Genomic DNA, 144,179 nt, shown 5'->3' on the forward strand with positions numbered 1-144,179 from the left:
GGAAAATTTGTACCTCTTAATTTCCTTTATCTGCCTTGTCCATCCTCTTACCCACTAAGACTTATAACTCTTGAGCAATTAGGGCTAAGAGAACACCTTCTGTTTCAGGATGCTTTAGTTTGGATTTCCCCAGAAGCTGGCCCTAAGACAAGAATTCAAGTGATGATCTCAGGAAACACCCACAGGGGACTGGGGAAGAAAGAGGGAAAGATGGTCAACCAAGGATGTGCTATTTAGCCAGTGATGTTGTAGGCATCTGGAGCTCCATCCTTCCTGGTAAGTCTGGGAGGTGGTATAGAACACACAGGGTTGGGGCATGGAGGCTGAGGTCTTTATGCTCTAGGTCCCTGTCGCTAGGTGGCTGAGGGCTGCCTCGGGAACATTGTTCCTCCAGAACTTCTGCTTGCCCTGCATGTTTCAGTGTCAGAATCCCTGATGGTGTTTGTGAGAAGTAGCTTCAGCATGTGAAGCAGTGCTGAGAGGCATGGACAGAGCTCTCACAGTGACAGATAAGGCCAGGTTCACTTCATGCATCATTTAAATTCTGCCTGATGGCTCCCTGACACTGACACACACTTTGTGTCCTTCCTTCATCTGCATTGTTACTCACTAGAATCTTACCCTATTGCTCTTTCCAGAAGATTTCTAGGATCTGCCTACTTAATTCCTTCTTGACCTTCAGTTCTCACCTAAGCATGCTTTTCTCAGAGAGGCCTGCCCTGATATCTTGCTGGGCTCAGGTCCCTCATTATAACTGAGATGGCCATATCAGCATGGCTAGTGAGCATCTCCACAGATAACTACATATCCCAGACTCCCTTGGGGTTGAGTTCTGGATCTCATTTGGATGCACCTGTGCATTGTGGAAAGCAAGAGGTGCAGCGGAGCCATGCTAGTGGTTTTTCCACTTTGTGTTTTCTGGAAAGCAAACTGAAGAGTTGGGTTGTTCTGTGGCACACTTCCAATGTTCAGGCTCTAGTTTTCTAGTGTCAAGAGGTTGAGTGAAGGGCATTTGTCGTTTTACCTATGTGTATCTATCTGGTGCAGTATGGTTTGGACCAATAGTTGAGGTGGATCACAGTAAAGGTGATGTGTTTCTAGAGCCAATAAGTCCCATATCAGCCTTCTGAGTCCCACTCATCCTGATTGTCCCATGACTGGTGGCTGTCCTGGTGGAACAGATCCACAGTGTTGCTCTGAAAGCCACTTCTGGAGGCCTAGTCTGGTCTGGATTCTGCTCCTCCAGCCCTTCCAAAGATTGTGTAAGCACTTGATTCCATTGACTTAATGCATGTCTGTTTAAGATACTTGTGATGGTTTGTGTTTCTACAATTAAACTTCAACTGATAGATGATATCTCATAGTACCACACTTCTCCTTAGTAGGAGTTTCTTATTTATTTGTGGGATCAATAGAATATGGGTCTTCTATTCAGATGGTTCCATGAAGATGGGCTTATAATAACTTAGGTGGTGGGTCTCAGTCAGGGCCAGTTTCCCCCCAGGAGACATTTGTGAATGTCTGGAGACATTTTTGGTTATCACAACTGGTAAGGGTATATCAGCATTTAGTGCATAGAGGACAGGGAGGCTGATAAACATCTTACAGTACACTAAACATCTGCTTGCAGCAAGGAATTCTTCAGGATGAAATTCCAATAGTGCTGAAGGTGGGAAACTCTGACTGATAGATTTGTTAGGTTACATTGGGTAGTGTACATAATCTCCGAAAGAGCAAAGAGCTTTGCTGATCTATCACACAGCCAGGTGTGGTGCCCAAATACCATCCAGAATGTTCTAGGAAATGCCCTGCTGTTGCCTTCCCATGGCTTGAAGAGTTGGGTGCCAGAAACTTTCATGGGCAAGTGGTGTGGTTGTTGAACCCACTGTGTGGACACAAGCATGAGCCAAGGGTAGTATATGATGGAAACTCAGACCGGTATTTGCCCTCGCTTCCATGTGCCACTTACCCTTCCCTTTGTAGGACCCACCTTAGAAAAAAGATGGCTAGTAAGTTAGGTGAATGACTTGTAAGTTCTGGCAAGGGATAGAATGGCATTTATCTCTCTTATCCAAATTGGTAATATCTTGAAAGATTTTTCTGACTGTAAGGAATTTTGTTCAGACATATAAATACTTCTGTTTGTGAGCATATGCACATGCGTATGTTCATGCACACACATGTGCTAGCTATTTGTTTATCTAGTTCCCAGGTAATTCAATATTATATTGTTGTTGAAGAAATCAGACAATAAAGAAGATGTAGAGATAAAAGCAACCCCCCCCCCACTTTGAAAACTCCACCCTAATCCCAAACCCACTGCCCTCCCCAGAGGTTTGGCATATTTATTTTATTAATGTTTATTTATTTTTGAGAGAGAGAGAGAGAGAGAGAGAGAGAGAGAGAGAGAGACAGAACATGAGTGGGAGAGGGGCAGAGAGGGACGGAGAAAGAATCTGAAGCGGCTTCAGGCTCTGTGCTGTCAGCAGAGCTGACCCACAGACTGTGAGATCATGACCCTTCTGAGCCCAAAGAGTCAGACCCTTAACCTAACTGAGCCCCTTAATCCAGACACCCCTGGCATATATTTTAGATATTTGGTGTACATATGTTTTCTATGCATTTGTACACACACATAAGCATGTAGAAAGCATATAATTTTGGTTTTAAGACTTATTTAATTTTTGTGTTTGATCATACGTATAATTCTGCAATTTCCTTTCCCTCCCCTACTTTTTTCTTTTAACTTGGCATGTCTTGAAGAGCTTTACCCATGGGGATGTAAGCTTCCCCTCTTCCTGTTGGCTGCTGCATAGTGCAGCATGGTACAGATGTGTCACGTTTAGGCAACTGTAAGAGTGGCAACCATAAAGCCTCCACCTACAGACAGCCTGCTTGGGTTTAAATTGTGGCTTCATCACTTACCACGTATATGATGTTGGGCACATTGGTTAGTTTCCTGATGCCCCAGTTTTCTCTGGTTCCCAGTGCCCTGGCTCTTTCATCTGTAAAAAGTATGAACTTTTTGAAGCCATTTGCTTACAGTAAATCAACAAGATGTGTTTAGTTTATATTGTACCTGCTGTCATGTTGTGTTCCCCAGTGCTTGATGTGTGAAGGGACACAGTTTGAGTTCCACAGAATCCTCGCTTCTTATTTTCTAAAATTTTTCTTCTCACCAAGGAAAGAATCCTAAATAGATGCAGTTGAAACCTAGGCTTTTAAAATTCATAGGCTTAAGAAATTATATTTTATATAGTTTCCTAGAAATGTCCTCTTCACGACCTATGAGGCTATAGGCAGGATATCAGTTGATTCCAATGATTCTTTATTTCACCTTGGCATGTCTTTTATCAGAAATCGTATGGAAACTTTTTAATTTATGGGCTTTTATTGCAATCCTCAATTCACCCTGAGTAGTCTATTATTAAGTGTTCTAGAGGTTCTTATTGTCCCTTATCAGAGAATTGTATCTCAGCGCAATTCATCCGTAGTCATTCTTCACAGAGAGAATCTTTCATATTACCTTTCTTTCATCTTACAATGACGACTCTTGAATACATCATTATTCCACAATGAGCTTATAAATTATTATCATTAGGCAATTTTTTATATAATCTGATTTTATAAACTGTTTCTTTTTATTATCGTTGGAAGGGAAAACCAGTAAATGCATCTGTCTGTTTGGATCCACCATGATAACAGTAATAGAAAAACTAAGTCAGGACATCTTACTGAGCCACAGACATACTGGCTTTGTAATGAGTTCAGAATAGGACCTGCATGTGCACATGACCAAGCACCCCAGCTCTCTCTGGATCACATGTGCCACCCTTAATGGCATCTTAATTATAATGCTGGGTTATCAAAATGTCTTACGCTGGATTTTTTCCTTCCTAGAAATGAGTTTTAAAAATATTTTTATTTTTAAATTAAAAAAAATTTAATGTTTATTTTTGACGGAGAGAGCGAGAGTGAGAGAGAGAGCAAATGAGCAGGAGTGGTGGAGGGGCAGAGAGAGAGGGATACAGAGAATCCAAAGCAGGCTCTGTGCTGTCAGTGCAAAACCCAATGTGGGGCTTGAACCCATGCCTTGAACCATGAGCTCATGACCTGAGCTGAAGTTGGATGCTCAACCAACTGAGCCACCCAGGTGCCCCTTATTTTTACATTTTTTGTTGAAGTGTAATTGACATGCAATGTTACATTAGTTTCAGGTATACAACATATTGGTTCAACAATTCTACACATTAATTAGTGCTCACTACAATAAGTGTAATCACTACCTGTCACCATATAATGTTATTATAGTATTATTGACTATATTTCCTATACTGTACTTTTTATCTCCATGACTTATTTATTTTATAACTAGAAGTTTATACCTCTTAAACCCCTTTATCAATTTTACCCATCTCCCCCCTGCCCACTTGACAACACCAGTTTGTTCTCTGTCTTAAGAGTCTTTATTTCTTTGTTCATTTGGGTATTTTTAAAATTCCACATATAAGTGAAAGCGTACAGTATTTGTCTTTCTTTGTCTGACTTATTTCACTTAGCATAGTACTCTCTAGATCCATCCATGTTGTTGCAAAGGGTGAGATCTCATTCTTTTTTATGGCTGAGTAATAGTCCATTGTACGTACATACCACTTCTTTATTCATTCAGCTATCAGTGGACACTTAGGTTGCTTCCATGTCTTGGCTATTGTAAATAATGCTGCAATAAGCATAGGGCTATGTATATCTTTTCAAATTAGTGTTTTGGTTTTCTTTGGATAAAAAGCTAAAGATAGAAATACCATCTGAACCAGTAATAAAATATTTTTTCAATGAAGAAAACTACTTAGGAGTTTGTGATTTGCTACGTGAAATGGTAACTCAACAAAGATTCCTTTGCCACCCGGCATTTTCTAGATCACCACCCCCATTGCCCTGCTTATCTGTGCTTAGAGAATACAGATATTTGTCTCTGTTCATATATGAGAAGGTAAAATTTTTCCTCATCAGTGCTGTCCAATAGAACTTACCCTGATGATGGAAATTTATTCTGTGTAAAAACAGAGAAGGAGGCAAACCATAAAAGACTCTTATTTAAATACAGAAGGTTGCTAAATATAGCAATTTAAATACAGATTTAAATACAGAAGCAACTGAGGGTTGCTGGAGGGAAAGTGGGAGGTGGTTAGGATAAATGGGTGATGGGCTTTCAGGAGGGCACTTTGTTGGGATGAGCACTGGGTGTTATATGTCAGTGATGAATCACTAAATTCTACTCCTGAAACCAATACTACACTACATGTTAACTAACTTTAATTTAATTAAAAAAATAAAAACAAAGAAATATTTTCTATCGTAGCTACTAGCTACATGAATGGCATTGACCATGAAATGTGGCTGGTACAACTGAGGAACTGAATTTTAAATTTTATTTAATTCTAATCAATGAACATTTAAACAGCCTCATGTTGCCAGTGGCTACCATATTGGACAGGGCAGTTTAAAATTTTTTTAAATATTTATTCATTTTTTTGAGAGGGAGAGAGACAGAGCATGAGTGGAGTTGCAGTAGAAAGAGAGAGAGACAGAATCCTAAGCAGGCTCCAGGCTCTGAACTGTCAGCAAAGAGACCGATGCAGGGCTTGAACCCACAAACTATGAGATCATGACCTGACCCAAAGTCAGACACTTAACCGACTGAACCACCCAGGAGCCCCTTGGACGGGGCAGTTTTAGATTGTCCATAGTTTGTGGTATTTATATAGTGCATTACTGCTTGTTTCCATCAGAGTGGATAATTGAGAACTGACTAACTTTTTACCCATCTGGGTAATTCTTTTACCTACATTTAACATCTCTTAAGAAGAGAATAATATTAATAACATCCAGCAACTGCAGAGTCCTGGCTGTGTACTAGGCTGTGTTCTCATACTTCACCTGGAGTAGCCCATCTAGTCCTCCCACCAGTTATGAAAGAGGCACTGCTTTTATTCACATTTTGCAGCTGAGAGAATGGAAGAAGCCCAGAGAGGTGAAATGACTTGCCCAAGGATACACAGCTAATGGCTTCCTGGCTCCAGAATCCCTTCTCTGCCAGGATACTGAACAGACACAGTCCTGTGTCTGACTCTCATTTCATTGGCTATGGTACATGTGATGTCAAGGTCACTGGAATAGGTTTAAGGTGGGATGTATTAGGGGGATCCTTAGAGAGATACTGAGGACAGATTAGACCAGATATATTCTGATGCCCATCCTATTTCTACATTTCTATGATTCTGAGGATTAAGGTAGGTAGCTGAATGGCATTTTAGATTTCTTCCATGTGAGACCCACTTTTTAAAGGAACACAATTCAGCTTTCCATCTCATGCTCATGATCAGAATATACGGGTTGTTTTCTTATTTTCTTGATTGGTATGTATCACAGTGTATCATATTTCACTTGTTGGTGGGCACACATATGACAGAGAGGGAAAGGGACTTTCAGAAGGGTTGTTATTTTTTTTTTCACTTGCTACCAAAGGAAGGACACCCAGGATGTCACAGCCCAGGGATTTACATGCACCATATCCTAAAACCTGCCCCCAGTTACCAAAAATTCTGTCTTTTCCTTCCACCACAGTATTTGCTGGATTTTGTTATAAGCTGTATCAAATGACCCAAGGGCAATTACAACTTACAAATTAATTGAAGACAAGTTGTAAAGGCTTGAGAAATAGAACACTATCGGATAATACACAATAGATATGAACACGGGACATCTATAAGTTTCATGGCAGGTGGTAGTTTTTGTAGGGTCTTTTTCTGCAAAGCTGCAGTTAGGCCTTTAGGGGGCATCTAAAGGTCTGCAGTTTTATGTTAGAATGGAATGAATGCTAAACTATCCAAGAAAATGCTTATATGCATTAATTAGGAAGTACCTAAACCTTAATTAGGTAGTATCATTTCAGAGTTCCTCTGATTTAACCTCTTCCTTTCCTTTTAAAATCTATTCTTAAGTGTATGAGTGGGTTTTTTTTGAAATGTTTATTTATTTATTTTGAGGGAGGAGGGGCAGAGAGAGAGAGAGAGAGAGGGAGAGGGAGAATCCCAAACAGGCTCCACACTCAGCATAGGGCCTGCTGTGGGGCTCCGTCTCATTACCCTGAGATGGTGACTTGAGTTGAAAACAAGAGTTGGATGCTTAACCAACTGAGCCACCCAGTCATCCCTTGAGTGTTCTTTATATATTCTGAATAGTTGTGTGTGCAGCATTTTCTCCACAGATGATGTTTGTCTTTTATATTTGCTCATGTTATCTTTTGTCACACATCCATTTAGAAAATTTGAATTGATAAAATTATGGCTTTTTTTTTTTACATTTTCTGTTTTTAAATGACTTTCCCCTCAACTATTGAGGTATAAAGTCACATGTACTTAAAGTGTATTTAAATTTGATTATATATATATATATATACATATGTACATATACATATGTATATGTACACATTGTGAAATATTTACACATAATCAAGTTAGTTAATATATTCATTATTTTACAGTTACCTTTTTTAAAAAATAACTTTTTAGGAAGTTAATTTCTAGAACTACCAGACAAACCAGCAATTCCACTTCTGAGTACTTATCTTAAGAAAATTAAAACACCAATCTGAAGAGATACATGCACCTTGATGTTTATTGCAGCATTATTTACAATGGCTAAGATATGGAAACAACCTAAGTGTCCATTGGTAGATGAGTGGATAAAGAAGATGTGACGTGTGTGTATGTGTGTGTGTGTGTGTGTGTGTGTGTGTGTGTGTGTGTAATATGTGTATGCACAACAGAATATTACTCAGCTGTAAAAAAGAATGAGATCTTGCCTTTTGTGACAACATGAATGGATCTAGAGGGTATAATGTTAAGTGGAATAAGTCAGATAGAGAAAGACAAATACCATGTGATTTCAGTTATATGTGGAATCTAAACAACAAAAGAAATGAGCAAAACAAAACAGAAGCAGGTTCATAGATAACAGAGAACAAACTGGTGGTTACCGGGGGAAAGGTACTGGGAGGGGGCAGGTGAAGTAGGTGAAGGGGATTAGGAGGTACAAACTTCCAGTTATAAGATGAATAAGTCACAGGGATGTAATGTACAGCATAAGGAATATATTCAATAATGTTGTAATAACTTTGTATGGTGACAGATGGTAACCAGACTTATTATGGGGATCATTTTGTAATGTATAAAAATATCAAATCACTATGATGTACACTTGAAACTAATGGGATATTGTATGTCAATTATTCTTCAATAAAAAAATAAAACAAAATTCTTTCCTTTCCAAAATTATGATCTCTCACAGTGGGCTTAATGTTTTCAAGGGCCTTGTACCCACCCAAAATTTATTTTTGTGCACGATGTGAATAAGAAATCTTTTGTTTTTGTTTTCCCCAACATCATTTATTGTGGACTGCATCTTTTCCACCCCATGGAATTGTAATACCCTCTCTGTCATATTCCATCTATGTGTGAATTTGACGTCTTTATTCTTCTGCATTTGTAAATGTGTCTATCCCCATTTCTATATGATTTTAATCACTAAAACTTTATATTATGTGTTGATTTCTGATAAGACAACCCTCCCTACATATTTTTCTTTTTAAACTTAGTCTTATATATTCCAAAAATCTTTCCTCTTTTATATCAGGGTTTCTCAGCTTTGGCACTGTTGATGTTTGGGGCCAGATTACTCTTTGTGGTAGGAGGCGTTGTGTGCATGTGCACTGTAGGATGATTAGCAGAAGCTCTGGTCTCTCCCCACTGGATCGTCAGACAATGCCAAATGTCCACTTGGGGGAAAAATCACCGCTGCTTATAAACTATGGTTCTATAGAAATTGATTTTATAGGAATCAGTGTATTGCATTCCAAAAAAGTTTGGTTTGGGTGTAGATTGAAATTATGTTAAACTTAGATGATTTTTCAGAAGCATCACTATTATTACAATATAGATCTGTCTTTTCAAACATGAACACATTTCATCTCTTCATTTTCTCATTTTCATTTCATGTCTTTCAGTAATGTTTTATAATTTCCCTCATGAAGGTTGTGTACATATTTTGTTATATTGATTCTTAGGCCCTGTGTAGTAATTTTGCTATTATAAAAAAAGGTATTTCCTTTTGTAATTCCAATCTCTCTAACTGGTCATTGTTGATGTAAAGGAACATAACTAATTTTTTGTGTGTTTACCATGCATCTGAAAATCTTGTTGAACTTAAAAAAAATCTAATAGTCTGCCTATCTTCTAAAATTTTCTATGTAGATAATCATATTGTCTGCACATAAACCACAGTGTTGACCCATCACTTAGCATGCTTACACCCTTAACTTCTTTTTCTAATCTTATTGTATTGGCTAGGATCTCTAGAGGGATGCTGAGTAGTAGCATGAAATAGGGACACTTTTATTTCACAAGCAAAGAAACAGGCTTTGGGCTTGTCCAAGTTCGTTCAATGAATTAGAGCAGAGATAAGGCTGGATTCTCAGGTTTACAAACTTCTCTTTCCTTTATGATTCTTTCTTCTTCTTTTTTGTTTGTTTTGGTTATTTTAATTAACAAAAACAATTTGTTTTCAGGACTTTCTTTCTTTCTTTCTTTCTTTCTTTCTTTCTTTCTTTCTTTTTGAGAGACAGAGACAGTGCGCGCATGAGGGCAGGGGAGGGGCACAGAGAGAGGGAGAAAGCGAATACCAAGCAGCTCCTAGCTGGCAGCACAGAGCCTGATGCAGGGCTCAAACTCACAAACCATGAGATCATGACCTGAGTCAAAATCAAGAGTTGGACGCCCAACCAGTTGAGCCACCCAGGCACCCCAGGACTCTTTTGATTTTAAACCTATTAAAACATTAGAAGAAAATTACATACAGTCCTTTGTAAGTGGAACATAATGCATCAGCGTCTTGGTACTGACATGAAATCTGTTGTTCTTTGATTATGAAGGCATAGATAACATATAGAGAAGTTAAATCACTATGTTGTATACCTGAAATTAATGTAGCATTGTGTGCCAAGTATACTAAAAAAAATTTTTTTAAAAGCATGTCAGCTACTAGAAACCAGTATCTACTAGTCTGAGAGTATGTTCCCATCTGGGAAATACATGCAGTAGAGTCTTCTTGTTGGAGAGAGATGTTTTTTTTACTTTTTATTTTTTTTTGAGAGAGAAAGAGACAGAGTGTGAGTAGAAGAGGGGCAGAGAAAGAGGGAGACACAGGATCTGAGGCAGGTTCCAGGCTCTGAACACCAAGCCTGATGTGGGGATTGAACTAAAAAACCACAAGATCATAACTGGAGCTGAAGTCAGACACTTAAGTAACTGAACCACCCAGTTGGAGAGAGATTTTAAGAGGATGGGTTTATGGATCACTTAAAAAATGAAGCCTGACCTGTGCTGGGTACTTTTCAAGTATGTTCTCTTTACATCTTTACAACAATGTCTGAGGTGTATGTATGTTATTATGCCCATTTTAGAGATGAAGAAACTGAACCTCAAGTCACTTGCCCAAGGCCTCTTGCTTCGAAGTTTATGGAGCTTGGACTCAAATCTAGATTGGACACCAAAGTGTATGATGTACTTGCTATATACTTTGATTACCATCAGGTATACACATGTGAAATTAATATTGGATGAATTCAAATTCAGTTTGGAGGGTTTAGGAATGAACTCTTCATTGCTTTCACTAAAATTAATAGAATTCATGAAAAATAAGGCAAAAGCAGTTGTGTCTTAGTATCTCTTCCTTATAAATACATACAAAGCAACAACAGACTCCAGTTAGCAAATGCCTCTAATATGCTGGGCACACTATGCATATTACATCTTATCTGCCTAACAAATTTGGGAGGAAAGTCTTGTTAGTACCATTTTAGGGAATAGGAAACTGGGGTTCCTAGAAATTTAGTAATAGCTCATAAGAAGCAGAGCCAGGTCATGCGCCCTTACTTTGCACCGCATTAGGCTGACCAAGCTGGCTTGTTAGCCCAAAGCTGTGCTGCGGTCACACTAGATTCCCAGTGGAAAAAATGTGCTCCCACAGCTGCATTTTCAAGAATCGTTTCTATCATTATGCAGTATGTAGAACCCAAGAGGGGCTTCTATAAACATGAGTACATGTTCCCAGACAAAGGAGATAATATCTATGACAAACAGCCATTATCTAGAACATCTGTTAGGCTGTTTCTCCTGGTTTTAAATAATGCATGGCGTGCTCTAATTCAGGTGTACTCCTGGAAACCCAGCAGCTTCTGGCGTGATTTCTGTGATCTCTGGGTATGATGAATGAGAATATCTGTTGATCATGGAGTATACCACTTAATGAAGCACTTTGGCTTTGCATCAAATTTTCTATATTTTTAACTATAATTATAGCTATAACCAACACTACTTATCTTGCCTTGTAATTTACATAGTGATTCCACATTCAGTGTCTCATAAGCATTTAATCCTTAAAACAGTCCTGCTCAGCAGTCATTAATATTGTTCACATAATAATGTTTTTGAGATTGTTCACATAGATTGACAGAGAGACATCCAAGAGATACTATTCTTGGAGAAGAGTGAGCTTTCACAATACAGTCTAATGTGGTGCTGTTTGGTTTAATTGTGCTCACAAAAGAGGATGAAGAAACATATATCAAACAGTTACACAGTGGCTATCTCTGGTAGTAAGAGTTTCAGATAAACTTTCTCAATTATTTTACATATGTTTGTCTTCCTTTTTTTAAAGTTTATTTATTTATTTTGAGAGGGAGGGAGGGAGGGAGAGAGAGAGAGAGAGAGAGAGAGAGAGATTGAACCAGTGGGGGAGGGGCAGAGGGAGAGGGAGACAGAAGATTTGAAGCAGGCTCCGTGTTGACAGCAGACAGCCCGATGTGGGGCTCGAACTCACGAACCGGGAGATCATGACCTGAACCAAAGTCTGACGCTTAACCAATTGAGCTACCCAGGTGCTCCTGTTTTCCTTTTTTAAATTTAATTTTTATTTTACACTGTTTCTTTAAATACACATTTTTCACAAGTACAAAGTTACATAGATATATTGTTTTAAAAAATCATACAGTCTCATAAGGCTGGTAATAGGACAGCAGTAACTTAACCCTCACCTCCTTCACCCCCACTATCATGAGGAGGCAATGAAATTGAACACTTTAGCTATTTGGATTTATTACTACATTTCAAACTAAATGTTTTTACTGCTACTTCTTACTGTTCAGTTTGAGATATTATACACTGGCATCCTGCTATAAGAGATGGGAATTTGGAACACTTCTATGCATACCTTCCATTCCCAACCATGCCACTGTGGTTGTAGCATAAGTAAATGTCACTTGCAACTGGGCCAGACTGTATGCTACAGTTACTTTTCTTTTCTTTTGTGTACAACTTTTCCTGGCACAGTTGGTAATAGTCTTTTTTTTTTTTTTTTGTATTTTTATTTTTTTATTTATGTTTTTAAATTTTATTTTATTTATTTATTTTTTTCAATATATGAAGTTTATTGTCAAATTGGTTTCCATACAACACCCAGTGCTCATCCCAAAAGGTGCCCTCCTCAGTAGCCATCACCCACCCTCCCCTCCCTCCCACCCCCCATCAACCCTCAGTTTGTTCTCAGTTTTTAACAGTCTCTTATGCTTTGGCTCTCTCCCACTCTAACCTCTTTTTTTTTTGAAAAAAAAAAAAAAACATTTGCTTGTTATTTAGAAAATACTATGTATCACTAATTCATCTTCCAGCTTTCTTCCAGAAGTTTCTTTTCAAGATTAAATGTTTGATTAAACATTTCAGGAATCAATCTGTTTATCATCTCGATGGCATCCCTCCTGGACTTGTTCATCCTGGGACATCCTTTAACCACCATTGGATTCTCTCTTCTTTTGGGATGGATCTCATGTTTTCTGGATCCTATGTCTTAAGTTTTCTTGATTTACCTCTCCTCCTCCCTCTCAAGTTGCTTCCTGAAAAAAAGGAGGCTTAAAAGATACATTTTTGGAAGGCTTGAATATGAATATATATATATATATTTTTTTTTTTTTCTTTATTTTCCCTTTACACTTGTTTTAGTTTGGCTGAGTATAGAATTCCAGGTTGGAAACTTTTTTTTTCCTAGCTTTGGTGTTGCTATTGAGACATCCAAAGACATTTTGATTCCTAATCCTTTGTATATAAAATTGTATTTTTCTCTTTGGAAATTCTTAGGGTCTTCTCTTTGTCAGCAGGATTCTGAAATTGCCAAATCATAAGCCTTGGTGTAGATATATTCCCACCTATTTTGACAGGCATCTGATGGGTGAGTTCAATCTGGAGACTCATGTATTTTAGCTCTGGTAAGGTTTAGTGAGGCATTTCTTTATTTTTAAATAATATCTTCCTCTCTTTTGTTGTTTTTGTTTTTGTTTTTGTTTTTGTTGTTGTTCTTGAACTCATTATTGGCTATTGGGATTACTGGACTGATATTAATTTCAAAGATGTTTTAAGGATTAAAATCCATCTCTGTTATTTTTTTAAGAGTTTTCACCAAGTATAATTTCTAACCTTTGAAGACACAGGCATTTACTTCACATTTACTTCTGATTATTTTTAGCAGCAGAATGGCTATGGAAAACCAAGAGGTCTCCAGAAGATGCCATACAAGATGCACCTTGTTTCATTTTATACAGGGAACTTCGCAGCTGAAATATCTGGTTACTCTGAGAAGATTCTCATTCATTCATTCAGCAAATGTTTATTAAGTGCCTATTCTGAGCTAGATGTAGAGATTTCAGCATCAGAAGTGTTCACAAGTGGTTGCAGACTCAACTCAGAAACAGGAAGTTTGCCTGGACCACTTCCCATGCTATCTTCCTCCCCATTTCCTTAGCAGTTTAGCTGTTCCTTAAATAGACAGTCAGTTCCCTTGTTTCCAACATTCTTCATTAGACCTCACTCTTCCCTCTGGTGCCTTAGCCTCTACTGGGTTCTTTACTGGGTGAATCAGCTTGTCTCCTGGTTTCTCCTCAAACACCTGGTTTCATCTTCCTCTGCTCCAACACTAAATACATCATAGAATACATTGTGGTATATGCCTGTTATGAAATATGTCTCCTTTTCTGATTTTTAATAGGTATACATAGCAGATGTTACTGTTGACTTACCCATACCCCATTGCTCTTATTAGTTGGGTCACAGTGGCCAAACTTTCAACCACCAACCTGTCATTATCCAAGACTGCTCTCCCACCATGCATCAGTCACCCACAATGACCACAGGTGAGGTAATGTGCCCTTGCCTTCATTGTCTCACCTCCTTACTTTTCTACCAGAGTTTTCTTTATCTTCCAAATAAATTACTTGTGGCTGAATCCTTAAATTAGGGTTTGCTGCTGGGGCAACCCAAACTAAGATTTAGTTGAAGAAGAATGGGGAGTTTTAAGCAAAATGTATGGATTTCCATGTCTAGTCATCAAATCTAGACTCTATATCCTGATTCTTCATGCTCTAAGGTGAAATATTATTTCCCCTCCCCTTTCCTCCACCTTTTCTCTACATTTCCATATTTTTTTCAGCTCTATCTTGACTTTTACATTGTTTAGATTGCTAACATTTATAGTCTGTTACCATATTGAAATATTCTTAGATTTTTTCCCTATAGGTTGATTCTAAAAGTTGAAAACCAACAAACTAAATGTACATTATTATGCTTTGATAACTCTCTTTAATTGCAGAGCCAATTAGAGAGAGTGGTCTTTCTTTCTTCATGGGTTCAATGCCAACAATCTTATGTCACTCAAAGGAGAACATTTCTAGCACTCTAGAGCAAAGGGAATCCCCTTGTTACACTCCATTCCTTTCTCAAAATCAGGCCACATTTTAGTAATTTTCATACCAAGACTTTGATTCTCTTGAATGTTTTTCCTGTATTCTAGAGTTTCTAATGTTTTTTTTTTTGTAGAGATGTTACCATGTGTTACCATGTCATAAATATTTTCTGACTTCTTACTGATTCCACCAGTTAATTCTATTTCAGATTTTAAAAAAAAAACAGTTTTTTAAATGTTTTCTTTATTTTTTGAGAGAGATACAGAGTGAATGGGGGAGAGGCAGAGACAGAGGGGAACAGAGGATCCTAAGCAGGCTCCATGTTGACAGGCTGACAGCAGCAAGTCCGATGTGGGGCTCAAACTCATGAACCGTGAGATCATAACCTGAGCCAAAGCTGGACGCTCAACTGACTGACTCACCCAGGCACCCCTATCCAGTTTTCCTTAAAGATACTCTTCATGGACCTTACTCACTTTCTCTTCTAATTTGGACTAATTACATTCTAGGCTGATTCTTTAACCATAATCCTTAGATTTCTTTTTATTGTACTTGTACTATTTGTTTTTATGCTAACTTTTCACTTATATTAGTTTTCATTCGTTTGTTATTGTGGCACCTCATTAATTTCCATAGAAAGGATGTGTAAAAAGATTACTCTCTGAGTTCTTGCATGATCAAAAATGTGCTTATTTTATCTCAGATTTATTAATATTTCGGTTAATATTGTATACATTAGTTTGGGTATAACATTATTAGGTAAATTAATTTTCTGATAGAACCTTTTTTTTATTTTTTTATTTTTATTTTTTTAAAATTTTTTATGTTTATTTATTTTTGAGACAGAGACAGAGCATGAATGGGGGAGGGGCAGAAAGAGAGGGAGACACAGAACCCAAAGCAGGCTCCAGGCTCCGAGCTGTCAGCACAGAGCCCGACGTGGGGCTCGAACCCATGGACCGCGAGATCACACCCTGAGCTGAGAAGTCGGTCATTCAACCAACTGAGCCACCCAGGCGCCCCTAGAACCTTTTTTTAAAATGTTTATTTTTATTTTTGATAGAGACAGAGAACAAGGGAAGAGCAGAGAGAAAGGGAGACAGGAGATCCGAAACAGGCTTCGTGCTGTCAGTGGGGCTTGAACTCACCAACCGTGAGATCATGACCTGAGCCAAAGTCAGACGCTTAACCAACTGAGTTACTCAGGCACCACTCTAATAGAACCTTGAATGCCTTTCTGCATTGTCTAATAACACCCAATATTGTTAACATTACTGTGAGTCTTCGTTCTTTGTATATGACCTATTTTTTCTATCTGCAAATGTTTTGTATGTTCTTTGTATCTTTGGTGTTTTGACATTTAACAAGTATCTATATAGTTCTGAATTATTTTTCATTACTGTTGCTGGTATTCAATGGGCCATTATAATGTGAAGACTCAGATTGAATCCTCTGATAACTTTGCTTCTCTTATTGCATGGTTTTGATAATTTCTAGGTAGCCATTGTACATTTTTGTGGCTATGAACTGTGTAGATTGGATGGGGAGTCTTCAAGAGGAACAGGGCTGATTGACTCGCAGACTTCACTTTCGAATGAAGCAGAGAAGAAGCCTTTATGCCGGGGACCCCTCAAATACCATCACACGGAGGTCTTGGCTCTGAGTGCTGGGACTGACTCTATGAGTCCCGGTTCTTAATGCCTAGTGGCTTGTTCAATGTGGAGATAAAAGCATTGCTGTTGCCATTGTCATCTTTCTCTTTCCCAGAAGCCAGAGGTACATGCTGCATGGCCTGTTTTCTTTGTGCTCAGAGTTGGAGGAAGGCAGAGAGGAAAGAGGTGTGCAGAGTGAATAGTTCAGTGGTTGGGGAATTGATCTTTAATTTCTTCCCTACTGCGTCCCTCTTTTCTCACTTGCCCATCCCTGAGTCTGCTGACACTGAGCCTGTAGCCTCTTGGGAGTCTTCTGGTAGGCTGGCCCCTTTCACTGTGGTCCCATCTTGTGCATTTTTTCCCCTTAAATTTGAAGTGTCTTTTTGTTTTTTAGTGTAGTTAACACACAATGTTACATTAGTTTCAGGTGTTCAATGTAGTGATTCAACAAGTTTATACATTATGCTATATTTACCACAAGTGTCCCAATACATCCTTCTTACAATATGATCAACTATATTCCTTAGGCTGTGACCTATTCATCCCATAACTAGAAGCCTGTCTCTCCCACTTTCATTAACCCAAATCCAAACCCCTTTCCCCTCCCTTCTGACAACCATCAGTTTGTTTTCTCTATTTATAGGTCTGATTCTGCTTTTTGTTTATTTATTCATTTGTTGTTTTGTTTTTTGTTTTTAAGATTCCACTTATGAGTGAAATCAAATGGTATTTGTCTTTCTTAGTCTGACTCATTTCACTTAGCATATAATACCCCCTGGGGCTTTACCTGAAGAAAACAAAAACACTAATTCAAAAGGATACATGCACCCCTATGTTATTGCAGCATTATGTACCATCCTGTGCATTTTGAGCCACAGTTTTCTCTACGCATTCTTATTCTTTAACATGTTTCTACTTTGTATTAATTTCCCTAGAAAATAACTTGGTGCTTCTTTAAGGTGATGTTCTTTAAACATTTGTTCATTAGGGAAGAGGCGTGGGGGAGTGTGGTGTAAGGCACCTGCTGACGGCAGTCTTGGCTCTTCTGTCGTTGGAGGTTATTTTGCTCTGGCCCCTAACCCACATATCCCAACATACAAGACACAAATCTTCTGTTAACCAGCAATCTCCGCTCCAGATGGAAGTTCATTGCCTGTGGTTACTTAAGCCCGACCCTTGGGAGGTCTTACTCCCCCACCCCAAGTAGCTTATTCAAAAGAATTCCTTTTGGTCACACTTGATGAGACAAGCTCTGGTGAATGTCATTTCCTTCATGTGACTCCACTTCCAGTGACATTCTTGCCGCCCCACGCAAAGTGTCCAGCTGGCACGTCTGCTATTCCAGCTCTCACACGAGCGGGCACCTCTGTCCAGGTGTCCTCTTCCATGAAGAGTCCCGCTGGGAGCACAGTTTGGGAAGGTTTTGGAGCCTTACTTCTTTGCCCAGAGGAGTAGCTCTAAAATCCACTGGTGCCTGGGACTGAAAGCCCTTCTTGGCTGCCTTTCCATGCCATTCAGCCTCCCATTGTTTTCCACACCAACACTCAAGTCTCTTGATCTGTGCCCACTTCCAGCAACTCTGAGTGGGGTCACCAATTAAAGCAAGAGACAAAACGTTTCCTGAGCCAATGTGGTCTCCAGCTCTCTCTGCTTCCTGCTGCTGTTTGTGTGCGTGTGCTTTCCGCTTCTGATGGCTCCCTCCCCCATTCTCCGTGTGTGTCCTTTTCGACATCTTCATTATTCCTCATTAGCTTTGGTTTCCTCTCTCCTCTTTCCCCCTTTTACACGTCCGTTATTTCCAGCCCTTTAGCCACACAAAATGAAGGGTGTCCCCTTTCCTGTCCCCTCGGGAGCTGCTCCTCCCTCAGCATCTCAGAGCAGACCCGTCACCTGCGGAGTCTCGGGCGATGGCACACAGCCACTTGTCGCCCACAATGGGAGCTCTCAGAGCTGGGCAGCGAGGCCTGGGCGAGACGCCAACATGCCACAGAGAGGCAGCTCGGCCTCACAGGGGGGTGTGAGCCTGGCAATCAGACCCTCACAGAGCTGCCCCGACTTGCTGTGGGATCTGGAGCAAGTCACTTGACCTCTGCTCAGCTCCTCGTCCCAGAGAGGAAGTAAGGATGGCCTCCTGGAGGATGCTGGAAGAATCACCAATGAGAATAGGACGCCCCACGGCCCAGGCTTGCAGACCTATGGCTGACTTTGGATGGCGGCTGTGTGCACACTCACTCACATATATACACACAGCACACACATATTCACACACCCATATACACATTCGCAGACACAAATATGCATGCACAGATATAGAGGCATACACTCACACACATGTTACACAAACTCACAGACACAAACACGTACATACTCGGACACATAAACACCCACACGCTCACACAAACGCACTGAAACAGACATATGCACCTTTATACATACATACACATTCACACATATGGATAAACACACAGAAACACTCACACAAATGCTTGTTCACCACACAGTTAAGACACACATAAATGTATGTATATGAGTGGAATTCCCTGTGAAATGGAAACAAAACAGAATTTCAACTTTTTTCCATGAAAAGAATATAAATGGCATTGTGGCTGCATCCTTGGGATTTTGCCCACTCTCTTCTCTCATTTGCAATCAACAATCAATAGCCTGCGTGTGCTTGTCACTGGGCCAGCACAGCCAGGGATGAAGCAAAGCAGCAAATGTGGCCCCAGAGTTTGAGAAACTTTCAGTTTATTCGCAGAACACAACAAGCCAATGGCAAAGAAAGATAACGACTTGGCATGCTCTGGCTGAGAGCTTAGCGGGCGGTTCAGTCATGGTCCCAAAGATGGGATGGTGCATCCCGCTAGGAAAGGAGGATCAAGGAAGGCTACATGGTGGAGGGGGCTCTTGGTCTGGTTGGGTAGAGCAGGGTACTGGTCATTAGATGGATTTGGCTTCAGAGCCACAGACAACAGCTTTGACTGGAATACTTAGCAAAGAGTGAAATACCCCACCAATCATTTCTTCTCTGAAGATATGGCCCTGACAGCCTACTGTGGCCACACTGGGCCAGGGGGCTCTCAGCTAAGTCAGAGCCACAGCACAACACCAAAGTGGTGGCCACTGCTCCGGGCACCTTTACAGTTAGACTTGCTTGACACCCTCAGTTAACTCCTTGCATGTTTGCCTCTTACAGTTATGTGTCTGTGGTCATAGACTCTATCTTCCCAAAATGGTTGCAATGATATTTCTGACCCCCAGTGTCTTCCAGAACCTTCTCACACCCCATAAAGAAGTGGAGTCTCTCTCCCTTCCCTTGAACCTGGGTGAGCCTTGGTGACTGCCTCAATGAATGCAGAAGTCACAGTGAGTGACCCTGGGGCTAAGTCATAGAAGGTGACATGGCTTCCGCATGCCTCTTTCTTTGAAACAAGTGCCTTGTGAGTCTTGCACTCACTTGTAAGGAGTCCAGCTATTCTGAAGCTGCTGTTCTGAAGAGACCACACTGGGGTATGAAGGGTGGGGGTGGGGGGTTCCAGATGCTCCAGTCCCACCTGTTTGCATCTCCCAGCCCAGGTGCCAGCTGTGAGGAGCCTCTGATGACTCCAGCACAGCCTTTGGGCTGGTCAGCTGACACTGAGTGGTGTAGAGGTGTCTTTTCCCCCTGAGCTCCACCCAGAGTGCTTATTCATGAGTGAAACAAGAGGTGCTGTTGGCTTAAATAGCTTTTTCCCCCTAAACTAGCATCAATATATTTGTATTAAGATTTTATTTTTCTACAAAAGTTTTAGGCTCACAGCAAAATTGAGCAGAAGGTGCAGAGATTTCTCACACATCCCCAAGCATGTATGATTGTTGGATCATATGGTAAGACGATGTTTAGTTTTGTAAGAGGCCACCAAACCGTCTTCCAACATGGCTATACTGTTTGCATTCCCACCAACAATGCATGAAAGCTCCTGTAGCTTTACATTCTTGCCAGAATTTGGTGTTGTCAGTGTTCTGGATGTTGGCCATTCTAATAGGTGTGCAATGGTATCGTATGGTTGTTTTAACTTTCATTTCCCTGATGACATATGATGTTGGACATCTTTTCATATACTTATTTGCCAGCTGTGTATCTTCTTTGGTAATGTGTCTGTTAAGGAACCACTAGGTTTGGGGACGGTTAATTATTTAGCAATAGATAACAGGAGTGTCAGTTGGCAAAATTCAGTCATGTTTACCCTTAAGCACCAAGAAGAACCATGAAAAACTTTTGCTGCTCTTGGAGGTCCTAAACAGGCAGAAGTCTTCATATGTGGACTGTCCCAAAGTTGCACTCCTACTAAAAACACTAAAGCGGAAAACTCAAGGGGTTACTGGTGGCTCTGTTGGTTAAGCTTCTGACTTTGGCTCAGGTCATGATCTCACAGTTCCTGAGTTTGAGCAGACAGCTGCCTGCTGTCAGTCTGGAGCCCACCTTGGATCCTCTGTACCCACCCCCCCCCCCCGCCCCGTCCCTTCCCCACTTGTGCTCTCTCTCTCAAAAATAAACAAACATTAGGGGCACCTGGGTGGCTCAGTCGGTTGAGTGTCCGACTTCAGCTCAGGTCATGATCGCACAGCTCGTGAGTTTGAGCCCTGCATCAGGTGCTGTGCAGACAGCTTGGAGCCTGGAGCCTACTTTGGATTCTGTGTCTCCCTCTCTTTGCTCCTCCTCTGCTCACACTCTGTCTCTCTCTTTTTCTCAAAAATAAATAAACATTAAAAGAAATTTAAAAATAAACAAACATTAAAAAAAGAGGACATAAAAAAAGTCAGAAGCTCAACCGACTGAGCCACCCAGGCACCCAGTTCACTTGTTTTTTAGTCCCAGGTAGATCTGAGGATCAGAGAAAAGTCTCCATTTGAGAGAGGGTGGACACAGCAGGAGGGTTTATAGCAGAGAAGGAAGGTATCCTGGCAGAGGCTGGTCTTGGGGTTCCACTCACTAAAAGTAAATCCTCTTTCTCATTTTTCATAGACTCAAAGTAAGCTCCAAGGGGCCTGGGATGCCCCCAGATATGTGGCCAATGGTATATTCCTCCCCCCACCTCATGGTGCTCTTTTTTGGGAATCAGAGACCTCATATCTGAACCTTGGCATTGCAGGAGTGTGTGGAAGCTTCAGTATGTATGTGTGTATATTTGTGTGTGCATGAGTGTCAGTGAGTGAGTGAGTGTGTGTGTGGCATGCACCAGTTCAGTCTCTACGTCAACTTCCATCAGGATGCACCGCCACTTACAGTGTGGCCAGCAGACCTATCCCTTCATCCTTGGGTACATTTCTGTTTCAACACATGTTGTTCAGGGTTCCTTGGAATGTCCATGTGGAGAAGTGGTGCTGTGCCTCTTGGAGTTGCTGGCGGGCAGAAGAGCTCCTGGTTGAGAGCATGGGCTGTGCAGGCGAATGGAAATGCATACAAACCACAAAAGACCTCAGACACGTTTGCAAATAAGTTAATTTTTTTTTCAATTATAGTACCTTGAAGGGTTTTCATTATTACCATCATTTTTAGCCATGTTGCATTCTAGTACATTTTCTTGACGGAAGCAAAAAGTGTGAACTTACCATTCATATGTATTACCGACTCTCATTCTTACCATTACTGCATTTCACTGCCTGCAACTCTTACTGGTATTCTGTTAGCTGTTTATAGTAATTTGGGGGCATTATAGAGTTTTAAATTCCTAAACATTTTTGGAAAACATCATAAAAATCTTAAGTGATATTTGTGTCTGTTTAATAAAATATGTACACACCAAGCAATTTCACTTTTATTATTTACACCAAAGGAATATTTGTACATATGCACAAGGGAGCATGTGAAATTACACTGTGGCAATGTCTGGAATAATACAAATTTAGAAGTAACCTAGCTATCCATTGAAAGGGGAATAGACAGATAGACAACGATTTGTTCACACATGAGATACTCTAAAAAGAATGTGCAGGTCTGTGGGTAGGAACACGGAAGGGCCTCTCAGATGCACTGGTGAGTAAGGAAAGGAATTCCCAGATAATATACACTGCATAATACCGTTTCTGAAGGGAGCAGAAGCTCCCTTAAAGTACGAAGCACTACTACATTCTAAGTATTCTAAGTGTATATGCAACACAGAAAATATTTTGTAAGACTATACCCAAAACTGATAGCAGCTGTTACTTTAGGGAGGAAAGGAAACAAGAATGGTGATTGTCAAAAGGGAGTTTTTAAGCCTTATTTGTAAAGTTGTCTTTTTTATTTTTTTTAAATAAAGAAACATTACTTACTCATGAGTTATTTATGTAGTTATAAAATAATGTCAGAAATCTACACATGCTGATGAGCACAGATATCATCCATGACCATGCCTGTCAGAATAAAGATGGGGTGGTGGTGGGGCGCCTGGGTGGCTCAGTTGGTTAAGCGTCTAGCTACTGATTTCAGCTCAGGTCATGATCCCATGTTTTGTGAGTTTGAGTCCCATGTGGAGCTCTGTGCTGACAACTGGGAGCCTGCTTGGGATTCTCTCTCTCCCTGTCTGCCCCTCCCCTGCTCTCTCTCTTAAAATAAATAAATAAGTAAACTTGAAAAAAAAAAAAAGATGGTGTCAGGGGATGGGAGGGAGACAAGACCACCTACAGGGTGTGCCCAAGGTTAGAGCCATGACTCACCCAACAGACAGGACGTCTGGCACATAGTCCTGCCCTATGACCAGCCCAAGATGAGACAGACTTCAGAGGTTACCTAGAATTGCCACCAGCCAGGCAGCAGGGATTTAAGAGAATAAACTATAAAGCTGAGCCCCCTGGCTTCAAATCTTTTAGTCACTGCCTATGTGAGGCTGAGGAAATTATTTAACCTCTCTGTATAAAGTATACAAGGAGCATAACATGGGAGTGGTGTCAGGATTAAATTAATTAATATGACAAACCTCTAGAAGGAAACCTGGTGCAATAAAATCTCTATGTATTATCTATTGCTATTAGTAGTCTAAAATCGTTTTCTCTAGAAGATTCTCCAGGGGCTGAATTGCTTAGTCTGCATAAAGATCAAGCCAGCATCTGTGGTCTCTGATGACTGGGAGTTCTCAGTGCCCCAAAGCCCCTTCCTTTGTTTCAGAACCTTGGTAAGTAGAATTATGGGAAGGTCCTAAGGAGCAACGGGTGGGACATCTCAGTCTACAAATGGGGAAACTGAGGCAAATCCCGGGGCTGGCCTCACCAGGCAGTTAGCAGGGCCGGCTCCACATCTCCCACTTCCTGAAACCTCAGGCCACTGCTCTCTCCTTGCTTGACACCACACCACCCTCACAGAAGGAGGAGAAGGTGGCATTGTCTTATGGAACAATAGAATTAGAATTCTTATCAAAAGACTGAATGAAGTTTTCCACTTTGGAAATGGGCAAAACAGCCCATGGCTCTGACACCCTTTCTGTTTCTTGGAGTCCTCAGGGTAACGGCACAGACAGGCTGGCCCTTGCTGGGGCCAACTTTGGAGCAGCCTCTGTGGGAAGCCTTTTGAGCCAAAATAGATTTCCCTCGATTAGCAACATGCCCCCATAACAGAGAGGAGGCGACCGGCCAGCCTCCGGAGCAGAGCAGGAGGCCCCTGGATTGAGGTATGCTCCTCACCGGCAGGCAGCTGCCCTCCCCTCAGATGGAAAACACCTCCTTCCCTTCTTCAATATTGATCTGTAGGGGAAAAAATTCCATCTTAATACTTTCTCAGTGGATAATGAAGCAGTTCATTTTATATTATTTGGATAACAAGCCTTCACATGAACAGGATTCGAATGTCAGTTGTCTTAGAGGAAAAAAAGATTTATTGGTTGGTAAATATTGAGAAAGAAAAGCTGATAAAGACCAGTTTCAGCTGCAGCTTCTGCCGGGAGCAGGAGAACAGGCCAGTGTTGTATTTTGGGGCCCTGGGAAGGCAAAAAATTGTGAATGTCTTTCTTTGTTGGTGGGTGTAAAAGTGGAGACCGCTACAAATAATTTCTTATTTCTGTTCGCATAGATTTTAAATTATGTAGCTTCCCTACCTTGTTAAGTATTAAAGCGTTCTTGTTTAAGGAAAAGACACTTAAATAATGAAGCTTATGTATCTTGTTTTCAGACATCAATATCTGGCTTTTAGTGGCACAAAGGGATAAAGGAATGTGGATTCAGAGCGGGCTGGGATGCTTGGCAATTCTAATTCGATTCCAGACTGCAAATCGACACAAAGCTGTTGCAACTTTTGTTGAAGAGAAGGCTGAGTGAGCACGTGGTGTTGGGAAATTGTGTTTTCTTCTTCGAGTTCTTCTGTTTCCGAATATCTAATCCTACTGTCCTCTTCTTTGGTGAAGGTGTCTTTAGTATAAAGAGTCTCTTTCCTGAAATTGCTTGGGGCAGCACAGAAGCTGGATTCAGAAAACACACAAGTCGGGGATGCAGGCTTCCGCCAAGCCTGATGCAGGGAAAGACTGCCATCTTGTGGTCATCTTGGAACACAGCACCTCGGTTCCGGGCGAAGCTGCCGAGAGCCAGGACTTGAGAAATGAGCCTCGGAGCTGCATTTCTGCAGGACAGTGAGGATGCCTTTTAAAAACACCCAGGAAATAGTTGAGTGCCCTCCAAGATAGGTTTCAGTGAATCTTCATGTATGCTGTCATTCCCTGAGCCAGACACTGCAGGCCCACAACACCTGCTGCGTGAATATGGGGTAGAAATGTGGAGAAAACATAATCCCCCAGTGAAAATAAAGAAACAAACACATATTTACCCAATGCCTGCTGTGTGCCTGGCAGAGCTGCTGCGGAACACCCAGGCGGAGCAAACAGTGAATTGTGTCAAAGGTCATCGAATGTCAGTATTGGGGCAGGGGTGGTGCGAGAAGTGTCGGGGCATTCCTCATCTAGCAGGACATCTGGCCGGATGCTCAGATAAAGCCACGCCTGAGCAGAGAGACCCACGGATCTGTGATTTGTTTATCTTCTCCAAATAAAAACCTGATTGTAAACACATTTATACATGTGTTGCAAAAAAATAAAATCAAACCACATAGAAATGAACAAAGAGGAAAGTAAAAGGCTGGAAAGTAAGGCTGGAACCCCTCCCCGCCCCTTACTTACCCACTGTTAACACTTAGGTAGGTGGCCGTCCTAGTGAGCATCTTGCTACGAAGGTAACCAAGTGGAAATGCAAAACATACATTTACAAAAGTGGTATTCGAATTTGCATTCTATTCGGTAATCTGCTCTTTGATTCAACACCATGTCACAGGCTTCTTTCCAGGTCAGTAAAGGTGGATGTGCATCATCTTTTTATCAATTGCGTAATAGCTAACAATATGTAATATTGATTGGATACCTGCTATGTGCCAGGCACTGTACTAAATACTTTAAGTAAGTGATTTTATGTAATCTCATAACTAGTTTACAAGGCAGGATTTTTTTTTTTATTATGCTTATTTCACAGAGGGGGAAGCTGAGGCACAAGGAAATGAATCAGGCATCTGACTTCAGAGCCCATACTCTAGACCACAACACTAGAAATACTCCATAATTTATTTACCCATTTTTTTTCTGGCATAAAACCTTAAGGTTCTAATAAACTGATACATGTATACCTTGTCTCCAGACAGGATGTACCCAATCATGCTTGTTCCAGATGTATGTGAGCATTTTTAACACTACATATTCTTGCCAATATGAGGACTTCCCAAATCATTTAAAAATATTTTCTTTTCCCTGTTTTTTTAAATTTTGAAATATAGTCTCTGAAAAAATTGCAAAGGTAAGTACAATGAACCCTTGTAAATGTTATTATAGATCCGCCAACTGTTAACATTTTGACACATTTGCTTTCTTTCTCTGATGCATTTTTATCAAGCTCTTAGAGTTAGTTGTAGACATCATGGCATTTGACCCCCACACACTTGAGCATGTATCTCTTAACAATAAAGACATGGTCTTACATAAACATTCTAGAATCATCACACGGGAAATTTTTGCTGTGATAAGGTGCAGTTTCCTAATGTAAAATTCATATCAAATTATCAAATATTTAAGAGCTTTTTGTTTTGAACCGGAATAGAATCAAGGATCACATATTGAGTTTTGTGGCCATGTCTCTTTTATCTCCTTTAACCCAGAACAGTTTTCTCCTCTTTTTGTGGTCTTTCATGGCATTCACATTTTGAAGAGTTTTGTAGAATGCCTCAATTGGATTTATCTGATTGCTTCCTTCGGGTTAGATTTATAGGACTCTCATTGACGGCATATCACGTGGTTGATATTGCTTCCTTCTCAGTGCATTGTACCAGGAGGACCATGATGCCAAATAGTCTTGTTATTGGTGTCGTTCACTTTTTCATCACTTGGTTAAGGAAGTGTCTGCCATATGTCTCCCCTGGAAAAGTACCTTGATCTTCTGTGATGAGTAACTGACAGACTGAGTGATATTGAAGAATGAATATTTTGCTTCTCAACATTCATGCTGTCACCTGGTGATTTTAGAATCTATTGATGGTCCTTGTCCAAAAAAATTATTGCTTTACTGGCTTTAAAGTGATGAGTTTCATTTTCTATTATTTATTTTACTTTTTTGTTTGTTTGTTTCAGGTGTGCAATACAGTGACTCAACAGTTCTGTAAATTTCTCAGTGCTCATCAAGGTAACTGTACTATTAATCTTTTTCTCCTATGTCACCCACCCCACCCCCCCATTTCCCCTCTGGTAACCATCAGTTTGTTCTCTCTAGTTAAGAGTATGGTTTTTTTCTTAAATTCTACATATGAATGAAATCATATGGTATTTGTGTTTCTCTGACTTATTTCACTTGGCACAATACACTCTAGGTACATCCATGTTGTCTCAAATGGAATGATCTCATACTTTTTATGGCTGAGTAATATTCCATTATATATCTTCTTTATCCATTCATCTGTGGATGGACACAATTTGCTCTCATATCTTGGCTATTGTAAATAATCCTGAAGTAAGCATAAGGGTGCATGTATCTTTTTGAACTAGTGTTTTCATTTTCTTTTTATTTAATGTTTATTGATTAAAAAAATTTTTTTTAATCTTTAGTTATTTTTGAGAGAGAGACAGAGTGTGAGCAGGGGAAGGGCAGAGAGAGAGGGAGACACAGAATCTGAAGCAGGCTCCAGGCCCTGAGCTGTCAGCACAGAGCCCGATGTGGGGCTCAAACCCACGAACCGTGAGATCATGACCTGAGCCGAAGTTGGACGCTCAACCGACTGAGCCACCCAGGTGCCCCATAATGTTTATTTATTTTTGAGAGAGAGAGAGAGAATTGAGAGTGAGTGGGAGAGGTGCAGAGAAAGAGGTGGACAGAGGATCCAAAGCAGGCTCTGCACTGACAGCAGAAAGCCCAGTGCAGGGCTCACACACACAAACCGTGAGATCATGACCTGAGTCAAAGTCAGATGCTCAACCTACTGAGCCACCCAGGCAGCCCTTTGTGTTTTCATTTTCTTTGGGTAAACACCCCGTAGTAGAATTACTGAACCATATGTATTTCTATCTTTAATTTTTTGAGGAACCTCTTTTCACGTTTTATTTATTTTTGAGACAGAGAGAGACAGAGCATGAACAGGGGAGGGGCAGAGAGAGAGGGAGACACAGAATCGGAAGCAGGCTCCAGGCTCTGAGCCATCAGCCCAGAGCCCGACGCGGGGCTCGAACTCACGGACCGCGAGATTGTGACCTGAGCTGAAGTCGGACGCTTAACCGACTGAGCCACCCAGGTGCCCTGAGGAACCTCTTTTCAAATTGTCACTCTTTTTTTTTTTTTTTTTTTTTAATTATCACCACTCTGTAAAGGAAAACTTTTCTTTCTATCCCTCCTCTTCTTCAGTATCCATATGGATTCATCAATTCTTTTTATATTCAGTGTGTTTCTTCAATAATTCATTTTGGTAGCAGGAGAATCCTAGATTTGGTGAGTGGCACCTCTTTCGGCTGCACCTGTGCCCTCTGAGCATGTCCCAGTTTGTAGCACACGATGCTCCAGGCTCATGTTATACTTTCCTTGCCTCAGGCCTGGACTTGGCCATTTATCCAGAACCCTCTCATCATGGCTTATTTATTGAATCTCTCTTACTACTATTATTTTTTAAATTCATGTATGCTACCACTGCTTTTTTTTTGGTGTAAGTTCTAGGGCTTCTAGCAAGGTATAGATCTTGAAACCAACACTTCAGTCAAGATACAGAACAATTCCATCAGACCAGAAAGTCCTTGGGCTGCCTCTTTGTAATCAAACACACCCCGTGATCTCTGGCAACCACTCATCTTTTCCCCACCTTCGATTTACCTTTTTTAGACTGTTACACAAATGGAATCATACGTATGCAGCCTTTTGAGTCTTGCCTCTTTCCCTCATTCATTTGCCGTCCGCCATCTCATTGTGTGCTAATTCCTCGTTAGTGTGGACTGATGAATATTCCATTGGGTGGATGTACCATGGTTTGTTTATCTGTCCACCAGCTGAAGCACATTTGGGTTGCTTCCGGTTCAGGAGATTATGAATAGAGCTGACATAAACATTCTCATTAGGTTTTTGTGCATGTGCACCTCTGTGTGAGCATAAGTTTTCTTTTGAAAAAAAATTTTTTATGTTTTTATTTTATTTTTGAGAGAGAGACACACACAGTGAGAGTAGGGGAGGGTCAGAGAGAGATAGAGACAGAATCTGAAGCAGGCTCCAGGCTCTGAGCTGTCAGAGCAGAGCCTGACATGGGGCTTGAACTCACAGACTGCAAGATCATGACCTGAGTCGAAGTCAAATGCCTAACTGACTGAGCCACCCAGGCGCCCCGAGCATAACTTTTCATTTCTGTTGGGTAGACACCTGTGAGTGGGATTGTAAGTTTATACAGTAAGTTTATGTTTCACTTTATTTTTTTAAGTTTATTTGTTTATTTTGAGAGAAAGAGAGACAGCAGGAGAGGAGCAGAAAAAGAGCCCCATGCGGGGCTTGATCCCAGGAACTGTGGGATCATGACCTGAGCCAAAATCAAAAGTCAGATGCTTAACCGATTGAGCCACCCAGATGCCTCCATGTTTCACTTAAAAAAAAAAAAAAAAAAAAAAAAAAAAAAAGGCCTTGCCAAACCTTTTCCGGAGCAACTGTGTCACTTTGAGTTTCCACCAGCAAAGCATGGTAATTCCAACTCTTCTACATCTTTGCCAGCACTTGGTATGGACAGTTTTCTTTTTAGTCATTCTAATACATGTATAGTGCTGCCCATCTTTTTCCATCTTTGCCGGTGTTATAAGTGAATTAATAAAAACTCGATCTCCATATATGTTGGCTGTTAACACTAATGTTACTATTAATAATACTAAAAATTACAACCAATCTCATAGATACAAAAAAGCTACTTTGTGCTATTTATATTTTGCTTTTTTGATTACAAAGGAAGTTAAAACAGCTCAATTTTTAAGCTAAAAAGAGGATTGGCAAGTGTGTTCTTGCCTGAAGGTGTCTCACTTTGTGGCTGCCTTATCCTGGGTCTGGGATTACTGGGGACACTTGTGGCCCCTCCCTCAGCTCTGGGCATTTTCGTGGAGGCCATGGGTGGGTTGAAATAGCCAGCCCATTCTCTCTCCCTCTTCTGATTAAAGGAAGGGGAAACAGAGATGAACAAAAGGGCCAAACCACTATCGGCTCTAGGTCAGAGTGTGGGGTCGTGTTTCTACAGAGTCCTCAAAGCTCCCACTAGGAACTATAACACTCAATTTTCAATTTGTTTCAGCTCAACAAGAACACCAATAACATCAGCAGGGGTCAGGTACCATGCTGCTCACCAGAGACAGTGATAGAAATAAGACGCAATCCCAGTTCTCAAAGAGGCTCGAAGTCTAGCCGCGAAGGGTGGGGAGGAGGTGCAGATGAGATATGCCACGGGGTGAAAGAGACCATGTATCTTAGCCAGATGACCCATGGGTCTGACCGGGAAGGAAAGGAGACAGCTTTTGGAGACTCAGCTGAGCTCTGGGGGACTGTGGATGCCTGGACCTGTCCCTTTCTGTCCAGCACCAGCTTTCCCATCCAGAAAAAAACTGTCTCAGTCTCACACAGGGGTCTGGAGAACAATTAAAGAAGGTGTTTCACAGCTGCCCAGGGAACTCTGCCAAGATCTGAAATGTCCTGGTGAAGCTCTTTCGCAAGCAGGATTCATTCCTCCAGGCATGGTATCTGTTTCTGCACTGGACAGGTTACTTTGTGAAAGCGCTCAGCAGAGATCTGTGTGCTGAGCAAATCTGCCATCCTGGCTGACCTGGAGGACATGGACAGTTCCATTGTCCAAGTCTCCTGCTGTCCCCTGGCATGTCAAAGGCACAGCCACGGGAGACTTGATATCTGAAGTCATTTCCTTGGAGTTGAGGGATAGCACCCCATGGGAACCACAAACCACACTGTTCCAAATGTTTGTCCAATTCAGCATAGAGACAAAGCCTAATTCATCTTGGGGAGCCATCTCCTCATTCTTTGGAAATATGTCAGAATTTGGGGAGGCGGGGGGGCCCTCTTTCTTTCCGGCTTAGCACCTAACACAGGGCTTTCGTGCTAGTTCCTAGTGAGCACTTGAACCAGCCAGGAGACATAGCCACACGTTTATTTGAACAGAGAGAATCTTAAATAAAGAATTGTTAATGGGGTAACTGAAAGGCAAGAAAATAACTCTAAAGTATCATGGTGGTGGTAGTTGAAGGAAATAGCTTCTTCCCTTAGGGATGAGGGAACAAAAGGAAGAGTTGGAAATTTCTAAAAATGAGAAGCTCACAGAAGGGGCCCCATGGAGCTGAAACCCAAACATCTGAGCAGGGGGCACAGTGAAACTCGTTCTGCTAGTACTGGAAAAACTGTAACCTGGGTTCCGTTGCTGCTGTGGGAAGGAATTGCCACTACCTGGCTGAAGAGCATTGCTGAAGGGAAGTGATACAGATAGCAGTAGGAAGTGCCAGGGCCAGGAGGGAAGAGGGTCCTCTCCCTTCTGCAGCCTCACAGTCTCCCTGCATGACCCACACTTGGCAGGTGCCAGGGGGAGCTGCTGGCCAAACAGAAATATGGATGCAGAGTCCCAGCCCCAGTGTCGCAAGGCCAAGTGTAGAAGTGGGTTTGGAGCTCAGAGATAATAGCTTAATAAACCAGCACAATTGTTTAATGGGTAGTTTTCAGTGACTGGATAATTGTGCATGCAATAAAAGTCGAAGCTTTACTTTCATTCAGAATTTTATTAGTAACCTTTATGATTGCTCTCTCACTGGGAAATTCTCCTGTATTCCCAGTTATTTATTTATTTAGGCTTCATGGTTCATTTCTAACTAATAAAAAAATAGGCTTCCATGAATCTCCTGGGACAGTTTCATATCAATAAACTGCAACACTGCCTCAGTCTCTATTTCTTCTTGTCCTTCCTTCCCCATGTCTATCCTGGCAGATTTTAAGTTCCTGGGACAGTGACGGAATGTGCCCCCAGTCCCAGAACCAGAGACTCTGTATCCTTGGGCAAAGCAATGACCTCTCTGAGGTTTAGTTTTCATAAAATGGGCGTGAGAATATTGTCTTCACCTATCTTACATTAATGCTATCCAAATTAAAATGAGACTTAAGCCAGATGAGTGACATACAACATTTTGGGTGCTTCTAGGTGAAGTTCACTGGTTGAACATACGTGTCTGCTTTTGACTCCTTCTGAAGCTGACCCCCACGCCCAGCCCCTGCTGAAAAACAAGGAATAGTTGTTTTGAAAAATGCAAAACCTATTTCCTTGGGAAGAACGGGGGAAGGAATGAGAATTTTTAAAAAGTTTGGAAGCCTGGGGTGGGGGTGGGGACGATGAATGGGAGGTAACTGGTAAACAAACAAACAAAAAACAAAAACAAGAAGAACAGTTGGCTGTAAGGGGAGACATCACAAAATAGCAAATTTATACCACAAATTCCCCACCACTAAGGAATTGAATTGAATTGTATTTCTAGAAGTGAGAGGAAAGCAGAAAGCCTCAAAGAACAATAGATTGAGAGTCTGTTTAAGAAGAGGTCAGATCTCCGGACCCCCACCCTGCTGGTGGTGGCCAGGCACCATCCAGCCCCTGGGGCAAAGGCAGCTTGCAGAGGATGGCCCAGGTGGTCTCTGGTCCTGGGACTGAAACGGGATAAGGGGCACTCTGTGCAGAGATGCCTGGCTCCTTATTTTTTACTTGGCTCCCCGGATGTTACAGCCAGTCTTCACCTTCCAGTTAGCAGACCGGGGGTGCATTTTCCAGGAAATCTGTCTAAACCAAGAAGAAGGAATGAAAGACACTGATACTGGAGGCTCTCCAGCAAAATGGCACACTCAGAAACTCTTATGGTGGAGCCAGTGGTTGACAAGTGCTGGTGGTGCACTTGAGACTTCCTACCCTCATGTAGCTCCTCACTCTGCAGTACAAGCAAGAGTTACCCAAAGTAAGAGTTCCCTATGCCCAGCGTCACAAATTACCACAAACTTGGGGGCTTGAAACAGCAACCATGTAGTCTCTTGCAGTTCTGGAATCCAGAAGTCTGACAATTCTACTGGGCCAACTCCAGGGTGTGAGCTGTGCTGGCTCTTTGTGGAGACTCCAAGGGAGACTCATTTCCTTACCTTTCCAGCTTCCAGAGGCATCTACGTTCCTTGGCTTGTGGCCCCCTCCTCCTGCTACAAAGCTCATCACTCCTGTTTATGCTTCTTTTGGCATAGGAATTCTCTCTTTTTTGACTTTCTTGCCTCCTCTTATAATATTTTTTTTTATATTTTATAAAAAATGATGACACTTAACTCTCATTCAAAGATGAGGATCTTTACATCTCAGACCCTGAACGTAATCTGAAAAGTTCTTTTTGCCATATATCACTCACAGGTGATCACTAGGGAAGGCTGTCTTAAAAACCAGCTAAATTTGGGCATCACACAGCCAAGAAGGTCTGTTGTTGTAAACAAAACCCCTCCACCCTTTTATCTGCTGAGGTGGACTTTCTCTACCAATAAGAGACAAATGTCACTTCAGGACCTCCCCATGAAAGACTGTCATTCATCTGTTTCTGAGAATGAATAAGTAAACAAATAAATGAAGTGAATGAAATGTTAATAAAAAAGCAAAGAAACATTTTTTTGCAAAGCAAGTATTTGTAAAATAATTCTACGTAATAATTGATACTTATAAAAGGCAATGTGTAATATATTTTATTTGTAATTTATGAAACATGTTATTAAAATGACTAATGAACCTACATCCATCTTGACAACCTGTAGCTACCAAAATCACTGACACTTAAAAAAAAAGTGTTTATTTATTTATTTTGGGGGAAAGAGAGAGAGAGTGCAAGTAGGGTAGGGACAGGGAGAGAGGGAGAGAGAATCCCAAGCAGGTTCCGGTGCAGCAGAGCCGGATGTGGGGCTCAAACTCATGAACTGTGAGATCGTGACCAGAGCTGAAATTAAGAGTCAGCCACGTAACTGACTGAGCCACCCATGTGCTCCCAAACCGCTGACACTTGATGTGTCTTCCTGATCCCATTCGCTTACTCCCCTGAGCAGGTAACCACTATTTTAACATTTTTTGAAAGTCACAAATTTCTTTTTCTTCCCCTTCAAAGGCTTTTCCTCTTTATTTTTCAGCAAGAACCCTCCTAAGTCTACCTTATTTTCATTTGGAAAAAAATTTATCAAAAAGTTGTAAAAGTATTATGGTAAATATCCTTTTACCTTTCATCTCAAGTCACCAATTATTAACATTTTACCTCGTTTGTGCTATCTATCAATCATTTATCTACCTATCTATTTATCATCTATCTATCATCTTTCTATTATCTATTGTTATAGAAAAAAGTTCAATGACACTTTTTAAAGTGGTAAGACAGACTTTACTCAGGACCATTGTGATAAGTGTAAGTACTACTGTGATGGGATTTTACAATGGGGGAGAGAAAAGGGGTTGAACTCTGAATACAGCACAGGCAAGTGGGAATATATAGTCAGAGAGCAGGGTAGGAGGAGTCAGTGGATGGAAAATTACCAGGAGGAAACATCAGGAGCAATGAGGGTTCTGGCTAAGCTGACCTAATGAGATCCTTGCTGAAGACAAGCCAGGCTGATCAGGCATCACCAGAGGGATGGTAGAGAATGAGGAAGCCAAATAGACATGGAGGTGATCAGGTATCAAGTGTGGGGGGTTCTGGTTAAACTCACTTAGCAGGGTTCTTGCTAGAGCAGGATTTTATTTATTTATTTCTTAAGCTTATTGATTTTGAGAGAAAGAGAGAACATGAGCAGGAGAGGTTAGAGAGAGAGGGAGAGAGAGAATCCCAAGCAGGCTTCATGGTCAGTGCAGAGCCTAAAGTGGGACTCAATCTCACGATGTTGAGATCATGACCTGAGCTGAAATCAAGATTCTGACACTTAACCTACTGAGCCACCCAGGTGTCCCTAGAATAAGATTTTATAAGGTAGTGCACAGAGAGACCTCGAGAAAGTTCAGGAACCTGATTAAAGTTTGGTGAAACAAAGAATCCTTGTTACTATCTGTCTAAGTGTATTCTCTAAACCCATTTGGGAAGGGTCACAGATATATGACCCTTCATGTCTAAAAACTGTGTACATCTCTCCTGAGGCCAAAAACCTCTGCTCCTATAACCATTGTGTAGTTATGGCAATCAGAGAATGTAGCATTGGTACATTCTATTATCTAATATACAGTCTATATGTCATTTTTCTCCAATTGTCTCAACAATGTCCTTTGTGACCGTTTCCTTGTTTGTTTGCTCCAGGACCCAGCCCAGGGTCTGCATTCAGCTGTCTTATCTTGTTAGTTTCCTCAACTCTAGAACAATTCCTCAGACTCTGCCCCCATGACATTGACAATTTTGAAAAGTCCAAGCTAGTTGTTTTCAGAGTGTCCCTCAATTTGGGTTTGTCTGATTGTTTCCTCATGAATGAGTTCAGATTAATTTTAAAAAACTAGCTTTTAAGGCCCCCTTTAAGGCCTCAAACTGAATGAAATCTGCTTTCAATTTGCTTTTCCATCAGGGACTTTATTGCACAGGGGAATTGACCCTGTATGGCAAATCCACCCCCTGGAAGAGATTTTAGCTGAACTGGGTAAGGCTGGTAGCTAGCTTGTCTGCTTAACACTTCACTTGGGTCGTCACGGGCTCCAGGTATTTCTGTGCCAGCCTTAGTTAAATCTCTATTTCTGGTTCATCTCTGCAGTGTCTTCCCAGCCCAGAGCTCTGCTCTGCTCCATGCTGAGGGTATTGTGTGTGAGGAATCACCAAGGTGGGGCCCAGGTGCCAGGGAGCAAGCCCTGCCCCTGGCAGATGCTCATCGCATAGGCTGCTGGGCCAGAAGCCAGCAAAATGGAAAGGCATGTGGAGCCCCAGTAGGCAAAAAGCAATTTCCTGAGTTGGGGCTTAGCCAGGCGGCTGTAGTTTTACACCTCCCTGAGTTCAAAGGAGAGGGGGAGGCTGAAGGCAAGACCTGAGCCTGACACTTCATTTCTAGAGGCCCAACCTCCCAGTGCCTTCATGCCCCGCCCAAGCAAGAGGCAATACTTCCACCTCCTACTGAGCCCCCCACCCAAGAGTGCTCCTTGGATGCTGCCAACCCCACCCCCACAAGATAAACCAGGCCCCAACTGGCTGACTCCCAGGGACCTGCGATTCCCACTCTAGGTGGCCTAATTTCATGGCAGGTCTTGCTGGGAGGAATTGCCCTCACATTTTTCCCTCCTGTAAAAGGCTTGCATATATCCGTGTTTTTCTCCATCTCTGAGAATCCTCTGGGGAGAGGGAGGAGAGCTGCAGGATTTACTCGTGTCCTTGGTGTTGGGGGCACGTGCTCTCCACCTATTTCCTCTCTTCCTAGAGACAAGACATGGAAGTTGGCTTCCCCATGCTGAGGCTGCTCAGATGGAAGGAGACCTTCCTTTAACAGTGTGTGAAGGGAACTGGCCTGGCTCACTGTTGTGTCATCCCACAGCTTTACCTTTCCCAGTCTTGGCCTTCTTAGCTGAGTGACAGAGACAATAATGCTTAGAGGCCTGCCAAGAGAATGGCTTTAGACAACCATTAATGGATGTTATTAACAAACTCTCTAGAACAGCCCAGTGTCCACTGGAAGTCCACAAGGGTTCTGAGGGTAGAATTCAGGGATTCTGTAAACTTGAATAAGAAATAGGCTTGCACCGGTGTGCCTGGGTGGCTCAGTCAGTTGAGCGTCCGACTTCGGCTCAGGTCATGATCTCACGGTCTGTGGGTTCGAGCTCCGCATCAGGCTCTGTGCTGACAGCTCAGAGCCTGGAGCCTGCTTCGGATTCTGTGTTTTCCTCTCTCTCTGCCCTTCCCCCACTCACTCTCTCTCTCAAAAAATAAACATTAAAAAATTTAAAAGAAAAGAAATAGACTTGCACCTGTATTTTTGTGGAAAGCTACATACAAATTAGAATTTCCTTCAGTTATGTAGGCAACAACTCACAGTGGCACCTGAAGGGCCTGTGATTTTTTTCATCAGTGGAAACCAGACATCTTCATATTACATTATTGTTTTTACAGTTATCTCAAAATATAGTTTATATTCATCATGACGTCAAAATCAGGTTAATTACTAGATATGCAGCTAGGTCATGCTACTTAATGACCAGTTAATAATCGCAGCATTAATACATCATAAATTTGTTTTAAAATATTTTGATAACTGTAGTTCAACATAATTGGCTTCCTTTGTACACCTGTGTGTTTTACTTAATGTAATTAAAGCATTCTGAGAAGGGATGCAATGGATTTCCCAAAGGTGGTTTTTTTTTTCTTTTGCACAAAAAATGTTTCCAAAATGCTGCTCTAAGCACTTGGGCTTTGAGCAGCAACTTTCCCTTCTTTTTAAAAAATTTTTAAAATGTTTATTTAAGAGAGACAGAGTGTGAGCAGGGGATGGGCAGAGAGAGGGAGACACAGAATCTGAAGCAGGCTCCAGGCTCAGTGCTGTCAACACAGAGATGCAGAGCTTGAACTCACAAACCGTGAGATCATAACCTGAGCCAAGGTCAGGTGCTTAACCAACTGAGCCACCCAGGCACCCTGGTAACTTTACCTTCTGAATTGGCTTTGAAGATGATCATGACTGAAAATGCAAGTTGGGTTTTTGTGCTCATGGTTTCTTCCTGCCCTGACGTTCTCCTGAAAATGGAGACTGGTCTATGAGAAGGCAAAAGCATCAAGGGGAACTGAACTCTTCCATTGTCTTCAGATTGATGGATGACAGATTGACATACCAGGGACATTCGTGCTTGGAATAGAACAGACGTGTTTGTGATATGAATCATCACTTGAAATTATATTAGAAAAGTGAAATACATTAACAAAACAAAAAAAAATAGTGTACTCAATGGGAGGAGATCTTGGCAAATGATATATCCTATAAGGAGTTAATATCCAAAACATATGAAGAACTCATGCAATTCACCACCAAAAAACAAATAATCCAATTAAAAAATGGTCAGAGGACCTTTTTCCAAAGAAGACATACAGATAGCCAACTGACACTTAAAAAGATGCTCAACCTCATCATCAGGAAAATGCAAATCAAACCTACAATGAGATATCACCTCATACCAGCCAGAATGGCTAGTATCAAAAAGACAAGCAATAGCAAGTGTTGGCAAGAGTGTGGAGTAAAAGAAACCTTCATGCACTGTTGGTGGGAATGTAAATTGGTACACTATGGAGAACAGTATGGAAGTTCCTCAAAAAAATAAAAACAGAAATACCATACAAACCAGTGATTTTACTTCTGGGTATTTATCCAAAGAAAAAAACATTAATTTGAGAAGATACCTGCACCCTTATGTTTATTGCAGCATTATTTATAATAGCCAAGATATGGGAGCAACTTATATGTCCATTGATAGATGAATGAATAAGGTGTATATAACTCAGCCATAAAAAAGAATGAAATCTTGTCATTTGTGATAACAAGGACACATTTAGAGGGATAATGCTAAGTGAAATTAGTCAGAGAAAGATAAATACCATATGTTTTCACTTATATGTGGAATCTAAAAAACAAAACAAATGGACAAACAAAACAAAAACAGACTCATAAATACAGAGAATAAACTGGCAGTTGCCAGAAGGGAAGGGGGTGAGGGTGGGCAAAATAAGCAAAGGAGATTAAGAGGTATAAACTTTCAGTTATAAAATAAGTAAGTCAAAACTAAAATGAAATTTAAAAAGTTGTGGGGATAAAATGTACAGCATAGAGAATATAGTAGAAAATGTAATAATGTATGGTGACAGGTGGTGAGCACTGAGTAATGTATAGAATTGTCAAATCACTATGTTGTGCACATGAAACTAATACATCATTGTATGTCAACTGTACTTCAATTAAAAAAAATAGTGAAGCACAAACTTTGAGTTGAACGTAATGTTGAGAGAGCCTCATTTCCAGGTGAGGGTGGAGCATCCATCCTTTCTAGAATTTACTTCCTTGTTTCATCTCTAATGTTTTCCCTTCTTATGCTTGTTGAGAATAAAATACAATAACATGCCTATTTTATGTGTCTTCAGAATTCTTCACTATAAAATGAAATCCATGGGGTTGGGGCTAAATTCTACCACTTGTTGGGAACAGTAGAATGATCATCATCACAGAGATTTGGGAATGTGGGCAGAGCTGGTACCTTGACCAGGACATGAGTGTCCATTGGGTAGATGCTAGGCAAACTGGTCCTTTCTCTTTTGCAATGGGGTTGAGAAGTCTCCATAACCATGACCTAGGGGCCATGTGGGAGGCCTCAAGGGTCATGGATGCTGATACAGGGAGAGACAGGAATCTGCTTCTTGAATTCTGGGAGATGGGATGTGGGGCTGGAGACTAGTAAATAGATGCCAGTTTTGACCAATAGATGGAGAAGCTTATGATCACCAAGCTATAGGCCTTCACCTTCCTGACCTTTGGTTTTTATATCTATAAAATGGAGCCATCCTATCTACCTCTGAGGATTTAATGACAGCATATGAATAGAGACTGGCAGACTGCTGGACCATGATAGATGGTCAGTAATATTAATTCTTGAGGCGTATAACTCTTGTTCTTTGCCCAACCAACCTTCATTCTCCCTGTGTACTAGTAATGTCTGGACTTTCCTTTAATTAATTACCTTCTTCCATGTGTTTTGGGTGGGATTAACCTTTCCTCTAAATCCTGCATGGATATGTGAGTCAGAGTGCAATGGCCATGATTAGATCTAGGATTGGCTCATTACCAGGCCAAGTTAAGAGCCTGTCTGGACTTTTGCTGGAAATATCAAGGAAGAACTGTCTCTCCACTGGGGTTACTTAATCCTGGAAGATGAGTATCAATTCTGACCCTGCAAGAATGCTCCAAGAATAGAGCCCACAGAAAGAGTACTAGGGGAGAAATGGGGTAACATAATTTAAGCTCCTGGATCTCACTGTGCCTGAAGCTAGACACATAGCTGGAATTTCCAGTTATGTAAACTAATAACTCCCCAATTTGAGTTTGTTTTCTGTCCCTTACAACTACTAGGGCATTGAGTAATTCAATTCCTTTTTGTCTCCCTTTCCATAGAAACAGAGGGTAGGAAGGATTAAAACTGAAAGTTAGGTGGGCAAATAGTGAAGGTGGAGACAAGCTGCAGGATTCTTCCTGCACCCTCTAGAGATAAGGAGGCAAGTTCAGGAATAATCTGGAGACCTTGAGCCCTCGACTCCCTACTGGAGACAGAATCTTGCCTCACATATGTATTTATCATGTGAGCATCCATGTACCAAACAGCCACCCAGAACCCTGAATTCTGTAAAGCTGGTGCTTTTGCACAGTTCTCTACAGCCTCTCTGTTGTTTCCTATATTCCTGTTCTCAATACAAAGCCCAGACCCTGGAAGCCTGAGACTTCTGAACTGACAGAATTATGCACCTCTAGAAATAAGTACTGGGGGGTGCCTGGGTGGCCCAGTCAGATGAGTGTCTAACTCTTGATTTTGGCTCAGATCATGAACCCAGAGTCATGGGATCAAGCTCCATGTTGGTCTCCGTGCTGAGTGTGGAACCTGCTTGAGATTCTCTCTCTCTCTCTTTCTGTCTCTCTCTCGCACTTGCACTTTCACTCTCTCTAAAATAAAAAATAAACAGAAACAAAAGAAATAAGTATTGGAGTTTAAAAATATCACATAAGAAAAGTTAACTGAACTGAGCAAACCCCAAACCAGAGCAGACTTGATGATAGGGCCAGAGATAAACCTGAAGGAGAAAAAGAGAATGCTAGGTTTGGGAATCCATTAAAAAAATAATAGAAACATCTTACACAAGGTTTGAGTTGTCAAGGTTGGAAGGGAAAGAAGAATTCAAGGCAGGAGGGATGAGTCTGATGAAAACAGGCAGATTTCAAGAAAAGAGGAAGGAATCATATGTGATACAGACACATCCTCCTCCAGCCCCCAATTCCATCCTCAGAGCCCATCCTGGATGAGATGGAGAAATAGGTGAAGGTTCTTGCCCAGAAGCCTTTCTTATCCCTGTCAGTTTCTCCTCTGGTGTTCCATTCTGGCAGTATCCTGCTTGCTGAGGTGACACTGTGTAAGAAACCAGGGATTCAAATCTCACACCATATCTTCTGTAGAACCACTGCAACAAATCAAATGGGAGAAAGGGAAGATTATTGTAGGAGGGGCCTGTAAACTCAGAGCCTAGCTTGTGGGGCCTCATACCTGCCCTTTCCTTCATGTCTTCATCTTCATTGGAAATAGGAAATTAGTCTCCACTGAATCTTTTTTTTCAAGGAAAAAAAATTGCAGCATTTTAGATGGGTCAGGGAAGAAAATGAAGGCAAGAAAAGGTAACCAAGACATCTGTGTTTGCAGCAAACCCACAGTAGGGTGAGCTTTGGAGCCAGTCTTGAACATTGCAGCTTCTAAAATAGCACCACCTCTTTGATTGGGTTCTCACGGGCACTTTGTGGGTTCCAGGATTTTATGGGAATTGGCTACCTTTCCTGAGCCACAAACATGTGCCATATGCAAGGCACTAACTGTAGTGATCTTAACCTTTTTGTTTGTTTGTTTTTATATTTTTATTTAGGTGTAATTAAAATAAAAATGCACAGATATTAAGGTTTTAATTTAATACATTTTGACAGTTGTATACACACCTACATAACCATCACCCCAAATCGGCCCTATTTCCACAATCCTCAGAATGTTCCTTGTGCCCTTTTGAACTCAGTCCCAACTCCCCACCCCACTTGTACAGATTGGTTTCACCTGTTTTTGGATGTTATATAAATGGAATCATTCATTATGTACTTTTATGTGACTACTTTTGCTTAATATGATGATCTTGGGATTTATCTAAATTATTGTGTGTCTTAAAGTTTTTTTTGGTTTTTTTTTTGGTGCTTTTTAAAAGTTTGTTATTTTTAATTGCTGGATGTTAGTCAATTGAATGAATATGCTGTAATGTGTTTATCCATTCTCTTAGGTGGACAGTTAGGTTGTGTCTGGTTTGGAGCTATTAAAAAATATTTCTGTGAATAATCTTGTACAAGTCTTTTGTAGACACATGTTTTCATTTCTCTTGAGTAAATACCTAGGAATGAATCTTATTTAATCTTAATGACCCTCCAAGTAGTGATTATTTTTTTTTAAGTTTATTTATTTATCTTGAGAGAGAGAGAGAGAGCAGGGGAGGGGCAGAAAGAGAAGGGGGAGAGAGAGACAGGCTCTGAGCTCTGAACTGTGAAATCATGACCTGAGCCAAAACCAAGAGTTGGAGCCTTAATGGACTGAGCCACCCAGGCACCCCAGTGATTCTTTCTTTTAAATTTATTTATTTAACTTCAAGTTAATTAACATACGGTGTAGTATTGGTTTCAGGAATAGAACCCAGTGGTCCATCACTTACATACAACATCCAGTGCTCATCCCAACAAGTGCCCTCCTTAATGCCCATCACCCATTTAGCCCACCCCCACCCACCTCCCCTCCAGCAACCCTCAATTTGTTCTCTGTATTTAAGAGTCTGAGTAGTGATTCCTGACTCAGTTCTACAGATGAGGACAGGCAGCTCAGTGAGGTTATAACTTGCTCCATATCCTCAGCACAGAAGGCAGAAGAATGAGGCCTATCTGGTTCTCTTTTCTTGGTTATGGTCTGTGTTACAGGTTGCCTTTAAAGATGGCACCAATAGTTGTCTCCTCTCCTGTAGGAGATAATTTCTCCTTCCACTGATAGCCAGAGTCCAGTTTCCTTCCCCCTGAATCTGGGCTGGCCTTACTCTGACTAGCAGAATGGAACAGACATTGCACTGTGTCAATTCCAGGCCTGACTGTTAAGAGAAGTGGGAGTTTCTGCTTTGGCCTCCTTGGAACTATGCTGCCATGCTATAAGGAAATCCAGGATATCGTGGTAGAGTGAGAAGTCATGCAAAGAGGTTCTGGAGGCTGACGCCACATGAAGCACCTGTGAGAGGGGCTGCCTTGGGTTTTCTAGGCCCTCCCAGCTGAAGACATGTAGCTGACATGAGATAGAGCAGCAGGATTCCCCAGCCAATCCTCACAATGACGAGAAGTCATACCGTGTTACTTAATAATTTGCTTTAATTTTATAAGAAGTTGTTTGAAGTCACTATATTGTGAAGTGGTTTATTACACAGCAATAGGCAACCAAAAAGAGTTTGTCTTTTATTCATTGAAAATTACCTTCTTGGGGCACCTGGGTGGCTTGGTCGGTTAAGCGTCCGACTTCGGCTCAGGTCATGATCTCACCGTCCGTGAGTTCAAGCCCCGCGTCGGGCTCTGTGGTGACAGCTCAGAGCCTGGAGCCTGCTTCCGATTCTGTGTCTCCCTCTCTCTCTGCCCCTCTTCTGTTCATGCTCTGTCTCTCTCTGTCTCAAAAATAAATAAACATTAAAAAAAAATTTAAGAAAGAAAATTACTTTCTTGTGGTAAATGGTCAATGCTGAATTTTCTCAAAATTGGGAAGAGCTGGGCTGTTTCCAGGAGCAGTGACAGACATCGGAATTGGAAACAGGAAAGGCCCAATTTTAGACATCTGCCCTCTGAGAAAGCCATCATGTGTTCAACTCCCTGAAGCTCCTTCTAGCCAGATTTTGTTGGGGTTAGAGATGGCAGCCTAGGTTCACGGCCAGAATTTTCTATGCAAAGTCTTCCACCTTTGATGGGTTGGGACACAGCCTACATTCGACTTTGGGAAATACCTGTGTTTTCTGAGAGTAGCTTGGTTTATCATGTGAGATTCTGCTTCGGTGGCTGTCCGTAGGCTGATGCAACATGCAGAGAAAGGATTGGCTGGAGACCTCACAGAAAAATCTGGATGCAGTTTTTGCTTTGCTAAGGGGTTGTATTTTAGGCCTTGGCAAAGGCAGTTAATCTAATAGATACATTACAGATAAAAAATTCTGCTGAAGCAAGGTGCTTGGCAACATGGGCCTGGAACACTGGTTTTCTCAAAATGTGGATAGCTCACCTCTCTATACTCATGTTCTTTTTGGGGACTTACCTCTGTCTTTATGTTTTCTGCACAAATGCAGAGTTCCCTAAGCTACCAATGTTTAAGAGGGGCAGGAGGACAGAACCAGGAGCAAAAGCATTTCTCAGACATCACATTCCCTCCATGTTGGCTTCTTGTGATCATTGCTGCTGGAAGCCTCTTGGAAACTTGGATGGAAGCACATACTCTCAGGCATACTGCTCCTTTTCATTTCCTCTAGGAACCAATAGGTGGTGGTAACAGGCAGGCAGAGAAACATGTGTTGAGGCAGGTGGTTCAATCCATGAAATAGAAGCAGCTGCAAGATATAAGTCAAAGACTGCATTTAGAGAAGCACTTTAAGTCAGCATGCATGAGATGCAGATGCTAGTTTCCTAAAACAACCTTCTCAACACAGATTCCATTTTCCAAGGATGTTTCATTCCCCTTGTCTAGAAAGTCTATCAACTAGATGGGCCACACATTCGCAGCATCTGAGTGCTCTGTGTGGTGTGGCTCTGGGAGTTGGTGGTCCTTGCCCTGGTGGGGGCTGGCTCTCCCGTGAGCTACTAGTCTAAGCTCAGGGGCTGGGGGCTGGAGGAGGCACAGATATGCACAGAACCAAAGGGTGCAGACACAAACACGAGCAATCCCATAAGCAGCGACAAGGATATTTGAGGGAAGTTGGAAGAGGCAGGGATTGGTGTGAGACTGGGCTGCTCAGGCAAGATTTGGAGTCTGGTGAGAACTTGGAAGAAGGAACCTGATTTGGTGGAGGAGGTACTGTGATGTGAGGAAGATGGGCTTTGATTCAATCTAGCAGAAGATGAGAGATTTCAGGCCAAAGGGGCAGGTTGATGGGGATGGTGACAGGAAGTTGAAGGCGAGAAATACCTGCTGTGTGTCTTTACTGTGGGTAACAGCTTATCAAGAGGGGCGGCTGTTTTGGTGTTGATACTCTAACTGTCATCAGTAAACCAGATCCAGAGGCACTAACGGGGCTTGACTTGCCGGATGTGTTCCATCCCACATTCCTGCTCTTTAATAAATACTTCTCGATCCTCCAGAACTTTCTAGACTAAGGCCTTTGTCAATGATGGTGGGATCATAAAAACTGTATCATACTCTGGAGGGCTTCACTAACTTGCTCCCATCACTGTAGGTGTTCTGTGTTTTATTTGGTGTGATTTACATAGGACCTCACCCAGGCTGAGAGGACCAGAGATGTCCCAATTTAGGGGAAATATATTTTTTAAGAATGATGTCTTCCAGATATTTTTTTATCACACTTCAAAAAGAAATACATTTTGGGTTGCCTGGCTGGTTCAGTCAGTAGAAATGACTCTTGGTCTGGAAGTTGTAAGTCTGAGCCCCACATTGGGTGTAGAGATTACTTTAAAAAAATCTTTAAAAATACATTTTAAAATGTGACCCAGTATACACATTATATTTATAATTTTAAAAGAAGTTTATTTATTTTGAGAGAGGAGAGAGAGAGAGAGAGAGAGAGAGAGTGAGGTAGAGGCAGAGAGATGGGGGAGAGGGACAATCCCAAGCAGATTCCACATGTCAGTGCAGAGCCAGACATGAGGCTTGCTCTTACAAACTGTGAGATCAAGACTTGAGCCAAAGTCAAGAGTCAGATGCTTAACCAACTGAGCCACCCAGGAGCCCCTATATTTATAATTTTTAACTGAAATAAAAGATTCATAAAATAATTTTCATTGTATTATATCTCATTTTATTAAAAAAATACTGGCAGTGGTACACTAAATTGATCTGATGAACCCTGCAATTTGACAAACACTGACAGGGCTGGAGCTGACTCATGCATCCTTCTCTCCAGCCAACATAACTTCAGGGTGCCTTTCAAAACCAGAAACTCTCACTGCTTCACAGATCCAGGACTGGGCAAAAGATGATCTTTGCAACCTCTATAAGAAAGAAAAGTGCTAAATCCATGTCAATATATCACCAGAATTTTTTTTAGAACTAGAACAAACAATCCTAAAATTTTTATGGAACCACAAAAGACCCTGAATAGCCAAGCAATCTTGAAAAAGAAAAACAAAACTGGAGGCATCACGATTCTGGATTTCAAGCTACATTACAAAGCTGTAGTCATCAAGACAGTATGGTACTGGCACAAAAACAGACACATAGATCAATGGAGCAGAGTAGAAAACCCAGATATGGACCCACAGCTATGTGGTCAACTAATCTTTGACAAAGCAGGAAAGAATATACGATGTAAAAAGACAGTCTCTTTAGCTAATGGTATTGGGAAACTGGACAGCGACATGCAGAAGAATGAAATTGGACTACTTTCTTTTTTCTTTTCTTTTTTTATTTTAAAGTTTTTTTAAAATGTTTACTTATTTTTAAGAGAGAGACAAAGTGTAAGCAGGGGAAGGGCAAAGAGAGAGGGAGACACAGAATCCGAAGTAGGCTCCAGGCTCTGAGCTGTCAGCACAGAGCCCAACACGGGGCTCAAACCCACAGACTGTGAGATAATGATCTGAGCCAAAGTTGTACACTTAGCCAACTGAGCCACCCAGGTGCTCCAGAACTGGACCACTTTCTTACACCATACACAAAAATAAATCCAAAATGGATGAAAGACCTAAATGTGGGACAGGAAACCATCAAAATCCTAGAGGAGAACATAAGCAGAAACCTCTTTGACTTTGGCCAGAGCAACTTCTTACTAGACACGTTGCCAAAAGGAAGGGAAACAAAAGCAAACATGAGCTATTGGGACCTCATTAAGATAAAATCTTCTGGGGCGCCTGGGTGGCTCGGTCGGTTAAGTGTCCGATTTCGGCTCAGGTCATGATCTCACGGTCCGAGGGTTCGAGCCCCGCATCAGGCTCTGTGCTGACAGCTCAGAGCCTGGAGCCTGTTTCAGATTCTGTGTCTCCCTCTGTCTGTGACCCTCCCCCGTTCATGCTCTGTCTCTGTCTCAAAAATAAATAAACGTTAAAAAAATTTTAAAAAAAAAGATAAAATCTTCTGCACAGCAAAGCAAATAATCAACAAAACTAAACGCAGCCTATGGAATGGGAGAAGATACCTGCAAACAACATATCTGATAAAGGCTTAGTATTCAAAATCTATAAAGAACTTACCAAACTCAACACAAAAAATAATCCAGTTTAAAAATGGGTAGAAGACACTAATAGACACTTTTCCAAGGAAGACTTCCAGATGGCTAACAGACACGTGAAAAAATACTCAACATCACTCATCAACAGGGAAATACAAATCAAAACCACAATGAGATACCACCTCACACCTGTCAGAATGGCTAAAATTAACAACACAAAAACAACAGATGTTGGCAAGGATACAGAGAAAGGGAACCCTCTTGCACTGTTGCTGGGAATGGAAACTGGTGCAACCACTCTGGAGAACAGTAGGGAGATTCCTCAAGAAACGTAAGATAAAACTACTTTATGATCCAGCAATTGCACTGTTCGGTATTTACCCCAAAGATAAAAAGGTACAGGTTTGAAGGGGTACATGGACCCCTATATTTATAGCAGCATTATCAACAATAGTCAAAGTGGAAGGAGACCAAATGTCCATCGACTGATGAATGGACAAATAAGATGTGGTATGTATATATCACATATATGGATATTATATGAATAAAGAAGATGTGATACACCCCCCACACACACACACTGGAATATTACTCAGCCATCAAAAAGAATGAAATCTTACCATTTGCAATGACATGGATCGAGCTAGAATGTATTATGCTAAGTGAAATAAGTCAATCAGAGAAAGACAAATACCATATGATTTCACTCATATGAGGAATTTAAGAAACAAAACAGATGAACATATGGGAAGGGTGGGGTGAAGAAGAGAGGGAAACAAACCACAAAACACTCTTAAGTATAAAGAACAAACTGAGGGTTGATTGAGGGAGGTGGGTGGGAGATGGGCTAGATGGATGATGGGCATTAAGGAGGGCACTTGTGATGAGTGCTGGATGTTCTATAGAAGTGATGAATCACTGAATTCTACTCCTGAAACCCATATTGCATTGTATGTTAACTAAAATTTAAATTAAAAAAAAAGAGAAAACAATGTTAAGCAGACTGAAAGAAAAAATGGTAGAGTTTAAGAGAAAGACCTTAGGAGCATTGATTCAATTTATTCATGTATAGTTGATGTTCATTGCTTTTCTTGGTTCCTTTGGGCAGGTCTTGCCCTCTCTCCACAACTGCATTTTAGAAGTCTAAGGTCAAGGGATAAGGGGTATGGGGTCAATTAGGCTTGTGGAACAGATGCCAGATGCCATGAATGCAGACGTGCAGTCCACAGGTCTTGCCATCCCTCCAGATATTGTCCAGTGAAATGTTTCAAAAGCCAGAACTCTTTTCAACTTTGAGGTTGGATCTCAGCTCTCCACTTGTTAGCTGTGTGACCTTGTATAAATTAAATTCTCGTTGCCTCAGTGTCCTCACCTATGTATGGATATACTAACAGTACCTATACCCCACAGGGTCACTTAGAATATTGGGTGAGATAATGTAACACTTTGGCACAGTGCCAGGACCAGGTAAGTGTCACCTGTTGGCACCTGTCAGGGCTCCCTGCTTGAACACACCTTTTTATCAGCCTACCTTCTGTGGAAGTTCTACTAAAACACATTTATTAAAAAAATTTTTAAAAATGTTTATTTAATTTTGAAGGAGAGAGAGACAGAGCATGACTGGGGGAGGTGCAGAGAGAGAAGGAGAGACAGAATCCAAAGCAGTATCCAGGCTCTGAGATGTCAGCACAGAGCCCGATGCAGGGATTGACCTCACAAACGTGAGATCATGACCTGAGCCGAAGTCGGACACTAACCACCTGACCCACCCAGTAGCCACCACATTTCTTTTTTTAAAAGAAACCTATAAATCTAAAACTTTTATTAATTCTGACAGGTTTATCCACCACCAGACTGGTGGTTTGGATCTTTTAACATATGCTCTTAAAAAAAAATTTGTACTCGTAAATAACTCAACTTGTGCAAAGCCAATCAAAAGTCACTTAAATAGATACAGTGCACTAATGCAGGTTGACAAGTTTGAGTTTATATGTCACAATGGAATCTTCAAGAAAATATATTGATCAGGTGTCAGTAAGATTCCAAATTACTGTGTAACAGTCCTTATTTTCTGGAACCACATTGGAATGGATAAGAAAAAAATAGCGTATAAAAAATCACTGTAATTTTCACTCAGATGACATCACATGGACAAAGTCACTCTGACATGTTTACATCAAGCAACACCACCAAACATACAGACACATTTTATTTCTCTATGTTTGGCCTTCTCTCTCCTAAATAGTGCTCTTTTGAGACCATGTGAATGCCAGACATATAAAAATACCCATATACTGCCCTTGCCTCTAAAATTGTAACATCAATTTTTTTTCTCCTCATCCTCTCCAGGGCAGCCTTATTTTAACCTCAAAACTGTTCACATTCAACCTTTCATATGGTGGTGTCGCATTTTATTCCGTCAGCATTTGTGTGTGTGTGTGTGTGTGTGTGTGTGTGTGTTAGCCAAAGCAAACAGCCCCTAGTCTCCTCTGATCGTGCGAGGACAGGCCTTCTGGAGGAGCTTGGGCAAGCGCTGTGCAGACTTAAATTTCGGCTTCGTATACATGACTGTTGAAGGCTCCCTGTCAGCTGGCCCAGGAAGAAGGAGGGGGGAAAGAAACAGCTCTCATCTCCTGAACACACAATGAGAGGTTCGGTGGAGAGGGAGGCTGTGATAAGGAAAGCTGTAAAGGAGATTTTTTTTTGCTGCAGGGATGCAGTGTTGCCTTCCAAGACCCCTGGGATTAGGGCAGATATGGTACCTGCATACCCCACAGGCCCCTGGTATAGGGCCTCCACTTGGGTCAGTGGGAGAACAGAGGTAATTTGCTTCTTGTAGGATGTTCTGCTTACTCCCACTGGGATTTTTTAGAAGTTTATTTATTTATTTATTTATTTATTTATTTATTTTGAGAGAGAGAGAGTGAGAGAGAGCGAGCAAGCTGGGGAGTGGCAGAGAGAGACAGAGAATCCCAAGCAAGCTCTGCACTACCAGTGCAGAGCCCAGTGTGGGGCTCGAACTCATGAAGTGTGAGATCATGACCTGAGCCAAAATCAAGAGTCGAACATTCAACTGACTGAGTCAATCAGGTTCCCCTGGGATTGTTTTTCTGGGGTTCATCATGGTAATACCTAGATTTCTAGGGTGGTTGGAGCTGGGCCAGTGTACTTCAAGGTGTCATTATTTCCTCTCTCTCTTACACCTGCTACTGGTGATCAGTCGCTTCCTAAATATCTCGAACACCTGTCCCTCTGCCCCCTTCTCACATTGAGTCCAGGCCCACACTGTTCCTTGCCTGGCTTTATGCCAGTGGTCTGGTCTCTGATGCCTCTATGTCACCTCTCCAACCTGTTCTCCCTCCTAGAATAATAATTCTTTCTAAAAGGAAACTGAATACATCACTGTTTTAAACTCATCATTCCTCAGTGGGCATCCATTGCCTTCCCGATAACATGCTAACTCCTTAGCATGGTGTGAGAAGCCTCTGCTGCCTGATCAACCCAGCCCCCTCATCCCAGCCACACTTCCTTTGCCACAACACGCACTCACTCTTCATGAGTTCATGCTTCAGTTCTTTTGCGTATGTTGCTTCCCCTCCTGAGAATGTACCCTGCAACCAGTCCTACACCCTGTTCCATGCTGTCCCATGCAAACTCCTATTTATACCTAGCACAAGCATCACCTAGGTCAATACTTCCCTGATTCCTGTGCCCTCCAAGCTGAACATACACATGATAAATTTAGGGCCTCTGTATCTCTCATATAGGCACTTATGTATCACAGTTGTATTGTTGCTTTGTATGTTTGACCTCCTAATTGAACTCCTCGAGGGCTGACCTTGACATGTTTTTGTTATCTGGTGCTCAGATGGGGTCTAGCATGTAAGAAGTCCTCCACAAATGTTTCATTACAGAATAGCATCTTTTGTTCATTATTGTATCCCCAAATTACCTGGTGCAGAATAAGCACTCCATAAATATTTACTGAGCAAATGAATGAGTGAATGAAAGAATGAGTGAACTAGCTGAATTACCTTTTTAGAGTTATGCCTTTGGGAAATGAGTCTTCAGAGCTCACTTGTCTTCCCTAGACTCATTGTCTCCCAAGGTGATGGAAATTAACCAAACATTGATAAAAGATATTAATTAAAGAAGACCTAAATAAGTAGAAAGATATCTTCCATTCATGGATTGGATGATTAATATTGTTTAGATACCAATACCATCTAAAGTGATCTGCAGATTTAATGGAATTCCAATCAAAGTCCCAATGACATTTTTCAAAAGTGGAAAAACTCATTCTAAAAGTTATATAGTATTTCAAAGGATTCAGAATAGCCAAAACAGTTTTGAGCAAGAAGAACAAAATTGGAGGAATCACACGTCCTGATTTCAAACATTACAAAGCTACAGGAATTGAAGCAGTGTGATACTGACATAAAGACAGACATATAGACCAATGGAACAGAGAGCCCAGAGATAAATCTTCATGTTGACAAGGAGGCCAAGACCATTCAATGGGAAAAGGATGGTCTTTTCAACAAATAATACAGGGGAAACTAGATAGCCACATGCAAAAGAATGAAGTTGGACCCTTAATAACATCATATAAAAAATTAACTCAAAATTAATCAAATACCTGTATGTAAGAGCCAAAACTATAAGATTCTTAGAAGAAAACATAGGGGAAAAAGTATATGGCTTGGATTTAGGGTTTCTCAAAAACGACATCAAAAGCACAGACAATACATGAGTTGGAGGGAAGATGGCGGCGTAGGAGGATGCTGGGCTCACCGTGCGTCCTGCTGATCACTTAGATTCCACCTACACCTGCCTAAAGAACCCAGAAAACCACCAGAGGATTTGCAGAACGGAGTCTCCAGAGCCAAGCGCAGACGAGAGGCCCACGGAAGAGGGTAGGAAGGGCGGCGAGGTGGTGTGCGCTCCACGGACTGGCGGGAGGGAGCCGGGGCGGAGGGGCGGCTCACTGGCCAAGCAGAGCCCCCGAGTCTGGCTGGCAAAAGCGGAGGGGCCAGACGGACTGTGTTCCAACAGCAAGCGCGACTTAGCGTCTGGGAGGTCATAAGTTAACAGCTCTGCTCAGAAAGCGGGAAGGCTGGAGGACAAAGGGAGAGAGAGCTGCTGAGCCCCCTGACGGCAGAGCTCAGCTTGGCGGGGAACAAAGGCGCTCGCCAGCGCCATCTCCCTCGCCCATCCCCCAGCCAAAATCCCAAAGAGAACCAGTTCCTGCCAGGGAACTTGCTCACTCCGCGCAAACACCCAACTCTGTGCTTCTGCGGAGCCAAACCTCCGGCAGCGGATCTGACTCCCTCCCGCTGCCACAGGGCCCTCCTGAAGTGGATCACCTAAGGAGAAGCGAGCTAAGCCTGCCCCTCCTGCCCCCGTGCACCTTGCCTACCCACCCCAGCTAATACGCCAGATCCCCAGCACCACAAGCCTGGCAGTGTGCAAGTAGCCCAGATGGGCCACGCCACCCCATAGTGAATCCCACCCCTAGGAGAGGGGAAGAGAAGGCACACACCAGTCTGACTGTGGCCCCAGCGGTGGGCTGGGGGCAGACATCAGGTCGGACTGCGGCCCCGCCCACCAACTCCAGTTATACACCACAGCACAGGGGAAGTGCCCTGCAGGTCCTCACCACTCCAGGGACTATCCAAAATGACCAAACGGAAGAATTCCCCTCAGAAGAATCTCCAGGAAATAACAACAGCTAATGAACTGATCAAAAAGGATTTAAATAATATAACAGAAAGTGAATTTAGAATAATAGTCATAAAATTAATCGTTGGGCTTGAAAACAGTATACAGGACAGCAGAGAATCTCTTGCCACAGAGATCAAGGGACTAAGGAACAGTCACGAGGAGCTGAAAAGCGCTTTAAACGAAATGCAAAACAAAATGGAAACGACGACAGCTCGGATTGAAGAGGCAGAGGAGAGAATAGGTGAACTAGAAGATAAAGTTATGGAAAAAAGGAAGCTGAGAGAAAGAGAGTTAAAAAAATCCAGGAGTATGAGGGAAAAATTAGAGAACTAAGTGATACACTAAAAAGAAATAATATACGCATATTTGGTATCCCAGAGGAGGAAGAGAGAGGGAAAGGTGCTGAAGGGGTACTTGAAGAAATTATAGCTGAGAACTTCCCTGAACTGGGGAAGGAAAAAGGCATTGAAATCCAAGAGGCACAGAGAACTCCCTTCAGACGTAACTTGAATCGATCTTCTGCACGACATATCATACTGAAACTGGCAAAATACAAGGATAAAGAGAGAATTCTGAAAGCAGCAAGGGATAAACGTGCCCTCACATATAAAGGGAGACCTATAAGACTCGTGACTGATCTCTCCTTTGAAACTTGGCAGGCCAGAAAGGCTTGGCACGATATCTTCAGTGTGCTAAACAGAAAAAATATGCAGCCGAGAATCCTTTATCCAGCAAGTCTGTCATTTAGAATAGAAGGAGAGATAAAGGTCTTCCCAAACAAACAAAAACTGAAGGAATTTGTCACCACTAAACCAGCCCTACAAGAGATCCTAAGGGGGATTCTGTGAGACAAAGTACCAGAGACATCACTACAAGCATAAAACATACAGACATCACAATGACTCTAAACCCGTATCTTTCTATAATAACACTGAATGTAAATGGATTAAATGCGCCAACCAAAAGACATAGGGTATCAGAATGGATAAAAAAACAAGACCCATCTATTTGCTGTCTACAAGAGACTCATTTTAGATCTGAGGACACCTTTAGATTGAGAGTGAGGGGATGGAGAACTATTTATCATGCTACTGGAAGCCAAAAGAAAGCTGGAGTAGCCATACTTATATCAGACAAACTAGACTTTAAATTAAAGGCTGTAACAAGAGATGAAGAAGGGCATTATATAATAATTACAGGGTCTATAAAAGAGCTAACAATTATAAATGTCTATGCGCCGAATACCGGAGCCCCCAGATATATAAAACAATTACTCATAAACATAAGCAACCTTATTGATAAGAATGTAGTCATTGCAGGGGACTTTAACACCCCACTTACAGAAATGGATAGATCATCTAGACACACAGTCAATAAAGAAACAAGGGCCCTGAATGATACATTGGATCAGATGGACTTGACAGATATATTTAGAACTCTGCATCCCAAAGCAACAGAATATACTTTCTTCTTGAGTGCACATGGAACATTCTCCAAGATAGATCATATACTGGGTCACAAAACAGCCCTTCATAAGTTTACAAGAATTGAAATTATACCATGCATACTTTTAGACCACAATGCTATGAAGCTTGAAATCAACCACAGGAAAAAGTCTGGAAAACCTCCAAAAGCATGGAGGTTAAAGAACACCCTACTAACGAATGAGTGGGTCAACCAGGCAATTAGAGAAGAAATTAAAAAATATATGGAAACTAATGAAAATGAAAATACAACAATCCAAACGCTTTGGGACGCAGCGAAGGCAGTCCTGAGGGGAAAATACATTGCAATCCAGGCCTATCTCAAGAAACAAGAAAAATCCCAAATATAAAATCTAACAGCACACCTAAAGGAAATAGAAGCAGAACAGCAAAGGCAGCCTAAACCCAGCAGAAGAAGAGAAATAATAAAGATCAGAGCAGAAATAATATAGAATCTAAAAAAACTGTAGAGCAGATCAACGAAACCAAGAGTTGGTTGTTTGAAAAAATAAACAAAATTGACAAACCTCTAGCCAGGCTTCTCAAAAAGAAAAGGGAGATGACCCAAATAGATAAAATCATGAATGAGAATGGAATTATTACAACCAATCCCTCAGAGATACAAACAATTATCAGGGAATACTATGAAAAATTATATGCCAACAAATTGGACAACCTGGAAGAAATGGACAAATTCCTAAACACCCACACTCTTCTAAAACTCAATCAGGAGGAAATAGAAAGCTTGAACAGACCCATAACCAGCAAAGAAATAGAATCGGTTATCAAAAATCTCCCAACAAATAAGAGTCCAGGACCAGATGGCTTCCCAGGGGAGTTCTACCAGGCGTTTAAAGCAGAGATAATACGTATCCTTCTCAAGCTATTCCAAGAAATAGAAAGGGAAGGAAAACTTCCAGACTCATTCTATGAAGCCAGTATTACTTTGATTCCTAAACCAGACAGAGACCCAGTAAAAAAAGAGAACTACAGGCCAATATCCCTGATGAATATGGATGCAAAAATTCTCAATAAGATACTAGCAAATCGAATTCAACGGCATATAAAAAGAATTATTCACCATGATCAAGTGGGATTCATTCCTGGGCTGCAGGGCTGGTTCAACATTCGCAAATCAATCAACGTGATACATCACATTAACAAAAAAAAAGAGAAGAACCATATGATCCTGTCAATCGATGTAGAAAAGGCCTTTGACAAAATCCAGCACCATTTCTTAATAAAAACCCTTGAGAAAGTCGGGATAGAAGGAACATACTTAAAGATCATAAAAGCCATTTATGAAAAGCCCACAGCTAACATCATCCTCAACGGGGAAAACCTGAGAGCTTTTTCCCTGAGATGAGGAACACGACAGGGATGCCCACTCTCACCGCTGTTGTTTAACATAGTGCTGGAAGTTCTAGCATCAGCAATCAGACAACAAAAGGAAATCAAAGGCATCAAAATTGGCAAAGATGAAGTCAAGCTTTCGCTTTTTGCAGATGACATGATATTATACATGGAAAATCTGATAGACTCCACCAAAAGTCTGCTAGAACTGATACATGAATTTAGCAAAGTCGCAGAATACAAAATCAATGTACAGAAATCAGGTGCATTCTTATACACTAACAATGAAGCAACAGAAAGACAAATAAAGAAACTGATCCCATTCACAATTGCACCAAGAAGCATAAAATACCTAGGAATAAATCTAACCAAAGATGTAAAAGATCTGTATGCTGAAGAAAACTATAGAAAGCTTATGCAGGTAATTGAAGAAGATATAAAGAAATGGAAAGACATTCCCTGCTCATGGATTGGAAGAATAAATATTGTCAAAATGTCAATACTACCCAAAGCTATCTACACATTCAATGCAATCCCAATGAAAATTGCACCAGCATTCTTCTCGAAACTAGAACAAGCAATCCTAAAATTCATATGGAACCACAAAAGGCCCCGAATAGCCAAAGTAATTTTGAAGAAGAAGACCAAAGCAGGAGGCATCACAATCCCAGACTTTAGCCTCTACTACAAAGCTGTCATCATCAAGACAGCATGGTATTGGCATAAAAACAGACACATAGACCAATGGAATAGAATAGAAACCCCAGAACTAGACCCACAAAAGTATGGCCAACTAATCTTTGACAAAGCAGGAAAGAACATCCAATGGAAAAAAGACAGTCTCTTTAACAAATGGTGCTGGGAGAACTGGACAGCAACATGCAAAAGGTTGAAACTAGACCACTTTCTCACACCATTCACAAAAATAAACTCAAAATGGATAAAGGACCTGAATGTGAGACAGGAAACCATCAAAACCTTAGAGGAGAAAGAAGGAAAAGACCTCTCTGACCTCAGCCGTAGCAATCTCTTACTCGGCATATCCCCAAAGGCAAGGGAATTAAAAGCAAAAGTGAATTACTGGGACCTTATGAAGATAAAAAGCTTCTGCACAGCAAAGGAAACAACCAACAAAACTAAAAGGCAACCAACGGAATGGGAAAAGATATTTGCAAATGACACATCGGACAAAGGGCTAGTATCCAAAATCTATAAAGAGCTCATCAAACTCCACACCCGAAAAACAAATAACCCAGTGAAGAAATGGGCAGAAAACATGAATAGACACTTCTCTAAAGAAGACATCCGGATGGCCAACAGGCACATGAAAAGATGTTCAACGTCGCTCCTTATCAGGGAAATACAAATCAAAACCACACTCAGATATCACCTCACGCCAGTCAGAGTGGCCAAAATGAAGAAATCAGGAGACTATAGATGCTGGAGAGGATGTGGAGAAACAGGAACCCTCTTGCACTGTTAGTGGGAATGCAAATTGGTGCAGCCGCTCTGGAAAGCAGTGTGGAGGTTCCTCAGAAAATTAAAAATAGACCTACCCTATGACCCAGCAATAGCACTGCTAGGAATTTATCCAAGGGATACAGGAGTACTGATGCATAGGGGCACTTGTACCCCAATGTTTATAGCAGCACTCTCAACAATAGCCAAAGTATGGAAAGAGCTTAAATGTCCATCAACTGGTGAATGGATAAAGAAATTGTGGTTTATATACACAATTGAATACTACGTGGCAATGAGAAAAAATGAAATATGGCCTTTGGTAGCAACGTGGATGGAACTGGAGAGTGTGATGCTAAGTGAAATAAGCCATACAGAGAAAGACAGATACCCCATGGTTTCACTCTTATGTGGATCCTGAGAAACGTAACAGAAACCCATGGGGGAGGGGAAGAAAAAAAAAAAGAGGTTAGAGTGGGAGAGAGCCAAAGCATAAGAGACTTTTAAAAACTGAGAACAAACTGAGGGTTGATGGGGGGTGGGGGGGAGGGTAGGGTGGGTGATGGGTATTGAGGAGGGCACCTTTTGGGAAGAGCACTGGGTGTTGTATGGAAACCAATTTGACAGTAAATTTCATATATTAAAAAATAAAAAATAAAAAAAAAGCACAGACAATAAAAGAAAAATACAGAAAAATTGGACTCTATCAAAATGAAAAACTTTATGGATCAACAGACATTATTGAGTGACATCAGAGAGGATAGCAGAGTGGGAAGCACAAGGAATCTCTCTGTCCATCTAGACAACAATTGCTTTGGCAGAAGCTGTCAGAACCATTTTGGAATTCTGGAATGTATTTGAAAGTTTGCAGCTTCCAGGGGAGAAGGCATGGATGGTAAATCTTGCTTAATTTCAGTTAACTTCAACTCTTAGCTGGTGGCTACTCATCTCATCCCATGGTAGGAAGCTGTGCACTTATTCCTGGAACAACTTGCTTGTAGATTGTGGGAGCCAGGGAGGACTTTGTCTTTCAAATATCAAGGATCTGTGTTCTCATCACTGTTCGCTCCTTCTGATTGTAGAGGTGCAAACTCAGAAGCAGGCTGTCATTGTTACATCCGTCACCTCCACTGTTGCAATCTCCTTTAGCTAAAGTGGCTTCCAGGGTATTGGAAGGGACAGTGCCCATGTTTTCTTTTTTTACCTCCCTTTATTTTTCCCTTTTGGCAGTCAGACACTTAAGGATTTGGACAATCAAAAGTAAGCACATATATGGGGGAATTTAGAAAGTTGCTGTGCCTGTGCAGGGAAAGGCACAGGCTTAGAAAGGACCCAAGACCTTCAGTTTACATATCAGGCTGATTCTTGGCACACAGCCAACTCACAACAATCAAAGAAACAAAATACATCCAAACCAAAAAAAAAAAAAAAAAAAAACCCAGAAATTTAGAAAAAACAGCAAATTCTGGGAAAGAGGGAGAATTTGACTTCCATAGTTATCCCATTATAAGATTCAAATTTCCATTTTTATACAAAAAAATCACAAAGCATACAAAGATTTAGAAAATGTCCCAGAGAAAGGCCAGATAGTGGACTTGCTAGACAAAGTCTTTAAAACAGCTGTTGATAAGTAGATAGTTAGACATGAGCTGGAGGCAAGGACAGTGATAAATAAATTATGTATTAGAAGCCCAGGGGCACAACATCCTGATTTCATGGCTTTCAACATTCTGGCCTTGTGGCTTCTAAGACCCCAGGACAGACAGGGGAAGAGCCACATATGCAGAACATGTGCTCTCCTCTTCCACCTCTGTCCTAGGCTAACCCCTAGACTCAATATAATACATTTGCATTGTAGTTTGGGCCCCCTTCCACCATGGGGGAAGGCTGCCATGATTATTCCGGTACAAACCTTGCAGGGTCAAAACCCTCCTCCTCAACAGTGGGAGGAACCATCCAAATGATTGGAAGAAGCCCCATAAGATACCACCTATCCATGACCCAAGACCCTGCTTACATAAAAAGAAAAGACCCTTGTAGCCTCAGTGCAGTTGCCACTTCTGGGCTTGCCCACTCTCTCATTGTGAGGATGCACTGTTCTTCATGAACTGCTTTGTGTTTGCTACTTTCCTTCTGCCTGTCTTCATTTGAGTGAGGATCCTCAGGTAAATCTTTTGTGGGAAATCCAAGAACCAAGACTCCCATTCATACAATGCAGACTCTTGAGCCAGAGGAAGTCACAGACAAAGTCGAGAAGATGATATATGCACGAAGTAGATATATCAATGAAGAGATAGAAAACATAAAAAGGAATTCTTGAGATTAAAAACTATAATAATGGAAACAAAAAAAATTACTAGAGGGATTTAGTAGTGGATTTGAGCAAGCAGGAGAAAGAATCAGTGAACTTGAAAATAGGTAAACTGAAGGTTTTGAGTTTGAGGAACAGAAAGAAAAAAAAAACTAAAGAAAAGGGAACAGAGCCTAAGGGACCCATGGGACACCATCAAGAGAGATTATACAAACACAAAATGGCAGGAAACTTCCCCCTTTTGATGAAAGATAGAAATATAAACATCCAAAAAGTGTGATAAACTCCAAGTATCATACTCCAAGTATGATAAACTTGAGACCCAAGTTTATCACACCAAGACATAATCAAACTGTCAAAAGCCAAAGTCAAAGAAAAAATCTTGAAAGGAGCAAGAGAGGTGACTCATCATATACAAAGGACCCTCAATAATATCAGCAGATATCTCATCAGAAACCTTGGAAGCCAGAAGGCAGCGGGTTGATATATTCAAAGTGCTGAAAGATGGGGCGCCTGGGTGGCTCAGTCGGTTGAGCGGCCGACTTCGGCTCAGGTCATGATCTCGTGGTCCGTGAGTTCGAGCCCCGCGTCGGGCTCTGTGCTGACAGCTCGGAGCCTGGAGCCTGTTTCAGATTCTGTGTCTCCCTCTCTCTGACCCTCCCCCATTCATGCTCTGTCTCTCTCTGTCTCAAAAATAAATAAACGTTAAAAAAAATTAAAAAAAAAAACACCAAAGTGCTGAAAAAAAAAAAAAGGTGAAACAGTACTATATCCACCAAAACTGTCCTTGAAAAAGGAAGAAGAAACTTGAGATATTCTCAGATACACCAAATCTGGGGGAGTTCATTTACCACTAGACACACTCTGGAAGAAATGCTAAAAGGCATCCTTCAGGTTGAAATGAAAGGCTATGAGATTAGTATCTCAAAGCTGTATAAAGAAATAAACATATCCACATATTGTAAATATGTGGGCAATTACAAAAGTTAGGATTATTGTACCTTTGGTTTGTAACTTTGCTTTTTTTTTTCTACATGATTTTGGAGACTAATGAATAAAAAGCCAATTTTTAATCTATGTTTTGGGACACACAATGTGTAAAGATATAAGTTTGTGACATCAATAGCAGAAAGTAAGTGGTGACAAAGCCATATAGGGCAGAATTTTTGTATACTATTAAAAACAGCTGCTATAAATTTAAATTAGAGCGTTAGAACTTTAAGATGTTAGATGCACTCTCCATGTAACCACACACACACACAAATATAGCTATAGGATATAGACAAAAGGAAATGAGAGGGGAACTAAAATGCTTCCCTAATAAAAATTAACTAAACCAAGAAGAATACACCAATGCAGAAAGTGAAGGAAAAAAATTTAAGATACAGCGAAAAACCAGCATAATGGCAGAAGTAAGTCTCTCCTTATCAGTAATTACTTTAAATGGATTAAACTCCCCAATTAAAAGACATATGTTTAGCTTAATGGGAGAAAAAAAAAAAAAAACAACACCAAGATCCAACTATGTTGTCTATAAGAGACTCACTTTAAATTTGAAGACACAAATAGGTTGAAAATAAAAGGATGAAAAAAGACATTTTATGCAAATAGTGACCAAAAAAGAGAGTGAGTGGCTGTACCAATATAAGACACAATAGTCATTAAATCAAAAAAGTTTACAAGAGATGGAGAAGGACGTTATATATTTAAAAAGTTTTAATACAGAAATAAGATATAACAACTATAAATTTTATGCATCTAATAACAGACCTTCACAATATATGAAGGAAAATTGACAGAATTGAAGGAAGAAACAGTCAAAAACTTCAACACTCCACTTTTAATAATTGATTAAAAATAACAGACAAAAGATAAGCAAGACAATAGAGGATCAACCAACACAGAAAAGGAACTAGATTTAACAGACATATACAGAACACTCCACCTCAAAACAATAGCATATACATTCCTCTCATGTGCATGTCTCCATGCACAGGACATTCTCCAGGACAGGCCATATGTCTGTCCACAAATCAAGTCTCAATAGATTTTAAGAAATAGATATACAGCATACCTTCTCTGATCACAATGGGGTGAAGTTAAAAATCAACAGAATGAAAGCTGGAAAATTCACAAATTTGTGGAAATCAAATAACATACAACCAATAGGTCAAACAAGATCACAAGGAAAATTAAAAAATACTTAGAGATAAGTGAGAAAGAAAACATAACATACCAAAGCATGTGAAATGCAGAAAGCTATGCTAAGAAGGAATTTTATAGTTGTAAACATTTACACTAAAAAATAACAGATAAAGAGTTAATATCCAAAATATACAAAGAACTTTACAGCTCAACACCAAAAACAAACAAACAATCTGATTAAAAAGTACACAGAAGACCTGAATAGACATTTTTCCAAAGAAGGCCACAGATGGCCAACAAACACATGAACAGGTGCTCAACATCACTCATCATCAAGGAAATGCAAGTTTTGACACTTGACATTAGACAATAAGATATTACCTTCCATGGGTCAGAATGGCTAAAATCAAAATGACAAGAAATAACAAGTGTTGGCAAGAATGTAGAGAAAAACAAACCCTCTTGCACTGTTGCTGGGGATATAAATTATTGCAGGCACTATGGAAAACAATATGGAGGTTCTTCAAAAAATTAAAAATAGAAATACCATATGATCTAATAATTCCATTATTGGGTATTCTCCACCCCCCCAAAAAAACACAAATTCAAAAAGATATATGCCTCCCTATGTTTATTGCAGCATTATTTACAATAGCCAAGATATGGAAACAATCTAAATGTCCATCCACAGATGGATGGATAAAGAAGATGAGGTATATTAAAATAAAAACTTAAAAAATAAGGTGTGATATGCACACACATACACATATATAGTGGAATATTACAAAACAAAAGAGACACAACCTCACATTCACTAGGATGATGATAATAAGCAAAATGAAAAATAACAAATGTTGACCCAGATATGGATAAACTGGTGCCTCCTACATTACTGGTAGGAATATAGAATGATGCAGCTGCTACGGAAAATGGTTCAGGGGCTTCTCAAAAAGCTAACTGTATAATTATTATTTGAGTCAGCAATTCCACTCTTAGAACTATAATCAAAATAACTGGGGGCACCTGGGTGGCTCAGTCGGTTAAGTGTCCAACTCTTGATTTCAGCTCAGGTCATGATCTCACAGTTCGTGAGTTCAACCCCCATGCTGGGCTCTACACTGACAATGCAGAGCCTGCTTGGGATTCTCTGTCTGTATTTCTCGCTCTCAAAAATAAATAAATAAACACTTAAAAACATAATTGAAAACAGGGACTCAAATAGATACTTATACACCAACATTCATCGCAGAATTATTTACAATAGCTGAATGATGGAAACAACCCATTTGTCCAAGTATCCACGAAGAGATGAATGAAAAAACAAAATATTATATACACACACAATGGAATATTATTCAGCCATAAAAAATCATCTGACACTTGCTACAGGATGATTGAACCTTGAAAATGTTATGCAAAGTGAAATCAGACAGACAATAGGAGGATAAATATTGTATGATTCCACTGATATAAGGTACCTAAAGTAGACAAATTCTTAGAGACAGAAAGTAGATTAGAGGTTACCAGGGGTCTGAGACAGGAGGGAATGAGAAATTATAGTTTGTTGCGTACAGTTTCTATTTGGGGTGATAAAGTTTTGGAAGTGGGTAGCAGGGATGGTTGTACAATATTATAACTATAATGAATGTCATTAAATTTTACACTGAAAAATGGTTAAAATAGAAAATCTTATTTTATTATACATATATTTTTTATCACAATTAAAAATAGGAAAACAAACAAACAACTACACAAAACCCCAAAACTCTCTACACACAAAAAAGTAAATGACTAAGAATCTAAGAAAAAAAAAAAGAGGTGGATATTTCTGATTTCTACATGGGAAAAGTCTTTGAATGGATAAATCCAATAACAATTCATGAGGGAAAAAAAAAAACTGTTAAGTTGTCTAAATACAAATTAAGACCTCTTTAATTCCCAAAAAGACATACAAACAAAATGAGAATGCTGATAGAAAGACATTGAAAAATCTCTCACTGTTTGATAAAAGGTTAATCCTTAAACTGTAGTGTCACATAACTTAATAAAAATCATACCACACTCTCAAAATTCCTGGGCAAAATAGGATAGCAGGCTAAAGAGAAACCATGGGTATTTAAAAACTATTTTATACTATTCAGTCCCATTTGTAAATAAAATAAACATTTTTGAAAATAAAAAAATGAAACAAAATTAGCCTGCCAATTATTATGAGAATATCCAGGGCTGGTGAAAAGTTGCAAATTTCTCCTATGATTTCTGAATGCCTTTTGAATGGGTACCAAAGAATGTTCATACTCTTTAAAAAAAGAGTCAATTCACTTCTAGGAATGTAGCCTGAGAAATATTTTCCTAACTGCAGGAAAATGTTTTATAAACGATTATATTCATTTCAGCACTATTTAAAATTGTGAAACACTGGCAACAGGTTGAATAATGAGGGAGTATTTTGGAAAACTTCAGTTCCTCATGTTCATGAAAAAAGCTGGAAATAAATTTGGATACTGTGTAAGGTCGCAATGAACTACAAAGTGCACACAGAAATAACACCAACATGCTCTGAGGTATTGCCTTTTGGTGGAGACACTTTGGCTACTTTTTTTCTCTGTTCTACTTCACTTCCCAAATTGTCTGTAATGAACTCTGTTACTCTGTAATGAAGAAAAAGAACTTAACCAATAGTATTCTATCATAATAAAATGACTTAGAACAATAGGGGCTTTATCTGAAAGGATAGTATTTATCTTCATCTCTTGATAGAGGTTTTTTTGTTTTTTTTTTTTTGTTTTGTTTTTGTTGTTGTTGTTGTTTTAAGTAGGCTCCATGCCCAAGGTGGGGCTTGAACTCATGACCCTGAGATCAAGACCTGAGCTGAGATCATGAGTCGGGTGCTCTACAGGCTGAACCACCCAGGCACCACCCATCTTGCCCCAGTGGAGAATAAAGTTAAAGCAATTCTCTTGATAATTAAATTGAAAAAAAAAGGGGGGGGATGGAAATCATGATAGAATAGGAGAATCTGAAATTATCTATGTCAAGAGACCTGGAATCTAGTTTTCCAGAATCATGTGTGGCAGTAATAACTGTTGAGTTATTACTGTTATTGCTGTAGACTGTTTGGTTTCAAATTGTGTGACCTCATTTGCTTGCATCCCTTATTCATGCCATAAACATCCATTGAGTCCCTACTATGTGTCTTGGACTGTTTGCACAGGGTAAAAGGAGAGTTTATTAACAATAGCTCCTATTTATTGGGTGCTGACATGCATGCTGGGGGCATTAGGCTCTACCAAGTGGACACTATGGATCCCCTCTTTACAAAAGAGGGTGCTGAAGGTCAGAGAGGGACCTGCTCCAGGTCCCATGGCTACATAGCAGTGGACTTGGTTTCTAACCATGCACCCTGCAGGCTTATTTCCAGTAGTACCAAGTGATGGCATTCCATGTGGAAAAATAGTCTTGCTCCGTGACTGATCTTGCTGGGGATTAAGTCCCACCCTTGGTTGAGCTCTCTCCCCAGGCATGTGGTTATGCTGATGCCCCTCCTGCCTCCACAGTACAAATACGCCAGCTTGACAAAACACCTAGGTCTCCAAGAAGGGCACAAAACAGGCAGCTTCTCTTGGCACTCATGCTGGTCTGACAGATTTGCTTTGGTGTCCGGATCCTATCTAGGTCTTGAACTTCTCCTGAGGGGGGGCTGTTGACAGAAAGGGGTGTAAGGATAACATACTTGTCAGCGAAGTCACCCAAGGGCGAGGAGAGCTCTGCTTGCAGCCCAGTTTCTGTGGGATCAAGAGACACTTGCCTTTGGTTGATGTGTACACAAAGCAATGCATCGTCCAGCCTTCCCTGCTCTGCATCAGCTTGATAAGACTGCACGTCACTGAGGTATTAAAACATTTTGGAGAAACTCAAACAACTCAGCCCTCTGGTGCCTCATTTTGCAAAATTTGCATGATGGGCCAGAACTAAATAATTTCTAAAGTTTCTTATGGCTCAAAGCATTGATGATCTTGTTTGCATAAGACTTGGAAAAATATTCAAAATTTAGTGCTAAGTGAAAGCCAAGGACATAAAACTATATTCCCAGGATGGTCCCCAGTAGATTTAAAATAAATTATATTTGCATAGGAAAAGGGCTGGAGGAGAGAATTCTTAAAAATATTTATAGTGTGTGATCATAGGAGATGTAAATTTTCTTCTTGTTTCTCCCATGGGTCTGCATGAAGGGAAGACTGTAATAATGAACACAGTTCAATAGCAGCATCTTAGAGGGAAAAATGTTGAAGTGACAATGAAGGACATCTTCCGATCTAGTGTACCAGGGAAAGTCATGGTGCCAGTGTGGATACACAACTTCCAAGACATATATAACCTAAGAGAAGGGGAGCTCTGGGCAGGCCACCAAGGTCTCCAACAAAAAAAAAAGATCTCTATCTTATATCAAATGGAATCAAATAATAAAAAGATATATTTGCATTAATAATTGTGGAAAAATACTTAAAAGATATTTGGGGCAAAATGAACTTGGAAAACAGCGTGCTTACTATTCTCCATTTATGTAAAAATTATATTAGTGTATTCTTGGGGAAAAAATAGCTACAAAAAACATATACCAAAAACTTTCACTTTCTAAGTCATACATTTCACAAATGCTTGACTCCTTGAAGTGCATTATTTCCTAATCAGAAAAAGAATATTAAATTAATATGTATGCTTACATTTTTCTTGTACTTGCCTAATGTTGCTGCTACAGAATAACACTGAGAGCTAAACGTATTGAGCACTCATGCAAGGCACTGTATTAAGAGTTTTGACTGCACGATCTCATTTCATTGTCACAGGAGAGGTAGGCAAGTCATCCTCATTTTAAAAATGAGGAAAATGAGGCTTAGACAGGTTAAATAAAAATCCTAAGTTTTACTCATGTATTCACTAAACTCTCATTCTTTCATTCAATGAATACAGATTGATTCCCAGATACTGTCTGGGGTTCTGGGCATCAGCAGAGACCAGTTAGGCAAAGTCCCTTTTTGGTGTGGGGACCCACAGTAAGCAAGCGGATAAGCACAGAATGTATTTCAGGTAGTGATTAGTGTCACAAGGAAAAACAAAGCAGAAGAAGGAAATAGACAATAATGGGGGCTGAATGTGAGTTCAGACAACAATGGTTGCCTAACCAACATCCATTCCCCTTCTTCTTTCTCAGTTAATACAACTGAAATTTGTTAAGGCGGCAAAATGGATCAGTGGGAGTGAACTCTACTTGCCCCAGAGAAAGAGGTATAATTAGTTTAAGACAAGCAAAAAGTTTCATTTTCATTTTTAGTGATTGATTTAGGGGTGGCTATAGGACTAAGATCAAGCCGAGGAGATGTGAAGGGGGAAATCTAGTGTGTTGGCTTCTATGGAAGCTTTCCCTTCCTTCATTGATTAAAAAGGGGGTCTGAGGAGGAATCTGCCTTGAATGACTCCTGCTTTTTGACTTGAGCATGGCTGTAAAAGAACACGAATTCTGAAGCTAAGGCTGTCATCCTGTGATCATATATCTACATTTAGGAAGATAAAGAGTCAACCTGTTGGGATGGCTGAGCAGTGAGTTTGAAAGGACCTGGTTCTTGAAGGCATTGCTGAACTACCAAATCAGCCTTGGAGCTGCCATCCTCCAGTCTTCTTGTTAATAGAATTATCAAATATCTGTAGGGTTAAGCTGAGTATAAGAGGTGATTTTAGATAGAGTGTTCAAGCAGGTGACATTGGAATGATGTGAAGTGTGCCATGTGACAACATGGGGGAAGAACATTTTCAGCAGATGGAACAGCAAGGACAAAGCTGGTTTGTCCAGGACAGCAAGAAGGAAGGCTGATGTGGTGGGGCACAGGGAGGTGAGGGGCAACCTGCCAAGGTGGATGGTGAGAGTGAGTGTGGTTGGGATGGGAAGGGAGATGTGGACTAGATCACAAAGTCCTGGAGGCCACGCTATCAGTTTGACTGTGATTCTAAGTGCAATGGGAAGCCCTTGGTGGGATTTGAGTTCAGTGAAGGGATACAAGTTATAGTTTAAAAAGCAATCTCTGGTTGCTGTATTAGAAAGACCAGTCAAGAATGTGGCTGTGGTCCAAGTGTGAGATGATGTTGGCTTGGACCAGGGTGGCAGCCATGGAGGTGATGAGAAGTGGTCAGATTCTGGATATGTTCCTAAGGTAGGGTCACTTGGAATTGTTGATGGGCTGGACATGGGGACAGAGGAGAAGAGAGGAATCAAGAATGACTCCTGGGCTTTTTGCCAGAGTGTTGGGTAAATGGTGGTGCCATATTCCGTGCAGGTGAGACTGAAGGTTTTGATGTATGGATTTGGGTGATGAAAAAAAAAAAAAGCTCCAAAAAGGAAAGATGAGGGTCTAGGTCTGCCTTTTGTACGAGACAGTGTTATGTGGCTGCCACAAACAGTGGGACTCATTTAAAAATGACTTGTTTGCTCCTGACTCTGTTATTTGTTGACCCTGTTTAACTTCACTGATTCAGACCTGGGTGTTTACTCCATGAAGCAGGCCAGCAACCTTGAAGAATTTGAGTTTCCTCTGCTATTATTTGGATCAAAGTTCTTTTTTCCTTCTCCTAGATGGTTGGTAACACCTACAGAGATGAAACTGTTTGCATGGACCATAACCTGTTCACAGGTCAGCTGGTCAGGAAAGATGGCTTCTCAAAGATGTTTGTGTATAAATAGCTTATTTAAGATGCCATCTCTTCCAGAAAAATCTCACCTGATTCACCATCGGGTTCCTCTAAGAATGTATAAGTTACTCTTGACCATAAGGAAACCCCAACACAGGCAAAGAATAGGAGAGTGAATATTTATTTTAGAGAAAATGAGAATTCCCAGTTGACATCACACAGGCAAAAGATTTATTCATGCCAGAATGTTCCACATGGCCTCCAGTATTCTCCAAATAAGTTCATAGAAGTGCAAGATTCACATGTGTTTTCATCTCTCTTTTCCCCTTTTTCTCTATTTAATAAGCTCCTAGTCTGTTGAATTATTATTTACGTTTTCATTCATTTAACTGTCGTGAGCATCTTTTCATGTTCATAAATACCAGTGGTACTATGACATGACATTTATTGAGTACATACTCTTATGTCAAATCCTATGCCAAGCATTTTCTAGCATAGTCTCATTGACTCCTTGCCCAAACCCTGTGGAGATGGCGTTCTTGTCTTCATCCTACGGGTGAGGAGACGGAGGCAGAGAGAAGCTAAGCAGCTTACCAAGGTCACACAGCTTGTGTGAGGAAGAGGTAGAATTTGAAATCAGGCTGTATGATTCTGGAGCCTGCACTTTTAATCACTATTATTTTATCCCCTAAATATACTGGATCCTTCTGGTGTGATTGTATCATATTCTGTTGTAGATGTACCATGATTTATCTCCCCAATACCATAATGTTGCACATGTTGGTTGGTTTCAGTTTTTACCACTATAAACCATGTTGCAGTAAATGTTCCTGTGATGAAGTTTTTACAGGTCCTGCATGATCCTTTCCTTGGGACAGGTTGGTAAATCTGTCTTTCCCGTGTACATTTCTATGACCTTGACACATATTACCAAACTACTCTGCAGTAAGGTAGTACACACCATCGTACTATATAAAAGTTCTCTTTGCCCTCCTCTTATAACACTGGTCTCATACATTTGTAAATCATTGCTGGTATTCTAAGAAAATAATGCTGTCTCATTGTTTTAAGTTTGAATTATAACATTTCATTGCACATCCGCTGTATCTCTCAGGTGTATTTCCTGCGGTCAACTTTTGCTCTCTGAAGTTTTTTTTTTTTTTTCAGTGTATTTATTTATTTGTTTATTTATTTGTTTGTTTGTTTATTGAGAGAGAGAGAGAGAGAGAGAGAGAGAGAGAGAGAGAGAGAATGAGAACAAGCATGAGTAGGGAAGAGGCAGAGAGAGAGAATCCCAAGCAGGCTCCACGCTGTCAGTGTAGAGCCCAGTGCTGGTCTCGAACCCACAAACTGTGAGATCATGACCTGAGCAGAAATCAGGAGTCAGATGCTTAACCAACCAAGCCACCCAGGCACCCTGATTCTCTTTCTTATAGATTGTAGAGCTCATCACAGGTCTTATGTTTTGGAAATTAACAAATTTGGTAAGTAAATCCAATAGAGAGAAAAAAAAAGTGGACTTATTCTCTGCTTTGCACAGCCTTCTTAACATCTCACTCTTCCTCAATGTTGATGATAAACCCTAAGAAATGACTCGTGTACCCAGATGATGAAAGCTTACCCTTTTTAACAAAAAGCCACTTGGAAACATTCCCCTTCTCCATATGAATCCCCCACCAAGTCTCCTTGCTCTTCAGTCTCAGAGAAAGAGGACATGTCGAGTGGAGCACCAAAAATCAGCAGTGGGCCATGTGATCAGAAATCTGGCTTGAGTAGGCTCTGTGCCATCTTTTGGTGAGTCAAGAGGGTCCAGGCCCAGTGTGCGAGTTCTGGACATGACTCAAATGTGGATTTATTTGTGCTTCTTTTCTTTCTTTCTTTTTTTTTTTCTTCTGATGTCAGCATTATTCTTGATAATGCCACAGTTTCAAGATGAAATTCAGTGCCACTAAACTTGAGCAGTTAAGTATCACACAACTGATTCCATACAGCTTTCATTTCCAGGTGACCCAGGTCTACCAGCATGGCCAACCCTGGGGGTGTTGAGAAACCCTATGGTCCAGTGGCCCCCAAAGGCTGCTCACAAACTAGTAGTGGAGATCTGGGAATGTGGAGTCAGTGGGCTGAGTGAGACCAATGGCTTGATGCTTTCTTAGAAGGCTGGCCTCCCACTTATGCCTAGAGGTCCCCTATGTACCTTGATCCCACCTGTGATAGGATGGTTCCACAGGAAGCTGCCTCTGAGACCAGCGTAGCATTCAAGATGTTCATTTAGAGTGCCCTTGGGATCATACAGGATGTTCATTCAGAGTGCCCTTGGGATCAGTGTGTGTGGGAAGGTGGGGAAGGAAGCAGAAGTGGGCAGAGGGAGTAGAGTCCCAATTCAGGTCCAAGGACATTCTTCGCCAGCCCACAGGGACCTGTACAGTAGGATAGTGCTTCTGAGTTGTTCTGAGTTGGTTAAAATGGCCAGGTTTTATACATCCATGGAAATGATTTGCTGGGCATGAGACACTGCACCTAGGGCAGCTTGGCATATGTGTGGATGGGGGCAGGCAGCTCTCTGACCTGGACCCTAGTCATGGTGTCTACCACACCTCCTCTTTTCTCTCTGTGGCTCTTTCTCCTCTGGGTCTTGTTCCTCTACTTTTTCTCTGTCTCAGAGAAATCTTGGCTTGACTCCTGCATTCTCTCATTCCTTCTGCTTCAAATATGCCTCCACTTTGACACCATTTTGGCTCCTTCCTATCTTGTTTCTCCTTCTACTCCACTGAAAATATTTCCTCAGTCACCAAAAAGATGGGTTCCCAGCCCTTACCCCTGACACCCCTCTGTCTTCATCTGCAACTGAAGGAGACAATCCCCTGCCCTCCCCAGCCTCAGCACTAGCTGTGCCTCCCAGATTTTATGCTGAAAGTTCTTTCCTGGGTCAGCAGGCAGGCTGTGGCTCCCTCCTTTTTCTTCCTCCTCAAGGAAAGCAAGCAAGTTGGTGGAAAGAGCTCAAATCTGCTCTAGTTTATGAAGAGAAGTTGCTTATTAGAACCTTGTCAATATTTCAACAACTATTAGTTATGGATTCCTGTGACAAGCCTCCAAACTCTTGCAGACCAAAGCATGTGCAGGACTGGCAGCAGAAGTTGTGGCACCTAGTGCAAGAGAGAAATGCAGGGCCCCAACTGGGAGCAGGGAAGTTGGTGTCCCCTTCCTGCTGGCCCACTGCCCAGTCCGCAGCTACTGGGTGACCCCCAAGCTGTTATAACCTCCACGATGCTGGGACATGCTGGATCAGCAGTGGGCAAGAGGCCTCACCAACTCACCCACCTGATTCGTGGGTTGCTGCCAGCTTGGGGCAGGACAGCTGCCATTTTGCCCTGCTCTGAGACACCATGGGGTGATACATCTAACCCTGACCTCCCTTTGCCCAGGCCTCAGGTCCTTTTGACTGTTGAGACCAGGTCACTGCCCCATGAGAAGGGTCATGGGAGCCAGGGGGCAGGGAATGGGTGGCCAAGACCCCATCCTAGGGAGGCAGGGGGCTGTGGGCTGGGGGACCACTTGTGGGACGAGGCTCCAAGCCCCTGGCACATGCCCTGTTTCCCACAGGACTTCACTTACAAACCACAAATCCAAGAGTAATATGAAGCATTTTAAAACAGCAAACACAGAGCCTTAATAAACCCCAGGCAGAATTTCGTCTTGCTGTTTCTAGTTCCAACTCATGTCAGACCTAACTTCAGCTCATGGAGGGCCTGGTGGGCATTCCTGTCCTGCATCTGTCACTTCTTGACTCTGGTAAGGCCACATTCATCTCCAAACTAGCACCCTGACTGGTTTTACCCATCCTGTCAAAAGTACCACCACTCACTCAGGTCAGGTTTCAATTCTTTGTTTCATTGCTCGGCAGAGTGTTGCTGCTAAACACAGCCGCATACCAGTCTGTTGTGTTTCCAACCTTCTTCCTACACACATGCATGCACACATACACACCTTTTCCTCAAGTTGGGTTGATCCTGGCATAGCAGTACTTGTTTCCTGTTTCTGAGTGTAGCCTGATGTAGGACAGGTCTTCAGACTCTTCTGATGAATGCCTTGCTCATGATCACATACACTTCTCAGAAACCATGTCTTTTGAGAAGATGGTTACCCTTCTGTAGTTTAGGACAAACTCCACCATTCTGGGATTATTTAACTTTTATTTATCGTGCCTTTGGACTTTTAAAATACATTCATTATCACTATATTGAATATCACTTATAAGTTACTGTAAAATTCTATTTGCACTGATGTAAAGGTAAAAAGGAGATCATGAAGGTAGTCTGAAGTGTAAGTTTGTTGTCACCATGTACCCTTTTTATTCTTTGCCTTCTCTTTTTCCTTATAATGATTTTGTGTAGAACTTGACTTGAGTCATCTTTTTGGTTCTCATTTTTATATGAAATTAGATTCTTGGAACTTTTAGAAGGAAGGCATGATTTAGGATCATTTTTATAAAGTGGCTCCAGAAGACCTCTTCTATGGTTGGTGGAGGTGTTAATGAACCTGGCAGGTGACTTTTGGAGATCTTTGGGGTCTGTGCATCCCCCACAAATATTCCCTTTCCTTTGTCTCTCTCAAGACTGTCCTGGGCAGGCCTGGAGGTCTGGTTTTGAGAGTGTGTTGGAACCCTCTGCTCCAGCCTCTGCGGACATTAACTAAGCTTTGTGGGGAAGGTAAGCACTTCTGGGTTTAGCTGGTGGTTTGAGGATATACCTTTGTCCCAGGGCTCTGAGATGCTCCTTCACTTCCTGCTGCTTCCTCATTCACAGAAGCCAGCAGTATGAAGATCCTGACACTGTTGGCTGGTTTGTTTCCATCCACTGGTGTGTGGGGTTCATGGGATTTGGGTTTCTCTATTCTAGTTGCTCTGTGTGTTTGATGGTGACGACTGAAGGGATTACCACCACCATCTCCTATGCACTCTCTTTAAACTCTGGTACCTTCAGAAACCCCCAAATAAGAAACCTATGAGGCACTGCAACATTGCAGCGACACCGAAGCAAAACGCTTGACTCTCCCTTGCTTGCCTGGTCAACTGTGTGGCCCAGGGGAAGCCTCTGGACCTCTCTGAACCTTGGTTTCTTTATCAGGAAGGAGATCACCCCTACTACATCACAGGACTGATGTGATGAATCACAGTAGGAGAAATCACATTTCAAATGGTATGATTCACAATGTAAGGTGTTGTTATGCTTATTACTGGAAAGAGGCATTGGTCTGGGTACATGTCCATGTTGACAACGTAAATCCAGGGGTGCCTGGGTGGCTTAGTCGGTTAAGCACCTGATTTCGGCTCAGGTTATGATCTCACTGTTTGTGGGTTTGCACCCTGCATCGGGCTAGGTGCTGACAGCTCAAAGCCTGGAGTCTGCTTCAGATTCTGTGTCTCCCTCTTTCTCTACCCCTCCCCCGCTCATGCACGCGAGCACGCGCTCTCTCTCTCTCTCTCTCAAAATGAATAAACATGGGAAAAATTAACAAAGAAAGAAAGAAAACATAAATCCAGTAACAGGGGTGGTCTTTGTGAATATATTATCAGCTCTGCTCTTTGTGACATCCTCCTAATTCCCTCTCGGGATGGACTGAAATCATTATAAAAATGCCAACACAAAGAGTCAATGTCCAACTTTTGGCATATAAAGGAAGATGGTTTAGTTCCCGACTTAAATACTGAAAATTAGGCTTTGGTGAAGGTTGGGTGGGGGGGTTTCACAAGTATTTTCTAAGCTTCTTTAGCTCCATTAGCATATCAAGAGACCAGCTTCATGGGCAGCATGATGAAGTTTTACTGTAAATTAGGAGTAGAGAGGGAATGTGGAGACATAAGTCAATGCGACAGAAAAATAAGATAAAGGGATGATACACATAATAGTGTGGGGACAATGGGGAGAGGCAGGTGCAATCTTCTGTTTTCCACTTCTGAACTCAAATCCTTCAATGAAGGGTTGGATAGTTTGAAGAGTTAAACTAAAGACAGGGACTTATTTCCATTTCTGCTCTGAATGCTGGAAGATCACCTTTCAGGGTGGCTTGATGGCTGCATGGGTGCCAGAACAAACAGTGCAGCAGCAGGAAGCAGAGATGGCCAGACAGATGACCCTAGGTGCACATTCCCAGCCCCTTTGTGGTTCCTGTCTGGTGCAGAAGAAACCACAAGTCCTCATATGCCCAAGCAGGTGGCAGTTGTTCTGGTCACCTGTTGCAGCCCTATAAACCACCCCAAATTTAGTGGTATAAAACAATAACCATTGTATTATATTTAAGGTTTCTGTGGGTCGGGAATTCAGAAAGGGCACCAGGTGGATGATTGTGTCTGTTCTGTGATGTCTGAGGTCTCAGCTAGGAAGATTCAAATTTTGGGGGCCTGGAATCATCTCAAGGCACCTCTGCTCTCATGGCTGTTGCCTGTAATGGAAAGCTGAATGTTGGGAACTGTTGCCTGGAGCACCTGCCTGTGACCTCTCCACGTGGCGTGGGCTTCCTCACAACATGGCTGTTTCAGGGCAGTTGACTTGGCAGCTTACCGTTTTAACAGTGAGTATTCCAGTAAGACGAGCAGAACCTCTCATGGTATTTCATAAACTGACCTCAAGAGTCACAAGACCACACTTCAGCTTAATCTAGTGATCCTAGTAGCCACATATCTACCCCAGATTCAAGGGAGTAGAGACACATCCTCTTAATGGAAAGAGTGTCAAAGAATTTACAGTTATGTTCCAAAGCTGTAACAATAATGCAGCTAAGAGTATGGCAGGGGAATTTACACATGGCCAGGGTAAAAGGCCAGTAACTGAGAAATATAGGGCAAGTAACCAGATGGAGGACCAATTAGGAGCAGAGGGTGGGGCACTCTGTGGTTCCAGCAAGACTCAGGGTGGCTCAGCCAATAACGGGAGGCCAGGGGAAGACCATGAGCTCCCCAGGGGCAGGCACTGGCAAGAACACTAGCAAGGTTCCCAGAAGTGGCCTCCATGAGCCGTACCTTGGCTAAACCAGCTGGCCCACACTTGAGAACCAGACCCACTTCCCCTCAGCCACACCATGTAAGGCTAGATAGGAGTTGAGGGAGACGTGTTGAACTATCCCTGCTCCACGTGACATCTTGAGAAGTAGGCAAGGAGAGCAACAGAGCCCAAGTTTGGAAACTACTGAATATTTCACTGATAGAGATTCTTTTAAATAGAAAATGATTATAATACCAGGGAGCACACCTGGGACCCTGAAACACCAGCAGAGGAGACTTCCACATATGTTCTTTTCCTAGTTAACACTGTTTATGATTTTAAAAATTCATATTCACGTTTATGATTATTTACTAATATATTTTTGTGTATTATAAACTTCTAAAGGGGAGGTGTGTATTTGTAAAAACATGGCTGCAGGTTTTTAAGCTCCTTGCATGGAGAGGGAGGGTCTGTGTGTTCTCCCCTAGAATCTAGGTGGCCTTGTGACTTCTGTAATCTACAGAACGTGTGTAAGTGATGCCATGGGACTTCTGGGATGTGGTTCCAACAAGCCATGCCACATACAGCTTGTACACTGGAGCACCTGATTCTTCAGTCACGTGGGGGAACTCCAGACCTCATGAGGCCACCATGCTGTGAGGAAGCCCAAGCCACAGTGAGACACCTTGCATGGGCCTTCCTGTTAGCTGCCTTGTTCTTTTTTTTCTTTTTTCTTTTTTTTTAATGTTTATTTATTTTTGAGAGAGAGAGAGGGAGAGAGAGAGAGAGACGGTGAGCACAATTGGCGGAGGGGAAGAGAGAGAGGGAGACACAGAATCCGAAGTAGGCTCCAGGCTCTGAGCTGTCAGCACAGAGCCCAATGCAGGGCTCGAACTCACAAACTGCAAGACCATGACCTGAGCTGAAGTCGGACGCTTAACTGACTGAGCCACCCAGGCACCCCTCTTTTTAATTTTTCTATATTAAATATAATTTATTTTCAAATTAGTTTCCATGCAACATCCATTTGATCCCAACTGGTGCCCTCCTCAATGCCCATCACCCACTTTCCCCTCCCTCCCACCTCCCATAAACCCTCAGTTGGTTCTCAGTTTTTAAGAGTCTTTTACGGTTTGCCTCCCTCCCTAACTTTTTTTTCCTTCCTCTCCCCCAGGGTCTTCTGTTAAGTTTCTCAGGATCCACCTAAGAGTGAAAACATATGGTATCTGTCTTTCTCTGTATGACTTATTTCACTTAGCATAACACTATCCAGTTCCATCCACGTTGCTACAAAAGACCATATTTCATTCTTTCTCATTGCCAAGTAGTATTCCATTGTGTATATAAACCACAATTTCTGTATCCATTTATCAGTTGATGGATATTTAGCCTCTTCCCATAATTTGGCTATTGTTGAAAGTGCTGCTATAAACATTGGAGTACAAGTGCCCCGATCAGCTGCCTTGTTCTTGGAGCCATCCCAGCCTGGGCACCACAGTCAAGAGTGATGACACTTCCAGAAGATTCCAGGCATTTGAATCTTCCCGGCTGAGACCTCAGATGTGGAGGGGCAGACACAAGCCACCTTGCCTTTGCCCTGCCCAAATTCCTGACAACAGAATCACTGAGAAGAATCAGTGGGTCAAACAGTGGATACCAAGTTGTGTGGTATCTATGCAGCAATGGATAACAGAACAGCAGGGATGGAGTCATTCTTTCTGGGGGGCTCTCAATCCCACCCCATAGGAACCAGATGCCCATTGGGTACCTGGGAATTGGGCCAATCTGTTTTTATCCAAACATTGAAACACCTGAGCTGCTCCACTTCTTGGGGGCCCATTATTGCTTACATGCTGCCTCCAGTTTGAAAGTATTTGTCAAATAAAGTAAAAATGCCATAATGCCACATTGCAGAGATTTTCTGATTGCCTTATATTTAAAAAAATATGGGCAGAAATTCAAAGCGCGCGCACACACACACACACACACACACACACACACACACATCTCCCTAAGGTCATACCCTGTCTCTCAATCTCTGGCACTAAGGGGGATATTCTTGTCTAATGGGTCTACAGTTAGGTAAGGCAGTAACCAAAATTTCTCAGTGAGAAGGTCTTCCAATCCAGAAACTTAGGAGAAAGAAACACTATACTGAAAACCTGTCTGATGTGGCTCCCAGACTCCAGGCACCTCTATCCCTGCCACCCCCAGATGGCCTCCAGGTCCAGGCCCTCGACTGAAGTCTTAACTTCCCTGCCACCACATCATTCTTCAGTTTGAAGAGGGATTCAGGGAGCTCAGGACCTGGGGACATTGGGTTATAAGTAGGAGAATGTGATTATGGGAAGGGATGAGATGTAGGGGACAGAATTCAGAGGCAGAGCTGGGAGTCCTGGGCCCTGCTTGAGCAGAGCAATGGTGGGACAGGAGTCTTGTGGTGCACAGTGGGGGGAGGCTGTGGGAAGCAAGACTAATGGGTGGGGTGGGAATGGGGTACAGGGCTTCAGAGGGTGGCAGAGGATGAGGGGGCCTAAGCTGGAGGCGATGACAGAACCAGGTCAGCCTGACAGAAACTCCACAACACAGGTGGTAAGAACGATTCCCTGGAACTGTCTTTGAAACCCCAGTGAGATTTGAGATTCCGGCGTCCAGAGAAATGTGATAGGCAAAGAGAAAACAAGCTCCCCCTCATGTCCTAAGCTGGGGTATTTTGGTAAGTGAGTCTGCAGTCCTGAATAGGGGTGTAATGGGACTGTTAGGGACCTGCTTTTCATTCAAAGCCAGCGTTTTTAGGCAGCACAGAGCACCCTGCCTGACAGGCACCCTCCTCAGCCTCCCCATTCCAGTAGCTGGCATGGAAGGAAAGGTATCCTTAGATAGGAACAGGTGTCCTGAAATCCTGGAGCCCTTGCCCTGCCAACTCTGTCTTCATACAAGGTGAGTGGGCACATGTGGCTTGTGAACGATTTTATTTTATCGTTTAGAGAGAGAGGGAGAGCACAAGCAGGGGAAGGGCAGAGAGAGAAAGAGACACAGAATCTGAAACAGGCTCCAGGCTCTGAACTGTCAGAACAGAGCCTGATGCAGGTCTGGTTCTCTCTCATGAACCGTGAGATCATGTCCTGAGCCGAAGTTGGACGCTCAACCGACTGAGCCACACAGGTACCCCTAGTCAACCATTTTAAAGGGGATGTCTGCCCAACTGGCTTCCTGTCTGCATGGAGCAAAAGTTTTTGGGATTTTTCTCCATCAGCCATTTCTCAGTAGACTTTTCCATTGAAAAGCTGCCTGAAGTCAGATGCAAACTCCCCTCTCCTGAAGTCTTTTCCAGTGGTATTTTCAGTGTGATTGAATCCAGGCATGCGCACCTGAAACAGAGTCATGTGCATGAAAATAGTATTGCTTGACAGTAATAAGGAAGATAATAGCAGCTGATGTTTTTTGACTGCCTACCATGTGCCTAAATTCTAGTTTAATCTTTATAACGCCCTTATGAGGTGGATGCTATTATATCCCATTTTATAGATAAGAACACTGAGGCACAGAGAGGTTAAGTGCTTTTCCCAAGGTCATATAGTAAATGGCAGAGCAAGATTTGAGTCCAGATAAACTCATCAAATTGTACACATTAAACATGTGCAGGTTTTGGGGGCACCTGGGTGGCTCAGTTGGTTAAGCATCCAACTTTGGCTCAGGACATGATCTCGCCATTCAGAGTTTGAGCCCCACATTGGGCTCTGTGCTGACAGCTCAGAGCCTGGAGCCTGTTTCAGATTCTGTGTCTCCCTATCTTTCTCTCTCTCTATGCCCCTCCCCTGCCTGTGCTGTCTCTCTCTCTCTCAAAAATAAATAAACATTTAAAAAATTAAAAAAAAACGTGCCGGGATTTTTTTCTTGGATATTAATTGTGCCTCAATAAAACAGTAGAAAGGAAAAAAAAGATTGAAGCCCAGGGAGTTTGGCTCTAACAGTCATGCTCTAGTCAAACAACAGCACCATGTGGTTGTGAATGCCCCACAACACCAGCCAGTTGTGCTCACCATTTTGATTTTGAATTCGTTTTCCAAGAAGGTAATATCATTTGCCCACAAAGACTTGCCCCCACCTGATAACTTGATTAACTTCTTTTCCTGAAATCTACTTTATTTCAAGAAGATGACAATCATTCCCAAGACAACACTTCAAATATTTTTCAGCAAAGACATTTCAAGATCATCACTGGCCTCTATTTCTCCAGGTACAAAATGAGCAGAAAGGCAATATTCAATTGCCTTAGCCAGAGACTTCTGAAATTTATGTGTATTTCTTGAAAGAAAAGGTACATACTGATTAGGGTTGTAGTTACATGACTATGCATTTGTCAAAATTCATATGCGCATTTACCAAGACAATGGAATTTTACCATATTAAGTTAGAAAGTTTTAAAAACTAAAGTGAGAGAGTATAAGTATTTGTACCAGCAATTCAAAAGGAAAAGAGAAATGTCCAGAGTCCTCTTAGAAGTGTCAGGCTACAAAGTAATATGAACATCTTCTTCAGTAGTTCATAAAAACTGACAGTGTGTGCTAATCCTTCTTGTACCTAGGAGATCTATGGTGACCTACTCTTCCTCACCTGCTGAAGTTGTGATCCTCACTGAGCACATTTAATCCACTAGCTCTAGATCTACTCTTCACACTGAACACGGCCATCTGTTCCCCTAGGAAAAGTCAAGAAATAGACCTGGAATCGTATTAGTAACATCATAGAGCTGTTTGGAATTCAAGTGTGAAGAGTATTATCACATCACCTCAGAGGATTTTTTTCAAGCCATCTGTAGTTTGGTTTCAAGAAAAATGATATGTACAATTGAGCAACATGCCTGAGGCTTTAGAAACTGTGTGGGGAAAAGATGCATTTATTTATGACTGTGATGACAAAATCCATGGACTTGACTTTTGTCATTGAGGGTCCTGAATGGCCCTCACAGGACACATAGTGAGGAATCTGTCTAAGCCACTTGCTGACAACCCTGGCCTCAATGTTCACTTTGAGTAGTAGGAGAAATTGAATTATAAGAAGCAATTTCTTTTTTTTTAATGTTTATTTTATTTATTTTGAGAGATAGAGGAGTGGGAGGGAGAGAACACAAGTGACACAAGTGGGGGAGGGGCAGAGAGAGAGAGGGAGAGGGAGAGAGAGAGAGAGAAACCCAAATTGATGTGGGACTTGATTCCATGACTGTGAGATCATGACCTGATCTGATATCAAGAGCTGGGCCTCAACCAACTGAGCCACCCAGGCACCCCACAAATCATTTCTAAAACCAATACTTAGAAATAACTCTTCTAACATTTCAACAGAATGGAGTTAAATTAAACATATTTTAGTAATTTACTATGAATATCATTACCTGCCATCTTCCCCCTATTTTTAAATAAAAAAATTGTCAAGTACACAGAAAGGTTGACAGTTTACAGATGGTGAACACCTGTACATCTACCATCTATATTTTACAATTAACTTTTTCCTGCATTTGTATTATTAAATATTTACCTATCCATCAGCCAATCTTTTCATTTTACAAATTCCAAGCACCAGTAAGCTGCACTCCTAAACACCTCAGTATGTATGTAATTAACTAGAGCTCAATATTTGTTTATACTTCCTTAAGGAAAATTTATATACAGTGAAATGCACAAATCTTAGGCGAACCATTCACGGACTTTTGACAAACACATATGCTTGTGTAATACAACCCCCTGTCAAGGTGTAGGGCATTACTATCAACCAACAAATTTCTCTCATGCCTGGTTAATCTCCTACACCACACCCTCAAACCAGAGCTCTTCTTATTTCTTTGCCACATACTAGTTTTCTGATATCACTTTTATTGGTTGCATATTGTTCCACTAAATGGACATACTACAGTTGAATCAATTTCCAGTTGTTGGACACGTGGGTTGGTGCCATTCTTTCTCTGCTGGGCACTATGCTACATGGACATCCTTGTAGCTAACCTAGTGGGAACCTCTACTTATTGCAGGGGGTGGGGGATGCAAGGTCACTGTAAGAGTATCTCCCGAGTCAAAGAGGATGCCCATTTTCAAACCTTCTGACATGCTGTCCAGTTCTTCTTCCAAAAGCGGCACCAATCTGCCTTCCTACTGGCAATGTTACACTCCCACCCCCTAGCTCTAATTCATAGTTGGCTTTGTGATTTGGTCCCCTTCCCAGCTGCTCAGCAGGCATGCATATTAAGTGATTCACCAAGGCTGAAGATGCCTCAAGAATGGGTGGGTAAGCCATTCCCATGGATTATAAATGTTTGCAAAATACACCATTCAACATGTAAGGGAAGTGATATGGTGCCTTCTCAGGACCTGTATAGAATAATGTCCCCTCTAGACCCTTCTATGGCACAATAGAAGAATGGACTGGTTTATGCAGCCTCCTTACAGGGTGGAAAAAGGAATTTGATCAGAATGAAAGAAATCCTGGGGCATCTGGGTGGCTCAGTCGGTTAAGTGTCCGACTTCAGCCTAGGTTATGACCTTGCAATTCGTGAGTTTGAGGCCAGCATCAGGTTCTGTGCTGACAGCTCAGAGCCTGGAGCCTGCCTCAGATTCTGTGTCTCCCTCTCTCTCTGCCCTTCCTCCCCTGCTCATGCTCTGCCTCTCTCTGTCTCTCAAAAATAAATAAATGCTAAAAAAAGATTTAAGAATTAAAGAAATACTAAATTCTCAAAAGTCTTAAGCCACCAAAATGGTATAGAGATATCCATATCACTATCACAAAAAAGATGCTCCATTTCAATGGAGCATTTCAATTAAACTACATTTCAATGCATTCAATTTATCTTTCAAGAGTTTGAGCTTTACCCTTTAAAAATTCCCATGTTCTGGGGATGGAGGTGGTAATCATTTTATAATGTAAAAAGTATCAAATCAACATGTTGTACACCTTAACTTACACAATAATTTAAATATCAAGTATACCTCCATAAAAGTGGGGAAAAACATCCTGTGTTCTGTTGATGGACTAAGTCTCTGATGATGATTTTGAAACTCTGTGATCAGTTTGGGGTGCCTTGGTGGCTCAGTCAGTCAAACATCTGACTTTGGTTCAGGTCATGATCTCACAGTTCAAGGGTTCGAGCCCCACGTTGGGCTCTGTGCCGACAGTTCAGAGCCTGGAGCCTGCTTCAGATTCTGTGTCTTCCTCTCTCTGTGCCCATGTCCCAGTCATGATCTGTCTGTCTCTCAAAAATAAATAAACGTTAAAAAAATGTTTAAAACTCAGTGACATGTAGATTCCTCACATCCATCCTTCTGCATCCATGGTCACTGTATTGCTCCCATTTTGCAGATGAAGATAGAGGTGCTGGGTGTTAATGATGTGCTCAGGGACACCTTGGGAGTGAGTGACAGAAGGGAATCTGGAACATTATATCTCCTCACCCAGACGCCTCCTTCCCACAGAAGGTGTAGATTAAAATAAAATGAGCCTGACAGAGGTTTCACCCAGTTCCGGACCATTGCTTCTTCCTGCAGTGCTGGCTTTGATGAGAGCCACCTCCACGGGAAATAAATTGTCAGGGGAGTCAGAAGAATCCACCCCAGCTTCATGAGAAGCCAAGGTGAAGACATTTTTGCGTTAGAATAATTTCTGCTTTCAAAACCCTCTGGACATGCTAAGTGGCCCTCCCAGCAAACACACAGAAGGATGACCCTCATCTGTCCTGCAGATGAGACCGCTGGGGAGAGGAGAGAGAGGGCTGCAGCCCATGGGAACGATGCCTTTCTCCTTTCCTTGAAAGTTGCAGAGATGTGCAAGCAGCCTCTTGAGAAATCCCTTCTTGGGCAACCAGTCTGAACTGCACTCAAGCTCTTCTGAGGCCTGGAGCTGGGAAGGGGCTCCCCAGATGCAAATGTCTAGGAACGTCCCAGGAAGCCTATGAAATGTGCTCTCCAGTTCCTCCTACTGCCATTTCCGTCTTCTTTACTCTTGGATCTACCGTCTGGTTCAGACAGTTGGTCTTCTGCAGCTTCTCCCAAGCCAATGCCAGGCAACGCCCATCTGAAGCCTTGCCTGCCAGAGAGGGCCGGCCTGGGCCATAAGGGTGTGAAAACCCAGCCTTGCTGCACAGTGCTCTCACTCCTCCAGGCAGTGACAGCCTCTTGGCCCTCTCTGCTGGCCATGGATGCCCTGGGGTCCCAGCAATTCATCACATCTCCAAAGTGTGGTGGCTGCAGGCAGCGGATCTCCTGGCGCTCCACTGAGGCTGCCACATTTGGAAGTGATTTGGGGATGAGAAAGGCTGCACAATGAGGAAACTCTGAATGGCTGCTCTCTTCCACTTCTGGCCACCCACTTTCTGAGTCGAGAAAGTGGAATCTGGCCAAGCCTGGGTGAAGTGAAACTGTCTGAAATCAAGCAAGATGGTAGCCAACATGATGGGCGTGGGTGGGTGAGTAACCTTTTCATCCTTCTTGGCTTAGCAGGCTGCCAATTCACACACCTGGGATGGGTCCTTGCCAGCCCCTCCTGCCATTCTGTCTGCCTGGCCTGGACTTCATCGTCCATCTCAGGTCCATCCCGAGTCCTACAAGTGCCTGATACATCTGCTTCCACAGACATCATGATTTCTCAAACTGGACATCTATTTGATTTCCCTGTGCCCTAGAGACCGTCTTCTCATGAGCTCACATATCCCTTTGCAGAATGTAAAAGCTCTTTACACACTTGAAGTCCATTGTGATCTTCCTCCGTTTAAGCCACTGTCCCCCCTTTCTGTTCCTATTCCTCAAATCCAACCAGATGTTGGACTTTCCCATCACGTACTTCAACTGCACATCACCAACTGCATGTCAAATGGTGATGTTAGAAATGACTTTCCCTAATGATCCAGAAAAAGTCCCATTTTTCATAAAGTTTTTCTCCCCAACTTGGTTTTACATATGATTATTGTTTGCTGTAAAGTCCCAGTTTTTCAATCAATCATGCTTCCTTTCCGACGCCCCTTTCCCTGAGGTACTGTCTCCCCCTCCATGTTCATCTGCCCTCCCCCAGCCCCCACCCTTAGTGGACAGTGCCAACAGTGTAGCAGGAGGAATTTATGGAAGGAGGCCAAATTTGGCTTCAGATCATTTCTCTTCAACACACACTGGCCTCTGAAAACCAGATTCTGTTTGTCATTTGGTTTGCTCCCCCAGCATTGTGTCATTCCGATGGTAATGCTGATGGATTTCAAGCTTGCCTGGTAGAGTAACGCACAAGGTTTTCATAAGCACATTAATCTTAAAAGAAAAACTGTCAGATGCAAACAATACCCATATGACTGATGTTGTAAAGACACAAACTAACTCTTAACATCCATTCCCAAAGAATATTATCTTACAGGGGCCTGTGTTGCCCCCTTATGTTAATTCCCTTCATACATCCGTACCTGTGTTTCAGGGGTTAGTGGCACCCAAAAAGCTTGCTTTCCACACCAAAAGGCTGGGGATTAATGGCACGTCTGCTCATTTGCCAAGTCCAAATAATAGGCTCAGTCACATGACCATGTAAAGAAGACCATGATTACAAGAAATATGTAATTTCATTACTTTTCACAAAATGTAATATAAGCAGTCCTTATGAAAACCAAATTGGAAAATCATTATACCACAAGAAAAGGGGCTCTGGTCTCCTTGAAACACTAAAAAGTCATTAAAAGATGAGACGCGCTGCCTCAACCCTCTCCCCAAAGGAAGTGTTCCTAGCTCACCATCGGACTTGTGGAGGGCATTTTCCCATTTTGTTCCGAAGTTAGCAAAATGTGTGGTATGAATTAAATGTCTGATATTGCTCTAAACGTCATTTGGAAGTGTGCCAGGCCACAATCAAGTATGAGCTAGTAGCTTGTTTTAATTTAATGGTGTTGAAGTGTTCCACTGTAATTAAACATCTGAAAATTAAATAGAAACAGTCATTAGGCTCAGCGATACAAAGCTACCAGACCAAAGAATACAAGTTTTTAAAAATAGGGACCCCTGAAGCATTATGGGGCCGAAGGGGGGGTTCTTCAACAGGGGCTTGATTGATCACTGGACTTCTGGGCCATCGAAATGAATGAACACAGGCAGGTCATCTCCGGCTTGCAGCTGTTGCTGGGGAAGCCTGAGTTTGTAAGCAGAGGCCATGTTTGATGAAAAATTTCTGGGTGAGGTTAGGCCCAGCCCAAGTACTGTTGATCCCACCTTACATGGTTGGTGTGAATCATAACAGCTGAGATGGAGCTGTGGCCAAACCGAACAACTCTGTATGATGAAGGAGACTGAGCATTTCATATTCTGTGTCATACCCTCAGCATCCAGGGTCTCCTCTCTCTACAGCCCCACAACACAGCTGTCCAGCCGCTCTGGAGTCCAGAGTCCTTGCAACCTGAGAAAACAGTGTTGTTTCCCAACTTCCAACCTAAGGAAGGACAACAGCATGTCTTTCTGATGCCTGCTTTTCCCAGAAGTGAAGAGCTGTGGGGTATTTGGCCAGGCAGGATGCCTACTTGTCCTTTGTCACTCTCCAAAGCTTATTACGGCAGCACTGTGTATCAACTCCGGGAACATTCTTTGAAGTTAAAGTACTTTCTCAAGGCCACAACAGGACCACCACAGTTAGCAGGCAGGGCAGATCTTGTTCTGCTCCTTCACAGATAAGCTGGCTGAGACTTTGAGCAATACAAAACTATCCTTGCTCGATGACTGAGCTGGCACAATAACCAAGATCTTCTGATTCCAATTTCAGCATGTTTTCAAAAATGCTAGGTTGGGTCCTTGTAGAAAATAGTAAAACTGGGGCGCCTGGGTGGCGCAGTCGGTTAAGCGTCCGACTTCAGCCAGGTCACGATCTCGCGGTCCGTGAGTTCGAGCCCCGCGTCAGGCTCTGGGCTGATGGCTCGAGCCTGGAGCCTGTTTCCGACTCTGTGTCTCCCTCTCTCTCTGCCCCTCCCCCGTTCATGCTCTGTCTCTCTCTGTCCCAAAAATAAATAAAAAACGTTGGAAAAAAAATTAAAAAAAAAATTAAAAAAAAAAAAAAGAAAATAGTAAAACTTACTGTGCTACCCCAAATGATTTTTTTATTTGCCACCAAGCCTATTTCACAACAAACTTTCATTTATCCACAAATTTGAATAACAAAGACAATACTGATTTTAGATTTTTAAGTCAAGCTCTTTGACAATATAATGAAAACAAAGGATACTCTCCTGAGAAAATATACAGACACAATTTCAGAGTAAATTTTAGAGATTTGTGGACCTGTTGTCCAGGGGACCCAAGACCTCCAGGTAAAAAGGAATGAATGCCTGGGTGGCTCAGTCAGTTGAGCATCTGACTTCGGCTCAGGTCATGATGCCATGGTTTGTGAGTCTGAGCCCTGCATTGGATTTGCTGCTGTCAGCACAGTGCCTGCTTTGGATCACCTGTCCCCCTCTCTCTGCCCCTCCCCAGCTTGTGCTCTCTCCAAAATAAATAAAAACATTAAAAAAGTAATGGATGGATAATTGAAATCTTCAAATTATCCCAGGTCTTTATAAATCTTTATAAATCACTTTATAAATCACCCTCCAGTGCTCCTCGGACTGTTGCAAAGCAGGCTTATAGGAGCACACTTCATTCATTGGGCACAGGTGACACCCAAGACACCCAGCTTGGGCAGCTCTTTCTTAGTGGGTACTCTTGGCTAGGGCAGACTTGGCATGGGAGTGGAGATGACCCAGGACAATTCATGTGCAGGTGAAACAAGGCATAAAGAAAGAGTCTGACAGCTAATGACCCTGAAGGTCATGGTGCACAATTGCATTGCTGTGTCTGAGCTTCATACCACATTGTGGTTGCCACCTACATCATGGAGTAGTATGAAAATCTACTTGTGGTTATGAGGAATAATTTTGTGCTGTCTTGGCTCTCTACCATGACCCATAAAATTAAAAAAAAATAATGTTTATTTTATTTCTGAGACAGAGAGAGACAGAGCAGGAGTGGAGGAGGGGCACAGAGAGGGAGACACAGAATCCAAAGCAGGCTCCAGCCTCGGAGCTGTCAGCACAGAGCCCGATGAGGGTCTCGAACTCACAAACTGTGAGATCATGACCTGAGTGAAGCGAAGTCGGTTGCTCAACTGACTGAGCTACCCAGGCGCCCCGACCCATAAAATTTTTTTGAGCTGAGAGATGAGGGAAGCACATGAAATGGGATGGCTGATGTCCCATTCCAGAGAATAAACATGTACTCACAGATAGAGTTGTTTTATGCAAGACCATTATCAATAGAGGGAAGACTCCCCCCCGCCCCCGCCCAAACCAGACCATCACTTATTTTTGTCTTCTATCACATCAACACCTGATGGTGTATGTCACCATCATACACAGTAGGGTCTGGCAGCTACTACACACGTCAGGCTTTCTTGAAAATTTAAAATCTTGGTTTTATTTTATGTTAGTATACAATAAGGTTCTATATCAACAAGACAAAAAAAAATAGCAAGGTCACAAAAGGATGATGAAATAAATGCTCCAGGGGTACCTGGGTGGCTCAATTGGTAGAACATGTGACTCTGGATTTCAGGGTCATGAGTTCAAGCACCACATTGGGACTAGAGCTTACTTAAAAAGAATTAAAGGACGAGGGTGCCTGGGTGGCTCAGTTGGTTGAGAGTCGGACTTCAGCTCAGGTCATGATCTCACGGTCTGTGAGTTCGAGCTCCATGTCCGGCTCTGTGCTAACAGCTCGGAGCCTGGAGCCTGCTTTGGATTCCCTCTCTCTCTGACCCTCCTCTGTTCATGCTCTGTCTCTCTCTGTCTCAAAAATAAATAAGCATAAAAAAATTAAAGGAAATAAATGCTCCATTGCTGATATCCAATATAATTATGGTAATTGAACATTAAACTCTGGGAAAAACATGATGGGTTATACAGTTCTGCATTGGAGAGAGAGCAGGCCATGTCTTTAAGCAAGACAAATGGGGAGTGGGTCTAGGAAAAAGATCTGCCCAGAGATATCATGCAGAGCAAACTGATGGGTAAGTTTTTCAGTATCCCCCACGGTGACTTGGTGATTAAATCAATACTAGAAAAGTATGCTTCATATTACATGTATACATTTAGCCTCAAAATTTAGATCTATATATTGTACATGAGCAGGAATTGTAGATATCTAAATTACAGGTGAGCAAGAAGTTGACATTTATAAAGAGGAGCAGAACAACTGACTGGCCATTTTTTGGACAACCATTTGAGCTCAACCATGCTTGGGAACAAAACAAGTTTTAAGAGCCATTTGAAATTGACCACATAGATTTTTTTTTATTTTCTTGTGCCTCAGACCCTTAAGAGGGGGTTGGTGGCTCTTGGTATCACTATTTTCCAAGCTTCTGTGGGGAGGGAGCCTAGGTATTGAAAATGGGCTTGACAATATCTGCAATTAAAAACTAAGAATGTCAACTCTCACCAAACTACTGGAGTATTACCAGATTCCTGTGATGTTCCAATTTGCCTAGAAGAAACACTCAAACGAAGGGGCTTTTGGAAACCAAGCTATGCTCCTATGCTCATGTGACTCTGTGCTGGGAAAAGTCAGCAAATGTCTCCTGGAAACTTGATGCTTGAGGCCCAGTGGAAGGAAATAGGACCTGTTTCATGACCTTGAGCAGCTCCTGAGGTAGTAGGCATGGGTAAGAAATGTATTCGAATACATCATGTACGTTTGCTGGATTGTGTTAAAGTCTATTCTTGATGCCATTTTATCAGTAGATGTTTCAGTATGCATAGCAAAGAGATGAGGATTTTTTAAAAACAAAAACACCATTATACACCTAAATAACTAACAATAACCTTAACATCTGGCAATGTCGTCAGTATTCCCATTTCCATGATCAATCAAGAAATGAGTTTTACAGTTGTTTTCTCTGAATCAGGATTCTGTCAAGATCAACTCTTTCCATTGGTTGATATACCTCTTCAGGCGCTTTTATTGATCTTAATTTTATTTTTATCTATTATATGTTCTCTCTTTTTAAAACTTGCTATTATTGCCATATTGAATATGCCATATTGAATAAATAAGGTCACTCACATCTCTCAAATTTCTCACATTTTGGATTTGACTAACTGCATCCTCATGAGGTCATCTAATAACAATCTTTATCTTTCATGTCCTGTAGGCTGGTTATTTGATCCAGAGTTTTGATCAGATTCGGTTTCACTCTTCACACCTGGGATGCCCACTGCAACATACGGAGGCACAAAGGGTCTGGTTGCTCCTCTTTTTGTGATAAGGCTGGTTGTTGGGTTCAGGTGTTGTCAGTCTTATTGGTGGACAGTTTTTCATCAGTGCTGCAAAAGGCCTGAAGACAACTTTTGAGCTGTTTAACATGTTTCAGGTATAGTTAATAGACTAGTATCAGCCATAGAGACCTCGTATATGGACACAAGGCAAGATGAAGGTAGAAATGCAGATAATAAAATTTATTTGAACACATATAGCCTAGGCCCTGTGTTAAATGCCTTGTATGTATGTAAAGCACTTGGAGCAGAGTCTTGGGCATTAACAGGATTAAATAATAAATGCTATTATTGCTGTTGTAAGTTTGAACCATTTTATTCTGCTATGTCCTTAAGATAGCATGGTGATCCAAGGGAAGGAAAGACACCACTGTGGGACTGCCCCCTGAACACAATGACTTGGTTGGTCAGGACTGTGAAACAGGAACTTCTGTGTTTCTTTGGAGACATTGAGTCAGGCCATCTGTGGAAGTGAACCAATGGTGTTAGTGTAGGTGCTTCCCAGGAGGGCTGGAGGGTCACTGGATGTTTTAGACTGATGAACAGCATGGTCAGACAGGAGTTTTGGAAGGAGACACCAGGAAATCACAAACGCACAGGAGGAATGGCATGGGATGACATTAGCAGAGGCCAAGAGCACAGGTTAGGAAGTTTGATAATCCTCAAACCAGGAACGGCACGGTTGTCAGGTCAAAATGACACTTCTATGAGTGGATCCTGTCCCAGGTGGTCCACTGGAGAAAGACAGACCCACACCTCACACTACACACTCAGGTTAACTCCAATGGATCATAGGTTAAATGTAAAAAATGAAGCCATGGAAGTACCAGATGCAAGCATGAAAGACTTCTTGTATCATGGAAGGAAGAAAGCTTTTCTAATGGTGACGCAAAATCCAGAATCCATCAAATTTACAAAAAAAAAAAAAAAGAAAGAAAGAAAGAGAGAAAGAAAAAGAAAGAAAAGGGTAATCCAATTCCTAAGAGTCAAGAATCTCTTGGGGGGAAAAAAAAGCAAAGTCAAAACACAAGTGAGAAACTGGGGGAGGGGGATCTCCATCTTAGATTACAGATAAAGTATGACTCTCTCTATTATATGAGGATTTCCTAGAAACAGAGAAAAGAGCCAACAACCCAATATAAAAATGGGCAAAGACATTTCACAGAAAAAGAACTACAAAATGCCTTCAACACATAAAAAGATGTTCCATCTCATGCATACAAAGAGAAATGCAAACTATAACCACAATAATACACCATCTATCCCTTAACAGAGAGGCTGAAAAAAGTTGCTTTAGGGAGTGTGATATGGCACAACCCCCATGGGAAGATCATTTGGCAGTATTTATCAAGATTACGATGCATATATCCTTTAGCACAGAAATTCCATTTCTGGAATTTATCCCACAGATGCATACCTGTGTGCCCACAACACAGCAAAAGATTGGACATAATTCAAACACGGAATAAACTCTGGTACTCAGGCAGTGGAACACTATGCAGCTATTAAGAAAAGAACGTGAAGTTCTTCATGTGCTGATGTGGGAAGATCTCCAGGATAAGTGAAAACAGCCAAGGGCAGAACAGTGTGTCTGGCACGCTGCCTTTTGTGGAAGAAAGTGGGGGGAAAGACTATGTATTCTCATTTGCATATATTTGCATAAGAGGCCACAAAAGCAAATAATAAGAATGTGTCCTTGTACATTCCAGGGAGGGAACAGGGCAGGATGTGTGTAAGAACAAGGCTTCTCAAAGGGAAACTGACCCTTGAGTCATATGAATGTTTCACCTATTGACAAAAAATAAAATCAAATTTTAAAGAATGACTAGTTTCACGGTCTTGAAGGCATATAACTTCCTCAAGGAAGAGACTGGCCCATCAATCTCCAGGGAGGCCCTGGACATAATGCTTTTGCTTCCCTTTTGGCCCCTGGTCTCTCCAGCTTATCCCCAAAGTTCCACTGCTCTCAATGCTGAGCATATTGTGGTGCAGGAGAATATTGTGAAAGCATACCTCAACTCAGAAGGGTTTTTAAAATGAGGTCCTGTTGTTCTCCAGGGATAAATATGTTGGAGGCCAGCAGGCTGTCACTTGCATAAATTCTGACTTGGTGAATACTAGACTGTTTTACAATTAGCAAAGCAAAATGCCTGCCTGGGTGACTATCCTCTCTGGCATTCCCAGCTCCCAGCTCACCTGGCTTCCTTTTGCTTTCTCACTAATTTGTCTGGAGAACCATAACAGCCAGTATATATTATACTATATTAAAAGGATTATATATCACTATAACCAATAATTGTTATAACATTTATTGAGCACTTGCTATGCAGCTGGCATTTTACTAAGTGCTTTATCTTCTTTATTTCAGGTACATAACTCCAGAAATCAGTTATATTGTGATCCCATTTTCCAGATGGAAAAACTGACCTTCAGAGGTTTGATGCTTTGTCCACAGAATGAAAAGTGTTTGAGCCAGGAGTCATCCTCAGTCTGCACAATCTGGGTTCTGAAGTCAATGCTTTTCCCCAGGACTTGGGTCTCAGCTCATCAGCCTCCCCTCCTTGGTGCCCCCTAATTCTATAGCTGCTCCTTAACTTGTTTTCCAAGGCGCCCACTGCATGGCCTCAATTCTCTGTCCTGCTGTCCTTACTTACCACCACTTTCCATGTGGGGCCCTGCTCCCTTCCAAAACCAAATTATTTACTCTGCACCCCTGCTTTCCCATGCCCTTCCCTTTGCTCACTGTATTTCCTGGAAAGCCCCTTCCTGCTCCTCCTTCACCCTCTGGGCCTCTACCTGTCTACTCACTCTTCAAGGTTGATCTCAGAAGCCAACTCCTTCCTCAAACGCCCATGGCCCCTAGCCACTCGTGACCTCTTTCACCTCAGAACTGTGGTTTTACCTCTGATTCACTCTGCTTTCAGTGAGGCTCAAAGTTTCCACTATAGTACTCCTGATGCCCAAGGGGAACTCCCTGCCTATCTATAGGCTCCAGGGTGACAACTTCTATTTTGTTCTTCAAATGGGCAAACATGTTGCATCCTATGCCATGAAAAATCCATACTTGTGTTTTTTTAAGGAAGGAAATTTTTTTGTATATATATTTAGTTTTAATTCCAGTATAGTTAACATACAATGTATTTTTAGTTTCAGGTGTACAATATAGTGGCTCATTGCTTCCATACATCACCTGGTTCTCATCACGACAGGGGCACTCCTTAATCCCCATCACCTATTTCACCCATACCTCCCAACGCCCCCACCCCCACCACTTCCTCTCTGGTAACCATCAGTTTGTTCTCTCTAGTTAAGAATCTGTTTATTGGTTTGTCTCTTTCTTTTTCCTTTGCTCATTTGTTTCTTAAATTCCACATGAGTAAAATCATATGGTATTTGTCTTTCAATGACCAACTTATTTCACTTAGCAAAATACTCTCTAGCTCCATCCATGTCATTGCAAATGGCAAGATTTCATTCTTTTTTATGGCTGAGTAATATTCCCTTGTGTGTGTATGTATATATGTATGTATGAGTATATATATATGTATGTATATATATATGTATGTGTGTGTATATATGTATATATATGCATGTGTGTGTATATATATATATATATATATATATATATATATACATATATATCCCACATCTTCTTTATCTATTCATCTATTGATGGACACTTGGACTGCTTCCATAATTTCGTTATTGTAAGTAATGCTTCTAGAAACATAGGGTCCATGCTTGTTCTGATATGAAAATAATGTTATTTTCCAAAATCATTAGGTGAGATTGGCATTTCAGGAGGATGTGCTTTCTCATGGCTAGGAGCTCCCTCTATCTCATGGCCAAGCACCAGCTAGAGACGCATGCTTAAGTTTAAGAAACAAGTGACCAGAACATAAAGTCCATAAAGGTCAAAAACCACATCTGGATCCCAAGCCCTGAATCACCATCCGTGTGTTGATTGTAGAAAGAATTTTCTTTATAATTTCACAAATGAAGTGCCCATTAACACAATCCTTCTGAAGAGTCTGAAAGTCATTTAATTTTCAGTAGATAGGTTTCCCTTGTAATAGAAGCTACTTGATTAATTTGCTCAATGAGGCTCTTTTTCAGAGCTGGTACAAGCCCACAAACACAGCTCATATTCCCAAATTCTAATTTGTGGAGTCCCTAGGAGTTCTGCTGTATTTTCATTTCAGAAATTTACATAGCATTGGAAACAGAGCCAGACCACATTTTAAAATCACTGCATCTGTCCCAGAACCCCCTCCTCCATGCCTTCATACTTAACTGCCTTTCTCTTGCTTCTCAGATTCTAAAACCCCCGATGCTAATCTGACATGGCCTTGCTATAGTTCACCCAGCTCTCTCCTTAGCCTGGGGCTCTACAAGCTAAATAATTTCCTTTCTCTGAGAACTGCCACCTGCTTAGAGCAGCTCCCTCAGTTGGGCAGGAGGATGGTGGGGCAGCTGGGAGCCAGCCATCCTGGCTTCCATTCCTGTGTGGTTGGGTGGCAATGATTTTCACTCCATGCCTTCAACCTTTCATCTTTGGAACAAACCCACATGACTGGCTAAGGAGGTCATATACGTCATGCAGCTGGGTTCCCCAAGAAGCAGACTTGAGTCCGGATTTGTGGCAGAAGGTTTATTGGGTATCAGCACCTCTGGGAGATGAGGGCCCACAACTGAGAGAGGAAAGTTTGGCTATGAGCCTTTGCAAGAAAAGCCTTCATGGTCCCACTTGAGCTCTGGCGCTGAGACAGCACTTCACAGTTGCTCTTCTTTGAGACTTTCAAACCTCCACATGAGCAGCCATTAGATGTGGGCTGCCCCCAGAAAGGGAGTGTCTGCTTGGGTGTGATGGCTGTCATCAGCCCAGGGCAATGGGAGGGGGCCTCAGCTGGGAACTGTGAACATCAGCACCCCTAGCAGTGGGGGTGCGTGTCTGAGACCTGGATGGCGGGGTGGGTGAAGGATCTGTGCAGCACCCAATGGTGTCCACTACAGTGCATAAAGTGAATGTCCTACAATAAACAGAGGTCATCAGAACACTAAAGCGTGCTGCCTATGTGAATGAGGTGTAAATAACCAATAGCCCAGTAATCCCCAGGGTATGGTTTTTTAAAGAAGATGCCACATTACCAAAATCTTGGATTTGAAGCACTTCAGGGAATGGGGAAAATGTGGGGCAACTCAAGAGAGATGTGTTTTTTAGGAAAAAAATGGCAATTCGCGGAAGGTGGCGGACTCAAACCTTATTCTCATTCATCCAGGGGCATGCTGTCACAGCAGGGACCTGCGTGGGGAGACAGCCACTTAAAACCAAGCCCAAGGGGCATGGGGGTGGCTCAGTCGGTTAAGCGTCCGACTTCGGCTCAGGTCATGACCTCGTGGTCCGTGAGTTCGAGCCCCGCGTCGGGCTCTGTGCTGACAGCCCAGAGCCTGGAGCCTGTTTCAGATTCTGTGTCTCCCTCTCTCTCTGACCCTCCCCCATTCATGCTCTGTCTCTCTCTGTCTCAAAAATAAATAAACGTTAAAAAAAAACTTGAAAAAAACAAGCCTAAGCCCCAGTTCACAAGACACTGGGCCTATTCCGTGAGAGAGTTCCCCTCGCCCCATGCTTTCTCTGGGAGAAAGAACATGTCCAGGAGGCAGACGAGCAAGGGAAAACCCTCCACTCGGGACAAAAGAACAAGAAAGTAAACACAGAAGTAAAAGGTCTTCTTATCTCTGACAAAGGAAGAGAGTGACGTTACAGCTGGTAAAGCCAGAACAGGCCCATGATCCTGTTAGTACAGGGCCCAACATTTCCAGAAGAACTGGCTCCAATAAAAACCACCGTTCTTCCATGTTATCAGAAAAGTCTGGGCCAACTATCCACTTCCCTTCTTCCTTACTTTTCTCAAACTGGAGAGTTTACAGCTGCCACTCGACACCTCTGTTACTTGCCTTCCTTTGGCAGCACACCCTGTCTCCCCGGTGGGTGTCACTTTAGCGCCTCAAGCCAGTCCTGTGCAGTGCCTCAGAACCACAAAAGAATGTGGCAAACAAATAGAAACTCAGGAAAATGCTTTAAGCTGTTTTCTTCTGAAGACACAATTTAATACAGTTTGATTTATAAATATTTCTATTAGCAAATCATCCACTGCATGTCTAACAGATGTCCTATGAAAGAGACAAAAATTAAAATGTATTAGTTTCTTAAAAATATGGAAAAATAATGTAATGAGAACAATGGCCACTGATTAACCTAACCACCTCCTGCTGTTGAGCATTTTCTGTGGTGGGAGTAGTTAAACCTTACTGCGACCCTCTCTGGTAGGTGAGCCCACAGAGACTCACTGAGGTTAGGTCTCAGTAAATGGGAGAGCCTGGATTCCAACATGAGACTTGAGAACTAATAAAAGGCCGGACTCATCCATATTGTGCTTTCCGTAACCAGGTTACTTTCTGAGTTTGAGATGCACGGTGCATTTTTGATCCAATAGATAGTGAGGCTTACAGAGGAGCTTATAGACCCTGTGTGCCAACTCACAATTCAAAACACACGATCTTGCCATGACTAGTAGCTCTAATCACATTTGATCATAAATTTCCCCAACCTTCCTATCGGCTTCAATATAAGAGACACAAATAAAAGCTCTAAAGGCACAGTGAGAACAGAGAGCCATCAACTCAAATCCCTATCCCCTCTGTGATGAAGGGCAGCGTGACTAGAGCCTCACATGCCAGAAGCACCTCAAGCTTATAGTGCGATTAAACTGCCATCAAACTGCACCTAAGGCTATTCATCCAAATTAAAGCTGTGCTGTTCCCCAAGCCCAGCCGATTCCACCGCCCCTCTTCCAGAGTTACCTACGCCCAGTTGAAACAGAAAGGAAGATGAAAGTGACAGATTCGTTCTGCCCAAAATCAGTTGGCTGACATCGCAAACACGAACACATGTCCCCCACATGCAAACACCAGCTCCTCGCAAAATGACCTGGGTTGTATTTTGTGAAATGTAATTACAGAAGAGACATGAAACCAAGCAGAGTCTTGGCTCAACCAGAGGTGTTACTACCCAAAAAGAAATGGACAGCACCTCGGCCGCTGCCCCATTACAGGGGAGCAAATCTCTAGCCTGCTGGCCTGTCAAAAGGCAATATTCCAAACAGAGTATTTCCCAGCCGGATGGCTATTAATTCAGGTATCCACCTTGCCAACATCTCGATGCTTAGAAACCCTGTCAAAACTCATTTTCTCAGCATATCCGTTTGTAAGGTCAACAGTCCCGTGGCTGTCCATGTTCAGCATCTGTTACTGCCTTTTTTAAACCCTGTAACCTTTCAGCTTCTGGTTGTCGCTGAGAAATGCTGGACCATTTTAAGGGCATTTTAGCTTTGATTGTTACTGTTATTAACTTTCACATGCCTTTAAATTATTTTAACATTATCTTAGAGCATAGTACAAATGGTATAATCTTATTACAGTAGATGAATATAAAGAATTTTTTACAAGATTGGTACTTTCTAAAATACACATTTTTAGGTCTCAAGAGCTGCCCATGTAATATTTTTAAAAATAAACAAGACCTAAAAGCCCCACAAAAATTAGTGTATTTGTTCTCTTGGTTGTAGTGGTGACTTAGAAACAAATGTTTATAGCTAAAAAGGCTTTTTGGTTTTTTTTTATTTATTTAAAAAATGTTTATTTTCGAGAGAGAGCGGGGGAGAGAGGGAGAGAGAGAGGGCGCAGGCACAAGTGGGGGAGGGGCAGAGAGTGAGGGAGACCCAGACTCTGAAGCAGGCTCCAGGTCCGAGTTGGAGCTGCACACTCAGTGCAGAGCTGAGTGTGGGGCTCGAAACCACGAAACGTGAGATCATGACCTGAGCTGAAGCCTGATGATGAACGAACTGAGACACACAGGTGCCTCTAAAAAACATTTTTTAAACATGCACTTTTAAAGTCAATATCCATCCTGCAGCAATGGACTTACTCTCAGACCTTCTTGGAACTTGTTTAAAAATGAAATGCAGGTTATATTTTGAAATACACATAAACTTATAAAGCAATAAAAATAAAATCAAAGTGGACTAAATCTTACCATTTATTACCCAGGTGAGGCTAATAAAAATGAAAAGTCATTTTCTTTTAATTGATTTCTGAGACCTTTTTAAAGAGAACAGGTGAAGTATTTTTCCTTCTTTTTGTTACCTCCTTCCTCCCTTGCTCCTCTTCTTTCTACCCTCCCCCTCATGATATTGACACTGCTGTTGTTATCACAAGCCAGCAATCCTGTGGGAAAGCAACACCAGGTCTATAATGCAACACTGCCACAGCCTTTGTAAAAAAGTCCTTACCCAAATGCATGGCAATCAAATAATGCTAACCATACAGCAATGATCATGAAAACAAACGAATATTCAGTGTTTCTTAGATGCGACCAGAAGTTCGAGGGTTTTGCCTACCCTGCTATCTTAGGAGTCTAGGGTTCAGCGGTTACTTAATGTTAAAAGTCTAGCTTGACTCCCGCCTCCTTGGACAATGCAATTATTCTGACTCCTTTTGGGCCAACGTTTTTTATTCATTTCCACCTTTCCCAAAGTCAATCTTATTCAATGCAAATGGCTGTCAATTGTCACCTCCACAGTGACCGCCACCTCAGCTCACTGTGCAGATGGTTAAATTTAGGAGGCTGTGTTCTCCTGTGTGGGACAGGGAGACAGAGGGTTCGTGTTTTAAAAACAGCAAGCAGATTGAGAGGGCAGTGGCTGTCCTTTACAGACGGTTCCAGAGCCAGAATGATGACATCGTGTAAAAATGAACAGGAGGGATGTTTTAGTTGTGGATTTAAACATGTTTTCATGTGTCGTGTTAAGATGTTCCCAGAGGTAAATAGGGCTAGTCAGTCCTGCGTCCCTGAAGACAGTGGCAAAGCAAAAAGCATCACATTTTATTGTCCCTTCCCTAAGGCAGAGATTCCAAAACTTTAATGTACATTAGAATCACCTGGGCAGCTTTTCAAAATTCTGGCATCCAGGCTGCACCCTGACAATCAACCAGAATCTCTGGGGTGAGGGACTCAGACATCAAGTGTCCTAAAGATCCCCCTGCCTCTCAGTGGTTCTAATGTGCAGCCATGGAGAGAAGCAGTGTCTTTAACAACCCTTTGCATAAGCAGGACTGGCTGAAGTGGTCTTTATCCAAAGGCATAAAAACTGAATAATGATTCTAGATGGCTGTACAGTCAGCTTATTGTAGCACTGGGGACGAGCACTCAGCTCATGGTGGTGATGTGGGTCTTTTCCTGCATACAATCTGCAGACCCTGTCTAATATTTTCCATACCGGGCAATGAGATCACAAACTCCAAAACACTAAATCAAAACCGGAGGCATTACGGGTCTTCAATAAAACTCCATAGCCCATACACAAGGGGTGGGGGTGGGGGGGAGAAAATCAAAACCATCACCAAGCTGCAGACATGTCACATATACATACGTATATATATGTGAATATATATGTAGCCAGCATTAGGATATTGCAGCAATTAGACAGAAGGTATCAAACAATTATTAATTAGCTAAAAGTGACCAACTAGACCGGCAGTAAAAAGCTACAAGTAAAAATCCTGTTTGTGCCTAAAAGAAAGCTCATCATAGAGGACACTTGATTTCTGACAAGGAAAATTATTTAAGTGGCATCACAGGGAGAAATGACATCAGGATATGCACAAGAAAAATTAAGTGAATATGAAGGAGATCCTGCTTTGAGAATATGCAATACCAGAGGCCTTCAAGACTTCTGAGATTATGCTACAGACAAACCCACAGTCATGGAACAAAGCCTTTATAGCAACGTTTCTAAACAGTGTGGGGGATTTGAGAAACAAAGTCAGTAACATCTAACTATGAATGATAATTTCAAGCTTGCAAGAAATAGGTAACCAAAAATGGGGACAGGACTCCTGCTTCCCTGTCCACCTGCCTGAGGGGAAGTTGAAAATCAACTAGTGGCAGGTTTCAGTGTTCTTTTCTCTTTTGTGTCCAACTTATTATCACAACAATCATTCTGCAAACCTCTTCCCTACCCACTTTCCAGCGCCTGAATTATGGTTACGTGTGTGTGTGCACACTCACATGCACTGAAGACTGAAGAGGACTGTTCTTTAATAAGAAATCAGACAAATCCAGGTAAACCAGGACTGGCTGGGCATTGTCTTTAATTCAAGAAAAGGGGCTCTCCTCTTGTCCTTCAGTTTCCATATGCCTGTTCACATCCAGGTTCTATGTCCATGGAGGATGAAAAACCTCCAAAGCATTCAAGGGCAGCTCACTTCAAGCTGCTTCCAATTAGGCTGGGCAGTGTGAATGTCTCAGACGTGTCAATATTTGCAACAGAGCAAGTCTGATTCACAGGGGCATCCTCCAGGCAGCAGGAAACCCTCGCCCACTGCCAGTCATCCTGTAGGCAGGCATGCCATCATCCTCTCACTGCCCCTTGAAACTGCCACTTCTATCTTTTGTACCCATGTGGCTACTCCCAGATCTCTCCTCTTCCAAGTACCCGGACCCTGTACAGGAGATATGCCCCATGGACATTTTAAGTTTCCCAAATATTTCTACTTTAATATTCCTGTTTAGACTTTAGCACTGTCACGTAAACATTTTGGAGACCTCACTGCAAAGGTGGAATTTTGACCAGTGCCTGAAGCCCTGTGCAAAATTTTATGTTGCTGGAGTGAAATGAAATAGATCTAATTCCATAGTGTAGATCATTACATATAAGGGGAAACTGAAGCTTATCTGACATACCCACTGCCAAGGAAAGGAGGGAGATTTAAGAACAATAATGGAAACCCTGGATTTGGTGCCTATTTGAATATACATGCAAGAGTGGGAAGGTCGCTGCTCCTTCAGAAGGTTCAAAGAAACCATTCGCTCCTGCAAATGGCATTGTTTTTCTACAGTTTATTTTTATCATCGAAATGTGACATTTAAAATGTTTCTACTCCAAAAGGAATGTTACAAATGTAGTAGTCATATCACTGAATCACAGGATACAAAGTATCTTAGATCTTCATTTGAGACGCTCAATTGATCCGTGTTTATTTCTTGTGGGAGTTTCTCCGCAGCTGTTTTTCAATTTTTCCCCGCCAACTCTTTGAACGGAATCAGGGGACTGTTTTGTTATTCACGAGGGAAATACACATCTATTCTTGTTTAACCATTTCATTTTAGGAAAGTGACAAAAAATGCCTTTGCTTCTCTCCCCTTACAGCAGCCAGTGTAGGCAGAAATGGCTCTCCACCCCACCTCTGCCGACCTGACCTGCTTTCGATAATAAACATTTCCAGGCTAGCAAATAAAATGCGAGGCTAGGCAAAGAACTTCAAGCCCACCTTGGTCACCAGCAGGCCAACTGGAAACAAGCCGTGGGACTGGTTGAGGACGGCATTTCTCCTTCTTGTGGATCTTATTTTAATGCTAATTGGCACCGTTTTCAACACCGTCCATTTAAATCTGCCGGGTGTGTGTCCTAAAGGGGAGCGGCAGGTGCAGGGCGCAACTCCCCCACCGCGCTTCCCTGTGAGTCCACTTAGTTTGGAGGATGTACCCGCCCAGCACTCTGCGGGGGCCACAGGCAAAAGGGCCAATTCAGCCTGGAGTCTTCCTTCCTCTTGCCCTCCTCCCAACTCCCGCCGCCACAGTGGACACTCGGGTTGGAATTTCATTGCTTTATCTCAAGTTCCCGTTTCCAACGAGCTAGTCAGCCTTTGGCACGTTCGCAGAGGGTTTGCAATTGCTCGATCCGGGTCAGCTCTTCTAACCCATTACTGTTTTTCAAGTGTGGTGCGTGGAATTTCCTTTGCAAATCTGGGGAGGGGGACACAATATAACCTAGTGCATAAAAGGCGTTTGAAGCCTGCACGACTTTTTTTTTGAGAAAGGAAAATTAAAAGACTCGGTTAGTTTGATTTCTATCCACACGACGCATGGTACAGTGTTCTTAAACTCATAGCAACAATTTGGGGACTGGGCTGAACCGGGACACAAGCGGGAGCAATTGCCGGCTTGGCAGGCCTAAAGTACGGCTGTCGGAAGGAAAACCCTGGCTCCTGACCCTGCTTACTCTGGTGCCTGCACTGGTCCTGCGTCGCGGGAGGAAGGGAAGGCGGTGGCTACCGGCCGTTGGTCGTTAGGCCCAGGCTTGGCTAAGGAGGCTGCCTGTGTTTCTTGCCCTCGGGTCCTTCTTGCAGAACCGAAACGCAAGACTGGGCGCACCGGGACCCGCGGTTGCTCCTTCGACCCAGCGGGACCCCAGTCAGGCTTTCATGAGCCTGTTTAGATTTCTCCCATAGACTCTGGAATACAAGGTTCCCGAGAACACCCTGGCCTATTGCGATTGGCACGGTTTCGTTTGCACCCAAACGGCTCCCAGAAACAGTCCTACCAAAAATTAAAGCGACGCAGGAAACATGAAGCAGGGGCGACTGTTGGCCCAAGGATGGCCCTGGACGACCCTTCTAGCCGCCGCCAGCTCCCAGTCCCCCAAGGAGGCAGGCACTCTATTCCTGCCTCATCTTTAACTCGCGATTTTGGCGGTGTCCGCCTCTCCTTTCTCTGCCTTGGGAAATCTGGGTCCCATTCCGGGACCCTCGAATCCGCCCTTCGCCGCGCAGGGCGTGCAGCCCTCCTAGCTGGACCCATCCAGTCACAGGTCCCGGAGTGCTCCCTTACCTTGGCGGCTCCCTCGCCCCTGGGAAGCGCTCTTCACTCGGTTGCCCGCTGCGCCATGGGCGCTCAAAACAGCTAAGCCAAACCTAGCCCAGCGTACATATGAAACTACTTTTTTTTTTTTTTTTTTTTTTTTTTTTTACCTCTGCGGGCTCAGCGCCGACCATGTCGCCGTCCCTTTGGTCATGCAGGGGACCAAGCTGCATCCCAGACAGGTGGAAGAGACGTTTCCTTTTCTTCGCAATCCCACCTTTGGATCAATCACCTCGCCCCCAGGCCAGTCCAGCCCACCGCGGGAACACGCTGAGTAGGGTCGGAGGCCGACAGGGGGCGACAAACTGTAAGCTTTTTGGGGGGCCAGCTCTGAGGAGGCTACAGCGCTGTGTGGTCTGGGCAGCAAGCAGCTGGCTGCTGGAGGGGTAGGGTGGGAGGGTGGATGTGGGATATGAAGTGCGGGGCTGCGGGCTCTGACACCATAAAGAACTCTCGGGTCCAACCCCCGCCCCGACGGCCTTGGCCCAGGGGAATGAGGAGAAGAAGATGCTGTCTGGGCTGCACGTCTTTGCCAGCGTCCAGCGCTCCACTGGCAGAGGTGGGAAGATGTTCCCCTGACAGGGTAGTTGCGAACCAGCTCTCCCCATGGCACCTCCGGTTTTATTTGCTCTTCTCTGAGCGTGCATGCTGACTCCTCTGCTACAGGAGAAAGAAACGGCTTTAGCTGTTTCACCTAGCCTTGGGGGATGCGCTGGGTTATGGGTGCTGTGGTTCCCAGGTCTAGGGACCAATCTTTTTGGTCTCCAGCCCCCGACCTGAAATTAAGGCAATGAAAGTCTGCATCGGGGACTAAGAGGTTCCAAACCACCTGGAGAGAACTGAGCGGGGGCGGGGGCCGGCGCATGCCACCTCCTGCGGCCCGGCCTCAGAACGCTCTACATACAGTGTGTGGTCAGTTCTCCGCTTTGTGCCTGCAGCAGAGCTCCTGGCTCTGTTGTGCCCACCTTAATCCAAACCGCCCCCTTTCCCCCGTCGGTAACCCGATCCTGCACGGTCGTGAACAGGCTTAGTCCAAATAGTTTCACCCCACCCCCCTCTCACCAGAGCTCTGACTGTCCTATTCCTGGTCCCCGTGGCCTCCCCGAGGATCCCAGAGACCAAGGCTGCACTATTTTCTCGGTGCAGCGGGAGGGAAGAGTCCTCACCTCTTCCGAACCCGGGTTTTCTTTTTCCAAAGATAATTTTTGCCTGGGCCCCGCGCCCTCTGTCCAGACAGACCAGGGTATAGGGCTCAGACCCTCCTAATTAATTGACATATTTCGACAGGTTGGTTAGGAGCCGTTGGTTGCTCTTTGGCCCTGTAGCGAAGGGTGAGAGGATCGCCTCGGCTCCCCAGGCTGAGCTGGTCGGGTGTGCCTCCGGCAGCGTCGTAGCGGGTAGGGGGTGGGGTGGGGCAGTGCGCAGCTCTCTGTAGGCTCCCAAGTACTAGGATCTTAGGGGACGGAGCACAGGGGAATCTTTCCGGTCCCCCGAGGAGAGCTGGGAGTCCTGAGCACTGAGCACTCCCTCCTACGCCCCCCTTCCTGCTCCGGCCAGGTCAGCCAATGAATGCCCTTGGCACTTACTGAACCCAAGCTCCGGACTCCCAGGTCCCGGTCTCCTCTTGTTAGTTCAGTGCAAAATCGGGAGCGTTCTCCCTCCACCTGCCATCTCTTGGACCCCACTGCATGACTCCTTCTGGGACTGCCATCGTTGTCGACACAGAGTGGGAAGTCCAGAACTGGGCGTTGACCCAGATACAAATGGAGAAGAGTTGACGGGGAAATGCTAAGGCCAAAGAGTTCGGGGCTGTGTAAACACAAGAACAAATAAAGGCGAAGGGACTATTCAGTGACTGAACGAGGACCCCCGGAAGCCGCGGATGCTGTGTGGAAGACGAGGCTAGGCCGCCTGGGCGGGGAAGAATGTGGGGTTCCCGGCCTGGAAGAAAGGAACTGCCCTTTAGGCCTACAGAGGAAGCTAGGACATGCGACCTCCCACAAGTCGCCAGGACAAGACTGGCGTCCGAGGATGAAGCATCCCTGTTCTTGGGATCCAAGCAGGTGGGAATTACTTTCCGACCTGCGGCCTGTGCCATGTATCAGAAATGAGTTCGGGTGGGTGGGCCTGTCCGCAGAAAGAATCTAGAATGTGCCCTTTTCACATCACTGAAATCTCGCCACTATCCCAATGGAGTGGATAGCAATTATATATTGTAAAGATTTCCTATGGTCAGGTTTGGGGTGTCGTCTGGAAATGGGACACGGAGGAGTCTGCTCAAGCACAAATCGTCTTAGGCTCTAGCCTCCCCCTCCTTCCCAGGCAAGCACTGAGCACCACGCTGAGCACTCACCACGACGCACCCATGCCTGGAACTTGGGCACTGGCACCACTCTTTCCGGGCCCCTTCCCCGGGGAAAGAGGCGGTAGAGGCAGCCATACACCAACGACCTTCCTAGGATCAACTCATCCTCTGATATCCTAGCTGCAATGTTGGTGGAAGTGACAATAAAACTAAATCCAAAACTAGTTCTACGACTAATGCTAGCACTAATAAATAGTTACCAATTTGAAATGACTACCCCCACAATTCTCAAAACTGGAGGCGTAAGGGGCTTCGAGGGGAGTCAAGACCCTGGAAGGTCCCAGGCCCGGCTTAGGACTTGTGTGTATGTGGTGTGTGTGTGTGTGTGTGTGTGTGTGTGTGTGTAGGGGGGATGGGTCCCGGAAGAGGGCCGAGGGGAGAGGAGGACAGGAGGAGGGGGGTAGAGTTTCAGGCCCGGGAGGGGGGCGCTGGGGTGCAGTGACGGGAACCAATGAGCTGCCAACTCGCGCGTCTCCGGCGTGACTGCCGAGATTGACGTGGAGGACACGTCAAATTGATCCCCGCACTCTGCAGCCTCCCGATCAGACGAATTTCTCCTAATCGGATGAAGTTCACTCTAGGCCTGGGGTCGCGGGCGTGGAGAGTGTCCTGGGAGCGCCCGGGGGAGGGCGGCTGCGCGCTCCGCGGCGGCGCACGGCGCATTTCCAGCCCGCGGCCCGTCCGCCGCGGCTCACGACTCGCGCGCGCCCTCCCTCTATGCCTCTCCCGCGGCGGCGGCGCCCGAGCTCTCCCGGACTGCGCCGGGCCCAGCCCCGGCCGCCTCGGCGCCAGACAGCTGGCTGGCCCGCGCGCTATGGGTAAGGGGCGGGAGGCAGGCAGGGCGCGGGCGGGCAGACGAGGCGGGTTGCGTCCCGGCGCCTCCTTTCCCTCTCTCCTGCACTCCCTGGGAGAGCAGGTCCCGGGTCCCGGGTCCCGGAGAAGTCGCGTTCTTCGCACGCCCCCAACCCTCGGGGGTTGGGGGTGGGGGAGTTCGGCGTGTCGCAGGAGGGGATGTTCCAATTAGATGCGTGAAAAGTCGAGAAAGGGCTTACAGGGCTGAAGCGCTCGGCGTCCCCCTCTGCGGTCCCTACGCGGGTGCCCATTCCCGGAGCCCGGACACAGTCCGTTTGCTCGCAGATTCTGAGGATCCGCCCGCCGGTCACTTTCAGAGGCGGCCCCTCGTCTGGTGTGGCCACCCTTCTTGGCTAACCCGCTGGTGTTTTCTCTCCCTCCCGTTTACTGTCGTCCGGCGCGTCCGCAGAGCAGACGTACGGCGAGGTGAACCAGCTGGGCGGTGTGTTCGTCAACGGCCGCCCCCTGCCCAACGCCATCCGCTTGCGCATCGTGGAGCTGGCGCAGCTGGGCATCCGACCCTGTGACATCAGCCGGCAGCTTCGCGTATCCCACGGCTGCGTGAGCAAGATCCTGGCGCGCTACAACGAGACAGGGTCCATCCTGCCCGGGGCCATCGGGGGCAGCAAACCTCGTGTCACTACCCCCAACGTGGTCAAGCACATCCGGGACTACAAGCAGGGCGACCCTGGCATCTTTGCCTGGGAGATCCGCGATCGGCTGCTGGCCGACGGCGTTTGCGACAAATACAACGTGCCCTCTGTGAGCTCCATCAGCCGAATCCTGCGCAATAAGATTGGTAGCCTGGGTCAGCCGGGGCCTTACGAGGCGAGCAAGCAGCCGCCGCCGCAGCCGGCCCTGCCCTACAACCACATCTACCAATACCCCTACCCCAGCCCTGTGTCGCCCACGGGCGCCAAGATGGGCAGCCACCACGGGGTCCCGGGCACAGCAAGCCACGTCAGCATTCCCCGTTCGTGGCCCTCGGCGCACTCGGTCAGCAATATCCTGGGCATCCGAACATTTATGGAGCAAACAGGTCAGTCTCAGCGACCCTCTGTTGCGTTCCTGGAAGGGGCAGAATTGGGAGATTGGGGGGTGGGGTGGGCGGGCGGGCATGCAGGTGAAGGGTCACACTTGCCATCCTCCTCAGACCGGTTATGGCTCAAGGGAGGGTTCAGGGCTGGCCAGGGAGACTGAGGGTCTTGCGCCTTCTGTGGGAGTCCTCGGACATCTTGAACTTTTTATGACAAATATGGAAAGTATTTCTCAAATGGAAGAGCAATCGGCGACCACAAATTCAGAGGCCTGAAATTGCGCTTTTTCATTCTTGCAAAAAGTATGCAAACTCCTATCACCAGATCTAAGCTAAACAAACCGCAGAGTCAATTCTGCGACCCTTTCTTATATCCCGATATTTTGGGTTCCCTTACCGTACCCTAGAGAGTTCTGTTCTTCTCAGGCCCAAAGGCTCTTTTGAGTAAAGGCCAAAGGGGGTTGTCTAGCTGGTCTTGTCAAGTGGCCTAGATCTCCAGCAGGCCCAGAGGCCCTGTAGCCCCTGGAGCTGGGGTCTCCTTTATAAGAGCCCCAGGGCTGCAGCCACAGGGGTCAGGGGAGAGCCACAAGGATTTGCTCGTTGCCTGCAATTATAACACAGCAAAGTGTTGCTCCTCATTCTCAACAGGAGTGGGAGGGAGCGGAAGGAGGGAGGGAGGTTTGGGGCAGTCATGGTTGGGGCTCAGGAAGAACTTGTGAGTCTCTTCACACTGTCCTCTTCTCCCAACAGCGGACCAGGGAATGGCGTGCTCTTAGGTGAGCAGACTCAGCAGGGGGGTAAAAAGCAAAACTCACCTCATCCCAAGGGAGAGGAGGGAGGGACAGCTGGAAGGAAACTGAATGCTTAGCCCCAGATGCCTTGGGGTGCCCTCCGAGGCCCAGCACAGCTTTGTTTCTCCCGATTCAAACCCAGCCTGGGCCACCTGCTAGGGCCAAAGCTCCCTTGGTGGGATCAGTGGGCGTTTGGCTGGGAGGTGACCTCATCAGGCTTGTGCTCAGATCTGGAGTCTTCTCTTGGCTCCCCATGCACACGAAGTGCTGGAGGAGCAGACATGCGTCTGAGAAGCATGTGGTGGCTGTGTTGTTGCCTCTTTTGGGAGATCCGGTAGGTCTCCGGAGGCAGTTCTGCGTCGCCTTCCAGACGCCTGTTCAGACTGAAGAATCCATATAATAGTCACGAGCCTGCTGTGGATGTGAACTTGGACCATTCCGGGTGCCATCTGTGGACAGCGGAAAGGCGCCTCGGCCGAGTGCGCCCAGCCCCTGCCTTACAGGCCGAGTACCCGCCAGAGACTTCCCATTTCGCGGCAAGCGGGTCGAAGTCTGGGAGGAGCGCGGAGCAGGCCGTTCTTCCCTATGCCCTGCTAGGAGTGAAAGCGAAACCCGGTGCCCAGCCGCCCCTCTGCCTCCGATCGCTTTCTGAGATTTTGAGTGTCTCAGGTGTTCCGGAGGACCCTCGGCCAAGTGCTTTTAGGCTTGTGTGGAAACGTCCCGGCCCGAGGGCCGCGCGTGTGCCCAGCACAGATTGGGATGCCCCTTCTAATCCGTCCTGTGTCCCCGCAGGGGCTCTGGCTGGGAGCGAAGGTGCCGCCTACTCCCCCAAGATGGAAGACTGGGCCGGCGTGAACCGCACGGCCTTCCCGGCCACCCCTGGAGTGAATGGTCTCGAGAAACCTGCCTTGGACGCAGACATTAAATACACTCAGGTAGCCAAGCGGCGCGCGCCGGGGAAGGAGTTGTCTTTAACTGGGGAGCGGGAGGGTCGGAGGGTGGGGGCAGAGAGAAAGGGAAGAGAACTCTTTCCCAGGCCGGCGAACGTGTTGGTGTGTCTGGCTACCCCACCGGCGAGAGTCTGCGCCACAGATTTCTCTCATTTTCTCAATCGCGCTAGTTTGGGGAGGCTGCCTGTCCAGGGGATTGCCTTGCTTTTTGCCAAGATACATTTATTTTAAAAAGCTGAAACCCGGAACACAGATGGTAGAGGACTCCCTTTTAAATCTTGGGTGGTAAATACCATGACCCCCTAACCACTATTATTTATAACAATTTACATGGACATCACTTTGCCAGAGTCCTTACTGGGAAAATTAGCGGCCAGGCTTACCGTGGGGATCCGAGGGGATAGCTGGGGGAAATGAGGATCCCCCAGCTCAGTAATTGCGCCTGCGGGAGAATACGCGGGGACTGCCTGCTGCTGATGGTCTGTCCCTCTCGATCTTCACAGTCGGCCTCTGGCCTCTCTGCGGTAGGCGGTTTCCTCCCGGCCTGCGCCTACCCTGCCTCCAACCAGCACGGCGTGTACAGCGCACCGGCCGGCGGCTACCTCGCCCCCGGGCCGCCTTGGTCGCCCGCGCAGGGCCCCCCGCTGGCGCCCCCCGGGGCCGGCGTCACTGTGCACGGCGGGGAGCTGGCCGCAGCGATGACCTTCAAGCATCCCAGCCGGGAAGGTGAGGGGTGCTGGCAGGGAAGGGGTCGGATGAATGCCCCTAGGGTTAGGAAGGGTGTTGGAGTGTGGGCTGGGTCGTGGTGAGAGGGACGGAAAGAGAGGCAGAGAGAGAGAAGAGAGAGGAGAGCTGGAGTGGGTCCCAGGCATAAATCTTTACTAAACTTGTAGCTTCTTGAAGCAGATTGATTTTTAACAGGTGTGTATGGTGTATATGCTCTGTCCCTGGAAAGGCAGGTAGAGTTTGAAAGAGGCCTCAGGACTGTCTTTCCTGAATTGTAGGGAGAGAGAGGAAGAGGGTCAGGCTGACAAACAGGACTCCTAGGTTCCAACCTTGTTTTGTGCCCTTGACCAAGTTATTGTTCCTTTCTGGCTCTCAATTTTTCCATCTGTTGAAGGGTCCAGAAGCACCTTCAGGTTCACCTTTCTGTGGCTTGCAGAGCTTTGTGGACGACAGCTGGATTCTTCCAGGCACCACCTATTCCTTTTCTTTTTCCTTCCTTCTTCCTTCCCTCCCTCCCTCCCTCCCTTCCTTCCTTCCTTCCTTCCTTCCTTCCTTCCTTCCTTCCTTCCTTCTTTCCTTCCTTCCTTCCCCTGTTCTCTCTTTTTCTCTTTTTCTTGGTTTCTCTGATTCATTTCCTTAAACACATGCTTTGGGAATGGAGAGAACATTTCAATCATGTGTCCCCAAGTCTAGACTCTTGAATTCTGTGTGATCTGGCATCCTTGTTTCTATGGGAAATGCAGCTGGAAATTCTCCTTCCTCTTCTCCCTCCATAAATCCACTCCGAGAAGTCCACGTAACAGATTTGAGATATTTAATTGATGGTCAACAGTGAGGGGCATCTTCTTACACTGCCTTCTGGGTGCTATTTTTTCCTATAACTTGGGAAAAGCTCACCTGCTCTTGAGTCTCCTTTTCCTTGTTGGTGAATGGATGGACTGAATATGCTAATTTCAAACCTTCCTGCATCTGGGTTCTCATCACCAGAATTTTGGAACTTCTACAACCCTAGAAAAGGAAGGAGTTCCCTTCCCAGCAGTGAAGGAGACTGAGCACAAACTTGGAGGGCACTGTGGGGCAGAGGGATGTTCCAGATTACAAAGGGATCTTTACCGTCTGATCTGCCTCACACCTGCCAAGGCAGAAGTCCTTCTTTGTGATGTCCAGGCAAAAAACTGTATTTCCATGTAGTTTCAGTGAGATCAACAGCATGATCTGAAAGAGAGAGAAAAGATTAAGATGTCAACAGTAGCAGTCAAGGGGAGGAAAAAAAATTGCTGTTTCCACTTCTTTTAGAGCACAAACATGTTGAAGTATAAATTACAAAAACTGAGTATTAATATCCCTTTAAGCTTTATATGTAAGGGCAAATGGGGGTGGGGGGTCTCAGGATGATTGCTTTACTCAGGGTCTTGTTCTTGACCTCAAATCTTCCTGTTTTCTCAGCAGCTAGAGGTTATCTGCTAAATTAGAAATAGAAACAGAATTTTCTTCATTACATAAATCATTTAACGAGGCAGGTTCATTTGAAATAGAAAAGTATACCCACAAATTTAAATGATTTCCCCTGGGCTGATCTCAGGGAGAAGGAAGACTTCAGAAAAGGGACTCATACCTCCAGAATAATGCCTTTGGTTTGCTAACCAAACAAACTTTGTCCTGAGAAATTTCAAACTCTACATGAGAAACAAATTATGATGAGTAGGTAACAATTCACAGGTAAAACATACAGTTCAGAATTCTAAACTAATTCTAGCTGACTGAGGGGGGATTCGTTGGTGGCTGATTTTCTTTAGAAGATACTTTTCTTTCAGAAATGCAGAGCCGTTGAATGACACTGGCATTCATGGCCCTTTTTTACCAGCATATTTTCTTCCTATTATTAAATATCCCACCCATTTTCAAAATCCACAGCAATAATTAGCTACCTTAGTTACTAATACCTTAATTTCCTGACCCCCATAGTTCTTTAGAGATCTAGGTAAAGAATCATTGAATAAATCAGGCTCATCATCGAAAACGATTTCTCAAGCTGGCATTTCAAGTGTTAGTGTTTGAACAGGAACATAAAAATAATGAGAATTACATGCCTACTTGGGGCATGGAGTTTCACCCTTTTTCTCACTGGCAGAAAAGTTGACTTCAAAGACCTTCACTTTCCCTCCCCCCCTCCCCAACTGGTCTTTGAAAAATTACAAAGTAATAAGAATCACTGCCTTTAATTTCTCTAATCATTACTTAAATTATCTTCAAAGACACTTATCCCATAAGACAAGTTACTATCATTAATTATTGTTCAGTTTTGAAGAATAGTAGGAATTTTTTTCAGTAACAATTTCAGTATGGAAAGCAACTGAATATCATGAATGCTCAGTAAAAAGCAAATACTTTTGGTCATCTAGTGCATACACGCACAACACACACAATACTGTACCTACTTATCTACACATACATATGTTTCAATGCATTCTCCAGATCAGGTGCAAATGGACATTAACTGTTACCAAATCAAATGTCAAATTACGCATTGCAACATATTAATTTTATCTTGGTAAAGGGTAGTGAAGCTGGGCTCCCTCTTATGTAAGTGAGAAAATATGATTTATGTTTTCCATCTGTGAAAGGAAAGTTTAATTCTTGGGGCCTGAGAGAATAAGAAAGTTCCGCCTCCTCTACATTTGGAGGGGACATGATATTCTGGGAATCTCAACACCCATCCACTTTCTTGTAATAGCCAGAGCAGGACCATCTCCACACACACCTTCCCTGCCTCCAGACAAGTGACAGAGGCCACCAGATGTTCGCTCAGGACAGCTAGTATTTATAATTTACAGTGTGTTTTCTCGTGGTTCTAAAATCCCTCCCATAGTGTCTTTGGAAAGACTAAGGTTTTGAATATCGAATCTATAAGATACTGCTTTTCTCCAAGAAAATATGTTGTATTTGTCAAACATAAGTTGAAGCTTCGTTCCAGTCATCTCTGCTTGGGATTAGCACCTGAAGGATTAATCCAGAAAGCAAACTTTGCCAGAGAGCCGCACAGGGTACAGGCGTTTGTGGGAGAAACCAGCAGCGGCCAGCCTGCTTTCCTTTGACCTGGCCTGGAGACCCCTTCCCAGATCCCTCCTGTGTCTGCCCCAGCCAAGGTCCCAGTGGCCCTGCAATCGCAGTCCCAGTATTTTGAAAACGCTTGTCCCCATTCCTGCCCACTAAGATTAAATGAGCATGCAGGGCACCTAAGGCCGTTCAAGCCTCCCAGGCCTTCCCTATGCAGCCACTCACGTTGCCCTGGGCCCTGCGTGTGGGAGCCACTCACGTTGCCCTGGGCCTGGTGTGGACAGAACTAAAAACTCAGCTGCAGGAGTCACCCCACTAGGCTGGGGTGGAATCTATCTCTGGGCTCCTGAATGCTAACTTTTTACCAGTTCATTTTCTCGCTTATGTCTAAGGCAACCGGCCCAAGGCTGAGAAACCTCCTCCTCCTCTGATGTTTTCTAAACAGGTCCTCACCTTGAAGCGATCGCACAGAGTGGAAAGCGAGGGTCTATAGACCTCGCTGGCTGAGCGGACACAACTGTGTTTAGGAAAGAGCTGACAGTCGAGGGAGAGCAGACTGATCACTGTGTCCTGAAAAGGTCTTCAGATAGCTTCAAAACCTCTGCGAAACCAGATGTGCGTGTGTGTGTGTGTGTGTGTGTGTGTGTGTGTGTGAGAGAGAGAGAGAGAGAGAGAGAGAGAGAGAGAGAGAGAGACCCTGTCCCTCCAACAGGGTCATCGGGCCCAGCACCGCGCAGCCACGGCAAGCGGCACCTGGGACTGGGGTGCGGGCAGCTGCCGGGGAAAGTGTTCCCCCTCATCCCAAAGTGAGGCGCTTTGAGCTACCCCTTTAAAAAAGCACTTGCAAAGGGGGTGGGGGAAAGAAAGTTGAAAATGGGAGCCTTTAGGTATAAACAATTTGTGCCTCCAGCAGGAAGAGCTGAGCGGCCGGGGGCTGGGAAAGGAGAAACAGAGGTTGCGCAATCGTGCCGTCACTTTGCTGGTTTCCAGCGGCAGCGCTTGGGCCCCTTCCCAAAACCCGAAATAATAGAGCAACACGCAGAATGCCGTCTGATCTGGCAAATCCACTGTCACTTAATCCGGAGGCCCGGAGGCCCCGGGGCATGCTATTTCCGCAGTCGGGATCGCAGCTGGGTCCCCAGGCCGCAGGGCAGAACGAAGACGGCCTCCCACTTAAAGCACGGCCGCCTCCTGTGTGGTAGGGATCCAAGCGGCCGTCCACTAGGGGCGGCTTTGGTGACCCGCTTTCCACTAGGTTGCCACCTGCGCACCGCGAGCGCCCCAAGTAGCTTGAGGGACAGCGGACCTGACCCGCTGGGAGCTCCCCCCCACCCCGCCCCCCACGACTTGCGCGCGTGGCTGGTGTCTGGTGGCCATTGGAGGAGGGGCGCGCGGGTCTCAGCTCCGTGTCTCCTTCCCTGCGGTCTTGGAGCTGAGAACCTCTCCTCACCCCGGGGTGCACGACTAGGCCGGGCAGCCCCGAGCCCATCGTCTCCTTTATTGAGAGCGTGCGGGGCAAACGCAAGTGCACCCGGGCCGCGGTCAGGGAGCATTTGCAAAACGGCAAAGTCTGTGCCCTGGAGTGGCTCCCTTAAGGGGATCTGGAAGGGTGGGCGCGCTAGCGCGCGCGTGGGACGCATGGAGAGTGCAGGTCCCTGCTTCCTTCTTCCAACACCCTAAAGTGTCGACCCCGGATCCTCGCGCTGTCACCCGAATTTGCGGAGGTCCCGGGCCTCCAGGTGTCTCGCTCTGCGCCGCGCCAACCAGTGACCCGATGTCCCTGTGCTTCCTCCCGCAGTGGCCGATCGGAAGCCTCCCAGCCCCGGCGGCAAGGCCCCAGACGGCCTGAGTGGCTTACACGGACTGCCCATCCCGGCCTCGACCTCCTAGGGGCAGCGCTTCCCTGAGCCCGGAGCAAGCAGCGGACCCGCGGGAGGACCGGGGCGCGCAGCTCGGCCTTGCAGTCCCGGCGACGCGCGCAGGACCCTGGACACACCGAGGAGGTGCCGGGAGCCGGCCTGCTGGGGGCCCGCCCCATTGGCCCCCAGATCTCGCCCTGCCCACCGGCCCGGCGGCTACATTTCCTTTGCCGCCCAGGAGTTTTAGGCTTTTCTGAACTTTGGCTTTAGACTGTGGCACCCTCTTTCGGATCCTTGCGTCTACGTGGCCTCCCTCCCCGGCCAGCCTCAAGTGTCCTTTCATACCTCTCCCGAGGTAGTTCGGCACCCCTCCCCCTCCCTCTTCCCTTACCCTCTCCCCCTCGAATCAGTCCCGTCCCTTCGGTCTTTGTTTCCTCTCTCCCTTTGTTTCCCCTCTCCTTCCTACCCAGTCTTCTTTCCTTCCTCACGTTTCCCTGCCTCCCTTTTGTCCTCTTAGTTTTTTCTTCCCTGTTTTCCCTGCTTCCCTCTCTCCATCCGTTTCTGCACCACTGTGCCCTCTTTCCTGTGCTCCTCTCCCCCTTGTCTCCTCAGCGTCTTTTACGGTGACTCCATTTCTTTTCATTTCTTTTCATTCCTGACCTACACCCCTTCGCAGGTGAGCCCCAGACTGGACTCGACAGTCCTCCTGGGCAGCTGGGACTTTTTAGTCTCCACCTCTTGGAGCTCCCCGAGCGCAAAGGGAAGGGTCCGGAACTTAGGAAATGGACAGAGAGGCCATAGCCTTTATTTTATATTTTAATATTAATGAACCCAAGCGAAACCCGGATGAACTGTCCTGTCCCCTCTCTCACCCCCAGGGTATTGTCTAATAATCTGTATTTTCTCTATGCCTACTGGCTGAACTTCTCTTTGCTTTCCCTGAGATGATGTGTCCCCAAAGGAGATTGGGGTACTAGTAGGGGGCACTGGGGCCATTGGCATTTTCTCTAGTTAGAAAACTGCGTGCCCTGGAGGTTCCCGTTCCCACCCCTCCACACCTAACAGGAGGGAATCTGACACAATATAAATGCATCAGCACCCTTTCTGTTTTCAGGGGTCAGCACATTTGTTAATTTAAACCACAGACTGCTTCCGGGTACAAAGGTGCAATCTGGCTTCTGGTTTGCAAGGGGATGAGGGTCGGAAAACCCCAGAAAATGTCTCGTAGAGCTGGACGCAAGAGCTGTTAGCTGCTTCCAGGTTCAGGCGCACTGGTGGCGGGACCCTGGACACAAAACTGCAATTGTTGTAGTCCTTAAAATGTCATTGGTGACGGTGTGGCATCACCTGTAAAACGTGGCTGCCTTTGAATAAAAGAGAGCATCTGAAGGCCGCTTTGTAAGGGTGAGCAAGTCTGTGTCCAGTCTGCAGTGCTGTGTAGTCACCTGCTCTAGCCCCTCAATTTCCAGCATGAACACTATGAAGAATGAGTTATTTTACTGGTTTATTCATTAACACTCACATCCTGGGTTGGGCCGGAGGTGGAGGAGAAGGTGAAGGAGGAGCTTTCTCAAGGATTTGTCCCAGGAATGTCCAGGCAGAGAGGCACTATGCAGAAATCATGCTAAAATGAAGCTAATTCTTAGAGGAATAAAATGGGTAAAAGACAGCAACAATGAGGACTTTTCCAGAACATTTCTAACATTTTGAAAGTGAAAGAAAATTATCCCAGGCTACCAAACAATCTAGGGATTTCTAACTACACAGGGGTCTCTGGCTAATTGTTTTGTTTTTCTTTCCTGTGTTTGGCTTTCTCAAATGGATGGAAGAGATTTTTGAATTGAAGGTTTTGCTTGTAAGTGGAGCTGCCTGTTTGGACTAACAGAGGGAGCCAGTGGGGAGATTGTTTTCACTGCGTCTTATTGCAATCGTACCGCTGAAGGTATTAATCACAAAAGAATATCTGCTATTTTTCATGCAGAAACTTTTGTTCCCAGGTTTTCAAAGGGTCTTGCCTTTAAAAAAAAAGTTCCATTTTATAGATAAGAATGCTGAAGACTAGCTATTTGGTTTCTTTTCTCTGGACCATACAGCGAACTGTAGCTTGGGGGCTTGGGGACAAAAACTAGGTGACACCATCTCATCAGAGGGCCAGGATTGAGGCTTGAACTTTGAGCCTTGGGTCCTTGGCCTTCTGTGCCAGCATTCCCTGCAGAGAAGCTGCTCAAAATGATAATAGGAATAAAGTATGAAAAAGAAGCATGTTTTCAAGTCACTGGACCTCTCTGCGTGTCTTCATGTCCTTAGATGTATTTTATATGTTTGCGGTTGTCATGAGTCCATGCTTGCTGCCAGGAGAAGGAGGATGGGCTTACCTGGCCCAGGAAGAAGGCATCTCCGAAGAAACACTATTCTATGTACCTAGCCTGTGTCCTGAATTGCCATCATCCCCATTTCCCTGACACTTTCCATTCTGTGTTTGTGCTGATCAGAGTTAAGGGTGGGAAAAGCAACACAGGAAGGGTGGAAGACACTTATGTCATAAATGCCACCTGCATTTGGCACTTTCCAAATCTGTCCCCAGTGGCTCCCCATATCCCATGGCTGGAGGTGGGCCTTTCAGAGTTCCTTGGCTGTGGGGTGAGATTTCATGGTGCATGGGCAGCATGCAGTCACAGTGCCGCTGGCTTTGACATTGGATGTGGGACATACAGGGACATCCCTTCTCTCTTGACACCTTAGGCCCTGGCAAGTCCCAGTGAGCTTGGCTTAAATCCCTGCTCCACTGTAGTGTGAGTGATGGAGGCCTGTGACCTCTCAGCTTCTTGTGTTCTCATCTCTGAAATGCACCGTCCAGTGCAGTGACGCCCATGGCGACCTGGCCTGGAGGAAGACTAGCATCGGTGTTGCTTAATCTCCCTGGAGATGATTTTGCTGTTAACAGAGGGGAGTCATTTTAATGGTTGATGGGGGACCCAGCATTTAAGCTTTTTTCTTTTCCCCCAGAAGATCCCATTGGAATATTGCAATTTTGGTTTCTGTGCATATGGATCTGTGGAGGTGCAGGAGACTTAGGATAAAATCATGTAGTATCATGTCAGGCAGAAGAATGTGAGAAACAATTACTCCCCAAGAATAATTTTTCTTTCCTTTAGCACCTGCCTTTTTTTTTTTTTAAAGAATAACGTCCCTTTTTAATACAGAGAATCACTAAAAAGGAAACAAACAAAAAAGACATAATCATTCAAATAACCCTTTGTTTTTTTGAAAGAACATATGTACATTGTTAGAAAACTCTAGCAGTACAGAAGCACTGAAATGAAAAGTGTAAGTTTCTTCTTATCCTCATCTCTGTCCTTAAAGATGAACAGTGTTACAGTCTTTTTTTAAAGTTATTTTTGAGAGAGAGAAAGCACGACAGACAGAGAGAGAGAGAGAGAGAGAGAGGGAGAGGGAGAGAGAAAGAATCCCCAGTGGAGATTCTGACAGTGCAGAGCCCGATGTGGGGCTTGAACCCATGAACCATGAGATCACGACCTGAGCCACAGTCCGACACTTAACCCACCGAGCCACCCAGGTTCCTGTCTGTTATGAATCTTTCCAGGAAACAAAAATGCAGACAGCAGAATATCTCAGCTTCTGTATATGTGCTATTTGACAGTACAAAGATCTGGGCTCTATACATACTGATAGGGTCTGGAGATCTGATCTTTGCATGCCAGCTGCTTCAGCTCCACAGTATTCACTTTATTCTCCTGAATGGATGCATATCATCAGGGTTTATTAAAAACAGAGTATTTATAAAGAGGGCCAGCTCTGTGCTTTGAATGAATAAAGGCAGGATTTTGTTGCATTCAGTTTTGGAGGAAGTGCTTAGAATGGATTGTAATAACTTCTCTGGGAAAGGTGGCTGCTTTTTGGCAAGGAGGAAGGAAAGCAAACCAATAGGAAGGAGACCCAGGGACAAGAGACAGAGTTTTGTCTTTCCCGAAGACATTCTGATTTGTTTTATAGATCACTGAAGGGCATTCAAAGCTGCAAGTGGTGGGGCCCCTGGGTGGCTCGGTCGGTTAAGCGTCCAACTTCAGCTCAGGTCACGATCTCGAGTCCTGATCTCAGGTCACGATCTCAGTCCGTGAGTTCGAGCCCCGCGTCGGGCTCTGGGCTGATGGCTCACAGCCTGGAGCCTGCTTCCGATTCTGTGTCTCCCTCTCTCTCTGTCCCTCCCCCATTCATGCTCTGTCTCTCTCTGTCTCAAAAATAAATAAACGTTAAAAAAACTAAAAAAAAAAAAAAAGCTGCAAGTGGCTAAGAAATGCAATTTTCCTTTCCTTTGAAGGCTGTCTGTCTCTCTTGGTCAGGAAAGAAAGACTGAGGTGGGGTGGGGTAGAAATATTGGATAGGAATAAAATGTAAATATCCAATACTGGCACAGGCTTTCTTATTACCCATCCCAAATCCACTTGGAATCTCTTAGCCTCCTTACGGATGAACCTCGCTCAAGGACAACTGTTTCCCCATTTGCTTGTTTCTTGACTCCTGTTAAAGAGGATGGGATTCATTTAATTGAATGGTGGTTCCGGTTAAAGCACTCGGTAGATTTCCTGGCATCAGCTTCCCTAGCTAGAATTACACTGGCCTGGGTTTCTTTTCAAAAGAAACCCTACCTGCTCCATGTTAATGCTGGGTAATATGAATTTAGAATCTTGCCAAAATGTGCCTGAGGAATTCATTTGAAAGGCCTGTGCATCCAGACAGGCTGTGTAATGAGAAACACTTGATTTCTTCTTTTAATGGGCAGGAATTATGCACAAAATGGTATTCGGTCTTCACCTTGACCTCGCTGTCTGAACTATAGCCTCATTCACTGAAGAAATGTCCCATGGCTGAGATAGTTCTGGCCAAATGATTGAATCTCCACTTAAGAAGGAAACAAAACAAAAGAAAAAAACATCTGTTTTTGGATTCCTCCCCCTCTCCCTCCTCTCTTCTTCTTCTTCTTCTTCTTCTTCTTCTTCTCCTTCTCCTTCTTCTTCTTTCACAGAGCAAGGAGGAATCACACTGTCTCTTTTTCAAGGCATTACAATGAGAACCACACATAGTCAGAATCCAACTTAGGAATTCTATAAAGTTGGAACAATTATACTCAATTTAGGCAAGTTTCTTCTTTGGAGTTGAAACTGGTTGAAACCCCTGTTTCACTCTAAAGAGCTCTTCTCCAGGAGAAGCAGTCTGTGATCTTGGTTGGAACACACATCTGTTTCTGGGCTGGACAAATCCAAAAGAGGAATCCCAATTACAGTTTTCATGGGTGATGGAATTTCAGCTGCACTACAGTTGAACCACCTGGGCTGCCTCCACTGTCTTTTTTCTTCTTAAGGATGAAATAAGCTGATCGAGTGTTCATTCAGTTCTTAAATTACATTTCCATCTTGTAGCATTTTATTTCTTTTTTCTCTGGTGAGATATATTGACCAATGGATTATCTCCAGTTTCTTACCAGCAGCACGATTTTCACTGTTGGGAGTTCTCCTGGTTACTGACGGATGCGGTTTTAGCTTCCTAAGATTTTCTCTTACCCAAAACAACACACAACAAAACGAAAATGCCTTAACTAGACGGTTTGGATTTAACAACAAATCTCTTGGAGGAAAAAATAAGTGAGATATTTGAATGAATTGAAAGAAGTTGATTTTTTTAAAGAGTTTAATTGGAACCTAAAACTTGTGAAACAAACAAACAAACAAACAAACAAACAAAATAAACAGAAAGAAAATAAAAAGAAAACACTTTGACAAAAGAGGTATAAAAAGATCAGCTTGATCAAGAAGTGAAAAGTATCATTCTGGCCACCAGGGGGAGCACATATTGTTCTGTGCAGATAAAGAGGAAAACAAAGCTAACAATCCACACAAAAAAATTCATCACTCTGGTGGACCTGTACAGGTTGTGAACAACATCTGTTTACAAGAAGAGCACTTTTGTTGTTGATGTTATTATTGTAATTGATAACCAGATGCTTTGATTTCTGGAAGAAAGAGGACCAGCTGGGCATGTGATGAAAAATGAATTTTTTAGGCTTATCCACATGGGAATTATCAAATAAGTTAGCTGAGAAGTAAATAACCCTTTTAAAGTAAGTTTCACTTCTGACTTTGGCCCTGGTAGATACATACATCCAATTCTCTTAATGCAGAACAAGTAAATATGAGTTTGAAAAACCACCTGATTGAAACTGACGATTTTAAGGAATACAATGAATTTTATCCGTATTTGTGCAGTTTTGATGTTTTTGATTAACTTATATTTGAACCTCAATTTTAAGCAACATGTATATTTTTAACAATGACTTTTGAAGTTCTTAATTGTTTAAAGTCATAATTCATACTTATAGTAAGTGTCAATGTATTACAGAGAGGCAGCAAGGAAAAAGACTTTTACTTTCTCACTTTTCTGTTTATTTTAAGATAAAATCCTTAAAAAAGGAGCCTCTCTTACTATGTTTTCCTCTCTTAAACCATTTTCAACTTGGACTTTTACATGTATTAAATTCCTACTACCAGCTGAGGATCACCCCATCTGCAGGAAGTAGTCTGGGCAGAGATGGGGTATGTGGTGGCTAAATGTTGGTAGAACTAGCTAGGCTCAAATCTCTGTTTTACCACTTGGCAGCTGTGTTGCTTTGGGCAAGTTTAGACAAAACTTAGCAGTCTCGGTTTCCATGTCTGTTTAATGGGACTAATATCTCCCTTTCAGGGCACTTGCAAGGATTAAATGTGATTATATGTAAAAAGTAGAGACTGGATTTTGGGTAAGATTTAGTCACTATTTGTGTTGTTATTGTTGATTTCTTCCTTTGCTTTGTGCATTCCTCATCAATATTTTGTAGTGCATTCATTCATGTCACAGCCCTGCAGAACATATTTTCTGTATACCAGATTTGTGAAAGATACAGAGGCTGTCAAGACTGCTAATGCTAGCTTGGAATTTCCTGAAACTTTCAACAGCATCAAAGGGAGTGCCACTGTAAGCTACTAATCAAAGTTTGTAAGCCCTGGGACATTCACCAAAACCTTAAGAGTACTTGATGATTTTATGGCTAGACCAGTGAGGATTAATGACTGGCCCGTTGGCCATCATTACTGCATTGAAGTAGATTTTATGTGCCAAGTGCACTTAGATCAATGTCATGTGACCATGCTTCCTGTCAAGTCAGCAGACCAGAAACTGGTATACAGAGGCCTTATCCTACTCTGTTCACCTCAAGGGGGCTGGAAAGCCTGTTGCATTTCCTGCCGACTACAGCATACTGATTATTGGCAGCCATGTTGGTCTTTGACTTTTGTCTTCCTGTTCTTCACTGAGAACATGAGTTTTGTTAGGATGAAGCCACCCCCATTCCTGCCTCCTCCTTCTGGTTGGCTGCCACTGGGGGCACAAAAAGTTAGCACAGAAGCCTTCAACTCAATATCTTCAGGAAGAGTCACATTTAAAGTCTTCCCCTTGGAAGATCCATAAATGGGTTTTAGGCGCATCTGGAGAGGAAATGACTTGTCCCCCTCAGGTGTACCTTTTGGAGATTGAAGTGTAGGTGGGATCTTCATATGTTGCTGAAGTTTAATTACAGGAAATCCACACATGCTCAAATGTGTGTGACAAAGTAACATTTAAGGGATAGCTCTAGAATTTACTATTTTGGTAACATTCATATGCATCCATCTAGGTCTTTTTATTTAACAATGTTTCTTTGCTCCAGAGGGTGTCCGGGTTTTTTCCAAATGTTTGTAGCCTTATCAGTTGTGTGTGAATGGTGCATACTGATTGAATATGGCAGTTGCATTCTGATTCTAAATTATTTGGAATTTATTCTCACAGAACGGATGTTTTCAAAAGTAAACAAAGACATTAAAACATTTATAAAAAGACTGTCACACACTGTGAAGTGCAAAGTGTAAATGAATTTTTATAAGCATATGGATTTCATTTCTCTTAGGATATGCATGAATTTAAAAATTAAAAGGAAATATGCTGGCTACAATGTGTTTTTAGTTCACATTTAGACTTTAAAAATAATCAGAGGTGCCTAATATATTCATAAAGGGGCACACTCCTTCATCCTATGATGTCATTTGAACCATGGAATAGTGATTAATATTACCCCCAAGAGTCTTTTTTGAAGGAAGCTCCAGAGTGGCACTTGCAATTTGAATTTCTGTTTTTAAGCACATTCTACAGTTTATGGCCAGACTTCTTTTTTCCTGAACAAACTTCTAAGTTGCTGTGCTCAGCACACTATCCCTGTCATTTAAATTTGGATAACACCATAGTCAAGTCAAATAGTTGAGGCTTCATAATATTTACATTGAAGCGGAAGACGCGTGAGAGAGGAAAAAAAGTACAAGGGAAGCAATGTTCAGCCCCTGTGGTCACATGGAATGGATTCTGTCAAGAATGTAAAATAACATTTGTATCTAAGTTGTGCTCAGAATCAGTAAAAGATCTACAGTCCAGTCAAGAATGTAGCCAACGTTGTTATTTTTAATTGCCATGATAACATAGCCTCAGAGGATTATTATTAAGAAATTTTGGCTGCAAGCATTTCATTCCATTTAGTTAAATGAAAACAAATTAGCATAGAAATTATTTTCTTGCAAGCTTCACTTTCAGCTGTGATGTTATCAATTGCTGCAAGAGTGGTAACCATTGGTTCAGTAAGAGATTCTTTTGAGAGTTTGATACACATGAAAATAATAAATGGTCTAGTTGACTTTCATCTGTTTTGATTAATGTAGAGCCTTTAAACTCAGGATTCTTTGGATAAAAATAAAATTTTCATACCCTCCTATGTGTAAAACATTGTTTCAAAATAAGTATTATGGCTTTAAAGAAAGTAATATAGGAGAAAAATTTCTAATCGTGAAAGAGACATTCTCTATCTCACTCTTCCCTTCCTTCCCCCTCCTCCTCCCCCACCCTATAGATGGAAAAGTGGAATCTCTTGTTTGCCAGAAGCTTTTTTCTTTTTCCCTTTCTTCTTTCTTTCTTTCTTTCTTTCTTTCTTTCTTTCTTTCTCTCTTTCTTTCTCTTTCTTTCGAGAGGGAGAGAACACACAAGTTGGGGAGAGGGGCAAAGGAAGACAGAGAAAGAATCTTAAGCAAGTTCCATGTTGAGCTCAGCTCAGCTCAGCATGGAGCTGACGTGGGGCTCAATCCCATGACCCTGGAATCATGACCTGGGTTGAAATCAAGAGTCAGATGTTCAACTTACTAAGCCACACAGGCACCCAATGTCCCAACCTTTTCTAGCAGAGATAGAAAGATACCACATGGGGGTGCCTGGGTGGCTCAATTGGTTAAGTGTCTGGCTCTTGGTTTCAGCTCAGATCATGATCTCACAGTTCGTGAGTTTGAGCCCTGCGTCAGTCTCTGTGTTGGCAGTGGCCAGCTTGGGATTCTTTCTCCCTCTCTCTCTACCCTTCTCCCACTCACACTGTCTCTGTATCTCTCAAAAATAATACATAAATAAAACTATATATCTATATCCATATCTGTCTATATCTATCTATATGACACCATATCAGTGATACCTAGTGTAGAGTCTACAGTTTTTAGAGCCAGGGTGCAGGAGAGCAGGGTGCATGAACGTTGGCTATTATCTTAAATTATTAAATTTGCTCTTATCTTTATAAGATAAGCAGAGCATAGGCTCTGTCCACCCTAAATAATAAAGGCTAATATTATGCTTTTACTAGGTGCCATGTATGTTTCAAAATAGTTTATGGATATTTTCTAATTCATTCCTCACAGACTTTGGGGGAGATACTATTTCTATCTCCATTGGTAGATGAAGAAATTAAGGAACAGAGAGGTAACATGACTTGTCTGAGGTTATTCAATTAATATTGGCAGGTCTAGTACTTGACTCCATACACTTTGGCCTCAGAGTCTATACTTAATCCCTGCAAAACCAAGAGATTCTGATAAGCACCTCAGTGGTTTCATCTACTCCTCTCCCTCACTCCAAGTGGAGGGTCTCTGCCCTTCAGGTCTTACCTGTTTCTGATACTGATATGATGTTACATTTGGAAAGTCCCTAACTTTGGGATTGGTTCCAAGGCAATGCAGAACTATCATCTTTACATGACATTTGCAATATTACCGCAGATGTATCAAGTAGCCATTGCTGTGTAACAAACCAAATGGCTTAAAACAATGGCTCCAAAACATAATGGCTTAAAATAACAATGCTCTATTATTTCTCCTGTTTCTGTGGGTTGGCTGGATGGTTCCTCAGCTGGATTCCCCCTGGACTTACTTATGCAGCTTTATTTGGCTGAAAGTTGGCTAGGCTGAATAGTCCAAGGTGGCCTCACTCATATGGCTGGCAGTTGGTGCTGACTGTTGGCCCTCCTTGGGTCTGCTTCAAATAGCCTCTTCTCATCCAGTCAGCTAGACCATCTTCTTTACCTGGAAGTCCCAGGGCAGCAGTCCAAGAAGGCCAGAATAGAAGCTGCAGGATCTCTTCAGGTATAGTCTTAAAAGTTGGATAATGTCATTTCCACAGACTTCTGTTGGTCAAAGCAAGTCACAAGGCCAACCCAGACTCCAGAGATAATAACATAGTTTCCACTTCCTTATGGGAGAACATCAAAGTCACATTGCAAAGGGCCATGAATACTCAGATGGGAGAAATATATCGTCAAGTTTCTCAGGGTTATCAATTTTTAAAAAATCACAGCAAAATATGTTTTTACAATATTTACAATGTTTTCTTTAATGGCTTGGAAGTCATTTCAGCATTCCTACTTCCAGTTCCTCATTAAGACATTGATAATAGTTTCAAACAAACGTTAGATATGGAATCAGGAGACACTTTTGGATTGTTATCAAATCCAACATGGATGAGAAAAGTGAATAAATTTTTTTTAAACTTCTGTCCAGTTGTCTGAATCTTGGAGGGGACGTGGGAAGTAGGAAAAGGTATGATGTTTTATTTTGATATCTATGTGTAAATAGTTAACTGGGAAACTGAGAAAGTCCTAAATGTCCCCATGATTTTGGCTTCAATCTTGTAGACAGTTCAATTCTTGGACTTTGCTCTGGATCTGGAGGCTGCTGTGGAGGAACAGCAGAAACACACAGTGCTATGAACATGTCATTTTAACTTTGTTTCCAGCAGGGTCAAAAAGCAGAGGGCAATTCACATGCAAAAACCTGTAAATGCCAGCTTTGAAACACTGTTGGGTGAAGGCAAGGCTTAAGTAGGTTGGTTACCTGGAATGCTGGTAGTGCACACGGAGCCTGAACACTTGTGTTTTTGAGGTTCATCTGCTGGATCCTTAATGTTCTATGCAAGAATTTAAATTTCCTTTTTTTATTTTTTATTGCGGCTTGGCATTCAGCTAAGAACTAGGAAAACAACCTGCTCTTTATACAGAGAAGGAGGGAAAAAAAATCCTTGTCTTTAGCAGAAAACACACCAGCTTCACCTTCCTCAGCCCTGAAACCTTGACATGCAAGTCTAGGACTGTTCAGGACCTCCTGGTCTTTCACAAGCAAGAGGCCCATTTTAGGGTGTGTGAAATCCGATACCACCAGTTGGAAATCTCCATGGTCCTCCCAAATCCAGAGTTTCACTTGTGTTTGTGGAAGGTAGGCCCTGTGATCATGGTTCCAGAACAACATGGAAGCCAAGAGGGAGGTTCTGGATTCAGATATGAATTTTAACCCCTGTTCACTGCTGATGGGCCAAGTTAAATGGGGAATTTATTCTGTTTCTCCTCAAGCCTCAAGTTCCTCATCTGTGAAATGGGTCTGTACAGTGCCTGCTGAGTGGGGTGGTCAACAAACCTTCCTGTTAATGCCCTCAGCCCAGGGCCTGGAGGATGATCATTATTGGCAGTTATTGGTGAATTTTGGAATTGTCTTTGGGATCTTCAAAGATCCCACATTTCAGGTTTTCACTTCAGATATTACCCCCAAATTGCTTGTAGAACTTGCAACCTGATAATCACCTCACTTTCCCCCCATGGTACCATTGCATTCAACTAATTTGGTCAAAAAGAATTCAGTCACATCCTTTTTAGAAACTCACCAAGCAAAAACCTCATGAAACATTTTTTGACTGGCTTAACTGGTCTACCTGTTTAAAGGAATTGACCTGGAAGGATTGGTCTGTCTATGTTCTGGGCAGGTAGCTTCATGGACTTTAGACTTGTACAGTCACAGAGGATCCTGTGCTTAGAAGGAGCTTGGCTTAATGCTCTGTTGTTGCCCTCTTGAAATTTTTATAATTTTTGAGAAAGGAACTCCACATTTTCTTTTTGCATTGGACCCTAAAATTATGTAGCTGGTTCTGATCCCATGTTAAAAGGCAGTGAAGGCTGAGAGGGTCCTGGAGAAACCTGACTGAGACATTCACCTGTCCTGTGGAAATGACTTTGACTCCAGAGTCTGCAAGACAGAGGGCACAGAATTTCCTGGATGTCATAGTGGTTAGCTTTTATTTTCTTCCTTGACAAAATAATAAATTTTTAAAATACCAACACAACAAGAACACCACAACAGAACTTTCCCAATTTATATAGACAATTTCATACTCTTTGAGGCAGTTTCTAAATAATCTTTTCCTTCAGCAAATATTTCTATAACAGTAGGGTAAGGAAGGACTTTGGGTATGTGGTATTAAAAACGCAAATCACAAAGAAGTTGGAGAGATCTGACTACATACAAGTGAAAATGTCAGCATATTTAAAAATATAATAGGGCCACTTGGGTGGCTCAGTAATTTAAGCGTCTGACTCTTGGTCTCAGCTCAGGTCCTGATCTCAGGGTCATGAGTTCAAGCCCCATACTGGGCTCCTTGTTGGGCGTGAAGCTTATTTGAAAAAAAAAAAAAAGTATTATAAATCTAGTTCGAAGACCAAGGATACATTTGGGAAGATACCTATCAGTAGAGGAAAGATGATCACTGTTGTAGGAAATGGACAACTGGAAAAAAATCATTTATATATCAGTAACGAAGCTTAAGAGCAAATGCCCAGGAAGCAGTGAAACAAAGCCACACTTTCGTAGTAATCAAAGAAAGGCCAAATAAAACCTGTTACTATTTTTTTTCTCTCTTCACTGAATATACAAAGATTTTTTTTTTTAAAAACATTGGAGGGGCTTGGAGCAGCAGGCCTGTGGTCGGCAGAGGAAGGAGAATTTGGTGTTGTTTCTAGAGCTCAGTGGGACAATGTGGCAGGGTGGGGATCCTCAGCAAGTGGACTTCTGTGGAAACCAGTGTGAGGAAGGCTGTGGGATCTGCAGGAGTGGCTGGGGGGCCAGCAGGACTCTGATGCCTGGGAGATAGTTCAGAATGAGTTACCCCCGCCCCAAGGCAGTCCCTTCCTGGGGCAAGAGCGGGGGACCTCACATCCCTGAAGTGGATCACTGTTGGGAAAGGGTGCTGGCAGCTCTCTGCAGCTAAAGCACCCCCTAAAGGTGACATGGTCTGTGCACTGGTGACACTCACAGCATCTACATGGAGGTTCCTGCATTCCAGCACATTCTACACATCAGATGTGGTGAGCAGAGCCTCTACAAGGTGGAGGACATTTGGGTGTAGATGTGACTCCCTGGTGTCTTCCTGAGGTTCCCAAGGGCAAGTCTGGGCTTCAGCAGTTGTGGCGACTCAAGGAGTGCCAGCTTGGGGCACCCAAACCTTTCTGTCCATGCCCTGGGGAGAGCTGTGTCTCCCTTCACCAGGCACCTTAGGACCAATCCCTGTTGTGGATTTCCCTGGTGGATCTCTTTCCCCCTTGCCAGGCCTACCCACAATGGTCAATCTCTACATCAAAGTGTGAAAATGCTGCCCAAAGTGGTAGCTTGGTTTTTTATTTTTCTTTAAATCTTTGTTTATTTGTATTTTGTGATTTTTTATAGTAAAAGTCATGTTCATTTAATAAGACAAAATATACTTTTTAGTTTTTACTAAAAGTGATGTAAGAACAATGAAGAAAAATGTCCAAACAGAATCACTTAAGTATATGACATTTAAAAATGTGGGGCTATGGCATTAGGGTCGAAGAAAGTTAAGAACAAAAAAGAAATTAGGGGCGCCTGGGTGGCTCAGTTGGTTGAGCATCCGACTCTTGATTTTGGTTCAGGTCATGATCCCAGGGTCCTGGAATAGAGCCCTGAGTTGTCTCTGTGCTGAGTGTGGAGCCTGCTTGGGGTTCTCTCTCTCTTCTTTCCTTCTTCTCTGCTCATGCTCTGTTTCAAATAAATAAATAAATAAATAAATAAATAAATAAATAAATAAAACTTAAGCATAATATAATAAAACAGTAAAAGAATAAAGTAGGGAGAATATTTAAAAAGCAAGAAAAGAAAAAAGGTTTATACAGAGGCATGGTGAGCAAAATGTAGAAAAAATAACTATTAATGAATACAGTTTTTCTTCTGTGAAACAGGACATTATCTTAAAAGGCCAGAGTTCACTGAGAAAACATTCAGAATGAGAGAGGAAATGAATTCCCCAAATTTCATATATCAGTAGTAATAAGATTTTAATCACTACTGGAGTTTGAATTATTAAAAGGGAATTACTGATTTTTAAAAGAAAAGTATTTTAGAATTTTTTTAGAAAATTCCAGGCAAAATGTTCTAGTCTTCCACTCTTCAAACATTTTTACCATCAGTAGAAACTTAGGACAATAGCATTTTATTAGTACAGGAGCAGAAGCAATGGAATGGAAAATATAATTTAAAGTAGAAAATAAACTGACTAACTTAATTTTATTAAGACAGAGGGAAAAAAGCCACCACCAGCAGGAATGAAATTTAGTGGTGTTGAAAAATGTGCCAGCCATATAAACCATTGGTTTTTAAATATTGTCAGTTCGAGAAGTGTTTTATTTTGCACAGGGAATCTTTGTACAGAAATCCCATGTGTATAGCAGGTGATGAGGTAACGATGGATAGCATGGCTGGTGGTGGGGACCCTAGCCATTATACAATCCCCATTCTTTCCTTGTCTCCTTCCAACATGCCCCCTTTTAGGCCCAATGCATAGATATTAGTACTTAGCAACAGATCTGAGCGCCCTTGAGACCCTCTACCTGGCATGCCTCTCGAACAGTACCTTTCAGTATACACTTAAACTTTCTCCACAGGGCCAAAAAGATGACCTTCAAATCATGAAAAGTCTGATTTATGTCACGGAAAACAAGCCTAAAACATACCAGTGTTGCCCTTCTCCTTAAAGATTTAAATTTCCAAGAAAGATGATCAAATTGACTTACTGAAATGTGTGTGTTATAGGTTCAATTGCGTCACCCAAAAAGCTTCTTTGAAATCTGAACCCCTGGTATCTGTGAATGTGATCTTATTTGGATGTGGAGTCTTTAAAGAAGTGATTGAGTTAAGATGGTGTCATTAGAGTGGACTCTAATCCAGTGTGACTGGTGTCCTTGTGAGAAGAGGAAAACACCAAGTGAAGACAGAGACACACAGGGACTACAGAGACAGGGAGGACAGAGACAGAGCTGCAGTGATGCAGCCACCAGCCAAGGAATTGAATGCCACTTTCAGAAACTAGAGCGAGGCAGAGAAGGGTTCTATCCAGACTCTCAGAGGAAACTGTCCTGCTGATATCTTGATTTTGGATTTCTAGACTCCAGATCTATGAGAGATTTAATTTGTGGTGTTTTGTGCCACTCAGTTTGTGGTCATTTCTTACCATAGACAGCTACAGGGAACGAACACTCAAGATTTAAGTAATCTCTCCATCCAACATGGGGCTTGAACTCATGATCCCGGGATCAAGGAACATGTGCTCTACCAAGTGAGCCAACCAAGTGCCCTAGAATTTATATTTTAATAATAATTTTCAAAAAGAAGGGAAAACATTTATTCTTAGCATCTTAAGGTGAGGTTCTCAAAGACAAATACTATGCCTTATTTATCTTTCTATTCATGTGGCTTGTAGCACTGTGCCTGGTACACATTGGCACTCAAAAATTGCTGGATGAATAAATAATGAGTGAACTTAATGGAATATTATGGAGTCGAATCCTGGTTGAACCAGAGTTTCAACTTTGATCTGCGTAATGACAAAATCATCATCTTGAAAGGGGAAATTTTGGGGGCACTTGGGTGGCTCAGTCAGTTAAGCATCCAACTTCGGCTCAGGTCATAATCTCATGGCTTTTGAGTTTGAGCCCCGCATCAGGCTCTGTGCTGGCAGCTCAGAGCCAGGAGCCTGTTCTATCTCTCTCTCCTCTCTCTCTCTCTCTCTCTCTCTCAAAAAATGAATAAACATTAAAAAATTTAAAAAAAGAAAGAGGAAATTTCTGTCAGTTGCTCTATTTTGAGGCTTATGTGACAGTATGTTTTCAGAGGAGAAACAAGAAAAAATGTCATAGAAAGTTCCTCTTTAATACTGGGACTTTGTTTAATAGAAGTTATATCTATGTGGCACCAACAACATTTTAATAGGGATTTACACTATTTAAATTTTGCTTTTAACCAGAATTTGAGCGCAAGCTATGGCATCAGTTGAGGTACCCCAGATTCCACCCCCTGTTTTAAGGGACTATCCTGCAGGTTAATCTGATTCCCAGATGGTACAAGTTCATGCATATTTGCCTTTGGTTTTAATTTATCCCTTCACTCATTCCTATTCATTTAAAAATGTATGAATGAAAAAAACAAACAAACAAAAAGATAAAAAATGCATGAATGAGTAAATGGAACAGCTTTTGTTTCCTCAGGTACTTTGATGAGTATTAGCGGCTTTCACATATGTTAATTATGTATTTTTTTCCAATTGCCTTCTTTTTTGTTTTCCTTTTTTCTGTTAATTTTTAAAGTTTGAAATAATTCTAGGCTTAGAAAAAGTTGCAAAAATGATACAAGAAATTTCTATAAACTCTTCAAGATTCCTCAGATTTATGTCCAAATACATCAGCGTGTATTTCCTAAAGTAAGGGTATTTTCCTCTGAAACCACACCATAATTAGTAAAATTAGGGAATTAACATTATTCTATTATCTAACTGATGGACTTCATTCAAATTTTGCCAATTATTCCCTTTATCTGGCCTAGGAGCCAATCAGGCATTGTATCCTGTGTTTGGTTGTGTATTTGTTTGTGTTCCTTTAAGCTAGAACAATTCTTTGGTCTTTGTCTTTTATAACCTTGAGTCTTTTGAGTACGGTTTGGTTATTTTGTAGAAATACTCCAAATTGGGGTTTTCTGATTTTTTAATGGGTTCTTTCTCTTTTTCTTTCTTTCTTTCTTTCTTTCTTTCTTTCTTTCTTCTTTTTTTGAGAGAGAAAGAGTGTGAGTGAACGAGGGGCAGAGACAGAGGGAGAGGAAAGAATCCCACAAGGGGCAGAGAGACAGAGAGGGAGAGAATCCCATGCAAACTCTGCACTGTCAGCGAGGAACTGAAAGTGGGGCTCGTGCTCACTCCACGCGGGGCTCTATCTCACCTGAGTCAGGACTCGAACTCAAGAACCGTGAGATCATGACCTGAGTCGAAGTTGGATGCTTACCCAACTAAGCCACCCAGGCACCCCAAGGGTTTTTCTGATTTTTTAGAAGTGTCCCAATTTGGGTTTTTCTGATTTCTGACTTCGTTGTCATGATGAGATTCAGGTTATGGATTTTGGGCAAGAATGTCCTAAACGTGATGCGGTGTCCATTTCAATTTATTATATCACGAGGCAGATGCTTTCCAATTGTCTCATTATTGCTATATGTTGTTATGGGCTGAATTGCGTCCTTCCACATCATACGTTAAAGTCATAACTCCCAGTGTCTCAGAATGTGACTGTATTTGGAGATAGGATCTTTACAGAGGTAATTAAATTAAAATGAGGTCATTGGGGTGGTCCCTATTCATTGTGACCTGGTATCTTTATAAGAAGAGAAATTTGAACACAGACACTTATAGGCGGAAGATGATGTGAGCATACAGGGAGACAACCACCATCTACAAGCTCAGGAGAGGCCTGGAAGAACAGATTCTTCCTTCATGGCCCTCACAACAAATGAACCCTGTTGACACCTTGATCTTGGACTTCCAGCCTCCAGAACTGTGAGAAAATTCATTTCTGGTGTTTAAGTCACTCAGTCTGTGGCACTTTGTTATGGTGGCCCTTTCAGACTAACTCACAAGTTAACTTTGATCACTCGGTAAGGTGGTATCTATCAATTTTATCCACTGCGAAATTACTTTTTTTCCCTTTGCAATTAATAATATCTTGGGAGGATGTGGCTCTGTTGGTTAAGTGTCTGATTTTTGGTTTCAACTCAGGTTATGATCCCATAATTTCATGCGCTCAAGTCCTGCGTCGGGCTCTGTGCTGCCAGCACAGAGCCTGCTTGGGATTCTCTCTCTCCATCTCTCTCTACCCCTTCCCCACTTGCACTGTCTCTGTCTCTCTCAAACTAAATAAATAAACTTAAAAAAATTAAAAAAAATTAAATAGTCAAACTTGGTGAATAAATCAGATCTTTGGCTTTATATAAAAAAATATCTTGTGAGGAGACACCTGGAGATGACAAATATCCTATTCCTCATCATGGTGTCACTGCACTCAGTTTAGCATCCACTCATGACTCTTGCCTGAAATAGTGATTACTGTGGTGGCTGCCAATTGTATGTTAACTGTTTTGTCAGACTAAAACATCAACAGGAAAGTATACAAATCAGCAATTAGGGCTCGATGAATTTTCACACAGTGAACACATTCCTGTGGTTTCTCACTGGCTCAAGAAATAGAACATTATCAGCACCCAGAAACCTCATTTCTCTTCTCAAACTACCTCCCACGTCTCCTCAGTGGTAAGCTCAGTCATGATTTCCAAAACCAAATGAAAACTTTGCTGGATATTAATGGAATAGTTTATTGTGGATTGTTTTGTGTTTGGCTTCTCTCAGTCAATATTTGTTTTTATTACTCTATAATATTCCGTTGTATGAATATATCACTATTTATTAATTACAACGTTTTTTTTTAAAACCTGAGCTGAAATCAAGAGTCGGATGCTTAACCTGAAGCATATCAAAGTTTTTCAAATGCTCCTTCTGCATCTGTAATAGAGTCATATGATTTTCTCTTTATCCTAACAATGTGGGGAATTACATTTATTAATTTTTGAATGTTAACATTGCATTTTAGAAATAAACTCAAGCTGGTAATGACATAGTATTCTCTATGTATGACTTGATTTGTTTTTCTAGTATTTTGTTAAGCATTTTACACCAACATTTACAACTGACATTAGCCCTCAAATTTCCTTTTTTTCAATGGGTTTTTCAGATTTTGGTATCAAGGTTATGCTGGCTTCATAAAAAGATTTAGGAAGAATTTCTCTTTTCCAGCATGCTGGCAGTTTGTGTAAGACTGGTATTCTCTCTTTATTCAGCATTTGGTAGATTTCATCAGTGAAGCCAGTTGGGTCTGTACTTTCCTCAAGGGAGTTTTGTTCTTACATATTCAATTTATTTAATGTTGTCTTTATGAAATGTTATGGAACTATTCATATTTTCATCTTCCTGTATTATATTGGTAGATTGTTTTAAAATGTTCATAATATTTTTTCATGTTTTTTTAATTTTCTAAAATCTTCAGTGATGTTCTTTTTTTCATTCCTGATATTGGTCATTTGTGTCTTCTACTCCTTTCTTCCTTTCTAGAGCCAACTTTTGGGTTTCTAGATTTTTGTATTGTACACTAGTTTTCTGTATCTATCACTTTTATTATTCCTGTCTGTGTCCTTTCTTTGGGTTTAATTTACTCTTTTCCCCTAACTTCTGTAGTTGATCATTAATTTTACTTTACTCTTTTTCTCAAATATCCACTTAAGGCCATAAATTTTCCTCTCTGTGTGTCTTTACTGTATCTCACTACCTTTTTTTTTAAGGTTTTATTTTTAAGAGGGTTCTGGCTTGTTCAATAGGTTAAGCTCCCAACTCTTGATTTTGACTGAGGTCATGACCTCATGGTTTGTGAGTTCAAGCCCTGAGTTGGATTCCAAGCTGACAATGTAGAGCCTGCTTGGTATTCTCTCTCTTCCTCCTTCTGTGTCCTCCTTAGGTTGTGCATGCACTTGCACACACTCCCTCTCTCCCAAAATAAATAAATAAGCTTTAAAAAAAGATTTTATTTTTAAATAATCTCTACACCCACCCTGGGGCTCAAACTCACAACCCTGAGATGAAGAGCTGTGTTCTCAGTCAGCCAGGCGTCCCTGTATCTCACGATTTTTGATACATTTTTTGACTACCACTTCGTTCTACATAATTTCTAATTTACATTGTGATTTCTGCTTTGGTCTCTGGGGATTTTAAGAGTGTATTATTTAATTTGCAAATTTGGAGATTTTGTTAGTTATCTTTTTTTTATACTGACTTCTCACTTAATTCCACTGTGATCAGAAAACACATACTCTTTGGTTTAAAACCTCTGACATTCATTAAGACTTGTTTTATGACCTCACACTTTTACTTTGACACTTACTATTCTAATTTCCACACGGGCTCAGAAAGCATGAATATTCTGTAATATTCCATATACGTTCAATAAGTCAAGTTTGCTAATTGTCTTATTTAAGCCTGTATATCTTTACCAATATTTTTTCCCCGTTTGCCCTATCTAACAGCACTATGATAGGCTAGATGTGGTTTCCTTTATTATGTTTTTCTGCTTATATCACTTTTGGAAAGTTTTTGTCTATTGTTCCTTTTTTTTTTTTTTACAGTTTATTTTTATTTATTTTGAAAGAGAGATAGAGAGCAAGAGGGAGAGAAGCAGAGAGAGAGAGAGGGAGACAGAATCCCAAGCAGGCTCTGTGCTGTCAGTTCAGAGCCCGATGTGGTGCTCTATCTTATTAACCATGAGAGCATGACCTGAACGGAAATCAAGAGTCAGACACTTAACCAAATGGTCTCCCAGGCACCCTGGCCATTATTTCTATAAGAAATGCTTCTGCTACAATCTCTCCTCCCCCTACCTCTGAGATTTATTAAAAGGCATGTTGTACTTCCCTGTGCGCCATACTTCTCTTATGTTCTTTCCATGTTTTCCATCTTTCTTCTCTTTGCGCCTCAGTTTAATTAAATTCTACTGATCTTTTTTCCAGTTCATCAGTTCTTTCCTACTTTTGAACCCATTTCTTTTCAGTTCATTTATTTTTCAGTATGGAATCTGCATTTAATTCTTTCTTAAATTGATTTTAATTATGTGCTGTATTCTCCCTCGTCTGTTTTCTTAGAGCATGTTCATCACAATTATTATTATTTTTTAACATGAAATTTATTGTCCAATTGGTTTCCATGAAATTTATTGTCCAACTGATGTCCAGTGCTCATCCCAACAGGTGCCCTCCTCAATACCCATCACCCACCCTCCCCACCCTCCCACCCCCTATCAACCCTCAGTTTGTTCTCAGTTTTTAAGAGTCTCTTATGCTTTGGCTCTCTCCCTCTCTAACCTCTTTTTTTTTTCTTCCCCTCCCCCATGGTCTTCTAAGTTTTTCAGGATCCACATAAGAGTGAAAACATATGGTATCTGTCTTTCTCTGTATGACTTACTTCACTTAGCATAACACTTTCCAGTTCCATCCACGTTGCCATATTTCATTCTTTCTCATTGCCACGTAGTATTCTATTATGTATGTAAACCACAATTTCTTTATCCATTTGTCAGTTGATGGACATTTAGGCTTTTTCCATAATTTGGCTCTTGTTGAAAGTGCTGCTATAAACATTGGGGTAAAAGTGCCCCTATGCATCAGCACTCCTGTATCCCTTGGGTAAATTCCTAGCAGTGCTATTGCTGGGTCATAGGGTAGATCTATTTTTAATTTTTTGAGGAACCTCCACACTGTTTTCCAGAGTGGCTGCACCAGTTTGCATTCCCACCAACAGTGCAAGAGGGTTCCCATTTCTCCACATCCTTTCCAGCATCTATAGTCTCCTGATTTGTTCATTTTAGCCACTCTGACTGGCGTGAGGTGATATCTGAGCGTGGTTTTGATTTGTATTTCCCTGATAAGGAGCGACGCTGAGCATCTTTTCATGTATCACAATTATTTTTAAAGTCCTTTCTGGGAACCCTGTTACCTGGACTTTCTGTGGGACTATTTTTTTTTAAACTTGTATATTGTCATTTTGTCTTGTCTCCTGGTAATGCTAAGTAATTTTTATTAAATGCCTGACATTGTATTTCAGAAATGTCAGAGAAAACCTAAAGCTCTGGACATTCTTCTCTTCGTAGACTTTACTTGTGCTTCAAGCAGGCTGCTAAAGAACAGGAGATAATCAGTTCTGGTCAGGAACTGAGCCCAGCCTTTGTCCTGGCTGGTGTGTTTCTGGTTTGCCATTATTCCTAGGGTGTATCCCTGCAATGGTGCCTCCAAGAGCTGGTGGTTATTGTCTAGGGCTTGTCTTTGGTCTGCTCTGAGGTCTAATTTTTGTTCCTTCCACCTAGCTTTGGGAGAGCACATAAACATACACATAGCACATTTCAGACTTCTGGCCATCACTTTATGCTGGTTTTGTCTGTTTGTTTGTTTTGCCACTCAGTGTTTAGGCCCTTAGGTTGTTGCTTTGGAATCTAGAAATCTGTCAAGGGGAAGGGCTAGACCAAACATAGGTTCACCTCTGTTTTTTCTTCTGCCTTGGAACATGGCCCTTCAAATTCTTGTTACCTTCTCAACTCTCTGTTGCCTCCAGAGTGGTATTTTTAATATTCTATCCAACTTTTGTAGTTGTTCTATGTGGGAGGTTTGGTTTATTAGAAACTAGTCCACCATAACTGGAATCATGTATACATTTTTTAGAAACAAATCCCACTTATCCTCATCTTGCAAGTCACAGGTCTCAGACTCGGAAGACTGAATAATTTTCCTGAGTTAACATGTCTAGTTAATGTGCAGAACCAGAATCTGGACCAGGTCTTCATCCAGGACTCCACAGTTCCCTGTAGCAGCCACATCTAAGGACTGAACACCTCTGCCAAGGCAACAAGGAGAGTGTTTGGATGTGTCAGCAGGGAGAAGAGGAGCCGGCTGAGTGGTGGCTGCAGTGCTGGCAGGGGTCAGCTGGCTAAGCTTGGCTGAAGCCACAGTTCTGATGAAGGCATTCACATTCATCATTCATTCACCCTCACGACCCAAGACTTGTGGCTGCACATGTGACTGTGCCTCTCCCCTCTTGCTACCAGCTCCACTTCCCACCCCTCCACCTTCCTCCCCCAGATCTGAAGAGATACGTGTGACAGGAAGGCTGCTTAGGTGATTTGGTCTCCAGCAGTCAGTTGATTTAGAAAACTGGGCAAGGATCTTTATTGCCTTTGGGACATGTACTCAGTGAGGCAAATTGTACCTTGAGCCTGAAAGACAATTGGCCTGGCCTAAAAGGAACTAAACACATAAGTGCTTTATTCATAACACCAGGAAGTACAAGCCACAAAACTCCTCAGCTACCATTTTCCCTCTGTAGGAAAGGAACCAACAGACATCACCAACGTGGCTAGAAGTTTGACCTTAGTTTGAGGCTGAACAGAAAATGTGGTCTCAGGGCTGGGTGTGGAAGGGGAGGCAGTGAGTAGAATGAAGGGAGAAGCCAGTCTGCTATTTCGTGGAGGAGGTCAAACCATAAGACTACTTTTTAGTGGCCACCAAACAGCTTATGACAACATGATAATGGTTATTTTCCTCATTTCTCCTCAAAATGTCATGGTGGCTGACTAATGGCGATTGTTAAGATGGAGGCTGAAGCAATGTTCTTGCCCCCACTCCTCCATCTACATCCTTAAGAATGTCCATAATTAAAACAGTCTTTTCCATGACGCCATCTTCTGTCAAATGCAAGTAAAATGGACACTTGTTTCCCTCATCACATGTTATCTTGCTTTTCAAGGGGGAGCAATCATGGAATGGAAACTTTTAGCTTCTCCCTTGCTTAATCTTTCCCAAAAGAAGGAGCTAATGTGATTGGTGAAAGCTTGCTGTTTTGTTTTGTTTTGTTTTAGGTCTGCATTGCCCAAGAATGGGGATACTGGGCCTTAATAGCAAAAGCAAACAGAACAACAAAAAACCAAAACCTAGGCCCCACCTTCTCCTTTCTTGTGCTGCCTCTCTCATCATCAGTAAAATGTGCCAGGACCTCCTCATTTCTGTTCTGGAAACAGCCCAGGCCACGTGGTTGTCCTCCTCCCACTATTCTGAAGCCCTGGGCAGGGAGACCCAGCCACCCCCCTGGGGCTGGATGCAGGAGCCATGAAGTTGTGGGTTTTCCCACTTCAGGCCAGACCTAGGAGGTGTTTTGTGACTTCAAATCCAATTTACATCTTTCTGTCTAACTACTGTCAAATCACTACTAAAGGTATTATCTTGATCTCTCCTGGGTCATGTGAAGAACACCTGTCCCTAGTTTTCAGGCGTTTTTTTGCTCCCAGTGGCTGGATGTACATTTACTGGCACTTTGACATAAGCAAGACATGCTGTGAATATTTCTTAGTGTGCTCATGCATTTATTCAACATGTAATATATAAGAGTCTGAATCACCAGGTTGTAATCATAAAAAAAATATTCTATTTTTAAGCATGTCATCTTGGTATTCTAGATTCCTAAAACATAAGTCTTGAATCTCTTTAGTAAATGGATATACCAGAACATTATACCTATGAGTAGCAACAGGAGAAAGAGAGTTAAAAAAGAAACCACAGCGGAAGCAGTACTGAAATATTCAAACAAACATGTGAGAACAGAAGCACCATATATAATGCTGACTAGTGTTCATGCAGCTTTCTGAGCTCCTTGGAGAAAGGTGCTACCTGAAATATAAATAATATAGATATTTTCCTCACATTCTTCATATCCTTTTACCAGTCTTGGTCACAAAATGTACAGAGTGTCAGGTTACTGTTCAACCAAAATTATATTATGGGGGACTTCAAAACAGTTCCTCTAGGGAACTTGGGGGCTGATCCACTGGTATCTCCTAAGACCACCTTGTTTTTACATCAGTTCTGTTCCTGAGACCTCAGGGAATGAAATCTATGAATTTTTGGAACAGGAACTTGAAAATTATGTGCCAGATTGCATCCTTGTCAAATGGCCTCATTCAGGTCAGTGGCTTGAAACATTACTTACCGTATCCCAGGACACACGTCTATAGTCATGGCAGTGGAAATTACTTACTGTTGGAAAATTGAACTGCAATCCTTTAACTTCACCAATGTAGATGTCCCCAGGAATTCTACATTGGTGAAGTTAAGAGATTTTGGAACTCTGCCTACATGTGTCACCTGCTACCTGTTTTCCTGAGCATGTGTGTCTGTTTCAACACTGAGTTTCTAGCACCTGGCAGGGAGATCTGGCAGGTAACAGGCACTCAATTCTATTTGCTGAATGATGGCACTTACAATTAACCTACCCAATGCAATTTATGCTGATCTGGAAAGAAATATGTGGAAAAGATGAGAAATTTACAGTCTGAAAGAGATAAAGAGACCATGGGTAGAGTGCTCCTCTGTAGGATCTGGCTTTATCTGAGGGCACGCAAACTTGCCATCTTGTCTCCAGGCCTTACACATATACATATATACTTGTTGGCTCATCAACAAACAGGTTCCCAACATCCTCAAGCAAGAAAATAATTTGTTTTTTAGTCTTTGAAGATGTGACTCCCAGGACGGCTTGGAGAGATTCCGTCAAAATATAACAGAAAATATTCAAAATATTCCAGTGAAACCCCCTTCCTAAAGATCCCCATGACAGCCAGCCTCCAAGGCAGCCCCCACTCATTCTGTAGTCCCTTCCTGCACTGTAAAGGGCTAACCTGTGATACCGATGGGATTCTATAGGAATGATAGCATGTGACCTCTGAGGTTAGGTCATAAAAGACATTGTGACCCTGCCTTGCTTCTTTTGGCTCAATGCTGTGGGGAGAAGCCAGCTTCCATGTCATGGGGACACTCAAGCAACCCTAGGAAGAGTGGTTAGGAACTGAGGCCTCCTGCCAACAATCACGTTTAGCCTCAGTTTCTTTGTGAAATATGTGTGCTCCCCCAAACCACATATCCACTCTTCCTACCTTCCTTGATGTGGCCTCTTTTCTCCCTGTGGTTGTGCAGTCTGTCTGTCCTCAGGTCAATTGCTTGGGAATGCAGAATTATTTGATAGTATCTAGCTGTGTTTGAGGGCCAAGGCAAGCCTAGAGTCCTCCTAATATGCTGCCATCCTAGCTTCTCTCCCTCATAAAATGTGAGTGCAAATAGTGCACATCTCATAGGTTTTATGAGGATGAAACAATGCATTCTTCAAGTGCAACTCTTACTGGTTGTATAATGTTTCATGATGCAGACATATTAAAGTTTATTTAATCATGTCCTTTTGGGTGGACAAGTAGGTAGTTTACAAATTTTACTCTTCTTATAAATCACATTGCAATAGATATTCTAGAGCATAGATATTTGTCCGGGTCTTAAATCATTCCTTTTTGGTACATTTAATTTGAGCATGATCACTTGATGGCTTTAGAGATTTTTCAATTTTTTTAAGACAGAGAAAGTGTGTGAGCAGGGGAGAGGGGAAGAGGGAGGGGGAGAGAGAGAGAGAGAGAGAGAGAGAGAGAGAGAGAGAGAGAATCCTAAGCAGGCTCTATGCTCAGTACGGAACCCATCTCGGGGCTTGATCCCACTACCCTGGGATCATGACCAGATCTGATCAAGAGTCAGTTGCTCAACTGACTGAGCCATGCAGACATCCCTAGAGATTGTTTCATTGAAGGTTATGAAATTCTCTATATGAATAGGTGCTTCCCCTTATACTCATCTTCATCTCACCAGGGTACCATCATCAAAAATTGAAAAGTGGGCAAGAAATCATGTTATTGTATGTGAGTTCAACAGACCTTGTGGGGACCTCATTTCCACAAAGAGTGACTAGAAAACAATGAATTTGCCACAAAATAGGAAAGTGACAGTACCAGGAACATCTTCCTTGAGTAGCCTCTGACCCCGTAGGAGAGGAAGACCTGTGGGTATTTCAGTATGGGCTTCTGACAAAATACAAACATCTGTGCTTCTTTTGACATGTTCTTGGTTAACTCCATGTTCATAGTCAGTATTTACTTCAGCTTTTCTGCAAATGCTTATCTTTCTTGGTAATCAGATCTCTTAAGACTTTTGGGCATTTTGGCTACCCGGGAAATGTATCTGGTTCTACATTGGGAAGGTCATCCAGGACTTAACCAATTGTAGTGAATACTTTTCCCCATCCTCATAAATGTTTGATAACCTTTATTATATAATAAATATACAGATTTATTATATTTTACAATATAATAATATACAGATTATTGTATTGTAAAATATACAATATACAGATTTTCCTGAATTTATGATGGGGTTACATCCCTATAAACCTATCATAAATGGAAAATAATAAGTCAAAAATGCATGTAATACACCTAACCTGCCAAACATCATGGCTTAGTATCACCTACCTTAAACATACTCAGAACACTTACGTTAGCCTATAGTTGGGCAAAATCATGTAACACACAACTTATTTTGAAATACAGTGTTGTCTCAAGTAATTTTTTGAATGCTGTACTGAAAGTGAGAAACAGAATGGCTGTATGGGGACAGGTGTTTCTAAGTGTATTGGTTGTTGACCCTCGTTATCATGTGGCTGATTGGGAGCTAAAGCTGCTGCCACTGAACAGCACATAAGAGATGATCAAACTGTACATTGCTAGCCCAGGAAGAGATCAAAATTCAAAAGTCCAAGTTCAGTTTCTACTAAAAGTGTATCTCTTTCATACCATCATGAAGTAGAAAAATCCTAAGTTAAAACATCATAAGTTGGGGACCATCTGTATTAAATTAAATTAAAGGTGCTTGTTCCTGGATTGTCTATTTTAGTCACCCAGTCTGCCTGGGCATTTTTGTACCATTACCACATGGACTGAATTTTGTGCTTCTCTAGTATTTTTTGATTTGTGATTATAAATCTAGTTTCCTCTACCTAAGTTTATTTGGTGGGGGTGGGGTGGGGTCCAAAAGTTCTAGCTCTTTCTGCTAATTATTCCTCTTGATTAGAAAACAGGTTAAAACCTAGGCATGAAGAAATTGTAGGTCGCATGGGATTCTCTGAAGGTAAAGCATACAGCTAATTCTTTTTCGTGTTTCACTTACACTTAATGCTTTTCTTTCCTGCTTCCACTCTTGTTTCTTCTCTCCTCTGTTTTCATGCTCTCTTTCTCTGTTCTCCAGTTATATTCCCAAGTTTGTATTCCTCAGTTATTGACTTGCTGGTGTCCTGTTGGATCTTGTCTATAGTTACTGTCTCTTATTTTGGAATTATTGACAATCTGTTAATGTTTTACTTTCAGGATTTTAAAAATTGAGAACTAGCATAAGTACAGTAAAGTTCATACGATATGCTAGTCTTAGACATACAGCTTAATGAATTTTTATGACTGTATATGGACCCATGTAACTACCACCAACGTGGAGAATCCATAAGATTCTCCCATGCTCCTTCCCAGTCTAATCCCATCTCCACCCAGTATTAACTACCATCCAGGCTTCTGTTAACACAAGCATGTCTGCTTGTTTTCCAACTTCACATAAATGGAATCACATTGTTAGTATGATTGTGTCTGGTTTCTTCTGCTCAGATTATGCCTGTGAGACTCATGCATGTTTTACAGGTACCAGGGGTTTATTCTTTTTATTGCTGTGCTATATTATAGTATAAAAATAAACCACAATTTATTTATCCATTCTCTTGTTGATGGGACAGTTCTACTCTCAAAATAATATTTTAGTAAACTTTATTATCCACAATGTCCCATAATTAGAATAAAAATCTTCACACAGTATTATAAAAAAAGGCTAGATTCTCCCATAATGTTCCAGAGCTAACTCAGCAAATTTGGCCTATCCTTTGTAATTAACGGTCACAGAATTTGACCTAACTCTTTATTTTCTCACTTTGTTAGATAAGCACTTTTTAAAAAAAAATTCTGGTGACCTTGAGATACTGAGGTTTTAATATACTTTCCTCAAAGTTCCACAGATGACCAGGGAAGAGCTATGGTCAGCAAAGATAAAGGAGATTATCTAAAGCTGGTTGAATGTCTTCAACATTTATTTGTTAATTACATTTTAGGGAACATACTCTTCTCACATACAGAGTTTGAAGTGGTGTGAAATATTTGCAATGAAGGGGTCCATGTAAATGTGAAGACAGTAAGTGATTCACAATCATTTCCCATGATTACTTGAGACAGATAGGAGGCCAAAGATTTGACAGCCGGCAAAACAGGTTTGCTGAAGGCAGGGATGGGCAGACGCTGCCTTATTTTCTCTGGAAGCCATTTGTCACTGTCAAACACACACAGTGGCCTCTCTCTTAGCTCTGTTTAAACAAGAGTACAGTTTGCATCCTGACATTTCCCTGAAAACAGCAAGTTTCATTTATCACCAAGGTAATTTTCAAGCTTCGTATTCACTGTTGTAAAGAGGAGTTGAGGTTTTAAGAGCGGTTTTGTTGAAAAATCTTCCCCCATGAAAACCCATCATTTGACATTTCAAATGTATATCCCTTCACATTCTTTTGCTGTCTCACTAAAATCTGACACTTTTTTTGTATTATGTGCTAATTAAGCTCAACTTCGCTCCTTAAATAGTCACATTAAATTCATGTATAGGATTGTAGGTCACTGATTCTTAAACTATTACTATTAATGCATATCTTCTCTTATAAAAAAAGTTAATAATTTAAATATATGAATCAAAAGATGAAATTAAGATTGTTTTGTAAAACAGTGGTCTAAAAGCTTTGAGTAGAAATTACTGGTTAGCCATCACAGAATTGTAGACAACAGAATTGTTGTTTGGGAATAAAATATGTTGTTTTTCACATGAGATAAGAAAGTATAAAATAGAGACTTTTGTATTAGAAGAACGTTAAGGACATGGTTAAAAAATAATTATATGTGTACACCTCATCCAGCCTCTATTCCCTTAGAATGAGTTCTAAAGCTGTCAAAGATTTATAAAATTAAAATATTCTTTTTCTTATTATAAAGGAAATGTGGCCAGATTGTATAAACAGCAGAAAATATACACACAATTCCACAACAAAAACATTCCAAAGAAATGTATATAAAAATAGTTACAG

At 42.7% G+C, this 144,179-nt stretch overlaps 1 protein-coding gene and 1 long non-coding RNA gene across 2 annotated transcripts; one reads left to right on the forward strand and one right to left on the reverse strand.

The window, feature by feature from the left end:
* Nucleotides 1–43,481: 43,481 nt before the first annotated feature.
* On the reverse strand, nt 43,482–102,648 carry LOC109274655 (uncharacterized). The gene is made up of 2 exons (XR_002083767.2): nt 102,456–102,648; nt 43,482–44,363 (listed from the first exon to the last, which is right to left on the reverse strand). It is a non-coding gene; the product is annotated as an uncharacterized LOC109274655 (long non-coding RNA).
* A 2,627-nt stretch (nt 102,649–105,275) lies between these two features.
* PAX1 (paired box 1) lies at nt 105,276–115,370 on the forward strand. The gene is made up of 5 exons (XM_019462369.2): nt 105,276–105,528; nt 105,972–106,601; nt 108,182–108,324; nt 108,843–109,065; nt 113,921–115,370. Exons 1-5 carry the CDS (start codon nt 105,276–105,278, stop codon nt 114,010–114,012), a joined length of 1,341 nt encoding a protein of 446 aa, XP_019317914.1. The 3' UTR covers nt 114,013–115,370.
* The last annotated feature ends 28,809 nt before the right edge of the window (nt 115,371–144,179 follow it).

Source organism: Panthera pardus, unplaced genomic scaffold (assembly GCF_024362965.1).
Source record: "Panthera pardus isolate Hobbes unplaced genomic scaffold, ASM2436296v1 HiC_scaffold_25, whole genome shotgun sequence".
NCBI classification, from domain to species: domain Eukaryota; kingdom Metazoa; phylum Chordata; class Mammalia; order Carnivora; family Felidae; genus Panthera; species Panthera pardus.

Bases quoted from the DNA above. Each gene is read 5' to 3' on its own strand.
- PAX1 (XM_019462369.2), top strand. From the start codon at position 105,276: ATGAAGTTCACTCTAGGCCTGGGGTCGCGGGCGTGGAGAGTGTCCTGG. The intron at 105,529-105,971 runs GTAAGGGGCGGG...GCGCGTCCGCAG, and splicing joins GGCTGGCCCGCGCGCTATGG to AGCAGACGTACGGCGAGGTG. The intron at 109,066-113,920 runs GTGAGGGGTGCT...TTCCTCCCGCAG, and splicing joins CAAGCATCCCAGCCGGGAAG to TGGCCGATCGGAAGCCTCCC.